This window comes from Balaenoptera musculus, chromosome 2 (assembly GCF_009873245.2).
Source record: "Balaenoptera musculus isolate JJ_BM4_2016_0621 chromosome 2, mBalMus1.pri.v3, whole genome shotgun sequence".
NCBI lineage: Eukaryota > Metazoa > Chordata > Mammalia > Artiodactyla > Balaenopteridae > Balaenoptera > Balaenoptera musculus.
This window is the reverse complement of record NC_045786.1, coordinates 12,336,083-12,480,261: the sequence shown is the minus strand read 5'-3', so window position 1 is coordinate 12,480,261 and position 144,179 is coordinate 12,336,083. Positions and strand designations below refer to the sequence as shown.

General features: G+C 42.1%; 3 protein-coding genes across 3 annotated transcripts; 1 reads left to right on the top strand and 2 right to left on the bottom strand.

Annotated features, from left to right (window-relative positions):
* Positions 1-13,281: 13,281 nt before the first annotated feature.
* PTF1A (pancreas associated transcription factor 1a) lies at positions 13,282-14,661 on the top strand. Its single transcript, XM_036841598.1, has 2 exons — positions 13,282-14,065; positions 14,459-14,661. Exons 1-2 carry the CDS (start codon positions 13,282-13,284, stop codon positions 14,659-14,661), a joined length of 987 nt encoding a protein of 328 aa, XP_036697493.1.
* Positions 14,662-24,686: 10,025 nt separating this feature from the next.
* Positions 24,687-139,281, bottom strand: C2H10orf67 (chromosome 2 C10orf67 homolog). The gene is given in 19 exon segments (XM_036840214.1): positions 24,687-25,063; positions 40,962-41,022; positions 41,109-41,192; positions 46,072-46,159; positions 48,869-48,934; positions 49,009-49,091; positions 49,764-49,823; positions 62,032-62,196; positions 62,819-62,878; positions 73,269-73,334; positions 83,252-83,310; positions 84,422-84,569; positions 90,710-90,814; positions 103,240-103,271; positions 107,048-107,141; positions 109,068-109,211; positions 116,000-116,120; positions 132,981-133,451; positions 139,229-139,281. Coding segments are annotated over 19 exon segments (2,166 nt in total). The 3' UTR covers positions 24,687-24,857.
* A 2,605-nt stretch (positions 139,282-141,886) lies between these two features.
* On the bottom strand, positions 141,887-142,300 carry LOC118888756 (60S ribosomal protein L30-like). The gene has a single exon (XM_036840169.1). The coding sequence runs from the start codon at positions 142,298-142,300 to the stop codon at positions 141,932-141,934; it is 369 nt and encodes a 122-aa protein (XP_036696064.1). The 3' UTR covers positions 141,887-141,931.
* Positions 142,301-144,179: the final 1,879 nt, after the last annotated feature.

The window sequence follows — 144,179 nt, the reverse complement described above, 5'->3', positions numbered from 1 at the left end:
CCATCTTGGATTTTTACAGTGGGTTTGTACTCTGGTCTGGTAGGTTCCAAGCACCTGAACAAACTACAAGAACCAGGAGCACGTGAGGAAACAGGAAGACGTTCTACCATGAGGTAAATACAGGGAAATGGGTTTTGGAGGCTGGTGAAGACTAAATAAAGGTGAGATTCTAGGTTCTTGAGGCAATCTCTGACTGTCCCCCAAATGCTTTCAAATGACTGCAATAGGCTACGTTGTAAGAATTCATCCCTGTGATGGATGGCATTACCTTTCAAGGACACTAGTAAAATGTCAGAGAGATGACGATCCAGTTGCTGCATGTTGCTTACACCTTAGTGGCCTCTCTCTGAGATTGATGGCCTGGAAGTAAACTGGCTTTTAACAAGGGCAAAAAGGATAATTTGGAGCACTGAGCATTCTCTGAGAACACAGGTCTTGGTGGAGCATAGATGTGGTCACCATGAGGTCACACCATGCCTGGGATGGGAACAGGGATGGAGGCAGGACCAAGAAAGGAGATGCAAAAAGGCACATTGAAATGCACTGCCCCCAGGGCTTGCTTGAGATGGAGTCTGTAGCTGGGACTCAGGTCCCTAAATCAGGGAAAATGGTGGGCTATTGCATGCCTTCTACTTTCATCAATCTATTCAGCCTCCTAGGGACATACTTCTGCCCCTCCTCTTGTAGTCAGACTCACTCAAGACTCACCTAGCTCAACAGTGTTCCCTTTATGAAGCTCCCGCCAACCCCTCACTCTCGTGCTGAGCCTTTAAACCTCAAAGATAGCCCTTACTACACTGGATTATAATAATCTCTCCTCTCTCTTACTACCCCAAGAATGCATTAGGCACAGAGAGTGCATCTCTGCTCCCCGGCATTTAACACAGTGACTGAACATAGCTGATGCTCAAAACATCTTTCTTAAAGAGATAAATAAAGTAAGGCTTAAAACCGGGCATATTTACATTTTCTCAGTATTTCCACATTGCTTTTAACTTTGTATATAATATGAAAAAAAAAGACAATTCAGCTTTAAAAAAGTGTAATCGATTGGCATTATATAGACTAGTAGTCTCCAAAGTGAACAAGATGTTCCTTTGGGCTACAGGGAAAAATTTAGAACTTCTAATATATTTTTACTCATCTTCTTAAAATTTCTTTTTGGGCATGTTTAAAAATGTATGTATGCAGTGTATTAATACACACTTATTTCTATGCAATTTTATATACATAATATACATAAATTCACCCGTAGAGTGTATACTCAAAAATGGTAATGATAAGGTGCATCAGACACAGCTAATCCTCCCCCCTCCTCAAACACACAGAATACTTTTCTCTCCTTGTTTGATAACACCCCAAGTACTAACTGGGAGTATAGCCACCAAACGCAAGACCACATTTGTCACCTTCCCTTGTAGCTAGATGTGGCCATGTGACGGCTCAGGCCAACTGAATATGAACCACAGTGATGTGTGCAACCTTCAGATCATGATCTTAAAAGGAAAGGAGTGTGCCCTTCCTCTTTCCTTCTTGCTGGCTGGGATGCAGACATGATGGTGGGAGCTAGAGCAGCCATTTTGGACTCAAGGTTAGAAGCCATGTTTCAGAAAGATAGAGCAACAAGTTACAAGGAAGCTTGACCCCCAACCCATTTAGCCACCATATAAACTTTGGGTTGCTGGGACTTCCCTGGAGGTCCAGTGGTTAAGACTCTGCATTTCCACCGCAGGGGGCGCAGGTTTGTTCCCTGGTAGGGGAACTAAGATCCCGCATGCTGAGTGGTGCAGCCAAAAAATAATAAATTAATAAATAAATAAAATTTTAAACTTCGGGTTGCTTATGCTTGGACTATTACAAGGGAGACAAAAATGTTATATTATCTTTAGATATTTGTTACAGAAGCCAGAACTTTATCCAGAATAATGCAAGATGTGCAGTCAAAAAAAAAAAAAAAACTGGAGATGATTACTTTAAAATGACTCCTTTATACAGACAATCAGGGCTCAAGGTGAAAGCTACCAATGGTAGAGAACTCTTCAGGCTTTTTTAATGCCTGTGATATCACCTCTCATTCATAACTTTTTCTTCTGTACTTTATAGACATTTAATAAAAACTTATTCAATCTTGTATACTTGAAAGTTGGTATAAGGGTAGAGCATTAATGTTCTCACCATAACAGCCACAACAAAATGGTAATTTTGTGGGGTAAAGGATGTGTTAACTAACCTTATTTTGGTAAACATTTTGCAATATATACATATATCAGATCATCACACTGAACACTTTAAACTTATATGATGTTATATGTCAGTTATATTTAATAAGCTCAGAGGGGAAAAAAGAAAAAAAAACCTTATTGATTAACCCACTGAGTATAGAGGGAAGCAGGATGAAACTAGCATTCTCTGAGTGCCTACTCTATACTTTACATACATCATTGCATTAACTTTCCACAGCAGTCCTTAAGGTAGATATTAGTATTTCGTCCCATGTCTATAGCCAATGAAAATAAAGCTCAGCAAGTTTAAATAACTTATCCAGGAACAAACAACTGTAAGGAGTGGAGCAGATACTTGAATTTGAACTCAGATCTACGTGAGTCAAACGGCCACGCTTTTCCATCCTCTACACTTTCATATTTCAAACACTTCCTCTATCAAACTTCCAGACTCTTCCTCCTGCCTCTTCCCCTTTCTCATTTTGCTTCACATCCTTTTTACTTTACTCCCCTGCCCCCTTTCCTCTCTGCCTTCTTATCTCTTCACCCGAAGCCAAACACATGTATTTGATAATCATCTGGAACAGTATTTCTCAAACCTGACTCTGAATATATGTATGTGTTTATGTGAGTATTCACATATTTATATACACACATAGATGAATATATGTCCTTGTATATAAAGTCTCCACACTTTTCATAGAAAAACAAAGCAACAACCAATAAAAGCTTTCATGAGCCCTCACTCAGTGTCAGCTTAAATGATCATTAAAATGAAACTGCTTAAGGATAAAGAAGATGTGGTATATATACACAATGGAATATTAATCAGCCACAAAAAAATGAAATAATGCCATTTGCAGCAACATGGATGGACGTAGAGATTATCATACTAAGTGAAGTAAGTCAGACAGAGAAAGACAAATATCATGATATCGCTTACATGTGGAATCTAAAAAAAACTGATACAAATGAACTTATTTACGAAACAGAAATAGACTCACAAACATAGAAAACAAAAATATGGTTACCAAAGGGGAAAGGTGGCGGGGAGGGATAAATTACGGATTTGGGATTAACAGATACCCACTACTATATGTAAAATAGATCACCAACAAGGACCTACGGTATACAGCACAGGGAACTCTACTCAGTATCTTGTAATAACCCATAATGGAAGAGAATGTCAAAAAGAATACATATATGTATATGTATAACTGAAACACTTTGCTGTACATCTAAAACTAACACAACATTGTAAATCAACTATATTTCAACAAAAATTTTTTAGAAAGGAAATTGCTGAAATATTTGCCAATATAAAGTTGGTATAAACTCTTTACAGGTGTTGTTCTTATATAACTGCAAAACCAAACACATTAAAACTTTTCTAAATCTACAAATCAATAAGATTCAAATTAACTTCAAGGTGATACATGGTACAACTGTGTAGTAACAGCATTTGCCACTTACAAAGCTGACGTGTTGTTGGTCCCTATCCTCAGCCCACTGTGCGTCACATCCATTTCTCCCCAGGTTAAGTAATCTGCCGTGATAGCTTTGTTCATCTAGCTTGTTTTGTAGTTATTTCATTTCTTGGCACGAGCAACAATATCTGTATATCTTCTTTAGGCCGAAGCAATTAAAATAGACTGGCACCACCGCAATCTTAAGCACAAACGTCAACTCAGATTCAGGCTCCAAGTTCAAAGATAGGGCTAGGTTTTTGGATAGCCATCCAGGTGGACCAGAATATGCTCACCCTTTGTTGTCATTGTTTTTTTCAAGATTAGCATCTGAACATGGTCACAAAATTGAAAAAAAAAAAGACATAATTAACTTGTGGAGACTTCATTTAAGAAGTATGGATCCAGAAAATCGGAGGTCCACAGAAAGGAAAGGGGTCCAGTGATAGGTCGGGACCCTCACCAGGAAAATCAAATTCCTGGGTATGGAAACAGTCCCTTTGCTATGAAGAGGGAAAAGGCTATAGATACGACCCCCTGATTACAGAGGCATGGGCAGATGACAGAGCGACTGTTTCTTCTAACAAGCCTGGCTTGTTTTTCCTTGCAGGTGAGGAAAGGCGTCTGGCTTCTCTGCAGGGCTGGTGAGAATGGAGGAATGAGCGGGGAACACCAGGCCCCGCCCCGTTCCTGCACTCCAGGCCTTGGCGTGTGTCTAACTGGTGTCTCTGAGAAGGACACTGCAGAAGAGAAACAGGAGAGACGGGCCTGCGTGAACGTGCCCAGCTGAGCACTGGGGTCTTGCTCTGCCCCTTCACAGGCTTTGCTCTGGGGGCCATCCTGTGTGAAGGGACCATTTTTCCATCCCCGACTCATAACCATGAGCATTAGCAAAACACCATCACCAGGCCTAATCCTAACTGCCTCCAAAAGTTGTGAGAAGAGCTGAATAGAGGTGCACTGCCTCTTCCAGTGTCAGCGGTGAATCAACCTCAGTATTTGTTGATAGATTTTTTTGATATTGGTCCACTCTAAATCCTGGAGCTCAGGTAGGGGTGGGCGAAACCAACAAGAATGACTCCTTCCTGCTTAATAGGGCTCCCACTTGTAACTGATGCTACAACCTCATTGACTCCATCAATGTTTACTGAGCACCTATGAACCTACTACTGCCAAATAAATAAATAGAATTGAACAAATAAATAAAATTGAGCAAATACTACCGTGTGCCTGACACTGCGTACGTGTTTATATTTGTTAACTCAATCCTCACAGTAACCCAACACGGCAATATTGTTATAATTTCTTCTTGCAGGAGTAGAGGCCCAGGTAGGTTAGCTAACTTGCCCAAACGGCTGGTCAGTGGCAGAGCCACCAGAATCCAGGCAGTCAGGCTCCGGAGCCCATGCTCACAACCTCTGTGCTTCCCCGCCTCTCTGGGGTGGCAGTGGAAGATGGGGTGCTACTTTCTCTGCGACAAAAATAGGCTCAAACCTCTAGCAGTGTGCAATCTGAGAGGAGTCTTGTGGTGGCAAAACCTGGGGCCTGGCGGGGTGCTGATTTCTTGGAATGTCCAAGCATGAAAACTGAATTCCAGACCTTTAGGGAACTTTTCCAAATAACTGGAGTTTCTTGACTAATAGTAGGCACTTCCCTGCTTGAACCAGGCATGGGCTGGCATAAGCTTCTTCAGGCACAGGTTAACCAGGCTGAGGAAGAGTTTTGCTCTAGGCAGGATTTTAAGGAACAAGAACAAAAATGCCACTGCAATAGCCTACATCTTCAGGACCACTGGTAGGCGTGAAAGCTAAGGTATCATTGAGGCGAGGGAGAAAAAATTCCGTGGGAATCACAATCAGTGACCTGCCAAGCACGGAAGAAAGTCAGCCCACGGGCAAAACACAAAGGTGATTTCAAGAGATGCGCAAAGTACCACCTCAACTGTGAGTTCTCAGGAGTGAGCGGTGCTTAAGTGAAAATGAAATTATCCGACGGTAAAGTCCTACGACGAACCATCATGCCACTGTTCAAGCCTGTCAGTAAAGGTATAAGGAAATAGTGATGAGAGTCAGTCAAGTGAAAAGTGCAGGATATGAAAATAGAAATACATGGGAGGAAACAGGCCAAAATGTTAGCAGTAGTCACGTGGAGGCTGCGGAGCTGTGGACAACGCAGATGATGTGGTGGCTTTAATGAGTAATTTTAAATTCCCTTCGTATTGTCAAATCCCTCTAAATTTTGTTTGCTATTGATCTCATGCAGAGAATGACACTTCATCCCATGCCATCCCATTTCACCTGCACTGTAGGCGGGACTTAGACAATTACATGAAGGCTCACTCAGAACCTGGTCCACATGTAGGGCACCCAGCCAGCCCTCACTGGTCCCACCTGCCAGAGGATTCTTGCCGCTTTTTGAAGATGGCACAAGCTAATAATATCCAATGTTTCTGGAGGGCTTCTCCAGGGCTTATATGAAGGGATCATAAACTGCAAAAGTTTTCTTTTAAAAGAAATTCCTTATTTTTAAAAAAACCATAATTTAGGACTTCCCTGGTGGCGCAGTGGTTAAGAATCCGCCTGCCAATGCAGGGGACATGGGCTCGAGCCCTGGTCCAGGAAGATCCCACAAGCCGCGGAGCAACTAAGCCCGTGCGCCACAACTACTGAGCCTGCGCTCTAGAGCCCGAGGGCCACGACTACTGAAGCCCGTGTGCCACAACTACTGAAGCCCGCGTGCCTAGAGCCCATGCTCTGCAACAAGAGAAGCCACCACAGTGAGAAGCCCGCACACCGCAACGAAGAGTAGCCCCCGCTGGCCGCAGCTGGAGAAAGCCCGCGCGCAGCAACAAAGACCCAACGCAGCCAAAAAAATTGTTTTTAAATAATAATAAATTTTTAAAAAGATTTGAATTTAAAAGATCATAATTTAAAAATTTTAAAAAATTCTGCATATATGTTCACATATTTCAAAAATCACAAGATCCAAAAGGGTATACAAGGAAAAATTCTTTCCATTAGCCACTCAGTTTCTTCTTGAGTGCAGCTAACATCATCAGTGTCTTGAGCATCCATCGAGAGATGCTGGATGGCTGCATAAGCAAATGTGCTCACATATAGTCACTGACCTCTTTTTTTAAAAAAATGCAAGTGGGAGCATACTAGCCACTCTTGCTTCTTTTTATTTAACGATGTATCTTGGAAATCATTTCACATCGTTACATCAAAAGCATTCTCATTTTGTTATGGCAGCTGAATATTGCATTATACAAATGCACCATAATTCAATTAAGGCCCTACAGATGGTCATGAAGCCAGAAAAAACATATAGCTTTAAAGAGAAACAAACAGAAAAAAGCTCAAAGTTCCTGTTTCTATTAAATTCGGTTTTTTTTCCTCTTCATTGCTCACTATGGAGGCCAAGACACAGAAGTCTGGCAATAATGACCTGCAGTGTTTACTTTACTAAAGACCAAACACCTTTTGGAATAACAAGACTGAAGGACAAAGCTCAGAAGCTTTGCTATTCATCAAAGAAACCTTGGCATGACAGAAAATACTTATTTGGATAATTATATCAGCATTTCGGTGTTTCATCCTCCAAAGATTAATGTTTAACAACGGGAACTTCTAGAAGGAAGGAGGTGGGTGTTGGACGTTGGGATTTTGCCTGCGTTTGGTGGCAGCCACGTGCCTCCTGCCCTCATTCCCAGATGGGACATGGCCCAGCTTTTTTTTTTCAGGCTGAGTAGCTTCAGAGCAGAGAATGTCTGATGGGAAACCCTAGAAAACGATGCTGACACCCCCATCACCCTTGTGCTGGAAATCCCTTTATTTCCCCTCATGGCTCCCTGGTGCCAGCTGTGTCACTCCAGGACAGTGACTTAGCCTTTCTGAATCTTATCATTTGCAAATCATAAAAACACCTGCCCAGGTTATCTCACAGTGCTGTGTTAGCAAACAAGAGAATCCATGTGAAAATCGTATTAAATCAGCTACATCGGGCTTCCCTGGTGGCGCAGTGGTTAAGAATCTGCCTGCCGATGCAGGCGACACTGGTTCGAGCCCTGGTCTGGGAAGATCCCACATGCAGCGGGGCAACTAAGCCCATGCACCGCAACTACCAAGCCTGTGCTCTAGAGCCTGCATGCCTAGAGCCTGTGCTCCACAACAAGAGAAGCCACTGCAATGAGAAGCCCGCGCACTGCAATGAAGAGTAGCCCCCGCTTGCCGCAACTAGAGACAGCCCGCATGCAGTAACGAAGACCCAACGCAGCCAAAAATAAATAAATAAAATAAAATAAGTAAATTTATATTTAAAAAAATCAGGGCTTCCCTGGTGGCGCAGTGGTTGAGAATCTGCCTGCCAATGCAGGGGACACGGGTTCGAGCCCCGGTCTGGGAAGATCCCACATGCCGTGGAGCAACTGGGCCCGTGAGCCACAACTACTGAGCCTGAGCGTCTGGAGCCTCTGCTCCGCAACAAGAGAGGCCGCGATAGTGAGAGGCCCGCGCACCGTGATGAAGAGTGGCCCCCACTCGCCGCAACTAGAGAAAGCCCTCGCACAGAAACGAAGACCCAACACAGCCAAAAATAAAAATAAAAAAAAATAAAAAAAAAAATCAGCTACGTTCAGTGTAGAGACAAAGAATGGGCCGGAAGATGCTATGGAAGGCAAATGAGGTATGGAGTCAGCCAATCTGGTGTGTAACTCGGTCCCCTTCTCTGACGGGCCATGCCGCCCTGGGTTTATGGCCGAGACTCATCTATTCACCGGTTGAAGTAAGGAGGATGCCCTTCAGCTTTGTGGAATTATGAGAGTAAGTGATAAACATGAGTGAAAGCCCTCCAAAATGCTCATCTCCATCTTGTCTAGCCTTCGTATTATTCCTTCTACCTATCTTACAATAAATATAAGATCTCCAAATAAATATGAGAATAAATATAAGACCGTCAAACCAAATCAAGGAGCTCAAACTAGTGGAAAGGACTGTAGAAAACCAGAGAGAGGTCATCGTAGCATTGGAAGAGATGGTAAGTTAATAAAGAATGAAGTAAAGAGAAGATGAAGAGAATGACAGGCGGGGCTAGTTCAAGGAAGGCTTTTGAAGTGGTGTTGAGGAGTTCGGCATTACCTAGGCCAGTCCTTTCCAGGATGGAATAAAATGTCACCTGATCAGAGTGTACTTTCTGAGTGGAAAAATCATCCATAATCTATATAGTGTGACTTTGGGGGCCAGAGAAAGTCCCATGAGCCCATATTTAGTTCTGCATCCTTAGTCTTATGCTGGGAATTGCACCATTCAGTGATTCCTTCCTCAGCACATCAGGAGGTGCTGTGGAATCTGCAGTGTAGCCAGGACTCTGGAGAGGCCAGGAAGGTGGTGTTTGGTAAACTGGGGCCAGCTTAGAACGGGGCCTGACCGACTACATTGCACATCAATGTACATACACCTTTCATGAGTGGGTGGAAGCAAGGCTAGACTCTGGTCTCAGCAGCCAGTGGAACCAGCACTGGGCTGGGGTGGACTGGGATTGATGGTAACCTGCTGTGTGACCTTAGGGAAGTCACTGAACCTCTCTGGGCTTCAGAGGCCTTTCAGCATTAGCCCCATGATTCTATTTTTCAAACCCTTTCCTAAGAGTGTAGGGATAAAGGGTGGGTTGATGAGGGCACTCAGCTGAGAAGAAAAAGTTTTCACAGAATGGGGGAGGGAGGGGGAGGGTAAAGAAAGGGGAAACAGACACAGGTGAGGACAATCCAGCCACCTGACATCACCTCTGTGTTCTTGAGTGGGGACGGGGACAGTTTGGGTCATGAGGAGTTAACATGGGCCCATTTTCAAGGTGGGAGACAGACACCAGTCACATCTGCAGGTAGGTGCCTGCTTGCAAGCACTAAGCGAGGAGCTTGGGACACCGGCGGGGAGACAACGGCACCCCGTTTCTGGGGACCTGGGGCTCCAGCAGGGAGGACATATACTGAGGGGTGTCGAACACTGTGGAGCCATATGAAGGGGGAGCAGAGGATGGAGGGCCCAGAGGCCCCACCCTTCATGGTTGATCTCTGCCCAGAATCCATCCTGGGAAGGAGCCAGGGACCCGGGCTCCAACGCTCCAGTCATTGTTCCTAAAAGCCAGAGGAAGACTCTAGAAGTGTTTGCTGGGAAGCAATGAGCAAGTATTCAGGTCCATGCCACCCCTGGGAGGGAGAGAGAGCTGAGAGAGACAGAGAGCATGCGAGGGAAAGAGAAGGACAAACAGGCAGACGGACACAGCAAAGCTTCCTCAGTGCCCCACGGCCTTTGCCAGATGTTCCCCTGGAACCCAGAAACCTGAAGACGGCCTCAGGCTTCCAACAGCCTCAAAATCAGGCTTCCGACAGCCTCAAAGGCGGCGTGGCAGGAGTCTGCTGGGCCCTGATGACAGGTGCCACTGAGCCCCTTGGAAAGACTTGAAAAAATCTCAGTGCCTCACTAGGATTTGGCCCTAAAAAGAATCAAGTACTTTGCCACCGCCTAACCTTAGGGGATGGATGTTATTTTATACTGAGGTGGGGGACAAGGTTAGGGGACGTCTCTCCTGAGGACAGAGGGTGGAGCGGAGAAGCTAGAGCTTAGCGAAGGGTGGAGAGGCTTTTGGCTCTGGGACCAGCCCTGTCCCTCTGCCCTGAAGTACCTGGAACCTTTTGTTCTTGTTCCTCTCCATGCTCCCCCACTGCCCTGGGGATCCAGGGCACGTGGAGGTATGGGCTGGAATGAGAGCTGGGGCCTGTAGCCTGGCAGGACAGGGCTCTGTCCCAGCCTTCTCCTCATCCGACCTGTTGCTTCCAGAGGAAGACGGCAGCCGTCCACACTGTTGTGACCTCCAGTGACCCAGAGAAAATTTCCTTTATTAGCAGTGAAGCCTTTCTTCTTTTTAGAAGAGAAAAGAACAATCATGTCTTACTTAAGGACAGGGCGTGTATGTGTGTGTGTATGTGTGTGTGTGTGTGTGCGTGTGTGTGTGTGTAAGCATGCATCCCCGTATCAGCATCTGCACCAGCCTGCAGACAGCCAGCAGTTCTCTAAGGGGAAGATAATGGTGGGGATGGGGAGGGCGAGGGCGAGGGCGAGGAGGGTTCTGACCGGAACGGGCGACTCTCTTTTCTTTTCCTCCTACCCCAGGCTCATCCCTGCAGCCCCAGGAGCTGCCCAGAACCTTCATGCTAGCTCTGCTCAGCCTCACAGGACAGTAAGGTTTTCCGCCAGCACTGGACTTCCCCATAGCTCGCTTGGGTGCCCAAGGTAAAGTTCTGGACTCTTCCACAAACTCCTCAAGCATACAGAAGGTGATTTTCTGGGGACCCTGACTGTTAAAAATCACATTGGGTTAAAATATCCCCCAATACACACTTACTGACTCCCATTTCCCCCAGCTCCTTCCCCGCCCCCGCCCCCCGCATATCCATGACGCAAACATTTTCTCAAGAGCCATCTAGATCTATCAGAGAAGGCCTCTTGAAGAGAGCCTGTGTAGGCTGGAATCTCAGTCTTTCCTCCACTGAATGGTTATCAATATTTTGGATAAGGGTTTGAAGTCTGGTCATCTGTTACTCCTCCAGGTCCTCGGACTGATTCAAAGGCATGTCCCTACTGGGTTTTAATCTAACCAGGTGAGGGGAGGGGAGGAGGGTCTTTTAAATATAAAGAGAATTGGGTGCCCAATTCCAGCAGCTGGCTGGATCCGGGGTCTTGACCTCCTCCCCCGCAAACAGCTTCCCTCCCTTTGAGGTGAGAAAGGTCAATCTAAATACAGGAAATTGCAGCCCAGTGTCGAACACAGGGAAACCGTCCACATTTGCATCAGTTTAAGTTAATCACCTCACTAGAAAGGGCGTGAGCTAACACAGGAAAGAACTTGCTGAAAAATAGTAAGTCTTTGGGTTAAAATTCTCCGGTGTCCTTGGCCGTTCAAGGTAAGGTAATCTCTGGTCTTCTTATATATCTTTTGCCCTTAATTCTTTTGGTCTCAGAATTCAGTTAAATACAATGTAATGTCTAAAACCAAGAAGCGTGTTGAAATCGCTGTTCTAAGAGACATGGACTTGGCTTTTGAGAGGGGTCTAAACACCCACTAGAAGCCTCTGGTGGGGCAAGTGTCTGAAAAAGGAAGAGGCTGACCCAGGGAGGCAGTGTCTCTCGGTCTTCTGTTGAGAGAACACGCGCGGTCGGCTGCACTTCTGAACTCTCTGGAGCTTGGCTTTTAACAGAATTGCCTCGACCTTGAAAGTGTTTCTTTGTTACTTTTCAACTGAGGAATTCGTGTTGCATCGTAGTCTGTGACTGAGGGTGTTATGGGCCAGAGCACAAATGTTTTGTGTTTGGTTTAAAAAAACAATTTTTTTTTAAAGGCCGGGAAGGAAAAAAATCATTCAGGGATGGTCCTGGTTCCCAGTCAGAAAGGTGAGAGGCTCTGGTGAGAGGCTCTGAAAACGGTTCCCACTCTGCCCTTTAACTTCCATGCCCTCCCTCCTGACTGCTCCAGAGCAGACGATTCAATTGACTCCTTTTGTATCCGGTTTTATTGCTCCGGACCCCTAGGGTCTCGATTTGCTTTCAGAAGAAACGTGCCCCTCTGAGCCGCTCTCCAAGGCGGTCCCTCCAGCGTCCCCATTTCTGTCTCCGGGCGGGGAAAGGGAGGGGAGGCGAGGCGAGGCCGGCCGCGGAGCACCGGATACCGGAGTCAGGATCCCGAGCAGCGCCCCGCAGGCGCGCGCCCCTCGACCCCGAGCCGCGCCTGGAACGCCTTGCGAGCTGCATCGCTTCGCCTTCCAACCCCAGCGGCACACACGGTGCCAACTTGACCAGAGTCCTGGAAAGGTCCGGCGGCGAGACAAAAGCCGGGAATAGAACCCTCCCCGCCGGAGGCCCGCGCTCTCCGGGTATGGGGGTGGCGAAACGCACCGCCTGGACTGCCCAGTTTTTGCGCCGACCCCCAAGGAGCAGCGAGCTCCGCCCGCGATCAGCTCCCGCCGTCTGGGCCGCGGACGCGCCCTCAGGAACTTTTGTGGCTGCGCGGAGGCGCCCCGCGGAAGGGCCTGGCTCTGGGCAGCGCGCGCAGGCGGGCGCCAGGGGCCGCAGGTGCCCCTGGAGCCGCGCGTCCGGCAGGTACTCGGCCGAGGAGCGGGCGGGGAGAGGCGGGTGGAGCCCCGGGCCGCGCGGGCCCCGCCTCCCCTCCGCCCCGGGAGCTCCCACCGGGCGGAAAGCCTCCCCGGCCCCCTCCCCGCCGGCACCCCGCACTCGGTGATTGGCTGGCGCCGCGGGTCCCTGGCACGCGCCTGTGGATGTAGTTATAAGAATCCTCGCGTGCCAGTCCTCAGCTCCAGCCAGTCGGCACAGCCCTCCCCAGCGCCGCGCGGGCGTCGGCCAGAGCGCAGCGGCCGCGGGCTCCCCAGGGAGGCCGGGGGCAGGAAGCGGGCGGGCAGTCTTCGCCGCCTCCCGCGCCTGACCGGGAGGGTGGGGCTGCCAGACAAGCCCGAACTGCCGCAGCAAACTTCTGAGAACACCCTCACCCCAGGCCAGCAGTCCCCCGGGCCCTCGGCGGCGCAGAGCATGGACGCGGTGCTGCTAGAGCACTTCCCCGGGGGCCTGGACGCCTTCCCGTCCCCTTACTTTGACGAGGAGGACTTCTTCACCGACCAGTCTTCTCGGGACCCTCTGGAGGACGGCGATGAGCTGCTGGCCGACGAGCAGGCCGAGGTGGAGTTCCTCAGCCACCAGCTGCACGAATACTGCTACCGCGACGGGGCGTGCCTGCTGCTGCAGTCCGCGCCCTCGGTGGCTCCGCACGCGCTCGCCCCGCCGCCCTCGGGGGGCCCCGGCGAGCCGGAGGACGGTGGTGGCGGCTACTGCTGCGAGGCGGGGGCGCCCCCCGGCGGCTTCCCCTACTCGCCCGGCTCGCCGCCCTCGTGCCTCGCCTACCCGTGCGCCGGGCCGGCCGTGCTGTCCCCCGGAGCGCGGCTGCGCGGCCTGAGCGGGGTGGCGGCGGCGGCGGCGGCGCGGCGGCGGCGGCGGGTGCGCTCTGAGGCCGAGTTGCAGCAGCTGCGGCAGGCGGCCAACGTGCGCGAGCGGCGGCGCATGCAGTCCATCAACGACGCCTTCGAGGGGCTGCGCTCGCACATCCCCACGCTGCCCTACGAGAAGCGCCTCTCCAAGGTGGACACGCTGCGCCTGGCCATCGGCTACATCAACTTCCTCAGCGAACTCGTGCAGGCCGACTTGCCCTTGCGCGGCGGCGGCGCGGGCGGTGGCGGGGGACCAGGCGGCGGCGGGCGCCTGGGCGGGGACAGCCCGGGCAGCCAGGTCCAGAAGGTCATCATCTGCCATCGGGGCACCCGTAAGTGCGTCCGCCTCCCAGCTGGGGGAGACGGGGACGGGCACGGGAAGGTCCCGGAGGGGCTGGGTGAACAGACCGACCAGCCGACTGACCGACAGACGGACGGACGGGCCGTGGGCACCGGACACCTTGAGCGCGAGCTGGCGTTTCTGAGGTTTTCTTCCGCCACTTTGACCATGGCTCGGAGGGTGCGCGTCCCCGACAGACTTGCATCTTCTGGGATTGCGGGGTGGAGGCGCTGGGGGCTTGAGGGGTGGAGGCAGAGGGTCGTTTTAATGGAACCTAAGACGCCTGTCTGTCCAGGCGCCCAAGAGGGGATCCTAACGGACTGGAGGGCACCGTTGGGAACAGAGTTGGACATTCACAGTCTGTTTTCTCTTCTCACCCCCTCAGGGTCCCCCTCCCCCAGCGACCCGGATTATGGCCTCCCTCCCCTCGCAGGACACTCTCTCTCTTGGACTGATGAAAAACAACTCAAAGAACAAAATATTATCCGAACAGCCAAAGTGTGGACCCCAGAGGATCCCAGAAAACTCAACAGCAAATCTTCCTTCAACAACATAGAAAACGAACCGCCCTTTGATTTTGTGTCCTGAGATGTCCCAGACCCGCCTGAGGATCTGATTATGTCTCTGTGTATATTGTACATGTAAATATCTATAACGTAAATGTAATTTAAGAATCACATTTTTCTAATGGCAATCAACTGTTTGTTATTTATCTATTTATTACCCTGTCGAGTTAATGAAATAGATGATCTCTTTTAAAATATATAATTTATATAATTTATCCTGATTTTCTAAAAATATGCAATAGTCTATGATTCCACCCAGCACCCTTGGCAGAACTCTGCGTTGTTGGAAGAACTCTGGCCAGAAAACTTCATGCTAATTTATTGCCAGATATGGTTTATTTCTAAGCAAGGTTAATAAATGCTATTTACACCTTTTTCTAAAAGTTATTTGTTTAATACATGATGGGGTGTTATTAACTTAGTTAAGAAAAAAAACAAACTGAACCAGAGACTCAAACGTAGCTTTTAGTTTTAGCTGAAAGGAATTGGGTTAGAGGGTTAGGCCTCAGTTCTCTCAGAGGCTCTTCATCTGCATCGCCAGCGCTAAATAGGTAAATATTTCGCCTGTATTTTTAGCCTACCATCCAAACACCCTATGAGGCAAAGAGGTCATAGACTATTTATTGTTCTCGTTTTTCAGACGGGAAAGCTAAGGCTGGGAGACGATGTTTGACTTACCCAAGGTCACCGGCACCCTGCCTAATCATAGTGTAGAAAGTGTGTCCAGTGGCAACAGGGGGTTAGTTTCTGGGTTAGCCAAGGGAAGGGGCCTTTCTGCTTCCATGGGCTGGGGAGAAAGACTTGGTGTTGAGCTGCCCTGTGACCCATCCCTTCTGCAGTTACAGCCTCAGGTACGTGGAACTCCGATGGGGAAGACGACCATGCTGAGGCCGGAGACCCTGTCGGATGCTTCCCAGCAAAACCCAGGGTCTTTTAGGTAAGGCGAGAAGGAGGGCGCCCTCTCTGCCACTTCTGCAACTGCGTTATTTCTGAAATTCACTTGGTTTCGTCTCCAGAATCTAGTCCTCTTAAGGCAAGCAGCGTGGGGAGAAGGCGAGCCTCGGGCGGAGGGCGCAGGGTCGCCCCCTAGCGAAGGGGAGAGGCGTAAGGGCGCGGCCGGGAGAGCCCCGGAAGCTGGGGCTCGGGCTCGTCTCCGCCGCCGCTACCCGGGGCCTCCCTGGCCCTCGGGGCGCCCTCAGCTGGCGGCGGGAGTCGGGGCGCACGGCTTTGAGCGCGGGGTTCCGTGCACGCTCGGACGGCATGGGCGCGGAGGGGGAGGCACCGAGCAGGGCCTCGCGCGCCCGGCGCGCACCTCCTGGCTGATCTGCAGACCCCGTGCCCCGCAGGCCCTGCGGAGGCGGCGTGTCGCTCCCCTCCAGGCAGCGGCCTGGTCAGCCAAGGTACGATCGCCCCGGTACCCACGGCCCTGCCGAAGGACAATATGTCGGCAGCATGCTAATTGCTTTAACCTAGTTTCAGACCCACCGAGGGGTTCCCCGCGCGCCGCGGGTGCCATGGACGTCATCCAAAACCAATTAAAGCGAGGCCGCGAGCCCGACCCGCAGCGCGGCCTGGCCAGACGCGCGGAGATTCTGCGTCGCGAAGCTCCCAGGAGGCCCTTGGCCACGGACCCTCTCACCCTTTCCAGCCTCTGCAGCCTCTCCCGTCCCTCCCCCTGAATGATGGAGATTTCACACTGGAGGCAGAATTTGGGGACGAGAGAAAATAATTCGATTTTGTCCTGTATTAGGGCCTCATTAAACACGAAAGTTGCTTTTGCACAAGTGCTTCTATCAGGCATGTAATCTCATTACACTCATTAGAAAGTCAAATGGTAGGCAGACTTCAACTTAATTATAAGTTATGTAAGTATTGTACCGTTTTCTTCAGCTGTGTAGACCTGCGTTTCAGTTGGATTAGGGAATGTGGCAATCTGCCGTTAAAACACTACCATCATTGTGATGTGGCACCTTTTATTTTGCGTGCCACTTTTTTGTGATTCAATGCTTCAGCGACATCCTTTAGTGCGGTGCAGATGAAGCGGAAGAGCCGGGCTGAGCATGTAAAACACCAGGGTCTCTATCTTGTCACTCTTCTGTCCTGACTTGGCAAGTCCCTTTAAACACAACCTTCAAAGAGACTGACAGCTTCTTTTTATTTACTCATAATCCATTCATTCTAGTGTAGCAATTCTTAAAAAAAAAAAAATGCGGCAGTAAAAGCAGAACAAACGTATCATTTCAGAGTCTCCTTTGGCAGCGGAGAGGCCGGAGCTGCGCTCTGCTCGGTGCAGGAGCGGCTCTCCCTCGAGAGCCTCTGGCCTGGGGCATCTCTAGCCAATAAATACAGCCTGGCACTGGAAGCATCAGCGTGGGGGCAGTTTGAGTGACAGGTATTCAGCGGTCCTTCTAAGTCGACACTCTTCTTCCAACTTCAACAAAAATGCTTATGAAACTAATCCAGTAAGCCAAGCTTCTGGATGGGTGTGGAGACCCTTTGCTCAGTCCTGCTCTTCTGAACACTCGTCAGCCCCTGCGCTGAAACCTAGCCTGGGACCACGAGGAGAAAGCGTTTAAAGCCCTCCCTGGCTGCCCTTGTCCATTTAGCGTAGTAAAGAAGCTGCAAACCCAGAACGGGATGCATTTTCTGATCTCTACTGGCAAACTGGCTAAATCATCGCCCAGTGGTCCAGACTCCATTGCAAGCGGTCATGGGGGGATGGGGTACAGGAGAGGGTTTGGTAAAGCCAAGGAAGAGAGTTTGGGTGGGGGGGACCTCCCTTCTCCCCACACCTTACCCCCTCCCACCAAGTACACATCCTCACTTCCAGCCCATCCTCCTGGTCTCCATCCCAGGTTGCTCGACCATTCTATTCTGCCTTGGTGTCAGAGTGCCTATAGCTCTAGGCAATAAAAGCCCCTTCTCCCCATTCCTCTCTCTCCCCTACATTTCTGGTGGGCGTTGGGGTCAGTGCCCTCTCATTGTTGCCTTAAAAGATATTACATGTCACAAAAGGGCAGCCGTCTATTTTCAGAGATTGGGGACCAAGGCACCAAACCTCTTTGCTTTGTTTTTCATCAGGGGCTTTGTTTTTCATCAGGGGCTTTGTTTTTCATCAGGGGATTCTCACGTATGAGGTGAGGTGGGGTGGGCTGTCTCCTGAGAGGGGAGGAGAAGGGAGGCAAGAAGAGGGACCTACTTCCCCATCCTGAGCTGGGCGGCCTCTGGGATGGAGCCCCCTTGTGGAGCCTCTTCCTTCCCAGGGAGGGCACACTAAGGAGTAATGACAAGCCCTCACAAAAAGTTGAATTCTGGAGCCTATTGATCCTGTAAGGTAGAAAAAAGTAGGTGGGAAAGAGAATGAGCTTCCCACCCCAGGCTGGGAGCAGAGCGCATAAAGAGCCTTGTTGGAACTCCTGTGAAATCGGCTGCGGGTGATTCCCAGGACTGCTCATCTGCCAGGATCAGGATTAACGCCCCTCCGTGGAGAGGGTGTGAAGCCTCTTAAATCCCTAAACTCATCCCATTTCCATTAATGGGCCTTTGCGGTGGCACCGAGTACCAGCTGCGGGGTTGAACAAACACCAGTTGAGCACTCCTCTCTGGGAAGAGCCCTCGCCCTCGCTCTCTCCCTCGCCCTCCCCTCCCACTGCCTTCCAAAGCCTCCTGCAGCCTGTGGGAATGGTCCTAAATAATTCCACAACCAATTGCGTTTTTGAGATCTGGAACCACTGGTAGGAAGCGATTCCCACGATGGGATGTGGGGTCTGGCCAACAGGTGTTGGGATTTGGCCCAGGGAGATGGGGAAACCCAGGGAGTGAGGGGAGGCTGCCAGAATGCAGGCTGCTCAGGGCCTCCCGGCTTTACAGGCCGTGGAAGCCGCAAACAATTGCAATGATATCTTTATTGCTAGGTTCATGTCCTGGGCTATAACATATCAATCCCTGTCGTGGTTCTCTAGGGTGCACCTGGTATTTCAAACTTGTTCTTTTTGTGCTTCTGGGTCCTGGGCTGCAGCTGCCTAAAACAAGCAAAGAGAGAGGCCCTTACAATGTCTCCAAGACGTGTTGGCATGGTTTGCCTGTCTTTAATGTACCATTAACTATTGTCTTTACACAATATGGGAACTGTAAAGCATGACATGTGTTATAATAAAACACATTTTCAATGATACACTTGGACTTGAAGCTGGGGTGCAGCAAACAAACAGGCCCAAATCTTGTTTTGTCTCCCTTGCTAAGCCTACTGGCAATTAAACCCAAGACCACTGTTTCCCCCCCTTCTGATCAGCCAATTAAATTTTATGTCTCCTAATTTTTCACATAGAAAAGTCTCCGTGCTGGCCCCTAAAGACATTGATTTTCTTGCTATCACCTGGCGCTCAGGCCTTAGTTCCATTTATCAAGAAGGGAAACGTCAGGCGTTACATAAAGTGACTCTGTTACCATAAGGCTCTCACCATCCTAGCCTATTGTTTTCCCTTGTTAATAACTCATTACCAGGATTTAACAAATCAACCATTACATATGTTTTGTGTCTCCATATTTTGATCCGTACGATTAAGCAGATGTTACGATTGAAAATTGAAAAGTCCAAGGCTACTCTAGTCTGAAAGAAAGAGGGCAGCCTCAAACAACGAGCTAACAATGAGATTCAGAAGATCTTCAGAAAAACATTTACCACCAATAAACAGACTCCAACCTGCTCCATTTCAACCATTGTGTGCTTTGGGGGAATAATTAAGTTTAATAGGAATAGGTCTGGAGGGTTTTCAATGCCAAGACCACAGGTGCGGGGTGGCATGATGAATGATTTGCCTGATTTTTGCCAAGCTCAAGGGCTCTTCTCTTGGACTTTCAAGCAGATAGAAAATATTGTCATTTCTTTTAATTCACAGCATTACTTTCAAGCCGAACAAAGGCCGGGGCCGGGGGGAGGCGGGGGAAGGGCTCGGCTGTAAGGAAGCGCCTTGGAGGCGGAGGTGCAGCCGAGGAGGCTGAAGCGGCGGCGGAGCGCGCTGCTGCGTTTGTGCGCAAGTGACTGTCCTGTGCCACACACAAAAGGCCTCCTTTTCCCCACCTTCTGCCGCCTTTCAGCCCTCGGGCCCACGCCGAGACGGCTCCCGGGACTCCGGGGGCCTCCTGGCCGCATCCCCAGGGCAGCTCGGCCTTTGGGAGTTCCGCCGCTGCCAAGGCAAACCTCGCCAAACTTTCCCCAAACTCGGCGGGCTGGGGAGGGACCCTGGCTACAGGCGCGCATGCGCCCCGCCCGCTGCTCGGCGTTCCCAGGGTTCCGGAGAGCCGGGGTGGAGTCGGACCAGCATCCCCAAAGGCCTGCCTAACCCCCGCTCCCGGGGCAGTCGGGGTTCGGGGGCTGTCTGCCTTCCCTCGAGGCTGGAAGTGGCTGCCCGGCGCCGGGCTCTCCGCAGTCCTGCTATCTTTGCGCATGGAAGTCTCCAAGAGGGGCTCCAGGAAGCGGCGAGCAGAGAGGGGGCTGAACGGCCTGAAGGAGGGCAGGAGATGGGACCCAAGGTTTCCTTTGGGGAGACAGGGGGTAACAACGCCCCCTGGCCGGGTGGGAAGCCCTCGGTCGGCCGCCTGCAGAGGGCTCCGTGGCCCGGGGCGCAGGCTGCGGCGAGCTGGTTTTGCCTCTGGGCCGAAGCGTCAGCGCCAGCGGCGGCAGTGGCGAAGGCGCAGGTTTCTAGCCCGCTCCTGCTTTCTGGGCCCTGGGCATCTACCCTTGCTCCGCCGGGGGTGGGTCTTGGCCCTTGGGAGATCCCCGCAGCTTCACGCCAACGCTTTCCCTGGGGGGTCGGCACCAGTTCCAAACAAGCTGTTGCGCTGACATCGCTTTGGTGAGGCGCCGGCGCTTTGCTTGATGGTGGCGGGCTGTATGGAGGCCCCGAGGCCCCAGGGAAGAATTTAGGGTTCCCTGCTAGTGAGAGGCACCCCTTCCCTGCCTCTTGTGGCACGCAGTGTGCTTCACGCCTGCCTTTGTCCCGGGAAACCAAGGCATCCTGGGCACTCCTGCCCTTGGCCACCCTGTGGACTTCTGTATCTCTTTGCAGTTTGGGTGGAAGGACTAGACAAAGATCTGGATTAGGGACACACCACGGGCTCCTTAAATCCTCCCTTTCCACTCCTCATTCCGCCCCCCCCTGCAGCCAGATAGGAATCTTTAGTCCTCCACCCCACCCCCAACTGCTCCTAGAGAAAACTAGTTTCTTTTGCACTCCTGTCTTAGAGGAACTGGCACCTGGGACATTCTCACCCTTAAGGTGAAGTTTCCTCAGTTATTTCTAGTTTTACGTTTTCTTTTCAGCGATTGCACGGGATCCCCTTTAGCCCCTTTCTTGTTTGGGCCACAGGTCGTCCCCCAAACAGCTAGGTAATCACCTACCTTTAGAGTACAAACGTTTGGAATGGGATTCCTGTGAGAAGGCTAGCTAGTGGATGTTTCTAGAAGGAGTTTTATTGTGAAATCCAGTTGGGCAAGTGTTGTGAAATGGATAGCAACAGTGTGTTGGCATTTGGATTTTCAAAAGAGACGTGGACTTGAACTGGGGCGATTCTGAAAAAAAAAAAAATTATCTCCTGCCCTTGGTCAGTGACATGCTAACTACAAGTAAAAGCTGTAGAAGAACCACTTCTCAGTGAAGGACTGCGGGCTGCACACACACACCCACACACACCTAACACTGGTGAAAAATCTAAATATTGGGGTTCAACCGTTAGCATGTGTGGGAATAACAAATGTGAGCCTCCTCTAAGCAACGATTTGGAAGTCGTTCTGTACTTTTGAAAACATCCTTGACGCCTCATTTCTTTGATGGCTGCTCAATAGACACCATGAGAGGCTGGCTGAGCCGTCCCTCCCCAGCCTTCCTCTTGCGTGCAGTTCTTTCATCCAGCGCTTGAATTGTGTTGTCAACGTTTAGTAGACGAAAGAGGAGGGGGCATGAGAACTGGGGGGGGGGGCCGGGTGTCCTTGAAAAGTCTTGGAAATCGGTATTTTTGCAGGTGTAGAATGTGCCTAATAACCATGGCTAGTGCGTGCTCCCCAATGGCGAGGGTATGACAGGGACAGCTGGCTCAGTTTTCAGCGTGAAAACACCCCCTCGGTGGACCAAACACAACGATACTGACCTTTCTGCGGGGGGAACGGAGATGTGCCTTTGACTGAACTAGACATAAAGACGTCTTGCTATGACTTTTGTTCCCCACGAAAGCAAAGAAATATTGCGTTTAATATGAGAAGTACTGTTCACAGCTTTTCTGTGCCCCTTAAGAAATATTACAGTGCTGATTTACTGGCCCTCTTCCACTGAGTTGGCCCCAAGGCCGGGGGTGGAGGGGGGGGCTACGGCGAGGCGAGGGCAGAGGAGGGGGTGGCAGAGGGAGTGCGCTAAATCGCCTGTTGCCTGTTTCCAAAGTTCTCCCTTTGCAGCAGCAAATTTATCAATCTTTTCATCTGACAATACTTTGAAATATATCATTGTCATCCAGAGTTGTTTGATAGATTATCTGCAGGCACACAGCCTTTTTCAAGGTCAAGTTGAAGATTCTTGTTTGCTGTTTAACTGGGTTGTTTAAAAACTCAGAACAATGCCTGCCTGTTAAATTTTCACTTGTTCTCATGGGGCATTCCAAAGCAAGTTTTCCTATTGACCGGATGTCAGGACATTTCATCCTCTTGAGCTTCTAAATTCAGCAACCAGGGCTTGGCAATGAAATCAACAGGAGAAGAAATGAGATTTAACCTTAGCATTTGCAGACACCAAGGAGATTGAGCCATCTTTCACATCTCCTCAAAGTGTATACTAATTTTTCTGTGCATGTCACAGGGTTGGTTATAGCCACACACATCTCTCCAACTTTCTGCCTTTATTCCAGTGGGAAGCTGCAAATACACTCCCCGAAAGTAGAAGTGCAAAGAAATTGTGGCCACTCTTGTCTTTGTCAGCGCATAACCTGTTGCTCTAAGGACATTTTATAATAAAGTCAGCCTCTAAATCGTCATGCTTTATGGACATATTTATTTATGTTTTTAATGGAGATTGGCTTCACAGTTTCCACTATATCTGCGATGATTGATTTTTTTATTCAGCCAACTTTTATTTACCTTGCGAAAATGTTCTGGACCAATGTGATAAATTACAGATATGCAAATTTCTTTGAATGGTGTTGTAAGTGTGTCTAGCTCCAGCTGAATAACGCCTTGCAAGTCAGTCTGTGCGCGCTCAGGACCCCAGGGAGCTGATCAAAGCACCCATTCTCTTTCATCCCCGGTATTCTCCTCCAAACTATTTCGATACAATATGTTTCCATGATGCACTTAATGTGCTAGGGACATAGAACTCATTACAACCTAGCTAGTTCTGCCGACCTCTTTGTTCTGAGGCAGAAAGTCAAAGAAAAAAGGAAAAGCGCTGCCAGTTGCCAGCTTTCTGAAATGCTAAAGCATGCGTCATTTTTCACCAGGTCTCGTCGTGATATCCTCAAAAGACAAACTATGAAACCGGCCTCAGCCCTTTCTGGCATTAATTACACTGCTGTCCAGCCGATCTGTTTTTCCTATTATATGCATTTCTCAGCAGGGATTTTTTTTTTTTTTGCAAGAGTAATGCAGCTGCAAGTTAAACTATGAATGCATTTTTTTATCACTATGGGAAAAATAAGTAAAAAGGCTGCAAAACATACAACTGAACTTTGTAAAGACTTCTGGTAGATAAGATCTAGGGTGGGACTTAGGAGGTTTGTGCAACTTCTGTAAAACCTGAAATTGACTTAAGAGCCTCAGGCATTTCCAACGTGCCCTCAGTGTTCTGTGGAGACACTCATTGTGCCATGTGAAATTCCGCTTTGGTACTCAGATAAATCTTGAAGGTGAAACTTTTCAAGGTTTCTGTGAAAATTCTGAAATGAAACAGTCTATTCTACACCCAGCCAAGAGGCTGTTTCCAAGGAATTTCTGTCCGGGATAATAGCACAGAGAATATAAATTCTATTTCATTTCCTCCGCTTCTTGTAGGGTTGATTGGTTGGTGGAAATGGCTGGCAGCCAGTTCTGGGAAAGATTCCAGACCTGACTCCGATTAACCCTCTCTGGTGAAACTCTGCTGGAAACCAACTCACCAGCAATTGCCATTAATCTACTTACTAATTAAGCCAATTCATTTCTAAAGGAGAAAAATTCCTTTCTTTAGCCAAACTGATGGGAGGAAATTTGAAAGAAGCGCCAAACTGTGTAACTGTAATTCAGCCAAGGACTGCTAAAAAAAGGTGTTGATATATAGCAGCAGATTTAAAACAAGTTTCTAGGGCAACACTCCTTTGGAGACGGTGGCATATAGTGCATAGTAGATGAAGCTCGAATAATGCTCCACCGCGCTATGCCACCCCATGTACTCGAGTTGAACACGTCTCTCTCCAATTAAATCCAGTGCCTTTTACGCACAAATAAATCGCCTCTGTAGCTTTCGTTTGCACCAGGGTATATCAGCTTTATGTGACAGCTACCATAAATGTACTTCTTGAGATTTAATAAACAGCTTTAGAAATCTGCAATCCAGAGCCTACTATCTTGAAACTGGGCTGCAGACTGGGCCTGACTTGTAGTCAAGGGAACAGAAAGGACCGAACTGACCACTGCGCCGGGAAGAAAGCAAACCGGTCTTTCAGGAAATGGTACCTGACGTTCCGGAAAGAATAGATATGTGAATCTTCATCTTGATCCTTACCTGGAAGCAGTACTCCAAAGAGTTTCCACACTTACTAAAGAATTGTTTACAGAGTTTAAGATACGTCTGGGAGTCCCGTGCCTATGTCAGAGTGGACCTCCTTAGAGGAAATTTGAAATCCCCTTCGAGGTTTCCTGGATCGCCTTTATGGGATCAGTTGGCAGCAAATCAGTTCGACTTCGCGTTACAGAGAGACCGGGTGGATTAGAGAGGGAATGACACAGGGTTAGTGCCTCAAACTTTTAAATTTTAATTGAAGTCCGTTCCTTCCCACCCTAAGGTGTTGGGGCACCCCACTGAGCCCAGGAAGCGCCTGGATGGATTTGGCGGCGGCTCAGGGTCTGTGCGCCCCGCTCACCAAGCGCCAGCGAGCGGGGTTTCCTTCCGAGCTTGGAAAGGTGCGCACAGAGCGCACACTTGGCCTTCTCTTCAAGCGCGGTGCTCCAGAGCGTGTGCGACATGTGGCGAGACGGAACAGTTACATTAGAAACGCCTTGGAGACGGTGTCCCTTGTCAGGGAGGCAGTCCTTACGCTAGGACGGGGAGGGCCCTCTTCCTGGGGTCCCGCTCTGCGCAGCCCACTGTCCTGTGCCCACTCAGGAGCGTCTGTATCATTCACTGGGGTGTTCTGGGGCATCGACGGCTTCTCCAAAGGCTCTTCTTCCAGGGTTTCTGACAGCCTCACTAAACATGCGGAGAGACGAAGAGATGTGAAATTTGGTTTACTTCTGTACATAAACCGCTCCGCGCCCATAGCTCTTTGCCTCACTTTCAGTGGCGCCTCCCAGGCCTGGCCCCGGCTGGGAGGCCTCTTCAGTAACCTCGACGAGGGGGTGAGGGCAGGCCAGTCAGGTGGCCAGATCCTCCTTGGCCTTCAAAATAGCATGTGCCCATCAAGTTTTCCCCTGAGGTAGTTTTCCTGCTGCCCCAGACTGAAGAAATGGTCTGAGGTGCCTGTGACCAAGGCCGGTAACTGACCTTCTTCTGACTCAGGAGTTACGAGCCATCGTAAGAGAATAAAACAAGGCAGGGGCTGTCTTGTGTTTGGGTCCTAGGATCTGACTAAGGTTTACATTTCCATTTGTGTTTTCAATCTTTCCTCCTTATGAAATAGCAAATTATGAATGAGGAGGAAAGACAATCAACTTGGCGGAGTTCTGAAGTTGGGGGGTGGGGAGGTTTGCCCTCCCTGCTCCCCCCCTCCCGCCCCAGGCTGGGCTCTCTGCTCGGTAGGGAGGGACATTTACCTGGTGTGTAAATTGTGAGGAAAGCGTTGGGGGTCTGAGACAGCAAAGCCACAACATGGGATATGATGTTCCAGCTTTGAAGGGGAACAAAGGCCCTGAGCTAACCCCAGTGAAAGCCAGGAGCGTGGAGAAGGCAACAAAGACTTGCAGCCTGCGGTCACCGGTAGGTGTCAATGTGGACACTCACAGCCGGGGCAGTGGAAGAGGGGGACACAGAGCCAGGCTGTCATTCCAAGGCTTAACATGAGCAAAGATAAAAACGCGACAAGCTCAGCTTTCAATGGTTGGGAGGTTCAAAGTGGAGTGCTAGGGAGTGTATCTGGGTCAAGTATTCTCTGAAGCAGGGCCCCTCTTTCTCTCGTCCAGTATCAGCCAGGGAAGTTCTAAGGCCCCTTTCCCAAGGTAACTTTTCTTACTGAAAGAAGAATCTTCAAAATAATGTCCGATTCTACCCACTGCCTAAGGTGAAGAAGATGGAGCTTTCAGCACTTCCGGATCCCAGAGACCCGGGTGGCTGCATTAACTTATGAACTGGAACAGCCTACCTTAACTTTTGGGATAAAGTTCATGTACTCTTGTACGAATTTAATGAAAAGAAATAACATTTCCTTTTATGAAACTGTGCATACATGTAGATGAATCGAAGGGTAACATAATTTAGAAAGTATTCATCCAACAAAGAAGTTTCAGTAGTAAACCATTGAAAGAATAATGGAGACCTAGTAGAATTAAATATACCTGTGGTTTCAGATTCCCTATTAGAAATCAGCAGACAAGGCATTTACCAGCAAATGACTCCTCTAGAATCTGGGAGAGATAATTGGGAATCCTCCGCTAATGCAACTGATTAGCAAAGACCATCTTAGAGAACGAATAAGTGGAAATGATAACAAATTATGTTTATCCTAAGAACGCGGACACATTGTGTTCCTTAAATTCTGCTACTAGAAACAAAATACAAGTTTTAAAAATTATCATATAATAAAATTCTGATTTTCTTTAGCTGAATTAAGTCTCCTAAATAATAATTTAAAAAAAAGGATGTAAATATCCTTAAAAGACTAATGACATTTCACAGGTAATGCAATTTGGAAAGAAACACTTCCATGTTTTCTTTTCCAACAATGTGCATTTTTGTAAACTGCTATAAATTGCAATTCAAAAGCACTGATCTCGCCATCCCCAATCATTTTTTATACTGATCAAATGAATGCAGATACTCCCATTTGGGAGGGGCGACATGACATTTCACTTGGCAGTTCTAAACAGGTCACAGACCTTTCACAGACCCTAAGGCAGTGGGAGGGAGCTCTTTACTAAACCGTGTAACCAAATCAAACCAATGGTTACCCCTTTTCAAAACCATTGGAATGGTTTGCACAATGCTATTCACATAGCAGCACAGAAACTGAAAGGATGGTCATCCAATGGAAATTTCTTTCCTTTTGTTTACACTTGCAGAGCTCAAAAAGTAATACTTGGAGGAAAATAATTACATTTGCTATGATAAAAGTCTTAAATACTTAACATGCATTTTGGTTGGCGTGACCCGGCATAGATATCACCATCCATTGGTACATATATATATGCACATGTATGTATGTATATGCATGTATATTTATTGGAGATGTCTCTTTGTTTGAAACCTTAGGCACAAAGACACAACATGGCTGCCCTCAAGATGACCTATTGCTTTCAAGTTGCTTGAACACATCAGAATTTCCATTGTTAAGGTTGATTAATTGAAACTGATAAGTTACCATGAATAAAGATTGTTTTTCTGTTTAATGTGGTGGGCCTGATTTGGTAAATGCCTTATTCATGTAGCTTTGCAGTGCAGCATATGGGCAAGAGTCATTCAGTATCACAAACATATACAATTTATTATGCTTGTATGGGCACAACCAAAGGCCTTTCTATTTTAATGACAAAGTTTCAATGAAAAATTCCATTTAAAGAGTCACTAGGAACATGAGGTGTGATTTTGTAATTTATTCTTAAGAGTTTCCATCTCTGAGTTTCTGTGAGTAGTTTAAAAGATATCACATTTAAATACAGTTTAAAAAAAGATGCAAACATCCAAATTACACCTTAGCGCTTGTCATTGGGAATACAGCAGAATTTATGCTAATGTTAGCAGACATAAGAAGAGAAAGCACCTTTTCATCTGATGCTACCTTGTGTGCTCTGCTAATGATAAAGTTACCTTAAACGTTTCATTGAGATGCCAGGAATAAAAGCTCACACTGCCCAGTTTACAAGAAAATGCAAAGGATGCTGGTGAATAACACGTTAACTTCCTGACATCTTTTTTCCCCCTTAATAAATGAAATCAGAAGACAATATTTAAAAATAATTCAGGGACTATCACATGAAAATACAGTAGATTTATTAATTTTCCCACAATTTTACTACTGTTAGCTTCCTTTACTTAAAAGCTGATGTCACTTTTCAGACTACATTAAAAACGGTCATGAATATTTACCGATAAAGGTTAAGTTTTAAAATTTTTTTCTAATGATGTACAGAAACGTTTTTCTCCCTTTTTCATTTTGGCTGCTCATGTAATCCCCAGAAGAATAATAACAACAACAAAAATCTACGAGAGATTTGCTAATGAACTAAAGAAATGACTGTATCAAACCATCAAAGAGATAGCTACCATATTCAGCCTTTAATGTCTTATCAAATAAATTCTCTGGTCATTCATGTCCATGAAACAGTTCAAGTTCACCCAACATTTCTCAGTTAAATTAGATGGGTAATCTCAGTTCAACTCTTCGGGAGAGTAATAAACCACATTGGTCACAGTTGACCACAGCTAGTATGCGATTCATAAAGGACTGGGTGTCCATTGGAAAGCTAATCAGTGCACCATCACTTGTAAAATTCCCTCCTGCATTTTGAAGCGATAATCTGTATCTAATTTTTAAAGAAAAATTTACTCTCCTTTCACTCTTCTGAGGCCAATTTCTTTTCTGGACCTGAATAGAGATCATTGGTGAAACAGTACCAAATAGCTCTGGTATGTGTATAACAAAAACCCACCTCTTTGTAGAACATAACAAATTATGCAATGTTCACAGATGCGCTTCGCATTGTGCCTTTTGTGAGAAAATGAAGGCCCTAGTCAATTCCCCACCCCCCTCTTTATGAAAGCCTGGGCTCCCCATGCAATCTGTCCTAATCCTAGAGAAAAATCATTATACCTAATACGGAAGCTTCATAGTTATTTGAAAAGGGATTTTTCATTTGCACTTCTGGTCTTTGTAATTTATTTGCACAAGTGTGAATTTGAAGTTGCAAGCAAATTTGTTCCTATAAACAAGCAAGGAGGATTAAAATGTTAACTGCTCCTCTAGCCCACATTTGATATTTAGAGGAAATGCTGTGTTCACACAATCCCATGCTTGAATTTATAGGCTACCAAAGAAATATAGTAATTTTTCAATTACAATTTTAAAAAATTTATACACTGAAAATATTTTAAACATCGTTTCTGTATTTTGGCTTTTTATGATCTTTATGAGGGAAGAGACTGCTAATGGCTAATCCTGATTTTCATGAGGTAGCAGTTTCTGCAGAAATGGTGACAAATGCAGAGAGGCATTTTCAGGTTCACCTTGCCTCATGGGACCTCTGTAAATACTGGTATTACTTTTATTGAATGTGCTAATCTTTGAGTGTCAGTCTTAGAATAGAAATTTCAAGCAGTGAGAAGACTCTCTGCATCCTCAGTGCCTCACCTAAGTCTTTGTTTATAGTAGGTGCTCACAGTTACCATATGATCCAACAATCCCACTCCTGGGCATATATCCAGACAAAACGCTACTTCGAAAAGATACATGCACCCCAGTGTTCATAGCAGCACTATTTCCAATAGCCAAGACATGGAAGCAACTTAACTGTCCATTGACAGATGAATGGATGAAGAAGCTGTGGTATATATACACAGTGGAATACTACTCAGCCATAAAAAAGAATGAAACACTGCCATTTGCAGCAACATGGATGGACCTAGAGATGATCACACTAAGTGAAGTAAGTCAGACAGAGAAAGACAAATACCATATGATATCACTTATATGTGGAATCCAAAATATGATACAAGTGAACTTATTTACAAAACAGAAACAGACTCACAGACACAGAAAACAAATTTATGGTTACCAGAGGGGAATGGGGGTGGGGAAGGGATAAATTAGGAGTTTGGGATTAGCAGATACAAACTACTATATATAAAATAGATAAACAGCAAGGTCCTACTATAGAGCACAGGGGACTATATTCAATATCCTGTAATAAATCATAATGGAAAAGAATATGAAAAAGAATATACATATGTATAACTGAATCACTTTGCTGTATGCCAGAAACTAGCACAACGTTGTAAATCAACTGTACTTCAATTAAAAAAAGTAAAATCTAGTAGGTGCTCATAAAGTCTGTGGAATGAATGAATAAATAAATGAATGAATTAACAAAAAGAAGGTGAAACCTAGGAGGTTAAGAAGTGTGGGCCCCTCGGTATCCACGGCCTTTCCAGTTGCCTCCACATTGACCTGTCTTGGTCATGAGACTCGCTCTGACTAATGGGACAGAAGCAAATGTGGTGCCAGCAAACTTCAACAGTCCTTGTGCACTCGCGCTTGCTCTTTTTTGCTGTTCTTGAGAACCCTGACACCACCATGAAAGCAAGACTGGGTTTGCCTGATCAATGATGAGAAATGTAAGATGTGGTTGCCCCTGTCAGCCCAGCAGACGGCCAGCCTGAGGCCGTCGACAGCCAGCTAACAGTAGAATATGAGCAAGCCCCAGCAAGAGCAGGCACAAGACCTACCACCTAGGTGCAAGCATGTGTAAAGGCACAGAAGCATGGAAGAGCATGGAAGAGCGGGGAACAGCAAGTCATTTGTTATGACTAAACTAGAGAGCTCATGTAGGGGAGAGGCAGGGACTATGCATGCTCTTATATGCTAAACTGAAGAATGTGGTTTTATCCTGAAAGCCACAGACATCTACTGAAGGATGCAGAGGAATAACAAAGTGTGTAAAAGTGAATCAAAGAATGAAATCCTTAGTGACCCCAACACTTAATGCTCAGAGTGGGGGCAGAACTGAGTAACCAGGAGAGATCGAGAAGGACGTTCTGAGAAGTAGGAGGAGAACAAGAGCAGGTTGGTGTCTTGGAGTCAAGAGAAGATCATTTCACGAGTTAAGGGACGCTCATTAGTAACAGAATGCAAGGGGTGTGGCCCAGTGCCAGGGGACACACTGGAGGAACTGAAAACTATTTCACATGTGAAGGATTCCCTAGGGAGGAGCAGTGTCAGGGAGATGCAGAGCAGGAGGCAAGTGGAGTAATCTGGGGCTAGAGAAGGAGAGAGAGCAGGTTCCGATTTCCCTCTGGAGGGCTGACATTAAAGGTAAGGAGGACCAGAGGGCGCTTGCTTGAAGAGGAAGGGAGGGGATGAGTAAGAAAAGAAGGCGGGGCTTCCCTGGTGGCGCAGTGGCAGAGAATCTGCCTGTCAATGCAGGGGACACGGGTTCGAGCCCTGGTCTGGGAAGATCCCACATGCCACGGAGCAACTGGGCCCGTGAGCCACAATTACCGAGCCTGTGCGTCTGGAGCCTGTGCTCCGCAACAAGAGAGGCCGCGATAGTGAAAGGCCCGCGCACTGCGATGAAGAGTGGCCCCCACTTGCCGCAACTAGAGAAAACCCTCGCACAGAAACGAAGACCCAACATAGTAATCAATCAATCAATCAATCAATCTTTTTAAAAAATAAATAAATAAATAAATAAATTAATTAATTAATTTTAAAAGTACTCATGCTTGGGTCCCATCCCAAGCTTTATAAAAAAAAAGAAAAGAAAAGAAGGCGTCAACAGGATTACAGGAGCAGAGCACTGGGATGTGGTGGGACTCTTTAGTCAGAGGACAAATAGGGATGTTAGGTTGTTACCCAAGTTCATACAATTATGATGTGACACAAACGTCAGACTCAATTTTATTAAACATTTATTGATCACTAACTGAATGCCTGGGAAGTGGCAGGCACATTTATACACAAGCCTTATCACATTTGATTCCTTAAAACAACAACATACCTTGAAGTTGGAGGAAGTAGCTTTCTAATCAATCAAAGGGAGATGTCTCCGTTACTTGAGAAGTCAACGGTAGAACTCCTTACCCTACGATGTAATGCCAACTGGAATCACAAGGTCCCTGAACTCATTTGGGATGGTGGCTCTCTATCTATTGAATGTGGATGTCATGGAAATTATCAAATTGCCATCCTGCTTTTAGCTTCCTAGAGCTGCTGTAACAAAGTAATATAAACCATATAGCTTAGAACAACACGTATTTATTCTCTCACGGATCTGGAGGTTGGAAGTCTGAAATCGAGGTGTTGACAGGACCTTGCTCTCTCTCAAACTCTGGGTACAATCCTTCCTTGCCTCTTCCTAACTTCTGGTAGTGGCTGTAGATCCTTGGGGTTCCTTGGCTTACAGCTGCACCTCTCCAATCTCTGTCTCTTTCATCACGTGGCATTCTGCCTGTGTGTGTGTGTGTCCCAATTTCCCTCTTCCTATAAGGACACCAGTCATATTGGATTAGGGCCCACCCCAATCACCTCATCTTAACTTGACTAAATCTGCAAAGACCCTATTTTATAAATAAGGTCACATTCACAGGAACCGGGGTTAGGGTGTCAACATATCTTTTGGGAGAGGGGGGACATAATTCACCCCATAACACATCCTTTTCCAGAAAAGGTAACTTATTGCCTATTTCACAGACAGAACACCGGGGGAAAGGACTTTTACTAAGGTGCAACAGAGACTTTTAAAATGTTCTTTCAAGAAATGGTAGATATTTAATACATGCTTTTGATGTATAGCATAATAAGAAGTGGGGCCATTGTTTACAAAGGGGAAGTGTTCTTAGAACAGACTGTATACATAAGGTAGGCCTGAAATCAAATGAAGGGTCTTTGGTCTAGAAACATGAAGAAAACTGATTTGAACATATAAGAATTTTTTGGTGGGGGGAGAAGGAAGTACAATATAGCAAGTTCATGATTTATTATACTGTATGGACATGATAAATAACAATTTAAAAAGAAAAAAATCCAAAGATATACTGGGGGTCTTCCCTAGTGGTGCAGTGGTTGAGAATCTGCCTGCCAATGCAAGGAACACTGGTTCGAGCCCTGGTCTGGGAAGATCCCACATGCCGCAGAGCAACTAAGCCTGTGAGCCACAGCTACTGAGCCTGTGCTCTAGAGCCTGCGAGCCACAGCTACTGAGCCTGTGTGCCACAACTACTGAAGCCCACGTGCCTAGAGCCCGTGCTCCACAACAAGAGAAGCCACAGCAATGAGAAGCCCGCACACCACAACAAAGAGTAGACCCTGCTCCCTGCAACTAGAGAAAGCCTGTGCACAGCAATGAAGACTCAACACAGCCAAAAATAAATAAATAAATAAATAAAATTAAAAAAAAAAAACCAAAAAACAAAGACATACTGGGATAAAATAGATAAACCTTTCTCAGGTAAGGAAATGTAAAACAATGAACAAGGCTGTTATGGACTGAATTGTGTCTCCCCCAAAAGACGCTGGAGTCCTAACTACCAGGACCTGTGAATGTGACCTTATTTGGAAATAGGGTCTTTGCAGATGATTGAGTTAAGATGAGGTCATTAGGGTGGACCCTAATCCAATATGTCTTCATCCTCATAAAAAGGTGAAATTTGGACACAGATACACACACACGGAGGGAAGACTGTGTGAAGACATGAGGAGACCACCATCTATAAGCAAAGGAACACGTGAGGTTCCTGAAGCTCTGAGAGCAGCATGGACAGGTTCCCCCTCACAGACCTCAGAAGGAACCAACCCTGCTGGCATCTTGATTTCAAACTTTCAGCCTCCAGAGCTGTGAAACCACAAATGTCTGTGGTTTAGCCAACCAGTTGCTGTACTTGGTTATGGCAGCCCTACCACTCATACACAGGCTGAAACCACAGACCTGTGTAATTCCAGCTGCAGAAATTCACAATGACAGCCAGGAATAAACCTCCTTTTTGGTGACAGAGGCTAAATGTGCTCCATGTTGGGTGAAAGAACAAACCACTCCTCAAAGACAGAAGCATGAATGAAAGGAAATTGGGAGAAAAAAAAAAAGTTTCTAACCTGGGGCTACTATGGCTTTTTAGAAAGCTCTGGGCTTAGGGAGGCTCAAAGGCAAAACTTACTTCACTCACAGGAACTGAGCCAAGCGACCTGATGGCTTAAAGGCTTCAAGACCCTATTGTCACAGCAGGACAGGCACCCCCAAACTTATAAGAACTGGCTGTAGACTGGGAGTGAGAGTGGCGGAAGTGGGTGCAGTTACCAAACTGTACTCAGAATGTACTGCATTCAGGTGGTGGGAGGGGAGAGAGAGAGAGAGAGAGAGAGAGAGAGAGAGAGAGGGGGAATGAATATGAATGAGACAGAGAAACTTGACCCTGTAAGCCAAAATTCCAAAATAAATAAAGGAATGGAATGCTAGGAAAGACAACAGAAAGATGAGCTATCAGGATACGAATTCACTCCAGATAAATTGAAGTTGGTGAAATAGTTTGACAAAGATTTTAAAATGTGTGTTTAGTATGCTCACAGAAATAATTGATAGTGTCCACTAAACAAATAAATTATGATGCAAAACAGGCCAGGATAAAATAAGAACTGGTGGCTCTGAAAATGAATCAATTTAAAGTCTTGGGAAATAAAAAAGTCACTAAAATAAAACTAAAACATGGGATAAATTGGGCATAGATGAAGAGAGGATTAGAAAATTGGAAAAGGTAACATCAAGAAATCCATCCATATGCACAACAGAGAAATAAACACAAAAATAAGAAAATGTAGATTAGAGGCATGAGAAGAGACTGTGAGGTGCTTCCAAAGAAAATAATGTGTAGGATGTTACACAAGCAATATTTGAAAAGACAATGGCTGAGAAATTTCTAGAAGTAAAGAAAGATATGAATGATCCAAATTGTACTCTGAATATTGATCAAGATTAAATACATTTTATAGAACAAGTACATTACAGTAAAACTACAGACCATCAAGAATAAAGACTAAACCTTAAAAGCTATATAAAGAAAACTCGAATGACCACAAATGGTTGACAAATCGACAACAAACTTCAAGAAGCCTGAGCAGAGGCTCAAAGGCAATGGTATAATAACAAAATGTGGAGGAAAAAATAACTGCCAACCCAGAATATCATATCTTGCTAAACTACCCTCAAGAGGGAAATAAAATTAAGACAAACAGAATTTATCATCAATAGGTCCTCACTAAACGAATTATTGAAGTAATGATACTTTTTAACATGCACATATACTAAAACATACACATATGCAATGGGTACTCAACATGTAATTCCGTGTTTTCTGAATATTTGAAATATTTCATAAAAAACAAAAAAATAGTTTCTTAATTAGTCGACGGGCCCTTCCTCAATTCATTCTTACTGATATGTAAACACAAATAATAAGATTATTTTATAGTTGTCACTCTAGCTTACATTTGTGTAGCATGTAACAGTATACAACATACTTCTTCCTATGACCTACTTTTTTTCCATGTGATCATTTCATTCAAGATAAGGAACATGCATTAAAGAATCTGAACCAGCCGGGAACAGGAAAGGCTGAGGACTGAAGCCCAGTGACACTTCTCTACACTGACATAAATATCCACTTTTCTGATCTCAATTTATTCCCTCAAATTCCAAACTTGGGGTTCCTCCCATTGAAAGGAATATTCATATGGTATCCTTCACATGCAAAGATGTCACTCCCAGTTCACTTAAGGGTGCAACTTGATATGTCCATGAATTTGCATGAATCCATACACAACATCTTGTAACATTTTGTCATTTCTCTAACAGAACCATTCCTAAATTTAAAAATTAATACTCACTCAATACTAATTAAAACCTCTCTCAATATTCTGTTACCACCATAAAAGACTTAGATGGTTTATAATGACTGGGCAGCAATGGGCAGCTGAGGTTTGGGATGAAATCAGTGGCCACAGGATCCAGAGAAGCTGCTGGAATCCAACTCATGGCCCAATGACTGAATAATAACACACACCAGAAACCATCCTTGCCTCATGCTACATGCTTTGGAGACCTCTGAGTACCAGTTTGAGGCATAATTAGGAATATGCTTAGTGGCATTTATTCAATGAAACATTGTCTACAAATACTTAAAAGCATCACTAGACTGAATTAATACAAGATAGCCCATCAAATTAATAAAGTACATTTTTAATATGTATTAGTCGTGACCTTTTTTCCTACTAAGTTGTTATGATCTTACAAATTCAGAGTACTTTGCCTGCCTACTTGTTTCAACTATTAACATTATTTTCAAAGCACGTATTATCTGTTTTCATTTTTCACATTTTTCAATTCCCTATTTGACCAATGGACAAAGCTTCAGTTGGATACAGAACTTCAGATTAATTCTCAAATCCAGTTGGTCATCTTGGCTCTTTTCTATGCCATTGAGAATTCCCTGTATTTGGAAAGGTATGTTAAGAGACACACTGCTGATCTTCCAGGCTTTAATTTGTCATTTAATATCCTAAATCCCATGCCTCGAATAGAAAATATCTCTAGAACACAGGTATAAAGAGCAAGGAAAATTCTTAAGAAAAGGTAGTTGAGAATCAGCCCAAATCTCAAAGACAAGGATGACATATATAACTTAGCAATACAACATCTGAATTAATTGGTGACAATAAGGGAAGTAGAAAAGTTGGTGGCAGTGACATCATAAACATTAGCAGACCCCTTAATACATTATATTTAGTAAATCAGGTTAGTCCTATTTTAACATTTTTAATAGCCATCAATTACATGCTAAGTGATGTTATATATTATGTATGTATGTGGTAAATGAGGTAATACTGTAAAATACATATTTCAATATGAATACCTTAGTAAATTATATTAATTATAGCTGAAGTCTAGAAACAATATGTAAAACAATGCTAACACTTACACCTAAAATGCTTTCCTTTTTATCTTTTAAATTCCAATTTCTTGTGTGATTTTTAAAATTATTTTTGTGTTTAAAACAAAAACAGGGTCAACGGAACTCCACTTTCAATTAATATTTATTTTTATAAATTGGTGGATAATACACTTAGTTAAAAAAAAGCACTTTTCAGGTCCAAAGTTTCAAAGGGTGAAAAGAAAGGTTTGAAAATCCTATCCAATGTATTGCGATTGTTCTACTATTCTTTAAAAGCCTTTAAAATCGCTTCTTCCATGTTTCTTCCCTAGAAGTCTGAGAGAATTAACAATACAATGTAATCTAGGTTTAAATTTGGGTGTCTCCTGTGTTTCAGATATTTATGTTTGAGCTTTCTCTTACTGAGAAGCCACTTAAAGGGTCACTGTTACTTTGAGGTTTTATCTATGAGATTTGTGTCTTTGGGGCTCATTAGGAACATTTTCAAAGATTACAATGTCAATAGCACCTAATTACTGGACTGTGAGAAAGGTCTTCTTAAGTACATAAAATCTGTGGCAGTGCACAGTGCACAATGGGCAGCTCAGATCCCAAATTTTATCACAGTTAAGTAGCAAACAAATTAATAATGTTACCTGGGATCTTTTGGGATAATTACTACTGTGTAAAAAAACGGCTTTGAAATTCGGCAGATAGTATGGAACCTCATTTTTTTATTCCCTTATATTAATGAGGATTTATTTATCTCAAACTTTCTTTGTTGCAAGAATAACTCTCTGTTGTTCTTGCTAGAATTTTTTGGAGTAAAGCTTGCAACATAACAAAAAGTTAATTTCAATTTGCTTAGGAAAGATATATCACCTGATATAACATTGTTTTAAGTTATGTTTTGTTTTATTTTGCTCTTTTCAAAATATCTACCATATGATCTGCTACCAGTGACAAATTTTATTCTTTCTTATGCTTGGTAGACAATTAGTTACTAAAGAATTAAAGGAGAGACCAGTTCTTTTAAATCACTAGCCTACTGCTGAGGGCATTATAGCTCTCGTGTAGTAGATTAAAAAGCAGGTTTGCCTGACTTTATTTTGGGAACCCAGGGATTATATTATCCATAGCTCAGGAGGAAAGGCAGGGATGGGGTTAGCTGGGCACTTCACCTCATTTAATCCTCATAACAAAGCTAGGAGGTGGGGTCGCCATCTCCATTTTACACAGCAGAGGGAGCTGAATGAAGGTACCCAGGGAGTGACTGGAATGACACAGGAACCGAAGTCTGTCCACCTCCAAAGCCTTTCTGCTACATCACGTTTTCCCATTGTGTGTTGTTGAAAATGGGACCACACACTGTCATGCGTGAGTCTTGGGGCAAGTCAATATAATTGAGTGGTGACAAGCCTGGGTTCTAGGGCCACATTCTCTGGGTCTGAACCCAGCCTTATTTATAAATTAATAATCTATTTATTTGTGGTCATAAACCTGGCAGCTTACTAAACCCCTCTGAATCCAATTGTCTCCTCTAAGGCTTGAGAAAGCAAGAGTGCTGACTTTATAGGGTTTTTGTGAGGATTAGAGTTAAAACTTAAAAGGCATTTGGAATAGTACCTACACCCACTAAATGGTAGTTATCCATAATTTTCAAAAGTATCTTGTGGTATGAAAATACAACGTAAGAACCTCTATCTTTGATGCAACACCAAGGATGCTGTTAACAGGGAGGATAAATATTCGTAGGGTATTTAAAATATTAATATTCTATTTACATAATTTAAAAAACAGAACTCAATACCACAGTGACTTTACAGGGTTGAATTTGGCTTCTGTCACCATATAGGTCACCCCCGTGTTATAGAAAGTAAGATTTGTCTGTAAGTCAGGTACGTATGAACCATGTAGCTAAACACCTCTTTGAAAATGTATTTGTGAATTAGTGCTTGAAAACACTGATAATGTATTGAACTACTTCCTAGGGGCCTGAAGGGGGTTCTCCACCTTCTGAAGTACCTGAGAAGCTTGGAGTGATTTGTTTTGTGACGACAGTTTGGTCCTTTGACCGTCTAGTGTGAATACTGTTCAGTCCCCATAATCGTGAAAGACTGATACCTAATGAAAAAATTCATTTACTCCCCAATTAGTAAATTTGTAATTCAGTTTCCTCCTGGCATTCATGTATTGGTTTTTTTATCCATTAAAAATAGAAAATTTATTTCTAGTCAATTTTGGATTAACTGGAACCCAATTAACCAGAAACTTTTGTTAACTGGATGATTTCCCCACACTATCTTCGGAGGGGAAAACATGACATGTCAACGTTGTATCAGAGGTTTTGTAGAAAGAAACGTCAGGGTTATGCCCAGAGGCTTTCAGTGTGACACTGTCACCCACGCCTCTTCTGCAGTGCAGTCATATTCAGAATGATGCGCTTTGTGGCATGCTGCAAAATTATGGATCATAAAATAGCATTTACTTTCAATTTTATTAGTAAGGCAAAAAAAGGGGGCTAATGAATTTTAGGAGGGCTTTCCGTAGACAGGGTGGAAATAACTCTACACTTTGCATTTTCAGGACAGAGGAAAGGGAGTGACAGTGTTTGTTTTGGCCAAAGCTGCCTTATGGCCCAGGTGGTCATCAAGGTCGGTTTGTATGACTACAAATGGACCTTTGAAAACTGGTTTGCTTGGCAGAGAAAAATCACTTTTGGATGTAAAATTCTCAACTGAATTTTTTGCTGTCAATTAAGCTCTCTAATTAAAATGTCAGGTGGAACACAGGTTCCAAATTTAACAATTTATATTTTTATGATAAATCATGAGTCTCTCTTCCCCTAATACATTATGATATTTTAGAAATAACTTACTGTATGGGGTGGAATTTTCAACAACTCAACAGAGCTAGTCCCTTATTTAAATGCTGATATCTTTGGGGACTTCCCTGGCACTCCAGTGCTTAGGACTCCGCACTTCCACTGCAGGGGGCCCGGGTTCGATCCCTGGTCTGGGAACTAAGATCCGCCAAGCCACGTGGTGTGGCCAAAAAAAAAAAAAATGGTGATATCTTTAAATTGCATGCCCTAGGCTAGCAGCTGCTACAGAGTCCAGGCTGGGTGTTACTGTCACCTAAATGCCAGTCCAGGAGGCAGCCAGCACTGTGACTGCCGAAAGATTCCTCTGCACACAGGCAGGCACCTCCGGAAAAGATACTACCTATACCCGTAAGCACTACAGAAAAAGCCTCTCCACTGCATGGAGGCCCAGAAGAGAGGTTCCTTTCTCAATCTAGTTTTCAAAAAGTTGATTTTAAAATTAGGGTCCAGCAGGAATAAAGATGCAGACGTAGAAAATGGACTTGAGGACACGGGGAGGGGGAAGGGTAAGCTGGGATGAAGTGAGAGAGTGGCATGGACATATATACACTACCAAATGTAAAATAGATAGCTAGTGGGAAGCAGCCGCATAGCACAGGGAGATCAGCTTGGTGCTTTGTGACCACCTAGAGGGGTGGGATAGGGAGGGTGGGAGGGAGACGCGAGAGGGAGGAGATACGGGGATATATGTATACATATAGCTGATTCACTTTGTTATACAGCAGAAACTAACACACCATTGTAAAGAAATTATACTCCAATAAAGATGTTAAAAAAAAAAATTAGGGTCCAGGATTTAAACTCATATCACACACTTCCTCCCTGTATAAAGATTCATTATAAAAGTCTACTTTTAAAGATTCCCAGACATGAAAAACAGAAATTACTGACACTCTTTGATTGCCATCAATAATTCAAACAAATAATGTTGCATTTCGTTAATCCAACTTGTTTATTAGAGAAAAGCAAGCATGGTTGTTTCCTAAAGACTTACAGAAACGTGTGGACAAAATGTACTTCCACCTGCAAAAGAGTCCAATTTGAGGCCGCACAAGGACTGATGGGAGATAAAGGATGCTATAAATAGTTGTCCTTTTCTCCTAAGTATTAAATTGGAAAAATAGGTATTTAACAGGAGCTTCAGGTTTGTTGGCAGTTTAATTAAAAAGAAACAGGATTCCAACTGAGACAGTTCCTGGTTTTGAAGTATGACTCAATTCATTTTCAGTTAGCAGAGATCAATATTCAGAAATACATATTAACATTCTTTTATTTATCATATCTATTAATTTAATAAATTGGCTGAAAAAAGTCATGCGTTTTCACCCAGAAACCAAACATCTCAGGACAACAAAGAAAAGCATTATTAATCTTAATTACCCATCCTGCGTGAACCATTTCTCCAACAATAAGTATTCTTACCTCTTGGTGAAGGAGGGAGGGATATGTGATCCCTGTCTAGGTCGACATACCTGTTGTCTATCTGTAGGTAAACCAAACCGTTTCATTACTGAGGCTGAATAATACTGACTGATTAAATGTTGAATAGGGAAAAAATAATCTACCTACCGAAGATGCATGATAAACATTTGCAGAAGATGTCGACGCTGTTATCAATTTCACTTTGGATTGCACAAATAAAGGTTTAACTTTCTGAAAGAAACAAACGGTATGTACCGTGTTATCCAGGGGAAATAATGACCAGCTCAAATGGATGTAGAATGTTTTTCAGTCCTTAGTTAACTGAGATATGAAAATCATGCTCCTAACTTATTTGCTCAAATATGGCTGGGGAAATCCTTTCCTTTAAACCCAAGGAATAGACCTCTTCCTAATTCAGGCTACTTTGAGAGAAAATTCAAGAAAAATGTTTTCCTTAATGTCTCTTCTGACTCTACTTCCTTTTGATTATCCCTATGCCATATGGGATTTACTGCTTGTAACTGGTCAGGTACCACTGGGTCATCCCCAGCACCACCCAGCTCCTGGAAGCTACACAGTGATGGTCCTGATTCCCAGGAATTGAAGAGTGAAAAAACAAAAGCATCTCTTCCAGGAGCTCAGAAGCAGTAGCACACAAGCAGAATTGCCACCACATCATATATTGCAAAGTAAATCATGACATTAAAAATAAATGCACAGGTGAAAAGGACCAAAAGTACAACAAGCATGATTATCAAAAAGAGGTCTGAGGTCCATGGATGCACCCTGGAAATTTATGTGACGTTCTCTCTACTCAAGGCTTCTCTCTTGCTGGTTTGTATGTATGTATACACACATACATGTAAGTGTGTTTGCACGCATTTTTCTATTTCCCCACAGCCTGCTCCCACTCTGTTTTTGTTCCTCTCACCAAATAAACCATTTAAATATTTATTTGTATTTTTTATTTGAATATGTCCTTGCAAAAATATGTAATTTTGTGCATGTATTTTAATTTGTGCTAGTGGTATTATGTGATATCCTATTTTGTTGATTCTAAGGCATAGCCTTCTGATATTTTAACATCCCTAAAATCAGGATGCATCTGACAATAGATGGAGTGTCACAGTATGATTGGCAGCACTTTTTCTCTTTTAGAGTCTTATAAAATCTTGAACCAATGTTGAGCACATCTTAGATTCAGGGTGAAAAACAGCATATCTTGTGTGTTCCACTTCTTTCACTAAGGACTATGTACAAAGTAATTTCACTAAGTACTATGCTTTTAAGGTCCGTCCATTTTGTTACATATACATAAAATCTAGCACCGCATAGTACTACGTAGTACTCCAGGCATGTGTCGGCCCCGTTTTGCTCATCTGCTCTCCTAAGGTGGTCCAAGCCACACCATCTCTTACCAGCATCACTTCAATAGCTTCCTAATCTGCTTCTTTCCCTGCCCCTGGCCTCCATAGCTGCCAGAGTTGTCCCTTTAAAATGTTAAGTGAGATTGTCTTACTGCTCTGCTGAAAACTCTAAAAGGCTCCCAATTTTACTCAGAGTAATAGAAAAAAAATCAAAGTCCTGTTATCCCTTTAACCACATTTATTCCTGTTCTCTCTCGGTGCTCACTCTGCTCCAGCCACACTGGACGTTTTGTTGTTTCTCAAACATGCCAGGCACACTTCTGTCTTAGAGTCTTCCAATGGTCCTTTCCCTGTCTAGAAAACTCTTCTAAATATACATATGGTTCTTTCCTCACTGCCTTCAAGTCTTTCATAAAGATGGTAAAAGAAGCCAGTGTTAAATGCATGACTGCTGAGAATTTAAGTTCCAATGTACTCCATTGTTTCATACTGTGGGTATAGAAGAAAATACAACCTCTCTGACAGGACTGAAAAAGGTAAAATCCTGCTGAAGTTGGGGTCAGAAATAGGGGCTGTGCATATCAACCTGCCTTCCAGCTGAAATGTAAAAGATTTGAGCAACACAAAGAGAATGCAGTTGATAACCCTGGGTTTCAACACACCTCACCCTGTCAAGGATGAGAGAGAAGAGTAAATAAAACAGGGACTATGAAAAAACTGTAGAGTCGGTTAAACAAACAGTATCCTGAAATCAGAACTATATTCTTTAAAAAATGACCTATTATGAGATCTAGATGGAAACTTCATTAAGCTTGTTGTCTCCCAACAATAGACTATAAGAACATACGACCTCTAGAAACTACTGACAAAAGTCTCTGGAAAAGAATCGGCGGAGATAAAATGCAAACTAACATAATATTGTCAACAAAAGCTATAACTTGTTTATGGATTAGACGATTCAGCACCTAAAAGGTGCCAACTGTGCCCAAACTGATCTATAGACTTAATGCACTTCTAATCAAAATCCCAATGGAATTTTTAATTTGTTTCTTATGGGTTTTTTTTATACTGTGAATATTGACAATCTGATTCTAAATTTTATATGGAAATGTAAAGATCCAATAAAGCCAAGGTATTCTTGAAGAACATCAGGGCAGGAGTATTTGTTTTATCAGAAAAAGATCTATCATAAAGGTATAGATATTAAATCAGTGTCACATTGATGCGAGAATAGACAAATAGAACAGTAGGACAGAATAGACAGAAACAGACTCACGTATATGAGCCCTTAATATAATACATAACGGGTGGAATTATGTATCAGGGGAGAAGATGGACTTTTTAATAAATGGTGCTAGATCTGCTGATTATCTATATTAAAAGAAAATGAAATCAGATGTCTACCTGTCTGTACACTAATATCAATTGTAGGTGGATTAAACCTCTAAATATGAAAGGCAAAACAAGAAAAAAATTTTAAGTTTATAGAGAAGAAAATATTTTTTGTTTTTTAGGTTTTTTTAAATTATTGAAATACAGTTGACAAAATTATGTTAGTTTCAAGTGTACTACATAGTGATTTGACATTTGCATACATTAGAGAAGAATATATTTTTGATTAAAGGTTAGGTAAGGTTTTCTTAAAGACAGAAAAAAATATAAAGGCAAAAAGGAAAAGATTATTAAACTAACATTGAGATTAAGAACATTTATTTATGAAAAGATACCAAAACCTTGCCCACAAACTGGGAGATGACATTTGCAACCCAAGCATGCTGCTTGGTACATATTTGTACTCAAATATCTGTGAATGGACAAGTGACTAGAGTATAGGGAACCAAGGGAAAATGTTAGTTTACCCAGAGTTCATTCACTCATTCACTCATTGCTCTCTCCCCTTCCCTCTCTCTGTCTATTTTTCTTAAATATTCGCTGTCCACTTTGATGAGTGTCTTGAGTGCATATACACTATGTAGCTATATAGATAAGGATTCATGAGCCTGAATCCCAAATAAGCAGTGGCACACAGATGTATTCTCGACTAGATAGAGTCCATCACTCCTCCATAGGAAGATAGATTGCAAGAACATCTGAGGCAGGGCCAAGATTTTTCCCAAGAAAAAACTGGATCTATGACTATGCTTGGACTGGAATAGTTTTGAGATTTTAGAAGTCTGTTTCATAAAGCCTGGACAATTCAAATTTGGACCAGAAAATTTTACCAGGTAATCCTTAAAAAGCCTGCTTTTTGAGTAGCACAGCATTCTCCTGGGTCCTCCAATATTTTATTTGTCCAGCTGATTAAATATCTAAAATGAGGATCACTCCAATTAAAGTTGTAACCTTCAGTTGAGAAGAGAAAAAACCAAAAGGAGAAGAGACTATATATATTCCCATCTACGTAGACCAGTTTTGGAACATTTCAGAGGAGTCAATTATTAAAATCCTCAGCAAGGTTCATATTACCATGTAAATTTAGTTAAAAATTAGAAATAATATTATCTTGCCAATGTTCTTAAGTTCTTTGATCTCTTGCAGCAACTTGGAGTTAGAAAATTGTCTTAAAGTGAAAATTGTGGAAAAAATTTTAAAAAGAAAGTGATTTTAGATTGTAAGCTTCTTGAAGCAGGAAACCAAAATTTTTATTTCTTGTGACTTTTTCCACAAACCTGACTTGTCCTCAGAACACTTAGCTTTGTAGCAGTTTCTCAACAGCATTTATAGTATGTTAAGTTACTGATTGTTTGCAATTTATTGATTATCTTTCTACACTGGTCATCATTTGCCTTTACAATTACAACTCCCAAGTGAAAACATTAAGTAAACAGTTTTAAAAATAGTCTATTTTATATCATATGATATCACTTATATGTGGAATCTAAAAAAATAATACAAATGAACATATTTACAAAACAGATATAGACTCACAGACATAGAAAACAAATTTATGGTTACCAAAGGGGGAAAAGGAAAGGGATAAATTAGGAGTTTGGGATTAAACAGATACACACTAGTATATATAAAATAGATAAACAACAAGGACCTACTGTATAGCACAGGGAACTATATTCAATGTCTTGTAAAAACCTATAATGGAAAAGAATCTGAAAAAGAACATATATATATATTCAGTTATATATATATATGTGTGTGTGTATATATATATATATATGTGTGTGTATATATATATGTGTGTATATATAAATATAACTGAATCACTTTGCTGTACACCAGAAACTAACACAACATTGTAAATCAACTATACTTCAATTTCCAAAAAAAGTCTATTTTAGAATTGGGCTTTATCTACAGGTGACTTCTAGTGTGAAAACGAATGGCTTGGTACTGGGAACAGATTCTTTTACCTCCTTTTTCCATTTGTAAGTGACTGGATACTTGGATCTTGAGCTGTGATAGTTCCTATATTCCATCCACGTGCACAAATGGTCAGGTTGATAAATGCCTCCCGGGGGAATGAGTCCCCCTCCTCTGAAATTTTCACTTGCCTCCATTATAGCTCAACCATACTGCGTGGTAACAATTTGTTTACACATCTATGTCTCACACTGGATTGAGCTCTTTGGGTTCAGACACTCTGTCTTATGCCATCAGCATTCAGCAGAGTGACTCATGTACTATCTCCAGAGCCTCTAATGTCAGGGGTTCAAAAAATGTTAACTTCAGAAAGACACGTTACAGGTATCATCAAAGGGACCAAGAGCATCTAGCCAGTATGTACTTACAACATAATTGAAGGATGTGTCAGCCAGCATTGCAAACTGACGGAACAATGTGTGCCTAGTAAACATCTCGTTCTTAAGGACGTGAAAGCTGAAATAAAAGAAGCAATGGAATTAAAATGAACAGAAATTATAGGAAAGAGCAAATCGGTATTATGTTCTTGTGATTAGAAACTAGACTGTTCAGTGTAAAAGCAAGGAGATACAAGTAAAAATTTAAAAATATTAGTATGAACTTATCACTCTTTGATTTTTAAAATTATGTATTTTCCAGCCCTGAAAAGCAAATAGGAGGGAATAGCCATACTAGATATTAACATATACCACAAAAATCATAGTATAAAAACAGTTTGGAAAGGAAAAATAAATGGAATAGAATAGGAATACTGAAATGTACTAGAACATAGTATGTGACCAAAGTGGCACCACAACCCAATCCTGAAAGGACTGGAGTAAAGAACTAAATATGAGAGGTAAATCAAGAAGGCTTGTCTTAAAACGTGGGAGAATATTTTAGTGGAGATGGAGAAAGACTTTCTAAACACATCTAAGGCAAAAATTTTGATGGATAAAAATTAAGAATTTCTGTACAATAAAGGTCAGCATACACAAAGTTCATAGACTGGGAAAAGGTATTTGTAACATCTAAAATTGATAAGGAATTAATAATAAGAATACACAAATAAATTTCACAAGTCAACAAGAAAGCAAAAGATGAAAAGAGTTCACAAAAGAGGGACGTCCTTTAGAAGGAAAACATCAGATCAAAAAAAAAGCATCTGAAAGTCAGTTATTACCAAATATTAGAACTCAATCCTTGTATCTCTCTCTTTTTCTCCAACACTCATTCTTAGCTGATCTCATTTAATCCATGGCTTTAAATACCATCTATACTAATGCATCCCAAATTTATGCCCCCAGCCTAAGCTTTCTTCTGAACTCCAGACTCATATACTCATCACTGCCACTAGACCTCTACCCTTAAGTGACTAAAGGCACCTTAAATTTAACATATCAAAACTGATTTCCCGCCAAAATGTGCTTGCTTGTTTCAGTTGAAGGCAACTCCATCTTTCCCGTTGTTTAGGTAAAATCCTTGCAGTCATCCTTGACTTCTTTCTTTCCCACCTTATCTCCAATCTTTCAATACATCCTACTTTCAAAATATATCCCCAATTTAATCATTTCTCAACAGCTCCAGGTCTCCCATCCCAGTCAAATCACCATCATGTTTTGCCTAAGAGGGGCTTATTCTTTCTGGAGCTCTTAACTTTTCCCCCTGCTTTTCCTTTGGCTTCCCTATGGCCTTTTATCAACACAGAAGTCATAATTCTTTTAAGACTTCAGATCATTGGGTCTTTCCTCAGTTCAAGACTCTCCAGTGAGGTTTTAGGGTACCAACTAATTATTCTGAATATTGATAAATAAAGGGGATCAAGCATTTATCTTGCCTTATCTTGTCTGAAACTATATTTCAGGGTAACCAGTGGGGAAAATTGTTTTTTCTTTAATAGAATTTAGCTAAGAAATGCAGAAGGAAAGATAAAATTAAGGTATCACCAATTTGCAACCCTAATGAAATCTTGGATCATGGTTTGTGATCACTGATGGATGTTAAAATTATCTGGAGAAAGGTCAGTGGTGAACCTTAAAATACATGAATTAGCCTGATAACACTTGATTAAAATAATATAGCCGGACATTATGTGCCCTATGATGTGATGCATAGGAATTACATAGTAATTCGAGTGAAGTAGTCTTGCCTAAAATATTGAACCTGAGTCTAATCAACTCTCTGGATTTAAAGATCAGTTTGTAAGATATACAGATAGAAGAACATGTTAGATGACACCACACATACATACACACATGCACATAAACAATTAGTCAAATCCAGAATGGGGGACATTCTACATAACAAATGAGCATATTTCTCTAGCAAATCAGTGGGTTGGAAAGAACGGGGACGTAAGTGGGACCATTATAGAAAAAAAGAAAAGATTTAAAGGATATAACACCCAAATGCAGTGGTCCACCTACCGTGAATCCCGATTTAAACAAACAACTGTAAAAGATTCCCTTGAGATAATCAAGGAATTTGAATATGATTTGGTCAATAAGTAGTACTAAAGATTTATATTGCTAAGTTTATTAGGTGTGGTAATGACCCAGTAGGCATGTAAAAGAGAAAATTTTCTTATCAATTAAAAACGAAGCTTCTAGTGATTTCCCATCTCAGAGCAAAACCCCAAATGTTCTACCTCACTGAGCTCTTATACCACTCGTCCCTGCTCACGTCTCTCCAGCCACCTGGCTTCCTCACTGTCCTTGAACACGCAAGCAAACCCCCACCCCAGGACCTTTGCACGTGATGTTCCTTCACCTGGAAGTCTCTTCCAGGTAATCACATGGCGTGCTCCCTCACTCATTCAGGTCTCTATATCTGAAGATAAATATTATCATGTGCAAATGAACGGAAATGTTTTAATAGCCCTACAGAGGAAGATGACTGTGTAGGTCCGATTAAACCAGGTATCAAGAGAGTCTGTCCATCCTGTCGATGATTTAAATTTGAAACACTGAGATCAGGAATAAAACAGAGTTTTGAATTAGTTTTTCTTTGAAGTGACTTTGACTACTCTTCTTTTTTAGGTCAGTTATTTTGCATCTCTTGAAAGAGGTATGTGAGGGCATTTCATATTAGTTAATATATACAGAAAAATGCAAGGCTCCCAATTTCCTTAAAAGATGATTAGTCGCATTTTTATAAATAGAATTTGTATATATCACCACACTATACCTGTTCCTGAGAATTAAGAATTTCTTTTCCCAGTTTTTGTTGATCTGATCTGATTCCTTCTTAACCCTGTAATAAATTTATAGGTGGTTAAATATTGTATTAGCTGCAAATGAACAATTATGAATTACTATTACCAGTACCTCTCCGACTTCTTTTTCTCTTTCTCTAACTTAGCCTTTAACATTTCTATTTGCTCTTCCAAACCACGTTTCTCTTCTTCAATCTTTCAATAGAAAATACATCACAAAGTTAATTATATCCTGTTTCCCAGTACATCTGAAAGGTTATTTCTATTAAATAGCATGCATATTCTAACTATCATCAAAAATTTGAGGGAACAATGAGTTACATTTACTTGCAAATTCCCATAAACTGGAAGAATTTAAGATCCCATGCCTCCATTTCCTGTAAATGATTCACTTCAAAGCAGCCAGCATGAGACAATATTACCAAGTAACCAAAATTTATCTTCATCACCCCTCCCCCTACCAGGTATCACTTTTTCTAAATCTTTTCATCATAGCAGCAGCTGCCCCCAGTTACTCTATTTCCTCTTTCTATCAAAACTGTCCTCAGGAAAGGATCTGACCAACTCAATCACATTAGAACTGTATGCCATTTCTCAGTATTGTTTCTATTTTACAAGGGGACAAAGTTTTGGCAAAGGAATGAATCTGTAACAGTGGAATTGTAGGCATGTCATGAATGAAATTTCTCTGGGTGTGGCAGGGATGTACCCCGGAATCATACTATAGAGGCAATCAGGTCCTCTGTCTCTTCATTAGACTGATTCTTGGTGTAGCTTTCAAAGTCACTGCTCCTCTCTAAGGATAGTCAGCATCGATATAAACAATATTTAAGTTAATAATAAGGGTCATATTAGTCATTATTATACCTTAGCCACTGATAGTCTCGCTTTTTCTCCATGCATCGCAGCAGGTATTGCATGTCTAACCTGGAAAGAAAATAAACCAAAGCAAGTATAACATTTCAAGTCAACGCATAAAGATGTGGTTTTTCTGCAGCTTAGAGAAAGGCAAGTGAGACTAAAAATATGCCAACCCTAGTCCCATAGGGGTCTTGACCGCCTCATTTAATTTACAAGACTCAGTGTTTATACATTGCATTTGCAATTGGACAATTACATCCCATTAAAACCAACCTTCCCCCTACTGTTTGTTTTTTAAATGAATTACTTTGTAATTATATAATGGGTCAAATTTTACCATTACACTTTTTTTTTAAAATGAAGTGGGCAGTTATTACCCAGTGAAGTCACAAGCTTAAAAAAAACTTTTATTTTTCTCAACTACCTTTTGGATTAAATCTTATGAATCTCAGTTATAGATATAAAAACACTGCGTTTCAAAATGGTTAAGTAAATCACATATTGCACTTTTTTGTTTTTTAGATTCTAATGCATTCGTTTGCTCATTTATTTAATAATAAATAAATAAACTTTTATTTTAAATGATAATTAAGACGAATTTTCACTACTATACCTCTTGAATGATGCAGAGAGCAGATGGCAGTGAGAAAATATACTGAATATAAAAACCTGCTTGATTAGCTATTCTTATATTCCTCTACAGAATGTAGACAGCAAAAGGTGCTTCTTATTACCACCACTACCTTCTCTAGTGGGTTCTGTGACCCCAAAGCTTTTGATCTGTTGCCCATCTTGATGGGGTGGGCTCTGCCATGCAGGGTCTGGAGCCAGGTCTGCAGAATAAAGTAAAAGGAACCCAGAGCTCCCTGGAGCAATCAGAAGTGAGGGCTGAGAAGAGCTAGAAAAGAAGAGAATGGCCAGGCAGGACCCCAAGGCTGGAGCTGCTAGTGTGTGGTGAAGCCACAGGTGACCAGTGCCCAGGGGTGATGTCCAATATTCAATGTGAAGTGGCATCTTGGTGATGCAGACTGTCCCTGTTACTCATCTTCTTCAACCTCGTCCAAATAAAGGTGTCCTGTGAGTGAGTGGTTTTAGTAGCAATCACAGAATTGGGTTGAATTCAGTGTCTGATTCAACAAGGTGTGAGCTGGGGTGACACAGAGTGCAATGGGACTCAGAAATTGACTCGTTTCAGTGGAAGAAGGAGCCCAGACATAGCAACAACCACCAGGAGATGCCACGGGCGTCTGCAGAAACAAGTGGACACGCTTTCGGCTGCCACAAAGCACAGAATGTGGGTTTGAGCCAACTTTACTTATATCTGAAGAGGCAGAGAGAACCCAGCTGACATTAGCTGCCACGTAACAAAATTTGTAATTAACAGCCATAAAAGTTATAAGTTTTTGAGTGCCTACTATGTGCCAGGCATGTCACACACACTACCATTTACTTCTATATACTAACCTATTGATTTCACCATCCCTGTTACTTTAGGTTTTTAGTGATAGAGAATGCACGCACATATTTTAAAAATAAACTGCAGATAGTATACTTGAACATAAAACTCTCACTTCCCAGGAGCCAAGGGTTTGGTTTTGTTTTAGTTTTTCTCGTCATTATCATTATAAATAAACAGTAGCCTTTATTGTTTGGGCTCCCCACAAATAAAGATTAAGAATTTAGAGCATTCGAATTACCTTCCACCTTCTCTCTTCCCTCGCATGCCTGATTTTTTATTTGCAAATGTTTAGCTCTTACTGTGGTTGCCTTTATTATGATGTCAATATATGTAAACTTCTATATGGTGATCTACGAACTCCCTGTTGATAATTCCTGATTATCCCCTGGCTGATAGGAGAATTTTCAGCACGGACTTAATCCTGAACTTGGACCCTAACCCATTGCTCTTACCTTAGTTCACTAAACTCTAACTCCTACTCCATCAGAACCCTCAGTCCTGAGGAGCTTTCTGGTGGTCCTAGAACTACCCAGATTATTGTTCCCTTGGTTGTCTGCACACCTTCCTAGAGAAACCTACCACCTACAACCACCAGCATAGTGACTCAGTCTCCCCAAGGCCCATGTGGCAGGAAGTTAGCCAAAAACAAAGCCTGAGGCCTAGCAACACCTATTTAACAAAACAGTGAAAATCTTGGTTATCATTAGCCTTCCTTGGCTTCGAATACGTGGGGGTCACCCAAGTCATGGGAGGCATGCACTTTTGGCGCTCCCTCAACCTGTTTGTTCTCAAAGAGCACAATCCGCTTGAACTGCCTCTCTGACCAGGACATGAGGATTACACAGTGAATTCACTGCCATTTGGTTAACAGTAGACCAAGGAAATCATGGGAGTAAGAGCCCCAAGCTTTGGAGGGCACTTGCCCATATGTTAATAAGAATAAACTAACCCAAATTTTAAAAACGAATCCACAGGAAGTTAGGAAAACAAACTGGCAAAACAAAATAAGTTTCCACTTAGAAAGACATTTGTATGTATTTACTTCACTCTATCTGAAGTCATATCAGTAATTGAAAGTTTATTTTTTAAAAAAAGGATTCTGGGACTTCCCTGGTGGTGCAGTGGTTAAGAATCCGCCTGCCAATGCAGGGGACACGTGTTCGATCGCTGGTCCGGGAAGATCCTACATGTCGCAGAGCAACTAAGCCCGTGTGCCACAACTACTGAGCCTGCGCTCTGGAGCCCGCGTGCCACAACTACTGAAGCCTGCGCACCTAGAGCCCATGCTCCGCAACAAGAGAAGCCACCACGAGAAGCCCACGCACCGCAACGAAGAGTAGCCCCCGCTCGCCGCAACTAGAGAAAGCCCGCGTGCAGCAACAAAGACCCAACGCAGCCAAAAATAATAAATAAATAAAATTAAATTAAAAATTTAAAAAAGAAAAGAAAAGATTCTGTGTTTAAATTTGCATACAGTAAAAATTAGTTCCAATTTTCAAGGCTCCTTTTTCCTAACTCTCATATAATGATCAACTCTGTAATAACTAGAGATAAAACCGTGCTAAACCATATCTTCTGTAAAGCAAATAATTATTCAATCTCTCCCAAAGACAATACTCTGACAATGACAAAGATAGCTTCTCTTTTCATTAAAAAAAAGCACCACATGTAGACTAGAGTGTTTGCTCTCCAGTCTGAGTTGAACTTTCAACTCCCGCTACAGCACGTTATATTCAATCCTGGCTCTGTCCACATTAAACTGTCATTTTGTTTTGCCAGCTGCTGGCGTTCCATTTTCTCTGGAATACATGTGCTGGTCTTTATGTGGCTACTTCATTGACAGGTGCAAACACTGGACTGCTAAACAGTAGATAGAGGTGAAAATGAGTGGTAATAGAGAAGGAGATAACTTCCTAAGTAGGAAAATGTAAATTAAATAATTACAAAGATAATCGAACATTGTGACTAGACATAATTCATTATAAATATCTCTCTTTTTTTTTGAATTTGTATATATATTTATAGCTAAAAATCTATAAAATTAAGAAATAAGTTTTATTTACAACAGAAATTTAAGAATTATGATTCTTAAATTTGTTTCCCAGTTTAAGCACTTAAAACATGTTAAAAAAAACTCCCAACATTTAATAAATATAATCTAAATTTGGAATCAACAGCCAAGGTTTATAATAACAGGAGTGCAATTATGTTTATTAACTGTCATATGATCAACCAGATGCCTTATCATATCCTCTTTCTCCTTTTCTTGTCAATCAAAGACTCATTACATTCTTTCATTTCTCCCAATTTCCACAAACATCCCTCTTCTGAAACTTGGGCCATTCCTTCTGGGTTTAATGCCTCCTTGAATCTCTCCTTTAAACCATCAAATATATTTCTATCAAAACAATGTTTCTAACTCATGAAGAAAGACGATTTTCTGTCCCTAAAATTTCATTAATCTTGACTTCCACATTATCATTTTTTTCTGATTACCTTCTAAGCAAACAACTAATTGTGAATACTAGTAATGTGCCAGCGGGTGGTAGTTGGCATGGTGGTGGGTGGGGAGGGGAGAGTGATGCAACCGTAGGAAGAGAGGAGAAGCAGCCTGTGTGCTTACAGTCTGGAAAGAAGAGACTTAAGAATTGAGAACACTGAGGATAGACTAGGATGTTGTATGCAGTCAGGCACTGATCACTGTGTAAGCCAGAAGGCAAAACCTCCATATATCACTGGTGAATTTTCTTCTAACAAAATTATTAGAATTCAATTTCAAAATTCTTTCAAAAATAGACAAGAGTCCTTATTTGATGTGCCCCAAGGGTGCCACTCCATGTCTGCCAGGGGGTTGTGAAACCTCTTGACAGATGACCGGGCTCCAAAGCCCTACAGAAACCAGGCTGATCTAGTTTATACGCAAACCTCAAGCACATCTTCTCAAAGGCCCAGAGGGACACGAAAGTCTATGTGGGCTGGCCTCTTCACCTGGCTCCAGGTCACCCTAGACTTCGTGTTCATTGCGGAGTGTCAGGTATGTAGAAGCAGCATATACATCTTTTATCAGACTATCCAGTCTAAAAACTTTGTAATCAAAACTCTTCCATGAAGGTAAGGTCTCTATTAAAGATGATAAAGCCATTGTTTATAATAACAAAAGAATAGAAACAAAAACTTAAGAAGGCACTAGTAAATTGATAGAGATTGCTTAAGGAAATTGTGCTACTTCTGTGGAGTGAAATACTGTACATAATTGATTATATATATATATTCAGTGGCACTGAACAGCCGTGTGGCTTGCAGGATCTCAGTTCCCCAACCAGGGATTGAACCCAGGCCACGGCAGTGAACGCCCAGAATCCTAACCACTAGGCAACCAGGGAGCTCCCTACTTTCCTCTTTTGACATTTATCTTTACTGAGCAAATTTTGTATAATAAGTATGAATCTGTTTTATAAAGAATAATTAAGAGGGCTTCCCCGGTGGCGCAGTGGTTAAGAATCCGCCTGCCAATGCAGGGGACACGGGTTGGATCCCTGGTCTGGGAAGATCCCACATGCCATGCAGCAACTGGACCTGTGCGCCACAACTACTGAGCCTGCGCTCTAGAGCCCGCAAGCCACAACTACTGAGCCTGTGTGCCACAACTACTGAAGCCCATGTGCCTAGAGCCCGTGCTCCACAACAGAGAAGCCACCACAACGAGAAGCCCGCGCACCGCAATGAAGAGTAGCCCCCACTCGCCACAACTAGAGAAAACCCGTGTGAAGACCCAACACAGCCAAAAATAAATAAATTAAATAAATTAATTAAAAAAAAATAAAGTGGCGAAAATGGTAAATATGTATTTGGTTCCCTCATAGGATGCAAATAATGTCACTCCCATACTAACAACAAGACAAATCCAGATACACTACAAAATCACAACTTTTCTTGAACCCATCTGAGAACTGAGGTCACAACCAGGTAACTGAATTCCAAAGAGCAGCGAGCCCCTCCAAGGAGAGAGGAGACACATGCACAGCCTCAGCCACAGTAGAAGGAGCACCATGCCAGCTGCAACACAAGCAGGTAAGAAAAATGAGCTAAAATACAAAGTAGTGAGGAGCAAGTATGGGTTAGCAGAGCAGTCTGAAGTAGCTGCGAGCACGTGTTAAAAGGTGAGTTCACACTCACTCACAGCTTTTGTCTCCATCCCCCACAAGATGCTCATGAGAAAAGCTGAGGGCAGAGCAGGGCAGGAGACTTGTGGATTTTGCAGGCTTGAAGAGAGGACCAGCTGCTGCTAAGAGAAAAGCACCTTCTACCCTAAGAAGCAAAAGTCTTAAGCCTCTGGGAGAGGGAAAGCAAACTCTCTGGATAGTCCGACTCAAAGAAGGTGATCAGTGGAAAAGTGTCAGGCATCAAGCCCCATACCTTTCTCTTAGGGCTTTGTTTCCTAGGAAGGAAAGCTTTGAACTGCTGGAGAGGGCAGCAAAGCCTCTTGCTCACAGGGCATAGGTGAAGGCATAGTATGGCAAGGGGGCAAATAAAGGAAGATTTTTCCTTTCCTGGATGAGGCGTCAGTAATTGTACTAGGCCTTAGAGTCTGTACTAATACCAAGTGGAGGTTTCCTATTGCAGAAGAAACAGGTAACTCCTGCCCAAGGTCAACTTCAGATACAAGGTGGAGGTAGACTGCCACAGGGAGGAGGGGCAGGAATCCTGAGAGAGCCCACCTCTGAGCCACAGGCACACAGCACTTCCCAAAGAGTAAGTTTGCTTTAGAACAACAGAGAACTCTCTCTGCCCTCACTTGTGAAGTACCAAGCAATAGCAGTCTATTACCAAGGAAGGCATAAGAGCATAGTGAGAGACTTGCTCAGTGGCACAGGTGGATAGTTCTGCTGAAAGCTAAAGGTGGGGCAGCACACAGAGAAAAGCACTCTGCTACTCTCATTCCCATTCTAAGCACACACCCACTGCAAGAATATCAAGGTTGTGGCCCACTAAAAGGAACCATAGCAACAACCAAACTCAATTCAACTTTTGGCTAGATTGGCTCTACCGCTTACAATAACAGTCTGTTACAGGAAGAGGCATGCCATTTCCAGGTGTGAACACTGTTTATTTCAGTCTCTACTATTCTACACATGATGACTGATATTCAATCGAAAATTATGAGACAGACAAAAAGGAAAAGAAGCTATTGTCAGGAGACAAAGCAATCAACAGAATCAGATTCAAAGATAACCCATGGATCATGGAACTATCAGATGAGGACTTTAACTATACTTAAAATGTTAAAGAACCTAGGAGAAAAAGTGAACAATACAGATGATAAACAATAAATAGATAATTTCAGCAGAGATTTGGAAAATGTAAAAAAAAGTCAAATGTAAATATTAGAAATTTTTTAAAAAGATGAAGAAATTAATTTCTTTGATTAATCAATACAGCTGAGGAAAACAATTAGTAAATTTGAAGGTAGGTCAAAAAAATACCCCAAACTGAAACACAAAGAGGAAAAAGTCGTTTAAAATCAATGATCGGAATATCCAAGAATTTGGGGACAATATCAAATGGTCTAACATATGTGTAATCAGAATCTCAGAAGGAGAAGGGAGAGAGAATAGGGCAAGAGACATAATTAAAGATAATGGTAAGGAGTTAATGAAAGACACCAAACCCCAAATTCAAGAAAGTCCATCAGGACAGAGAGAAAGAAAGAGAGAGGAACAACAAACACTCCAAAACACATTATAGTCTAACTGTTGAAAAGCAAAGAGAAAGAGAAACTTCTAAAGGCATTCCAAAGTAAAAGACACATTACAGACACAGAAACAAAGTTAAAATATACAGTAGACTTTTTGTCTGAAACTATGCAAGACAAAAGATAAGGGAGTGACATCTTCAAAGTATTAAAGAAAAGAAACTGTCAACCCAGTCTTCCATACTCAGAAAAAAATCTGTCAAAAATACAGGCAAAATAAAGTTTTTTTCAGACAAGCAAAAGCTGAGAGAATTTGTTGCCAGCAGATCTGCTCTATAATCACTGCAAAAGGAAGTTCTTCAGGAAGAAAGAAGATGATATCGGACAGAAACTTAGATATATAAAAAAAATAAAAGCTCCAGAAATGGTATAAATGAAGGTGTCAAATGCAAATCCTGCCATGGCAAATTATATCCATTTTTGTTACATGAAAATATCTATATTAAGTTATAATTTTCTGAAGACTCTAACATGTTAGAAACTCCAAAGAACTGTACTTTTGATGGACACACTGGAAAAGATCATCCAAAGGCATTTTGAGCAAGATGAATGGACAAATATGAGTTGCATAGTGACTTTCTGGAGAACTCTTAAACACTATCTTTACTGCTGAAGACTAAGCTATTTGGTGGGAGATTTTCAGGGGTTCCTACAAATTGCAATGACTTCTTACTGATCTCTTATCAACCAGCTGCTTGGGTGCTTCAGTATGAAATCTTTTTTTTGTTGCTTTCCTAATAGATGTTCTCCTAGCCATTCCAGTGGTTGTATAAGAATCCAAAACTATTGAAATCTTTCTAATTTAAGTATAAAATTTACCTTTAAAATACGCTTATGCCTTATTTAATGTAAACCAGACAGAAATGTTATGAATCTTAATCAGAATCCACTTGCATATATTCAACTAGAGAGAAAGACCACCAGAATTACTCTCTAGGACGTTCAGGCTCATGTCTATCAGTTCTGGTGGCATGAAACACAGTATGGGTTCACCATATGCTTTCAGCCATTGGATTAACTGGACTCCATAACACTTCATGGCACTGGTTATAGGTAACTCCTTATTCTATTCTGGAGATATATATATATATATATATTCATACAGTCAACAGAAGAATGTCTCCCACATAGAAATTAGTGAAGGAGATCCTCAGGCTATATTCAAGATTTTTTAAAAGCCTAAAAATCAGTATACCCTGATTCCCTAATAAGGCTGCATAGGCTAACAAAACATAAGAACTCACTGCTGTGACCCTGGCAAGCCACACGGCACAGCCAAAAAAAAAAAAAAGCTACTCCCATTAGGAAACAAAGATCCAGTAAGATAAGGAAAATTCTTTTGTGTCAACATAATCTATCAAAATACAGTAAATATCCTTTGACAGCCCCTGAAGACCATACAACCATACACGTGTCCAGGACTGTCCTAGTTGTGTATTACTCCACCACCTTGGGCTGCCAGGTCAACAATGAGCAAAATGCTGGCTTTTTCACACAGCTCTGCAGAACTATGAACTGCCTGCTTTACCAAGCCAAGCCCAGGGGAAAAATAACGAAATAATGAAACAATGAACAGGTTATATGATTTTCTTCTCTGATGGAGTTTATTTTCAACTTCACGGGTAGCTCAATCAAATAAAAGGGATGTACAGGAGAGGAATGGGAAAGATCTTCCTTTCACCCACCTTGCCTATAATACTCTACACCCATAATAATTCCATATCCCATAGTAATAATAATTTTTAAAAAATTACTAGCTTGCAGGGTGACTATGGTCATACTTGCAAAACTATTGCAAAAGTACTTCACCTTGCAATTCTTGAATGTTTGAAGAACAACGTTCTAGAGTTTTTATTAAAGTTTTTTTCTGATGTCCAAATTGCTTTGTATTGAATGAACTTTAAGAATGGGAATACGACTGACTTTGTCCCCTGTCCCATTTCCCACACGGAAGGGTCCTGATGCTTTCTGCAGATCTAAGCGCGCACCATATGTTCCATCAGCGCAGACAGGTGACCCCATGGAAGCTCAGAAGTCTTCCAGGGAAGCATTTACTGGGTGCAGCCTTAATTAACTAATTACCCTGGAGCGGGGGCTGTGGGAGGGAAACCTGGGAATCCAAGTTAACCTTGTTCTGTGAAACCTCAGTATTTGAAATGTTTTACAGCTATCAAAAAATAAACTTTACACAAAAACGCTGTCCAAATACAAATTTCATGTTGTGAAATCTTTCATAAATAGAAATCACACAGCAATGTTCCTATTGTGCTTTTCAGACTGGTTGAACACTCAGTTTATCACTGTGTGCGCCGCTGGGTGAAGCACGTGTGCTGTTCCCACCGAATGACACAGATTTCAAAAAATAAGTATGATTAATTAGATAAGGTAAATGACTGATGTAAAAAGTTCCTGCAGCAAGCTCTCCGTTTGGTCATTTACACGTGGTCAAGATGACAAAACCCTTTAAAGACAATTTTTAAGAAGTCCAACTACCTCAATGTAATAAAATATTTAAAGGAGAGAAACAGGAAAATGATAACCAGAGTGCATCTAGAGAGAGCTAATCTACAGTGAAGAATACACCACATGGGGAGGTGATGGAAGGGAGCGCTCATTATAATAGGATCATTATTAACAAAAGTGTATATGAGAGTAATAACGGTGAGCTAGAAAAATATATTTCCCTTTAAAATCGAGTCAATTCCTATGAAAATGTAAACTCCAGCTTATGTCATCTCTCCCCTCCCCCAGTCCAACTTTTACTTATTGTTACACATTAACTTCCGAGTCTCCCCAGCTGACAAAATGTACTCTTAAGCTTCGGAAACATCTAGATAACAGTCATTACGGTCAGAAGGAGAGACTGTGACACTAGGAGAAAACCCTACTGAAATGACACCTTCTCAGAGACGCTGTCTGCCTTTATCTCCCCTTCTTGGTGTCTTTCCTGTAGGGGAGAACAGTGGTATTTCTGCCCCTTGTAGTTGGGACTTTGGAAGCTCAATTTTGATGGGTAAATTCGGGACTTTGGAGTTTCTAGTCTGCAATTCTAGGATTTAGTTAGGGCCCTGGGTTTGCTATAGGGAAGGGGTTGCCCTGTGCCCGTCTCCAACCCCACTCTGCAATGCTCCCGCCATCATCTCAGAGCCTCAGACACAGACCCCTGGCACACACCCTGATTTCAAGGCAGCTGACAGAGGTTTATGGAACAGGACACCGCCTCGGCCGCAGTCTCCCTAAGTCCCAGGCTTGGACTACAGCCCCTCGCCCAGTAAGGCTGGGCCCCCCGCCCCAGGTCAGCAGGCAGCCCCACATACTCAGCCCAGGGGGGTTGCTTTTTGTTTTCTTGCTTTGTTGTGGGCCTCCTCCCCCCCGCTCCCCCCGCAAATACTTCACAGATCTGGATTCTAAAAATCTTACTTCTAGAACCCAGTCATTGGTCAGTCGTGTGCCACATTCCCCAAATGTCTTTCTCCTCCTCAGGAAATTCCAGTTGTTGATACTTCCTAACTCTCTGCAAAGTGGAAGCGCTCTTAGAGGAGAATGCTTTTTCTCAAGTCCTGGGGTTTCCTTCCAAGTGGAGTGGCTGCCACCAGTATTAACACCCCAGCCTCCCTCTACCTGCTGCTCTACTTCCCTCTTTCTCCTACGAAAGGAGAGAAAGTGGTGGAGAGGAAGTGGTGGGTTCGAGTGGTGAGCCATCTGCCTGGTGAGTGAGCGAGAGAGGGCTATACCTTTTCCTGCCCCCGTTTGGAGCAAGGATGACACAGCGAGCATGATTCTGCTCTGTTCTCCTGCCCTGAGTGTTGGAGAGGTAGATTCCGCCCCCTGGGGGAGAAGGAGGAAGAACACGGGGACACGTAGAAACAAGACAAAAGAGTCTGGGAAACCAAAAGGTGCTAGTGGACAGACTCTTTCCAGGAAGTGCTGTACCTTGGCCATATGTGTCACCCATCAGCCTCTAAGCTTTCTAAACGTCAACGTGGAAAAGGAGTTTAGACCGGTTGCACAATTCACAGGGCCCACAAGATAGATCGATTGTTCAGAGAAATGTGACTATTCCCATAACTAAGCTCAGAAGAAAGTTCCCCCCAGGATCATTTTAAAGGGAGGTATTGGGTAATGCAGTGAGCAGTGTCTCTGTACAGTCCACACAATAAGCCAACATTGAGGTGAACATCACAGACCTACTCCTTGATATGCCCTTTAATATAGACCAATGGCACTGCCGTAGGCCCAGTAGAAGCAATTCTGATTATCTGGGGGTAAGGAGATTACTAGCATATAATTCATGGATGTATGTCTCTGATAGTACGAGCTAGTCCATGGTTGATTTAGAATAGTCCATGAGCAGGGCTTCCCTGGTGGCGCAGTGGTTAAGAATCCGCCTACCAATGCAGGGGACACAGGTTCGAGCCCTGGTCCAGGAAGATCCCACATGCTGCGGAGAAACTAAGCCCGTGCGCCACAACTACCGAGCCTGTGCTCTAGAGCCCGCGAGCCACAACTACTGAGCCCATGTGCTACAACTACTGAAGCCCGTGTGCCACAACTACTGAAGCCCGTGTGCCACAACTACTGAAGCCCACGCGCCGCAACGAAGAGTAGCCCCTGCTCGCCACAACTAGAGAAAGTCTGCGTGCAGCGATGAAGACCCAACACAGCCAAAAATAAATAAATAAAAATTAATTAATTAAAAAAAAAAAGAATAATCCATGAGCAAATGGACTTTCCAACTGCACATCTTTCAGGGAGTCTCCAGGAAGCCTCTGATAGATACTGGGCAGTCATGAGTTAGAGATTATACACCCTAGAAAGCGCTTGGAATGTGGCTTCTCTGTGTTGCTAATTTAATAGAGATCCACGAAGCCATGGTGACTAAGCCAAATAAACCACCATGCTCAGGACAACGGTGGCATCCTCCTGGGTAAGGTAAGGGGCCTGATGAGGACGCCTCGGTGAGGGGAAGAGCAGCCAGAGCCCCCTGCCCAGACGCACGCAGAGGGAGGAGACGGTTCGCAGGGGAAGGTGTCCCAGCGTGTGGTCCTGTGAGTGGGTCTTACCGTAGGCTGCTCTTCCTTTGAAGCCTTCTTTGGACTCTTGACTCTTTCGGCCTTGGAAAGCAATGAAACGCCGGAGGAAGAATGTGGCCTCGGAGCGCCTGCACTCCCGGGCTGTGAGGGCCACGGGGACAATGTGGTTTCCTTCCCCTTGATGGCTCTGGGGCTCTGGCACAGAAAAAGAGCCAGCTCTGTGCTTCTCACTACACATGCTTCCGATTCGCCTCCCTCTCTTCTCCTCCCTTGTCCTCCTCTCCTGAGCTAGAAGCGCAGTCCCAAAGGGCCTGGATCTCCTCTTGCTCCCGGTCCCACCATCCCTGGGCCCCCAGCACCCCTGCCCCTGCCTGATTTAATTTGCAGATGAGGCCCAATTTTCCATTCCTCCCGCTGATGCTCGTGTACTGAGAAAAACATACCAAGAGATCAGTGTTTTCTGGAAGCACCTGGAAAGGCGGGGTCTTGGTGGAGTGGGGTGAGGTGGTAGCCTGAGGTGTGTATCATATTTGTACGGAGGTGGAGGTAGGCGTCGGGGGGCCAGCAGGCAGGAGCCACGGGACAGGAGTCCGAAGGGCCAGGGCACTGAGCCCGGGGGTCGGGACACCAGTGACACCTTCCACTCTCACCCACCAGTCCCTCGTCTCACCTCACTTTTAAGTGTTTTCTCCTTCAAACTCGGATGTGGGAAAGTGAAAAGCCTCGGGATGGTGTGTATAGGTTCTTCAACCCAGATGCCCAAATAAGAAATGAACAGAATAAAAGAAAAAAAAAAAAAAAGAACTTAAATGCAAACCTTGGCGACTATGGCGTCAAACTTTCTTCTCATTTCAAGGTCCTCTTTCTGTTTATTAACCTGTGAAATTAAAGACCCGTGTCATTTGTTATCATTTGCAAAGATTAAGAAAGAGAATTTTTGGTAAACTTCCCTTAAGCAATGAAAGAGTGGCATTTTAAACCATTTCACTGCCCAAACTATTATAGGAATATAAATTATAATATTGAATGTAAATTAGAAGAGAAAATAAATTTGTACCCAGAAAAAAAAGTACTTTATAATAGAGATTATACGAAAACATGCAATTGTTTGCTTATGTGTATTAATTTTATTAACATTATTGTGTACCAGGCACTGCACTAGACTCTTAGAATAAATAATACATAAACCTTGCCATCAAGCATTTAGGTTCTAGCAGAAAATGGGTTTCTAAAATGCTTCAATTAGGGAATTCCCTGGGGGTCTAGTGGTTAGGGCTCCGAGCTTCCACTGTGGGGGGCAGGGGGCGGGTTCAATCCCTGGTCGGGGAACTAAGATTCCCACAAGCCATGAGGCTGGGAAAAAAATTAATTAAATGCTTCAATTAAAAAAATTTTTTTTATATATACCAAAAAAGGAAGCAGTGCAAATGTTAGTTAGAAATAATAAATATATGACCATCCGACTTGAGAAAGAGAACAATAGCTACAGTGTTGAATCTCCCTGTGTAATTGTAAGTGTCCCATGACCACCACCCTCCCAACCAGGTAACCACTATTCTGAATTTTGTGCTCGGGATTCCCTTTTATTTTCTTGATAATTTTTTGTCGCTTGTATAGACTTATCTTTTTACCCCATTGGTATCCTTAAACAATATACAAACTTAGTTTTGCTTATTTTTAAACCTTGTTTAAAAATCATAAAGTATGTGTTCTTCCTCAACTTGTTTGTTCCATAGTTTCTGAGATTAACCCATGTTGATACTGGAAGTGGTTCATTCATATTGGCTGCTGTATAGTATTCAAGTGTATGAGTAGAGCATAATTTATTAATCCATTCGCTGTCAATGAACATTTGGGAAATTCTAATTTTTTTCTTTTATACATAATATGGCTTTGAATATTCCTGTACCTGTTCCCCCAGGCACATGTGCTAGGGATCTTCTATGTGACATTATATGCCTAGGAGCGGAACTTTGGGGCATATGTTAAGAGAATGATCAGCTTCAGAAGATAACCCAAATTTGTTTTCCAAAGCTTTTGTAACAATATACATAGTCCCCAGCAGTTTATGAGAATTCTCTACTCCACATTCTCACCAACACTTGGTACTGTTATATTATTAATGAAATCAAGCACATTTTCAATCAATGTTCATTGGCCATTGAGTTTCCTCTTTTGTGAAGGGCCTGTTAAAAACTTTTGCCCATTTTTCTATTGGGTGGTTTTTTTTCTTATTGACTTGAAGGAGTTATTCTCGTATTCCTGAAAACAGCTTTGTGAATACAAAAATGGTGTGAATATCTTTGCCAAATTGGTGGCTAGATTTTAAACTTTCTCTGAGGGGGTCTTCTGATGAAAAGGGGCCCTTAATTTTTGTAGGGTTGATATTTTTAACTTTCCTTTTATGCTTTATTTTGTGTCTTGTTTAGGCAATAATTTCTACTTGGAGCTCATATGATTTGTTCCCTAAAATTTTAAAAGACTGTTTTCCCTTTATATTTGAATACTTAATCCATACAAAATGGATATGTATCATGTGAGGTAAGGAGCCAGTTTCATTTTATGCAATTGTTGAATCAATTGTCAAGCATCTTTATTGAAAATTCCACCCTATTTACATTGATCTGTGATACTGATATATACTGAGTATTTACGTATGTCTGGTTCTGCTCCTGGCTTCTCTATTTTCTCCCAATGGTCTATCCCTGGCCCAGTACCATGATGTCCTAATTACCTTAAATTTATATTAACAGCTTACAGGAGAAATCACTCCCTACTCCATCATGTCATTATTTCACTTTGTTTCCTAGCTATTCTTGACTCTTGTTCTTCCATATTAATTTTAAAATAAGCTTGTCAATTCCATGAAAAACCTTGTAGTAATTTTGGTTGGAATTTTATTGAATATAGAGATCAGTTTGGTGAGAACTATTATCTCTAAGATAATCTAGTTTGCCTATGGCGACTAAGTTATAGCTCTCCATTTATTTAGTTTTTGTAATCCCCTTAAGTTTTTTTTAAAGTCTTTATTAATCCCAGTCAATAAGTTTTTTTTTAAGTCTTTATTGAATTTGTTAATATTGCTTCTGTTTTATGTTTTAGTTTTTTGGCTGTGAGGCATGTGGGATCTTAGCTCCCCAGCCAGGGATCAAACCCGCACCTCTTGCATTGGAAGGCGAAGTCTTAACCACTGGACCGCCAGGGAAGTCCCAACAGGTTTTACAATTATTTTCCATGGAGATTTTTACAAATTTTTATGAGATTTATTTATGAGCCCTTTATAAACTTTGTTATTTAATTATAAATTTTTATAAATTATAATTTCTCCTAATTTTTGATTGAGAAATCCAATTGATTTTAGAATGTTGATCTTATATCCAGCAATCTTGTTAATTTAAATAATTTGTCTTTACTGTTTTGGGAGGTTGTCTAAGTGGACAATTGCATCCTCTTTGAATAATAACAGTCTTGTTTTTTTCCATTCTACTCTTCACACCTCTTGCTGTCTTTTTTCTTATTCTACTACACTGGCCAGAATTTCCAAAATAACTAAAAAATGGTATTAGGCAACCTTACCTTGTACTGTTTTTAAAGAGAATGCTTCCTGTGTTTCACCAAGAAGTCTGTTTGCTGTAGGTTTTACTCTTTAGCAAGGTAAAGAACTTCCTCCTACTTCTCATGGGACAGCGGTGTGTATGTGCACATCTGTGTGTGCATAAGATTGGATGTTATTTTTTCTCAAAGAATTTGCATGCATCAACTCAGAATATCATATAATTTTTCTCCTGTAATCTGATTGTGTGGGGAATTACATTAATAGCTTTTGCCCAATCCTTTTAAAACTTTACGCATTCTTTTGAATTTTGCAGCTTGAGCCTAATATTGTTTATGAGATTCATCCATATTGTTACATGTCACTGTAAGTTATTCCACAACTAATTTAATTTTCTCTACTTTAGATGGACATTTGAATTGTTTCCAATTTGGGGCTATTACCAACAATGCTGCCCTGAACATTCTTGAAAATGTCTCTCTTCTGTGAGTCATTCTAAGGTATCCTCATCTTAAACATTAATAGAAAATTTGCCAAACAATTGTCAAAATTAGTTCTACTACCTTTTGAAAGTTATGAAAGTTCCCATTGCTTCACAACTTTGCCAACACTTAGTACTGTAAGCCTTTTATTTTTGTTTTTAAACAATCAATCTGGTGTGAGCAATACTATTTCTTCATGGTTTTACTCTGTTTCACTTATTGTTAATGAGATTGGATATATTTTTGTAGGTTCCTCATCTGAATTCCCACTTTTCAGCTCTTTGCCTATGTTTCTAGTGGATAGTATGTCTTTTATTAAATTGATTTTAGGGCATATTTATATTTTGGGGGTACTCATACTTTGTCAACTCTATGACTTGTGAAATCATCACTACAGTCAAGATAATGAACATACCCACCACTCCCAAAAGTTTCCTTATGCCTCTTTGTAAGCCAATCCTGCCTCATCACCAGGCAACCATTGATCTGCTTTCTGTCACTATACATTAGTTTGCATTGACAAGAATTTCAAGTAAGTTGAACCGTACAAAGGTATTCTTTATTTTGTCTGGCTTCTTTCACTCTACATAATATTTCTGAGATTCATCCTTGTTGCTGTGTATAAAAACGATCCATTTCTTTTCATCTCTGAGTAGTATTCCACTGGGTAGATAAGGTACAACTTATTTACCCATTCACCTATTAATAGACATCAGGGTTATTTCTGCTACGAACATTTACATACAAGTCTTTGTGTGAATATACATTTTTACTTATCTCAGATAAATAATTAGGAGTGGAATAGCCAGATCACATGATAAGTATAGATATAAATTTTAAAAAGTATTTAAATTTAAATATTTTCTAAAGTGGTTGGATATTTTACATTCTCACCAGCAGTAAATGAGAGTTCTAGGTGTTCCTCACTTTTGACAGCACTTGATGCGGTCAGATTTTGACATTTTAGTCATTTTAGTGAGTATATAGTGAGTGATAATATCTCACTGAGATTTTAATTTGTATTTCCCTAAAGATTAATGATGCTGAGCATCTGTTCATGTCATAGTTCGCCAGCCATACATCTTCTTTAGTGAAGTGTCTGTTCAGATTGTTTGCCCATTTAAAAAATTGGGCTGTTGACCGTGTTACTGAATTGTAAGACCACTTTATGTAGTCTAGATGCAAATCTTTTGTTAGGTATGTTTTGCAAATATTTTTTTCCAACACTGTAGCTTGCCTTTTCAGTTTTCTTTGAACATTCTGAAGAGCAAAAGTTTTTAATTTTGATGAAATGCAGTTTACACTATTTAAAGAAATCTCTGCCAAACCTGATGTCACTAAGATCCTTTCTTGTGCCTTATTCTATTAATTTGTGGGTTTAGCTATTACATTTAGATTTATGATTCATCTCAAGTAAATTTTTATATGAGGTATGAGGCAAGGGTTGAGGATGATTTTTTCCCTATAGCTATCCAATTATTCCAGCATCATTTGTTGAAAGGATCATCCTTTCCTGCTTGAATTGCCTTGGCACCTTTGTTAGAAATCAGTTCATCATATATGACCCAAAGGGTCTACTTCTTGGCTTTCTATTCTTTTCCATCAATCTATATGTTTATCCATATGCCAATATCACTTTATCTTGACTACTGTGCCTTTAAAGTAAGTGCTGAATTCAGGTTGTGTGAGTGCTTTCCCCAGCTTGTTCTTTTTCAAAATTGTTTTAACTATTCAAGGTCCATGAATTTCCATAAACATTGTAGAGGAGCTTGTTGATTAAAAAAAAAGCCTGCTGGGATTTTGATTGGGATTGTATTGTATCTATAAATCAATTTAGAGATAACTGACAGATTAATAACATGCATCTTCTGAATCACAAACATGGTATGTTTCTCCATCTAGTTAAGTCTTCGGTTTCTCTCAGCAGTGTTTTGTATGGTTTTGTACATATGCTGTCAAATTTATCCATAACCATTTCATATTTTTATGTTATCACAACTGGAGTTTTTTAAAATTTCAATTTTTGATTGTTCATTGTTAGTACATAGAAATGCATTATTTTGATCTTTGTAACCTTGCTAAATTCACTTATTAATTCTAGTAGTTTTTTTGTAGATTCCTTAGAATTTCCTATATAAATGATCATGGTTATCTGGGAATAAAAACAGTTCTACTTTTTCCTTTCTAATCTGGATGCCATTTATTTCTTTTTCTTGCATATTATACTGGCTAGGACCTAAAAAACAATGTCTAGTGGGAGTGATAAGAACAGAGAGTCTTGTCTCATTTTCTGATCTTAGACTTAAAACATTTAGGCTTTCACTATCAAATGTACTAATGGTTATGTTTTGTAGGTGTACATTATCAGCTTTAGAAGGTTTCCTTCTATTCCCAGTTTGCTGAGAGCTTTTATCATAAATGTGTATTGGACTTTCTCAAATGCTTTTTCTACATCTATCTGTCCCCTGGCTCCAACGTTTTATATTTTTACCACATGCAAAATACATTCATCCTCATCCAAGGCCTCAAAAAATCTCATTCTATAACAGCATCTGCTTGAAGTCAGGATCTCATTACTTAAATCAGGTTTAGGTGCAGATGAGGCTCCTTGAATAAGTCTATCTTGACTGGAAGACCCAGGAACTAAAGAGACAAGTTATCTGACCCCACAGCCAACATACCATGGTGGGACATAGGATAACCACTAAAGACACTCCCCTTGGCTCATGGATTTATCTATTCCCACTGGAAATGTGTGATGGTTCCTAGGCACAGAAATTCAGACATGTATTTTATTAGAGTAAACATCTGGGTTACCAAAATATCAGTTTTCTAGCTGAATGGCCAAATGCTGGCATGTTACATATAATAGAACTGGACAGACTTGAAGCATGGCTCAGAGGGAACTCAGGCAACAAGGAAACCAGTAATGGGATCAAAGCCCACTGCAGAGATAACTCAGTGCTGTGCCCTCGGAATGAGAGGCTAGAACAACCTCTGTAACTCCTTTCTATCTCAAGTCTGGATTGTTCCTAGAAATAAGGTGCACTGGGATGAAGTAGATAGAAAATTAGTTAAGGGTAAGAATTCAATTATGGTAGTTTTCTGATAAGGACCCTCTTTTTTGTTAGCTTCACAATCAATGAAAGTTCAGGTTACAAAATCTACATATAAAAATCAGTAGCATTTCTATACACTAACAACGAATTATCTGTGAGAGTAAAAAGAAAATGATCCCATTTACAATATCACTAAAAGCAATAAAATATTTAGGGATAAATGTAACCAGGGGGGTGAATAATCTCTACACTGAAAACTGATGAAGACACTGATGAAAGAAATCAAAGAACATACAAATAAATGGAAAGAAACTTCATGTTCATGGATTGGGAGAATTAATATTGTTAAAATGTCCATACTACTCAAAGCCATCTATAGAGTCAATATAATCCCTATCAAGGTTCCAGTGGCACTTTTTACAGAAGTAGAAAAAACAATCCTAAAAATTATATGGAGCCACAAAGTCCCCAAAAAACCAAAGCAATCCTGAGAAAGAAGAATAAAGCTGGAGGAATCATACTTCTTGATTTCAAACTATATTATAAACCTACAGAGTCAAAACAGTATGGTACTAGCATTAAAAACAGAGACATAGACCAATGGAACAGAATCAAGAATATGGTCAACTAATATTTGACATGGTAGCCAAGAATACTCAATGGAGAAAAGACAGTCTCTTCAATAAATGGTGCTGGGAAAATTGAACAGTCACATATAAAAGAATGAAACTAGACCCCTATCTTACACCACTCATAAAATTAACCCAGAATGGATGAGGGACTTAAATGTAAGACAGGAAACCATAAAACTAGACGAAAACATAGGGAAAAAGCTTCTTGACATGGGTCTTGACAATGATTTTTTTTTTTGGATATGACACCTAAAGCACAAGTAACAAAATAAAAAATAAACAATTTGGGACTGCATCAAACTAAAAAACTTCTGCACAGCAAAAGAAATAATCAACAAAATGAAAAGGCAACCTACAGAATGGGAGAAAATATATGGAAATCATATATGTGATAAGGGGTTAATATCCAAAATACATAATGATCTCATACAACTCAATAGCAAAAACCCAAATAATCCAATTAAAAAATGGGCAGATGATCTGAGTAGACATATTTCCAAAGAAGATGTTCAAATGGCCAACAGGTACATGAAAAGGTGCTCAACATCACTAATCCTCAGGAAAATACAAATCAAAACCACAATGAGAGATCACCTCCCACTTGTTAGAATGGGTTGTCACTGAAAAGACAAGAGGTAACAAGTGTTGTCAAGGATGTGGAGAAAAAGGAACCCTTGTGCACTTGTTGGTGGGAATGTAAATTGGTGCAGCCGGTATGTAAAACAATACACAGGTTTCTCAAAAAATTAAAAATGGAACTACCATATGATTCCACTTTTGGGTATTTATCCAAAAGAATCAAAACACTATCTTGAAAAGATATATGCATCCCATGTTCATTGAAGCGTTATTTACAATAGCCAAGACATGAAAGCAACCTAAAAGTCCATTAATGGATGAATGGATAAAGAAGATGTGGTATATTTATACAATGAAATATGATCCAGCCATAAAAAAGAAGGCAATCTTGCCATTTGAGACAACATGGATGGACCTGGAGGGCATTATGCTAAGTGAAATAAGTCAGACAGACAAAGACAAATACTGTATGATCTCATATATGTGGAATCTTAAAAAACAACAACAATAACAAAAAACTCATGGATACAGAGAACAGATTGGTGGTTGCCTGAGGCAGGGGGTAGAGGTGGGACCAAAATGGGTGAAGGTGGTCAAAAGGTACAAACTTCCAGTCATAAGATAAGTAAGTCCTGGGGACGTAATGTACAGCACCGTGACTGTAGTTAACAACACTGTATCGTATATTTGAAAGCTGCTAAGAGACTAAATCTTAAAAGTTCCCATGATAGGAAAAAAATTATGACAGGCATTCCCTGGAGGTCCAGTGGTTAGGAATCCATGCTTTCACTGCCGCAAGCTGTGTTGCACAGCCAAAAGGAAAAAGAAAAAAACTGTGTAACTTCACGTGATGATGGATATTAACTAACTAGACATATTGTGGTGATGATTTTGCAATATACGCATGTATCAAATCATTATGCTGTATACCTGAAACTAATACGATGTTATATGGCAATTATATCTCAATTTGACCAAAAAAAAAAAAAAAAGGATAAATGAAAGCCACCAAGCGTAGGAATCACAGAAAGATTCAAAATTATTTCATATGCTTCTCCTAAAACTAACTAAGGGTGCATCGTTCCATACTTTATTGCTTACCTATACTTACTGATCCTGCCTTTTTACTACAACCTTTTTGACTTTCTAAACTAGGCTCTAAATAGGCCAGAAAATAAACTGTATTGAAAACAGTAATAGACAAGCATGGAACAAAAACCCTTCAGGGAGCGCGTCTTTTAATTTTTACAAAGTGACTCTGGTCAACTCCACCTTCTCCCTCTCCTCCATCTGGCCACAATCACAAATCTCCATTTCTGGAAAAAAAGCACTGTAGCAACAAAGAAAGCCCTAATAGCCACAAAGCCAGCCTCCCTTCCAAGTGAATAACAGAATCCCTTGGTGGGGGGAAGGGGGGTGCCAAATAGTGATCTTGTTGGGCCCAAAGTTATGCCATGGAAACCCAGTCCTAAGAAGAACCTTAAGTACACTCCTTCTACTGAAAATATGAGCCTCCAGACCAGCTCTGAACATGCTAAAGGCTCTTGTGCTGTCGTGAGGTTTGCGATGCAAGATCTTGCTGCTTGGCAACAAGCGTGGTGCTCAACTACTAAACAGCAAAATAAAACATGATAGGTTCCCCGTGGGCAATATAATAGCACCAGTTAACCGCTGACGGTTCAAATAAAGCGGCAAAGTAATTCACAAACGGTGGAGTCCGTTCCTAGCATAGGCACGAACTCACTGATGGAGTAGTTTAATTTCTTCTCTAATACTGCTAACGAACTGACAGTTTAACATCTGCTTCCCACTCTATAAAAACACTTTGTATTTTAATGACAATGTGCACATTTAGTTGTTTGTTTTCAGAAGCAACTCCTGGAGGAGGGGGAATGACAGAAGAGGAAGGGGGTGGGGCAGAAATCGACCAAGTATACTCAGTTCATGGAGATGACTTTTATACACCAGGAATTTGAAAGTAAAGAGTTCAAAATAACACATTTGTTAACACATGGTTTCTGTGGATAGCTAACCATAATTTTTTTCCTGGCCTGCATTCCCAAGTTGGTTTCATAGAAGGCTTTATTGTAGTCCCAGGGCATTGTTTTGCATTAATGTCTATGACAAGGCACCCAAAACACATGGTGCTGAGAGTAACAAAACAGAGTTAGGGAAACAGTCATGACTTGGCACAAAGTGTGACAAGCTGTAAAAAAGGGAATGTTTCAATATCTGAAGTGGTGTTGATTTCCTATGAACAACCTTTTCTCTTCTAAACAGTATCATATTCTTTTCAAGCACATTTAGAACGCAAGTCAAGCTGTGTTTTATTTTTGATTATAATAAACACAGTCAGTTTACTGTAACAAAGACATAGTAGTGGTGATCAGTTGAAAGCCAAAGTACGACACCATGAGCTGGACGGGGGGTGGGGGGTGGGGTGGGTGAAGTCGGGGAGCTTGGTGGGGGGGGCGGGTAGTCAACTGATAAAATAAAAGACCAGCCGTCTGGAAAGTTCGCTTAAAAGAACATAAAAAGGCAGTGTTTTCTTATGAGACTAACACAGAATGCCAAAATATCTGGCTGGGCTCTTTTTTGTTGTCACTTATGGCAATTTGTAACTAAAAATAGTAAATCCTTCAAAATACTGGGCTCTCATATCTGTTTTTTTTAATCCCTATAATAAAATACAAAAATTTTGTACACTGCTTTAAATTGTTAATACTCTTTCTTGTATAAGACTCTTCTACATAGTAAGTATGTTTATTAAAGAACTACTCAAATTGTTTTCTCCAAAACAATCATTAAAAAATGTTTATAATTATAATTATGCATGCATTTAGATTATGGATAAAGGTGAAATGAAGAGTTCACAGTAAACAGATACAAATAAAGTTTATAAAACTTTCATGATTAAGTTCCTGGATTCAAATTTATTAAGAAATAATGTAAATCCCCTTACCATTTCTTGCACTAATGATTTTTCAAAATCAAGCTCACATATTAATTTGTCTCTGCCATTGATTAGCTGAAAGAGAGGAATATTACATTTTGATTAGAGGTAAGAAAACACTCAAGATTCCTCCTCAGTGAAATTTAACGAAACATTTTGATTCTAAATGTGAGAAAAATGGATCCCAATAAGATCAAAGCAAAAATTAAATGTCCACAGATTACCGTGTAATAATGATATACTACTATATAATTATTTTTATTATATAAGCAAGCAAAACATATATAAAAATGCCAATTTATTTACAAACTTTCTCACCCCACCCCCCCCCAAAAATGTGACTCAATGCATAATAAAGCAAGTCCTACTCTATCAAAAAGAGCAATTTTGCTTAACTCATTATATGAACCATTTCTCTTATTTTAGGTTTTGATGCTATATTTAGATGCATATCAAGTCATATTCATAACAATTGAAAATAGCCATCAAAGCATATACTGCAGCGCCTTTGTACCAACTTCACTTGCCTCAGTATTTTATTTTTTTTATTTTTATTTTTTATAAATTTATTTTACTTTATTTATTTTTGGCTGTGTTGGGTCTTCATTGCTGCACGCGTGCTTTCTCTAGTTGCGGTGAGCGGGGGCTACTCTTCGTTGCGGTGCACAGGCTTCTCACTGTGGTGGCTTCTCTTGTTGCGGAGCACGGGGCGCACGGGCTTCAGTAGTTGCAGCACGCAGGCTCAGTATTTGTGGCTCACGGGCTCTAGAGCACAGGCTTAGTAGTTGTGGCACACGGGCTTAGTTGCTCCGCAGCATGTGGGATCTTCCTGGACCAGGGCTCGAACCTGTGTCCCCTGCATTGGCAGGCAGATTCTTAACCGCTGTGTCACCAGGGAAGCCCCACCTCAGTATTTTAAATGATCATTTGCAACTTGCATGTAGTATATACACTGAAAAAATTCAACCTTTGGTTTTGACATCCATTCAATTCAATTAATTCATATATTCATTAATTTAATAAACATGTATGGAACACCTTTCAGATGCCAGACATTTTGTTCGGCTGTGGAGGTAGGGAAACGAAGTTAAACAGATCCCTTCCCTGGAGCACCTACAGTATGCTAGGAGAGCATTGTGAAAAAAATGACTGTAATACATAAGAAAAAAGGTTAATAAGTCAAATCTTCAGGTAGTCGAAAAGCATAAAGATCCACATAACCTGGCAACCGTAATTATAACAAGTTCTGCTATACCTGGTGTTAATGGCACAGGAGGGCCATTTGACAAGGGTCTTGAAGGATCTGCAGAAGTTCAACAAGTTGGAGAAAGAGAAAATGGCAATAAAAACAGCAAAGTAACCACAGAGAAGCCTGGAGTAATGGAGGAACTGGAAAAAGTTTGGTGTTTGTGGACCCAGGGTGCATAGAGACAGGAACGGCAGGAAATGAAGGGAGACAGAGATTCAGGGTGATATTATGAGGGGGCTTGTTCACCTCAATTAGGAGTGGAGGGCAGACTGGTGTAAAGTGCAGAATAGGGGTTGGTTCAAATCAGAGCTCTGCTGCTTACTAGCTGTGTGGGTAAATTAATTCTATGCTTCAGGTCTTCGTTTTCTCATCTATAAAATTAGGATAATAAAACCTACTTTGGAGAGTTCTTCTGAAAAGAATTTGATACAGCAAATGTGAAAGTGCTTAGCTGCTCCCGGCACGTAAAAATCACCCAGAACATTTTGAGGCAGCCTGATTTTATGCTGAAGGCAATGGGAAGCCACTGAAGGTTTTAGCACGTAAGATTAGGATACTAATAACCATAGCAGGGGTGTAGAAGCTAGATTTGAAGAGGATGAGAGTGGAGACAGGAAAATGAAGTAGGAATCTATGAAAATGATGGGGCCTCAACTAAGTCTGTGACAATGTTGTTGCAGAGAAAGGAGATGGGGGTAAATTTTGGAAGGAATGTCTACAGACCTAATGACCAACTAGATATATGGTATGAAGGAAGGAGTAGATGGGAATTCCCTGGACTCCACGCTTTCACTGCCGAGGGCCAGAGTTCAATCCCTGGTTGGGGAACTAAGATCCCACAAACTGTGCCATGCGGCGTGGCCAGAAAAAAAAAAACAACGAGAAAGTAGAGAAGGACCCTAGATTTGTCACTTGGTCCTCTGGGATAGATGCCAATGTCATTCATTTAAGTGGGGAACACAGCCAAGTCCAGATTTGAGGAGTAATGAGTTCAAGATTTGACACTGAATTTGATGAACATGTAAAGCATTTTTTTTTTAGCAAATATTTTTGAGAGCTAATATAAAGGTAATAAAGGATAGACACAGTTCTTGACCTCCAGGGAGTAAATAGTCCCAGGTATGCGGGGGCACGGAGGAAGCCCCTAATTACCGTAGGGGACAGAAGGGGACTGTCAAAGAAGTCTTCCCAGTGCATGTAACATGGAAATTGAGGGTGAGGACAGAGTTAATATTACAGATGCGGTGTTCAGGGAAAACATGAAGCGGGGGGAAGGTTCGGAAGTCATCTGTAACCAGATGTGCCAGTTACGGGAGAGTCTGAAGTCAGCCAGAGAGAAAACAAAGACCAAGGATAAAGAGAATTCCCAAGAACAGCATTCAAGTGAAAGATGGAGGAGGAGGAACCATTGACAGATATTGCTTAGAAAGGTGTGAGGAAGTGAGCAAAACATCAGAAGCAAGCATTGCTGCAGAGGGCATCTCTGACATGGGGCACAGTCCTGCCACAGAGAGTGGAAGATTCAAGAAGGAATGAGACTGAAAAGGACTGAGGGCAAGATGAACCTCATGGTGACCTTACCAACAGGAAAAACTAGCAACAGGGGTGTGAAGAAGGGGCTAGTAGATACAGATTTCTTTTAGTTGATATTTGAAGAAGAGTGAATGGTAATTACTTCAGGGGTGATCAGGGTCAAGGGACACCACCCAGAATGATGGCTTGGCTATGTCTGTAGGCCAGAGGGAAATGCTTAAAGGCATGTGAGAGAGAGAGGGAGAGAGAGAGAGGCTGATGAAGAAAGGTCCCAGAAGAAGAAGAAGGAAGCTTGTGAAAATGACTATACTACCCAAAGCAATCTACAGATTTAATTCAATACCTATCAAATTACCAATGGCATTTTTCACAGAACTAGAACAAAAAATCTTAAAATTTGTATGGAGACACAAAAGACCCCGAATAGCCAAAGCAATCCTGAGAAAAAAAATGGAGCTGGAGGAATCAGACTCCCTGACTTCAGACTATACTACAAAGCTACAGTAATCAAGACAATATGGCACTGGCATAAAAACAGAAATATAGAACAATGGAACAGGATAGAAAGCCCAGAGATAAACCCATGCACCTATGGTCAACTAATCTATGACAAAGGAGGCAAGGATATACAATGGAGAAAAGACAGTCTCTTCAATAAGTGGTGCTGGAAAAATTGGACAGCTACATGTAAAAGAATGAAATTAGAACACTCCCTAACACCATACACAAAAATAAACTCAAAATGGATTAAAGACCTAAGTGTAAGACCGGACACTATAAAACTCTTAGAGGAAAACATAGGAAGAACATTCTTTGACATAAATCACAGCAAGATCTTTTTTGACCCAACTCCTAGAGTAATGGAAATAAAAACAAAAATAAACAAATGGGACCTAATGAAACTTCAAAGCTTTCGCACAGCAAAGGAAACCATAAACAAGACGAAAAGACAACCCTCAGAATGGGAGAAAATATTTGCAAATGAATCAATGGACAAAAGATTAATCTCCAAAATATACAAACAGCTCATGCAGCTCAATATCAAAAAAACAAACAACCCAATCAAAAAATGGGCAGAAGACCTAAATAGACATTTCTCCAAAGAAGACATACAGATGGCCAAGAGGCACATGAAAAGCTGCTCAACATCACTAGTTATTAGAGAAATGCAAATCAAAACTACAATGAGGTATCACTTCACACTAGTTAGAATGGGCATCATCAGAAAATCTACAAACAATAAATGCTGGAGAGGGTGTGGAAAAGGGAACCCTCTTGCACTGCTGGTGGGAATGTAAACTGATACAGCCACTATGGAGACAGTATGGAGGCTCCTTAAAAAACAAAAAATAGAATTACCATATGACCCAGCAATCCCACTACTGGGCATATACCCAGAGAAAACCATAATTCAAAAAGACACATGCACCCCAATGTTCATTGCAGCACTGTTTACAATAGCTAGGTCATGGAAGCAACCTAAATGTCCATCAACAAATGGATAAAGAAGATGTGGTACATATATACAATGGAATATTACTCAGCCATAAAAAGGAATGAAATTGGGTCATTTGTAAAGATGTGGATGTACTTAGAGACTGTCATACAGAGTGAAGTAAGAAAGAGAAAAACAAATATTGTATATTAATGCATATATGTGGAATCCAGAAAAATGGTACAGATGAACCAGTTTGCAAGGCAGAAATAGAGAACAGAAATAGAGAACAAACGTATGGACACCAAGGGGGGAAAGGGGGGTAGTGGGATGAATTGGGAGATTGGGTTTGACATATATACACTAATATGTATAAAACAGATAACTAATGAGAACCTGCTGTATAGCACATGGAACTCCACTTCGCTGTACAGTAGAAACTAACACAACATTGTAAAACAATTATACCCCAATAAAAAAAAAGTCAAAAAAAAAAAAAGAAGGAGGAAGAGATGGAGTCAGGCAAATGGGTGGAAGGATGGGTCAAGGCAAAGAAGAATGTCCCCTCTTCTGATGAGAAGGAGTAAAGGTGAGGCTAGGTAAGCTAAGTGACAGGGTGAGCAAGAGAGTGGAGAGGAGAAAAAAAAAATCCAGGAGTCCGTTATGTTCTCTGTGAATTAGGGAACAGCGAGGAGGAATGGAGTATGGAGTTGGGGAAAGTAGTAATGATGGAAAGAGCGGCAGTGGGTGGTTAGAAAGGGTGCTAATTACAGATACAAATGACTACCTATAAAATAGATAAACAACAAGGTCCTACTGTAGAGCAAAGGGAACTATATTCAATATCCTGTGATAAACCATAATGGAAAAGAATATGAAAAATAATATATATATGTATATGTATAACTGAATCACTTTGCTATACACCTGAAACTAATATAACATTGTAAACCAACTGTACTTCAATCAATCAATCAATAAAATAAGTTTTTTTTTTTAAGGATGCTAATTAGATCCAAGGGAAAGGATGGGTAGAGGGAGGGCATAGCACCTAAAGGCAAGGATCAGCTTGTCTGCAATGGCACAGCTCAATCCCTGAGCAGGGCTGGGGAAGAGTGGGTACTGGTTACATGAGAGCCTCAGAAGGGGAGGTGGTGGTGTAGTTGAAGATGTGAAAGGCTGAACAGTGGGTTTAGAAAAGTAAAGGAATGAGAAGTGGAAGGAAAGGAAAAGATTTTGTGTTGAGTCTTATACCTTGGTCTGAAAAGAAGTGTCATTAAGTTTCCAATGGGCATCAATTACTGGCGAACACCAAGGCCATTGGCCCCAACCCTGCCTGCCTCCATAGATGTCTCTCAGCAATTATCTCTTCTCTCTGTTGTACTTTTACCCTCTCATTCTTCCTTCCATCGACGTCATTTAAAAATACTCTAGTTTTGGGCTTCCCTAGTGGCGCAGTGGTTAAGAATCTGCCTACCAATGCAGGGGACACGGGTTCGAGCCCTGGTCTGGGAAGATCCCACATGCCGCGGAGCAACTGGGCCCGTGAGCCACAACTACTGAGCCTGCGCGTCTGGAGCCTGTGCTCCGCAACGGGAGAGGCCGCGACAGTGAGAGGCCCGCGCACCGCGATGAAGAGCGGCCCCCGCTCGCTGCAACTGGAGAAAGCCCTCGCACAGAGACGAAGACCTAACACAGCCAAAAATTAATTAATTAATTAATTAATTAAAAAAAAAAACTCTAGTTTCATCTTTTAAAAAATTCCTTCCTCAACCCCATGTCCCCCTCCAACTACTCCCCGACCTCTCCTTGGCCATCCGCAGCCAAACTTCTAGAAAGTCGCACATGCCCACTGTCTCCACGTCTGCATTCACCCCCCTTCTCAACTGCTTCCACGTTCCAGTAAATGACCCTCATTAATTACCAGGGTCATTTTACTTGCCAAAGCTAATTGTCCAGTCCTCCCTTTTTAGCCTTTTGCACACCTGGCCTCTGGGCAGCACTGGGCACGCTGAATGATTCCTTTCTTTTTGAAACTCTTGCCTGGCTTCTGTGATAGCCACTCTCTCTCCTGCTTTCCCCCTGCTCTACCGCTGTTGTCATTTTCATTTGAATGTCAGTCTTCACTTCTCTCTGCTTAATCTCTCCCACCTTCAACCTTCTCAAAGGCCACAGCTTTTATTGCCTAACCATCTCTTGAATTCATCCATCCCCTTCATCCCCGTGTCACTGCCCTCCTTCTGTTTCAGGACTTTATATTTCCCCTAGTTTATACAAGAAATCTTTTAACTGGCCTCTCTGGCTCTGGATTTTCCTCCCTCCTGTTCATCTTTTTTCTGAAACAGGAATCCAATCCTGCCCCAATGTTCAAAGCTCCCCATCCGCTCAGAAGGCAACTCAAACCCCTTGGCATGAATTACACTCCTCCATGATGTGCCCTGCTTCTCACCACCCCAGTTCCCACAACTCCTTCCGGCCAGAGCAAGTCATGTGCCCTCTCCATTCTCTTGCTCTGGCTCGTCCACCTCCCCTTCACCCGTTCCTGCTAACGCTGACCTTGCTTCCAGGAGTCACCTCGGTGCCCTTCCTCCAGCCTTCCCCGATCCTTTACAGCCCAGGCTGGCTGTGCGACCACCTGCCCCCACGGCAAGCGACGCTGCCCTGCTTCCTGACGCTGATCACGCCTGGGCTATAATCTCGGACGATTGTCCCCTCTCAGAAGGAAATTCATGTTTACAAATTTATAAATTCATGTATTCAGCCACAGCTGGAACACAGATTCAGCTGTCATTTGATTATTAAAATTTAAACATAAAAGGTACCGAATCCCATAATTGACAGCATTTAGCCCATGGAGACGGCAAGAGGTCAGCCTACCCAAATTCCATCCCATTTTCAACTTGCTTTTAATTGCATCCTGGACTGAAAAGGGGAACATGTGGCTTATCCAGAGGCTTCTGAGCTGCCCCTTTCCTCTCTTCCGGTTCTGTTTACTCCTCCCTCACACCCCAGACTCCCCCCTCTTCCTGCCCCAACACAAATTCTCACCACGTGGTCTCACCAGATCCCACCTCCTGCTCTAGCCATACCAAATCACAGAGTTCCACGGGCGTAGCTTACACTTTACGCATTCACACACTGTATGCAGCTCTTCCACCCTCCTACCCACCTGGAAAAATCACTTCAAGCGAAGGAGTGTGAAATCGGTGTGGAAGAATTTGTGAAGCCTTTTTCTAGAAACTTCCAGGTAAAGCCAGGCATCTCTTCTCTATGTACGTACTTCTATTACAGTCCCTATCACACTGCCCTATGGTTTTTGTCTCTTCCTCCAGACTTGATCTCCTCCACAGCAAGGCTGCGTGTGTGTATGTGTGTGTGTGAGATATGTGTATATAACATTTTTGTATCTCAGCAGTGCCTGGCACTAAAAGGCATCTGATGAACATTGCTGAATTAATTGATTTAGTGGAGGATATTGGAAACAAACTGGTAAATATCAGCTCTCATTTTATTCAACAACTCCTGATCTGCTTTCCAATTGACAAAGCACTTTGATGTACATTATCTCATTCTGTCCACACCGTAAGCCTGTGAGACTCAGGAAGGAGGATGAGGAACCAGCCCAAGTGGCCATAGTGTCAGAAATGGAACAGGAACCCAGGGTTCTAGATTTTTCCTGATCAATACCCAAATTATACCTACACTCAACATCTGGGTAGAGGCCCAGTGCATATAAAGAAAAAAAGAAAAGAAAAGAGACAGGATAAAAAAAAGATGATCAAACAAACTACAGATTTGCTATATTTGTCTAGAACAGAGCTGTCGAATAAAAATATAATGTGAGTCATATATATAATTTTAAACTTTACAGTTTATAGTTGAACTTATAGCCTTGTTAGAAAGGTAGAAGAAACAGGTGAAATTAATTTTAATAATATATTTTATTTATCCCAATAGCTATTCAAAATAGTATCATTTAAATGGGTAATAATCCACATTAAAAATTGTTAGTGAGGTATTTCACATTTCTTACGGTACCTAAGTCTTTGAAACCCAGTGTGTATTTTTCGCTTAGAGCACATCTCAATTTGGGGGCTGAAATTTCATGGGAGATGCTTGATCTGCATTTAGATTTCATAAAATTTATAAATAAAAAGGTAGATTCACGTATTCAAGTTATTCAAAATATACATAAAAGTTTTTCAGTAACTGAAACAAATATCAGTATCTTTATACTGAAATTTAAAAATTAAAATTAAACATAATTTAAAGTTCAGCTTCTCAGTTGCACTAGACACAAGTGTTCAGCAGCCACGCATGGCTGGTGGCTACCACGGGGCACTGCGGCTCCAGAAAGCCGAGGCAGCATTTAATCGAAATACTTAAACCCACACAGGGTATAACCAGCCACTCAGGGGGGGAATGTTTCTTTCTAACTAATGGCTTAACGGTGAGAGTTTCTGCTTTAATTTCCTTGAACTGCCCCCAGAGAAGACTAGGCTCATCCGACTCATCTTTCCCAGCGACAGTACTGACTGAGTAGTTTAAGGAGCATTTACATAAACTGAGATGGTTCCCTTGCAGGTTATTAAGCGAAACTAGAAAGCTGAGATTTCTTTTTTAACCTTAGAATTTGATGCCAAGAAAGTTAAACTTGTCAGTTCTGTAGACTCTCGTTATCTCTGTAAGAATGGCATTTGCACCCTCATCACTGAAAATAGGACGAAGCCCAAGAAAATGACATCATGTTGTGAAAACCTGTGATGGATTCAGTGATCACAGAAGACATCTCCCAACTCTGACCGATCATGGTATACATTTGTTTACAAAATAGTTCTTGGAAGTAACTTTATCTAAAACCTAAGAATACCCAGAACTGCAAAATCAGGTTGAAATCTGAATCTAAATCACCTGACCTCTGGATATGAGGCTAGTGTGACTGAGGAACTGAATTTTTAACTTTATCTAATTTTAATTAATTTTCATTTAAAAATTAATACTCGATTCAGTTCGCGGAAAACATTTTTGTTTATTTGGAATAATCGAGGATGTAAATCTACGTTTTCGTTTATAAATTTTATGAACTCTTAACTACATTCTCATTCTCTGAGTCACTCAAAGAGTATTTTTATTTTTAAGTGCACCGGCCCCGTGCTGAGCGCTGGGAAGAGATCAGAGACCGAAAGGCAGTACTGTCTCTGGGTTGTGGGGTCTCCAGCAAGGCAGACTGACCATCACAGAAAAGGGTTTTGAGAGCTAAGAAAGCACAAAGCAGGAGCCCCTGACCTGGATGCGGAGGGCTGGAACTGCCGTGGTCCTGCGGCATTAGATGCCCCAGGAAACCTTGATCTTCGTGATATCAAAAGAATTTCCTGCTCTAAATACAGATTTCCTGGATATACAAACCCAGTTCATTCATATACAGAAAAATGAACATAAACCAACATCTGATCTGAAAATAAGGCTGCTCATTTTTAATAATATCATTTTTCCACAAGCACATCTTCGGACTCCCTGTGTCATATGATGTTTCAGTTCCTTACAGTCAACAAGGTAGATACTCAGTTATCCCAAATAAAAGAAAACATGAATTTGTTTTCAAGATGGAATCCTTTTTCATTACTAAAGAAATAATCCTGAGTAACGGGAGAGATTAAATACAGAAACTGACTTTTCTCTACATCATAAGACAAGGGGGACACAGGGTTATTTCACCAGTTATGCTGATATTTCCATTGAAAAGAGTCATTCATCAATGTAAAAAAGTTACAGTACCTTTTGAATGGTTTTATGATCCTTTTCTGCCATCTCTTTCAGACTTATAATTTCATCTTCTGTAAACAAAAGGAGAGAGAGGCCAACCATGAAATTACAAGCTTATGGCCCTGTATTCAGTCTGCCTGCTTCAGGGCAGGCTGTACACTGCTGGCAGGCATGGTGGACGCAAGTCCTAGCAGGACTGTGACCTTCACAACTGCCCTTGACATTCACAGCCTTCTTCCTGCTGTTCAGATGGCTGGTCAGATAGGGATTAAGAACTAAGTTCAAGATCCAAGTGTGGCTGAGGGTTGAAAGCTTTTCATCGATACTAGCAAGAGACATTTTTGCTGTTAGTCACAGCCAATACAAACGGCTTTAGCAGGTGGTACTTTATGACTCAGTAAGAACTACCAAAACCTGAAAAAGCATTACTATACCACATCAGAAGAGAAACGAAACTACACTGGTGTGGTATAATTTTACATTCAAGGAATATTGTCCTATATCTGATTTTATCAATGTTTTGCTGTAAATTTTGAATTGCCTACTCATAGCTTTTCATACTGCAGATTAAGGGCATCATCGTGTGACTAACATAAATAGAAAGATAGCAGTACGTGTAAAGACTTTAAAGCAATCTAACTTGGTGATTTAAATGCAATATTTACCAATGTTTATAGATATAAAAAAGAGGGTGTAAAGTCTACAAATGGAAATTTGTACTTAAAATTTGTACCAAAAATTGCAGATAATGTAGTAAGTAGTAGCATATTTTTCTGAAGGGCCAACTCTGTTTCTCCACAAAGCACACCCCAATATATATGCTTAAATATTAAAATGTTAATAAATTTTAGATAATTGATTAAACACATGAAACAGAAATCAGCACAAGTTTCTATCTGTTTATAATATTTCTAAGTGATATAGAATACTGATGAGCACATTTTTTTCAGAGGCCAATGCTTGGCTTAAAAAACAACCACCCTGAGTTAAAAAAGGCATGGCTAAGGGAGTATGACCAATTTCTGTCTCAAGAAAAGAATGAAAATCAAAAGTGGCTAACCAACTGATGTTTTAAATGTAAGTAACCAAACAAACATATGTTTGGAAAAGACAAGCATGGCTATGAATTTTATAAAGTGCCCAATGTACAGAGTTTTCTCAAAAATGACTTTAAAATGTTACCTAATACTGAATTTTCTTTTAGATTGAGCTGGATTTCTTCTTCGAGCTCTGAAATAACTTGAAGCAGTCTCTCATTTTCCACTTTGTACTCCAAATTTTCCTTTTCCAGAGCTGTTCTTAGAGGGCTGCCGTCTTTGATAAAAGAGTCCTAAAAGATGGAGAATTCCATATTTCTAAGCAGGGAGCCAAGGACTTAAATATGCAACACAAGACAATACAGATACAGAAGAGCTATCATATAATTTTCTGAATTCTATTACACACTTATAATATGAATAGTAAAAAGGAAGGAGACTAAATAGAGCTTGCTGGGAGAAAGGCTGCAGTACATTCTGTACAAAGACCACAGCACATGGGGACAGTTTATTGACAGGAATAATGCATATCATACTGTTTGTGTGCCCTCATCATTCAGGTCAATTCATTATGGAGGCAGCTGGGGCCCCTCCACCCACACTTCCCTCTGTGTGTGTCTGAAGTGCTGTCCGCCCGTAACCAGGCAGGCTGGGGAGACCGCGGCTGGGCAGCAGCCGGGGGTGGGTGGGGGGGTTGGGGGGAGGGCAGCAGCGCCGGGGGGGCGGGGCAAAGCGCACGGCCAAGGAGGGGGGCTTGTCGCCTTTGTGGCATTCCCCAGTGTCAGTGCTGCCAGTGTCATGAGGAGCACATCACATGTCAAAGTGGTGACGTTTTCAGGCTGGGAGCCGCATGGAGTCCATCAGGCACACGGATAGCCACACAGTTGGTTTTCTGCTTGGTGAAGGAGCCACCCAGAGGCAATTCATATTCTGAACATTAACGTGGCTTTGCATGCCTGTCACACTGGGACTGTGCAGGCGTTTAACGCTATTGAGGACTTCGGTTTAAATCTCTATGCAAACAGTGATTACCTTGTAAGAAGGTTTCAGGATAACTTACAACAAAAGACTTTAAAGTTATAGTTTTAGTAAAGCAAACTCATTTACATTTTTATTATGTGCGTCTTTTGTTTAAATCTTGCCATGTCCATTATGGGAGAAGCTTTTTCTTACGCAGTAGAAGCTTATTGGGACAGCTAGTCTTCTTTTCTTCTTCTTCTTCTTGTTTGTTTCAAAGCTTTTGAAAACATCTGAATATGCTTGCTTATGGCTGTCTAGATTTTATTGCCACACTTTTTTTTTTGAATTAAGATGTAATGAATTGGAGAAGCTGGTGCAGAACTTTATACTTCATGATGATAAAATATTAAACTGATTATGCAATCTCAAAATATTAAAGAGTATGCTTGAAAGTCATTGTATTGTTACACGAAAAGAGAGAAGCGTCTACATGCCTTCCTTCAAAATTAATATAGACACTAGAAATACTTTTGAACTTTAAATTAATCTTCAGATGAATTATAAGCTATTCTTTTTGTAGCAATGCCATGATTGCAAATACACAAGAATAAATTCTCCTCTCAAAAACAAAACCATTCCTCCCAATATAACTGGTGTCTTTTTGAAACTATACTTTTATTTAACTTTAGAGCTATCTGAAAGTAAATTATTAAAAATGTTTTCCTCTGTGGTCATAACGGTTCAAAAGAAAAATAAGTGGGTACAATGTTTTATAGTACATGAATAAATCCTTGAAAATCAACAAGTGACTTACTAATGAAGTTAGTTATATCAGAGTTAATATTTAAAATAAAGTTGTTAAATTTTGCAGTAAGCCCAATTATGAATCTTCATGATTTTGAGCCACCATTCCATTTAAATTATTTAACCCCAATTCATTCTTAACTAACAAATCTAATAGCTAATAAACAACACTGTTTTCTTAATAAAGAATCCCAGTCATTAATTTCTTGTCCCACATGGTTCAACTTGAGAACATCACAGAAAGTGTTTCTAGACTAAAAAAGCTTTCTTAAAGACAAACAACATTTGCCTTAATAGGCTTAAGCATACATTTCCTAACAGTGGCAGAAAATGAACATTCACTGTGGATTACGTGAGCACCCCTTATTATAAACTAAACGAGAACTATTTGAATTAATCAGATGAAGTGTAAAATTTACTAGGGGTAGCAGCTAATACCTAAGTGGATTTTCTAAAAATCTGGTAGAAAAGCAGGAAACAAGGAAACACCTCCAACTCGAGGGGTTTTTTCCTCCACAAATCCATCGACAGCCCCTGTTCCTGAGAGGTTAACCTTTAGCTCTGTCCCCACCATCTGTCAGCTGCAGGAACTGCAAGTAATTAACTATTCAGATTCTCACAGCAATGAGGACACTCATTAGCAAAATGAACAAAGGGATAGTTCTGGGCGGCTACGGTCATCTGTTACACTCTGAGTGGCAGGTTTTGTGGTGGTGTTCCTTCTACCATCTGCCCACACCACTAGCTTTGGCTCGCTTAAACCATGAGACTTCTTTAAAACAAACTGCGTTAACAAACCGAAGTTAAGAAGGATGGAGATCATTAAAAGGTGGTTAACTAGTTAAAGCTATTAAGAGCCACATTATAGCCTAAGACAGCCAGTGTGTGATCCATAGTCACTCTGGAAATTTAAATTTATAAAGTAACTTGCCAATTTAGAGTTTTTCTATCGTGTAGTGAAAGCTAGGACTTCAAGTGGTGGCTTACATGCTATTTCTCTTGTGAGCCAAGATGTGCAGTATCACTGTTCCCAGGTTTCCGCATCCCAAGCTGAGTCATGAAAGAATCGTTTCTGAAAACAGGTGCACTCCGGAGCCTTGCCACTCAAAATGTGGTCCAAGGACCAGGAGCCTCAGCATCACATGGGAGCTTTTTGAAAATGCAGAATCTCCAGCCCCAGCCCAGAATCTGTATCTTAACAAGAGCTGCAGGTGACCCACACACACAATAATACAGTAAAGGCTGAGAAGCAGTGTTTGGAGCGCCACAGGTGCCTTCCCAGCAGTCTCCCTCCTGCCATATTGGCGTCTCAGTCCTGCAGGCTCCACGTACAGTACTTGGACATCTCAATGTGATGCTGTGGGTAGAGTGGGCTTCTGCTGCATGCCCATGCTGCATGACAGTCACGGAGAAGAGCAGGTGCTTTCCCAGTGAGTGACAACCAGGAAAGCGGCACACTGGGGCAGTGCAGCCCTGCAGAGCTGCCACTCTTGAATGACAGCTCTGTTTCAGAACCGTCAGCAACAAACAGTTACGTTCACCTGTTGGTGGGGGTGAGGGGATGTGGGTGTGATAGTTGCATAGCTCATCCATGCTGGGGTAAGAAAGAAAAATGAAAAATCTTTTCAAAACAACTCCAATTGCAATGAAAGCACATATGCATGTGCCTGGGCACACAGACACACAGGCACACATACCTCGACAGGCTAGTTTCTTTAGCAATTCTCAAGTGGATTTATCAGCGGACTGCATGGCAACCTGATAACTACAGCAGTGTGCCATTAAGTCATTGCAGGTTTTTACAGAACCTGAAAAGACACTCAGCCCTTGAATGTAGTTGGTCTGGGGTGGGGAGGGGTGGGAATTCAACATTAAGGGTGTTCTGACCTGGAGAGATGAGGCTTCTGGAACTTGAAGAGATTCCTTTTACTGATTTCCATCTTGTCATAAATATAAGTTAAACTAGCTGTTTATTAAACCTTCCCTTTCCTATCATATTCTTAGATTTCATTCTACAACAGTCCTAGAGAGGGATTATGACTATTAACTATAAAGCGATTTATATAATTGGACTATGAGAAAGAACAAGCTATTGTGTTTCCTTACTGTTTATTCAGTTTGCTTATTTCAAGCTTTTTGCAAGTTTTTTCCAGTGCTGCATTGACATTTTCTAATTGTTTCTCCAAATTCGGTTTCCAAATCTAGTTTCAGATACTTGCTGTCGCCAGTTTTTTACACCACTAGAGGGAGCAGTCGTATTAGATGAAATTTCAAATTTAAAAGGTAAATCACCTAGAACTTGAGTGCCACGGAGCTCTAGGAAAGCTAGTTCTTAGAGGATCTTTAAAAAGAAATTTCAGACGTTTATTTTATATAACCCGTGGTCTGCTTTTGCAGTGTTCATGTCCGTCCTCCCAAATGTACACTAGCCCTGCTCCGCGTTCTCCTCAGTCAGCCCGGCGCTTTGCTGGGGTCCTAAGGAGCTGGGGAAAATGTATACACCCAGTTCATCAGAAGTCTTACTTTCCTCAAATCTTAAGGTGTTTACAGAAATACTGATGTGGTGTCCTCGGGGACAAACTACAGCGAAACAACCAAGGTCTTCAGGATGCCACCCGAGCCAGAGAACGCCTTCTTATACAAGAGCGGGGCGCTGCCTCCCACTTCCTGTGGTCCTCACCAAGCCCCGCCCACCCTCATCCTCTATACCCAGGCCCTCCAGACAGACCAGTTAACGGACTGAGGACGCTCAGAGGTGTAAACACGCCACGAAAGACCTCGTGTTGTACTGGAAGAAGCTCAATTACCGAATTGGGATGTTCTCAACAGTGCATTTCATGGAAACGTAAACCAGATGGTCATAAGGACTTGTGTATTTCCTCATAATGATAACTAGAATTTATACGCACGTCTTTCTTCAAAGAACTCACGGCATTTCACATCCACTACAACAGGTATCCTCCTCATAACTCTGTTGGCTAGGCAGGTATCACCTCCCATTTCACAAATGGGAAACAAATGGATCAAAATTGCCTTGCTAACTGATGCTGGACATTGTTAGCCAAGGCAGGATTAAAAGCCAAAACTGTTAGTCTTTTTTTAGCCTTTTCTATTAAATTATTTTCTCCAAAAAATAAGAGTAAATATAGACCCAAGACAAGAAAAGTAAATGCAAAAATTGGATGTGCCTCTCCCTCCAAGGCAATCAGAACATGTAAAAAGAAATAATATTCAATTTTATTAGGTCTATGATAATAATACTTAATACCACATTGCTTAGAAGATGCTCTGGTTTTTTTAGAACATAGAGAATTCTAATAGATTAAACAAAGCATTCCTTCCCCAGTTCGTAAATAAAGTCCTTTAGAATGGTGCAAGTTCAATTCCTTATCTTTTCTAACTTTGGGGTTTTAAGTAAGAATACTAGTGTGGGACTTAGATAAACCAAGGACTGCACTTAAAGGGCCCAGCAACCTGCAAGTATTTCTTCCTAGTGTTAACACTTTGATGTATAACTTCTCAGGCTTTTTCCATACATATACATGCATGTGTCAATACTTATGTGTATCTATACACAGGTATTAATATACACTATATATTAATTATAACATACATTATAATGATATACCTATAGACCGTAATACCATAATTATAATAATATAATGTATATATAATATATATACATTATATAAAAGTATATATATATAGATAGATAGATAGATAGCGCAACTTTAATTCTTACTCTATACAGAGGATAAAGCTCCTCCTCCTCATGCGGGCCTTTGGATTCATCTAGACCTCGGTTCTCATGCCACGTCAGCATTTACCAGCTGCACCCGGGATGTAAGTCTGCCTCCTTATCGGTAAACTGAGCTGTGGTGTGAGGAGGTACCCCTGCCAGTTGACACTCAACAGGTTGTGATTCTCTGGCCTCCCTGCTTGCCTCTCCTACTCAAACAATCCACTTCTTGCTCTTAGAACCTAATACGAAAACCCCTCTATGGCTCTGGGTTGTGGCTAGGCAGTACAGCCGGCAGCTCAGAGCTGATCTGAGATGAAAATAAACTCGCCTCTAGGGTCCACACTTTCCAGATCCTTCACATTCACCTCCTTGACAGGCAGCTAAGCTCTCCTTTCTGCTTTATCTCGCTTCGCATTTTTTGTTCTCGTCAGTGCTTTGAGCAGTAAAGCAGCTCCTGGCTCCTACTGCAACGGGGAGAAGAGGGCGAAAACCCTCTGAGAATTTTCCTTCTTGACATTTCCACTTAAGGTCATCCTGTTCCAAGTTGGTTTCTTGGAAGCCTCTGACTTGAGATTGTTTTGTGTCTTTCAAATTATCTGGACTGCAAAAAAGGGTGGGACTCTTCCAAGTTAAAACAAAAATCTATTTACGTTCTCTTCTAGGGTGGGGAAATTTTTGTAGTGGGAGATAGGTTATTTTATTTCTATTACAAATAAAAATTGAGAACAATTATATTGCTCCTATTTATAATTATTTTGGGTTTTCTACACTGTGGTGTCAAGCAGAAAAGGGTTGGACTGGCTTATGTTGTGGAGAGATACCCAAGATACATGCATTGTAATCCCTTTATTCCGACCCCAAGCTTTTAGACAGTTGTAACTTCATTTATATGTATTAAAATGAATTACTCTTTGCTGTGAAACTTACAACTTTTTGAGATCCAAATTCTTCATATTGGTCCAGTTCTTCTCTTAATTCCTTAATGAGTTCTTCTTTCTCCTTCAGTTTTTTTACAAAATCATTTTGACGCCCCTTGCGTCATGCACCAGATGTCTTCTCTTCCACCTCAAGAATGCTGGCTGGAAAAGCGAAAAAAGCATAAGACATAAAGTCAGACACATGCTAGCCCGCACAGAAACCATTTCATGTTTTATTCAAGCTCCTGTCTTGTAAAGTTATTTTATTTTTGCAACTTGCACACAAGTTTTAGTAAATAACTACGTTTATATTGAACAATACACTAAAGTGTCACGGTATACAGCACAGTATTATTCTATGAGACAAAGCATGAGTCTGACTGCATCAGCCATGCCAGGAATAATAATAATAATAGTAAACCTTAATAGTAAATCCACATCATGATTCTGAATGTCCTACCTCAATCTTCCTCTAGAAAGGAAGCCAGCAAAAATTTTGACTGTGTAAGAAAGGAAATGTACTTCAGTGGTGCAACTAATTCCCTCAGTGGTTTGGAATGGAGATGTGAAAAAAAGAAGAACCATTTCTTGACAGCCTATTTTAAGCATTGAGGTGCTAACCTATTGGCAGTCATTACTCTGAAGAATTGTATCACAAAACCAAAACAAGGAAAAATGCTTTAAAAATGATGCCGTTCTTTACTGCCAACATATAAAAACCTCATTTTCAACACAGACATGCAAAAGCATTTTGTCCATTTTGGACTCTTGGGAATTACAGAAGAATTATTTTATTTTTATCATTTATTTGTTACTAATACGTTTGGACACATGGACATACAGGAAATATAGTAAAACCTAACCATATCTGCTAATATATTATATTTCAAAGAGTTAGATTTACAAACTAAAATTGTTCTGTTATATGATGAACACCGGAAGACTGAGAAGAAGAATAATACATCGAGGTAGCATTAAGAGTCAAGCTAAGGACATAACACTGACACAGTCTACACCACACTAATGAAAAACATCAGTAAGTGAATATGCAGTAGAATTAAAAAGAGTGAAAATAGAACAATCTACATGACAATATTAGCTTTTTAATTGGGAGATTTTAAAGAACAGCACTGAGTATGTAGATCTATTCTTCACATCTACTCTGTTTATGTCTACAGTTCAAACGCTCTGCAGAGACTAAGACAGTTACCCCACTGGTGCTCTGAGTGTAAGTGACAGGGCAGCTCAAATCCAACAGGTCTGAACGGAGGTTCCCCATCTTCACTCTCCTCCTTTCTACCTCCCCCATTTAACAGCAGCCCAAGCCAGAAACCGATTTTCTGTCATTTTAAGGACCCCCTCCCCCCTCACCTCACCAAATCCGTTCAACCCACCCCTAAATCACTCCCGAGCCCACCTTCCCCTTCCCTGTTCCCCCGCCTTCATGTTACCACCAAATCCGGGGTCCGCTCGCCCGCACGCAGCAAAGCCAATCTACTGACACCCAGTTGCGGTGCCGTGTGTTTATTGCAAGGCGCCGAGCCGGAAGTCCGGGACAGCTAATGCTCAAAAAACCCGAACTCCCTGATGGATTTCAGCAAAATATTTTTAAAGGCCAGGTGAGGGAAGGGAGCCGAGGATGTGTGATCAGCTCGTGCACCATTCTCAGAGTGGCTGACGGTGAGGTAGCGGGGCGGTGTCACAGGGGTTAATATTATCAGTCCTTAGTCTCCAGGAGGCCTGGGGGCTGGGTGCTCATGGTCATCAAGTGGTTAACATCTTCCATTTGGTGGAGGTTTTAGCATCTGTGAAACAACTCAGGAAATGTGCATCAGATACTGTTACCTGGGTACTTCAGAGAGGAGCTATAGCAGGGGACCTGGGGGAGGGCTCTGTCCCGGGAAGGCCCCCTAGGGTCCTGCTCAGTTACAGTCAGATCCTTGTCTTCACCTGGACTATTGTACTAGCCCTTAACTCACCTCCCTGACTCTTCTTTTGTCCTCTCCAACCAATCTCCACCCTGTGGCCAAACCGATCTTTCTAAAATGCAACTCTTCCCGTCCCCACAGGCTAAAGTCCAAATCCCTTAGCACAATGGACAAAATAGCACCCCTGTTGCTCTGCTGCTGGCTTACCTGGCCCCTGACTCGTGCCAGCCTTCTGTCCCCTTCCCCCGCCAGGCTGGGCATTTAATCAGTGCTGATACTCAGCAGGCAATTTCTCAGAAGCACCGTGGGACCGCAGGTCTCCATGCACTTGGAATTTCTAGGCCACCTAATAAGCTCTTACTTGTCAATCTCCTGAATGGCATTAGAATAGGTTAGCCTGGGCCTGAAGACCAGCTCTGTCACTTAGTAGCTTTGTGAGCTTGAACAAGTTTCTTAAATCCCCTGTGTCTCAGTTTTATCATCTGTAAAATGGGACAAACAATAACACTACCTGAATTGTCGTGAGAACTAAATAAGATAATGCATGTAAACAATTTTGGACAGTGTTTACAGCGCTGTCAGCTCCCAGTATTATATCTTAGCGTTTATTATTGTTGTTACTGTTTGTCATCCAAACCCAGATGCCACCTGCTCTGGGAAGCCTTAGCATCCCTCCCCTGCCCACTTGCCTTCCACTGCTCTGTTCTTTCTATATCTTATAAACATTCTTCTTGGGTCCATTTGTTTATTACTTGTTTTTTGCTCACTAATCTTTATGTTCTGAATAGGATGGATTTATTTGTCCTCCTAAAAAATAGCAAAACAAAGATGCTTCGGACAAGCTGGCCGAGTCATCTCCTTTATAACACAGCACAAACCACCTCTGGGAGCTCATTTAAAATCCCACCAGGAACTGGGCTGAGCTGCTACACACACACACGGCATCGCTGGGGCCAACCTGCCTTTAGGATGCACTCGGCCCCTCTGGACTTCAGGGCAGCGGGGGCCACAGTTCGTTGGAAGAAAAGAAGTTTCACTTCTGACATTTCATAAAGTAATCGTAAGGCCCAAACACATTGGATTCATTTCTCTTCATCTCCAGGAATGTTTCTGATGTTTTACTAGTGTTTATTGAATGAGCTGGGCTCAAGAGGAGGTGAGCAGAAAACAGGGTTTTTTCTTCCCCACCCCTTCAAATCTGATATCCTGTCTCATGTTTCAGTCTCTTAGAAGAACTCTCGGGAAAGTGCCATGACTTTTTTTTTTAACTCTTAGATAGCAACAACAACACAGAAAGAAAGAAAAAGAAAGAAAGAGAGAGAGAGAGAGGAAGAAAGAAAGAAAGGAAGGAAGGAAGGAAAGAAAGAAAAAAGAAAGAGGGAAAGAAGAGAGAGGAAGGGAGGAAGGAAGGAAAGAAAGAAGGAAGGAAGGGCCAAAAAAATTTAAAAACCCCAAAACTCAAACCCCCAAATTCCAATCCACCTGACTAAACCCATCAAAGCTCCTGAACTTTCCCAGTCCCAGCCTCCCTTACACTAGCAGCCTGCAGGGGAGGAGAGGGGTTGAGCCTGGCTTCCTTCTCTAGTATCCAGAGATCTGGTCAAACACCAGCCTAGACGTTGCTGTGAAGGTATTTTTCATGTGAGGTTAACATTTAAATGAATAGACTTTGAGTAAAGCAGATTATCCTCCACACTGTGGGTGGGCCTCATCCAGTCAGCTGAAGGCCTTCAGAGAAAGACTGAGATCCCCAGAGGAAGAGGGAAGAGGCAGATTCTTAACCACTGCACCAACAGGGAAGCCCACCATTCAGAGACTTTTAAAAACAATTTTAGGGCTTCCCTGGCGGCAGAGTGGTTAAGAATCTGCCTGTCAATGTAGGGGACACGGGTTCAAGCCCTGGTCCAGGAAGATCCCACGTCCTGCGGAGCAACTAAGCCCATGAGCCACAACTACTGAGCCTGCGCCCTACAGCCCACGAGCCACAACTACTGAGCCCACGTGCCACAACTACTGAAGGCCGCAAGCCTAGAGCCCGAGCTCCGCAACAAGAGAACCCACCACAATGAGAAGCCCGTGTACCACAACAAAGAGTAGCCCCCGCTGGCTGCAACTAGAGAAAAGCCCGCTCGCAGCATCAAAGATCCAACGCAGCTAAAAATAAATAAAATAAATAAAAACAATTTTACTATTTTACCATTTTAACAAACTCATTTTTTAACATGACAGCCTTGAAACGGATTTGGGTAATCCTGAATTGAATCTTCATCTACATTTGAGAAAGTAAAGAAGAGAACAAACCTGAAATGCTTTCCTCGAAACAAGCACTACTACTTGCTATCCATAAAAAGGTTGCAGTTCTGCAAAATGAGCTACGAGTTGTTTGCAAGATCTCTTCAAAGTTACCAAAAAAGACACGTGAGTATTTGATGGGGAAGACATCCTGGGAGAATATTTGAAGACAACTTATAACAATTTTCCATTACAGTAGATGATGGCTTAGCTAGAGGGGAGAAGACATGAATATCAGGCTTTCCTCCAAATATCTGAGTGAAGACACTCGGAAGAGGAGTTAGTTCCATTTACCTTTCCTTCTGAACACCGATTATAGTCTCACCGAAAAGGAAGGCATTGAGATAAAAACTTAGATATTAAAATCTGCATTTTTCTGCAATCCATTTGAGTTTAACTCTAGTCTTTTTTTTGTCTTTTTATAGAAATATAATCAATATGATGCTACACATGAAGCATTTTGCAGAGTGCCTGGGCCATAGTAAATACGTTGCTAAGTGATAACTGCTTTCATTGTCATTAATTATCTGCCTAGGGAAAAGGAGGAAGTTTCCCCAAGCGCTGTTACTCACAGATATTTAACTAATGCCCTGTCACCAATGCCACCTAAGACAAAAGAACTGGAGCCCCAGACTATGTCAGATTCAAGGAGATCAGGTCTGTGCAGAACGATGGAGGTACAGCTTATGCAGGGCTCTCTCTACTCCTGTGTATCCTTTTCTCAGGGTAAACATCCCTCCCCATCCCCCTCTTCTCCTCCAAAGTCCCCCCAACAGTCAGTTCCCTAAGGCCCTCTGACTGGCCCAGATTTTACTCACAGAAGAAAGAATACCCACTAAGAAGGTAATGACGTCATCATTAGCCCCCAGTTAGTAAAGGAGAGGGAGGTGATTTGATTTGAGGAAATGAAATTCTGATGGTTCTATTTCAAGCACTCTGGGCGTGCGGATGTGCCTAAGACTTTTGAACAATAGGACGTATTCTCCTCTTACTCTGGCACCCTAAGAGAGCTCTTCTACACAAAGAGTGCTGCAAGAACACATCAGCATCCATTCTGTACATATTCATAGGACCTACGATGCACAGTTCTGGGCTAGTCACAAATTATTCTATGTATAAGAGAAGCCTCATCATCCAGTGTAGACAGAGAACAGAAAAAAGCTGCCAAGTCTCTCTAAAATTCTCTTTAAAAGACCTGGGAGACCATCATCTAAAGAAGCGTCTAAGTACATGCAGTACGTAAGACACAGGAAGTGAGCGTATTCCAAACTTGAAAGCAAAATTAAACCATGTTCCATGCCGAAGGGTCTGAACTGAGAATCACCTCCACCAGGCTGCCAGCCTTCATCTGCACTTCACCTTGATGCCTCTGCAAAGACATGCCTTAGTCTAATTCAGACTCTTCAGTTTTATAAAAGTCACAGGACTCTCTTCTCTGCCAGGAGCTACATGCATCACATGGGGTGTGAGGCTGGTTATAGGTTTTCCCAATGCATTAGTGCCAAAGAGCTGTGTCCCTACCCCAACTCTGCTCCCTCCTTAGGATACACATTTGATTCCCCACCTTGACAAGGCGAGGAAGCGCCCGGTCCTTCCCCATTCAGGAATGAGGGGCAGAGTCTAAACCACTTGGGCCTCTGTAAAGGGACTTGATTCATCTCGGCAACGCTTTTCTGGGAGCATTTAAGAAACCAATCTCAGGAGTTAGATCACTTCTGTGTCATCCATTCTAGCCTGATTTTTCTTAATCTTCTCTGGTTCCCTGATCCCCATTTGGCTGTGTACACCTAACATCCATCTCAAGTCCCTCTGACTTTAACTCTTTTTTGACCTACTTTTCTGGTTCAGTTTTGGCCTTCCCCCATAAATATATATTCTATTTTTACTTTATTGCCCAATGCACCAAGACTGTAGGTTAATTAACATTTCTACAATCAGCCCATCTCAAAGGACTAATTAGTCTGACCCTCCTTCCATCCAGCTGCTCCAACAAGGAATGGATTCAATAAACTATTCCAAACAAAAAGCCGTTCTTATGTTTAATGATGAATTACAGGTAGGATTCCCTTCAAATTCAGTAGAAATGATCACTCTCTTGAGTACTATTTAATATTATTCTGCAACTTCTGTCTAGTGTAAAAAAGTGATATACATTTGAGAATTTAAGGCATATTATCATTTTCAGTTAGTAGATGTAAATATTTAGAAAATACAGATGGGACTTCCCTGGTGGCACAGTGGTTAAGACTCCGCAATCCCAATGCAGGGGGCCTGGGGTTCGATCCCTGGTCAAGGAACTGGATCCCACATGCATGCCGCGACTAAGGGTTCGCACGCCAAAACTAAGGAGCTGATGAGCCACAACTAAGGAGTCCGCCGGCCCCAACTAAGACCTGGCGCAACCAAATAAATAATAAATAAATAAATAAATAAATAAAATTTTAAAAAAAGAAAATACAAATAAATTAAAATCTGTTAAAATGAGATCTGATAATCCCACATTTGGAAATCTATCAACAAAGTGGTTGGAAACAGTAGTTATAAAAATGAGTGGTTTCACATCAAAAACATTATGCTGAAGTAAAAGAAGTCAATGAAAGAGCCACATATTGTACAATCCCATTTATATGAAATAGTCAGAACAGGTAAATCCATAGAGACAGTAGTTTAGCAGTTGCCAGAGATTTGAAACAGGAGAGGAAAGGGAGAGGGGAGAATAGGGAATGACTGCTCTTGGGTACAAGCTTTCTTTGGGGGGGTGACGAAACTGTTTTAAAATTAGCTTAGGGTGGGAATCCCCTACCAGTCCAGTGGTTAGGACTCGACGCTTTCACTGCCGGGGCCCAGGTTTGATCCCTGGTCAGGGAACTAAGATCCCAGAAGCCATGAGGCCAAAAAAAAAAAAAAAAATCGATTAGTGTGATGGCTGCACAACTCTGTAAATATACTATAAGCCATTGAACTGTACACTTTAAATGAGTGAATTTTATGCTGCGTAAATTATATCTCAATACAGCTGCTAAAAATCAACTGTTTCCATGTATATCAAAATACTCAAAATATGACAAAAATTGTCTTATCTTCTAAAAACATAAAATATTTAGGAATAATTTAGTTGTATGAAAAAGATATACAACCCACGTAAATAAAATTATAAAACTCTATTGAGATACATGAAATAAGACATAAGTGAATCAAGAAATATTCTTGGATAGGAGGACTGACTATTGTAAATGATACAAATTTCTTCCAAAATTCATGAATAAATTTCCAAACAGTTCCATTTTAATAAAAATGCCAAGGGAGGCCGTTTTGGAATGGAAGTAAACACAATTATTTTTAAATTTATCTGGAAAAATAAGAGAGCAAAGACATTTTCGAGAAAGAGAACTAATGAAAAAAGACCCAGACTTACCATATTATAATGCTAAAAATATTAAATACCAAAAAAGCAATGGAGAGCTATAACACTGCATAGATAATCTTATATAGCCACAAAATAGCAGAGATAACCTTGAGATAAACCTTATTGTTGGTGTATGATGAGTGTTAATTAAACAAGGAGGCCATCAGACTGAGGTGGCTCTAATACCTTAGCAGCCTATGTAGGCAAACCCAAACCTGAGCGTGCAGCTGCCTCAAGGTTAAGAAATCAATACCTAAGGACAACCAGTCACAAACAACCAATGAGGCTTTTCCTTAGAAGGCAAACACTTAAGCTACAGCCAATAACCTCCTTGCTTTCCTTCTACCTTTTCTCTATAAAAGTTTTTCCCCTGACTCCTGTGTTGGAGTGCTCCTAACCACTTCTGATTTAGTGCTGCCTGACTCGAATCAATTTTCGCTCAAATAAACTTAAAAAAAAAAATTTTGTTTTTACTCATCCCTCCCCCCTTTTATTGAAATATAATTGACATACAATATTATATTAGTTTCAGGTGTACAACATAGTGGTTCAATATTTGTGTACATTACCAAATGATCACCACAGTAAGTCTAAGTTACCATCTGTCACCATACTAAATTGTTACAATTTTATTGACTATATTCCTTATTTTGTACATTACATCCCCATGACTTATTTATTTTTGTTCAGATAAACTCTTAAAAATGTAACATGCCTCAGTTTATCATTTAACATGAGAGAAACATCATAAATCAATGAAAAAGGAAAAGATATTCAACAAATGATGCTGGGAAAATTGCTTATTAATTTGAAAGCTAGTGACAGTCTCCCAAACTTTTATTCCTCCAGTCTCTATAAGGGTTTTTTTTTTTTTTTTTTTTTTGGCTGTATTGAGTCTTCATTGCAGTGTGCGGGCTTCTCGTGGTGGCTTCTCTTGTTGTGGTGCTCAGGTTTCAGTAGTTGTGGCATGCAGGCTCTAGAGCACAGGCTCAGTAGTTGTGGTGCACAAGCTTAGTTGCTCCGTGGCATGTGGGACCTTCCCGGACCAGGACTCGAACCCGTGTCCCCTGCACTGGCAGATGGATTCTTAACCACTGCGCCACCAGGGAAGTCCTCTCTAAGGGTTTTACATGCTCCTAAATCCCTCTGTGTCTGAGGGACCTAGAGTACTGTGTTTTCTTATCTGAATCAGAGCTGACACATTTCCAAGACCAAACGAAGCTAAATAAAGTGTAATTTTTATCAAAACTTTTTCTTTTATCTGAAAATAAGGTACTATAATATCACACAAGAAATTGTTTTAATAGTTAAATAGATTTAAAACCTTGCTCCATTGCTGAAAAAGCACTTGTACCTGTATCCTGAACTGGTCTCCAGAGGGCAGCAGAGAGTCATTTACTCTTAACCAAAAGTGTGTACTTTGGTTGTTTTTTCAACTCTTCTGTTCTTTCTTATGACTAAGCCTTAACAAACTGGGTGGCCAGGATTTGGAAGGCTGTCTGAGGTCATGGATCAAAGTGATGCCAACAAGCCAAAGCAAAGATTCAAAGAATCACTTTTATATCTTTAAAATAATTCTTTAATTAGATAAACCAATGAACCACAATTAATACACTGTTGGCTAAGCATATTTAACCAGCACATGTTTATGAAACACTGATGCATATAAAGCATTTAATCCTTTCAGGGCTTTCTATTCCTAGACATACAAAAAGCATATAGAAAGAGTGATAGTCACTTATTCTGTCATATTTTTTGAGCATTTGATACACACTAAAAGTTTATCAGTGACCCAGAAATTGTTGAAGACACAAAGGGTTATAAAAGCATGTTTCAAAAAAAAAAAAAATCATGTTATTCTGACTTACTTTGTAAACAAAAAAAATTCTGGATAGATAGGTGAAATGCTTCTATAAGCTGACAAAGTAAGGAATAGTTAGGCCAAAATTAAGTGAATGCAGACATCCAGAGACGTATGCAGGACACTGAAACTGGCCTGTACTCCAGGGCATTGCGAACCAGTAATTTGAACTTTGGTTTTCACCTCTTAACAGGGCACAGAGAAAAGGCATCACATAGGTCTTCCTCAAAGTGGTGATTCTAAATAATAGGAGACTACCCCATTAAGGTTGAGACACCAAAGGGCCATCTCTTCAGCGTGAGAAGGAACTAGAAGTAACCACCTTGAACCCTGTACCTCCTCCCATCCCAGTAAAAGTGAAATTGCCTCCTGTCTGGAAACTTGGCTCAAAGTATAGAGGTGGAGAAAAGTTTCTTCTGAGTTTTATAGGCATGAGATGGCCCACATTCATACATCTGGGTGGTCTAAAATGCCTCAAGCTGAGAATTAGGTTAAAGCGGTCACAGACCCAGGAGTCTCGCAGAAGCAAACAGAAATCTTCTCTACAGAGACTCACCTCTATTCCAGGCCTCAAAGAGTTTCTGCAGAAATATGAGTTCACAGTCAAAAATCGTGAAACCCGAAAGTAAAGGACATATCATGAGCGACAGCCAGTACTTATTAGACCCTCAAAGATAGAAGACATGGAAATTGTGAAACATGGAATATCAATCAAGCACACTGAAATATATTTATAGAAATAACAGGACAAGTTATGGGCAAAGAGCCAGAGCCATTAAAAAATAACCAAACAAACCAAATATAGAACTCCTAGTGATAAAAAACATTATAAGTGATATTTTAAAACTCAATGAAAATGGATAAAATAGTAATAAAAATATTCAGTGGGGTTTAAAAATATAGGATTAAAAAATACGAGAGTAATGAGATATATATTAAGCCTTTATTCCAAGAAATTTTTGAGTTTAAAGGAAATAAAGGCCCTAGACAAATATTTCACTATATCTGACTCGAAAGGAATACAAAACCCAAATAGTCTCATAATCAGTAAGGAAATTGGGAGTTCAAAATATGTCAATCAATCAATCAACTCCTCTAGGCCCAGGTGGCTTCCCTGGCAGTTCTAAATATTTAAGGAAGAAAAAGTTCTAATTTTACACAAATGCTCCTAGGAAACAAAATGCGGATAACATTTCCCAGCTCATTTTGTGAAGCTACCATAATCCTGATTCCCAAACCCAAAAAGAATAGTATAAAAAAGGAAAAGTATAGCTCACCATGCTGATGTTCACAGGTTTAAAATATCCTAAGCAAAAGATTAACACACTAAGTTCAGGAACAGATTTTAAAAAGAAACAAACAAAAAAACACATCACGACCAAGTTGGGCTTATACAAAGAAAGTAAGGTTGATTTCACATTTTTAAAAATCAGCTAATTAATTTCACCACACTAATAGATTAAGGGGAAAAAAATGATATGGCCTCTCAATAGATGCATAAAACCCCACATTTTACAAAATTAAAATTCATTCATGATTTTTTCAAAAGTCTCTTCGCAAAAGAAATAGCCTGATAGTATCTACAGCAAGTATTACGTGTAATGTTGAAATACTGTATTCAGTATTAATATAAAATAAGGATGCTTGCTGTCATCACTTTTACTTAACAATTTGCTAGATGCCCCAACAGTGCAGCTGGCAGAGATGAATGAATGAATGAAGAAATGGTGTAAAATTGTAGGACAGCAAAATTTGCCATCCCCAAATGTGTCTCTTTGGCATGAGGATTGATTGGGCTGATTATTTTTAAGAAACAGAAAACTCAGAAAGTTTTTCTTGTTACCTCCCCCTTAGCTGCCTAAAGAATTTAGATAAAGGGCCTGTCTCCAGAATGGAGCTATCACCAGAGATATCTGTAAAGAATATGGACTAGGTATGCTGGGAGAAACTTGGCAGGGCCTATAGATCAGGGTCCACTCTGCATCCCATTGTCTCTGCAGGACCCAGCAAACATTTGTTTACCAAACATTTGCTTTTCCATCTCTATTTCCTTCCTCCCCCTTGAGGTCCCAAACCATACCCCCAACACCCTCTTTTGTCTCTAGCTGAAGATGGTATTTAAGGTGAGGGTTTCAGCCATTTTGGCAAGTTACTCAGTTTTCCTGGGTCTCTCCCATGTGTACATGTTATTAAACTTTTGTTTTCTCTTGTTAATCTGTCTCATGTCAACTGAATTCTTAGAGCAGCCAGAAGAACCTAGAATGGTAGAAGAAAATATCTTCCTCCCTGACATAGATGTATTTTAAAATGTATATGGAAGAACAAAGAAAGAGCCATGAATATTCAAGCCATCCTGCAGAAAAGAAAATGAGACAACTTATCTTACCAAACACCTACAATTAAGTACTGATGTAAGCAGATGGGGTAGGGGGTCCCGGGAGAAAGAGAACCAGGCGTGGCTTAAGCCATTTGGTGATCTAAGCCTGGCCACAATGCTTGCCCAGTAATTAAGGATCTAAAGGGAAGTGAGGGAAATGCAGGAACAAAGGAAGAGCAGTCAAGAAACAATAGTTCAGCGATAAAAGAGAGTCCTAGTTCCTCCTCAAGGGATGTACATAACAATCTGACACCTGTCTTCGAGTTCTGCAGGAACTAAGGCCCCCATCCAGGTGGAGGACAGAACGATGATGTTGACCCTCTTGACTTCAATCAACTAAAGCCAGGACTCTGTCAACCTTTGCCCCAATTCTATGCTGAATTCTCCTCTGCCCAAGTCCCTTTATGAATATGCATGAACCCTTAGCTTAAACGTCCCCAATTTTGCTGTTTGGGGAGACACTGCTTTGCGAGAGATAACCAGTGTTCCCCTTACTTGCTGCAAGTAATAAGTCCTTCCTTCTCCCAATCTTTGGCTTGGTTGTGTCTTTTGGCTCAACACCCACCAAGAGGCGAACCCAGTTTTGGGGTAACATTAATTTTAGTGGGATTTCCCACAAGGATAGATAATCTAACGAATGGAACAGAACAAAATACCCCAAATCTGACCTACACACATACATGGAGTTCTGACATGACACATTATCTTCTGTCATTAACTTGAGAACCTGGGGGATCATTATGGGGAAAAAAATTAATCCCTCCTTCACATCAATACTAAAAATCAATCCCAGTGGATTAAAGACCTGTATGTAAAAGACAATAATATAGAAATCTTAGAAGACTTTAAGATATAGCAGCATTTTTAAAACAAAACACAGAATGTGGAAACCATGAGGAAAAGATAGGAGTTTGACTACATTAGTGTAGAAAAAAACTTTGGTTTATCAAAAAACACTGTAAAAAGAGTGAACAGGGGACTTCCCTGGTGGCGCAGTGGTTAAGAATCCGCCTGCCAATGCAGGGGACACGGGTTCGAGCCCTGGGCCGGGAAGATCCCACATGCCGCAGAGCGACTAAGCCCATGCACCACAGCTACTGAGCCCACACGCAGCAACTACTGAAGCCCGCATGCTCTAGGGCCCGTGCTCCGCAACAAGAGAAGCCACAACTAGAGAAAGCCTGTGTGCAGCAACGAAGACCCAATGCAGCCAAAAAATTAAAAAATTTTTGAAAGAGTGAACAAAAAACCAAGAGAAGACATGTGCAACACATAAAACAAACAAAAGATGAGTATCCAAAATATGTTTTTTAAAATACTCTTATTAACCAAAAAGAAAACAAATAACACAATAAACAATGAATTTGAACAGGCACGTCACAGAACATGAAAACTGAATGGCCGATACACATATTTTTAAAAGGGTTAACCATATTAATAATCAAGGGAAACACAAATCAGACACAATGAAATAGTTTCATGTCCATGAGATCAACAAACATTTAAACACCTGACAATATCAAGTCTCGGTGAAGAAGAGTAACAAATATTTTCATATTATGATCAGTTTGGAAGGCTCTTGGCCTTAGATAATAAATATGAAAATCCACATACTCTCTATTCCACTCTTACAAACATACTTTAAAAGCACTCTCGCACATGTGTACCTGAGACAGTACAAGAATGTGCAGAACAGAACTGTAAGAGCAAATGGCAATTTCATATGCCTCAGCATAATAAAACTTGAAAAGGATTACAGATATCTTAAGGGCAGTTTACTATATCTGAAATCTGTGGTCAGTGGACAGAAAACTGTAAGCCTAAACACTAACACAGGATGATAAAGGGCCAGAAAAAGACAGCAACACCAAGGAGTGTCATGAATTTGTATAAGAGCTTATTTGTTTCACAAACATTTAGACTGCACTTATCATGTGCCCAACACTATTGTAAGTGCTTCACAAGGATCAGTTCATTTCATCCTCAAAACAGGCCTATGAGCTGGGTACTAATATGATCCTCATTGGACAGATGAAGAAACTGAGGCAGAGAGGGTGAGTATTTTGCCCAAGGTCACATGCAATTAAGTGGCAGAGCCAGGATTCGAACGCAAGTAGTTTGACTCCCAAGTCCTTGTATTAAAACATACACTACGCTAACTCCTAACCATGATGCTATATTGTGCTGGCAGAACCACTAGGGAAGTAGTTTATCCAACAAATGCAATTAAATCGCTTACTGATGTGAGCGTAAGGATACTGTTCCAGCTATCTAATAACACAGCTCCCCAAACTTCGTGGCGTAAAACAACTATTTATCATGCTCACTCACTAAGGAATTAGGACAGGAACAGCAGGATGGCATGCTCTTGCCCAATAATGCCAGGACCCCAGATGGCAAGACTAAATGCCTGGGGGCTGGATGACTTGAAGGCTGGGCTCAGTTGGGCCAATGGCCCCAGTACCCACATGCAGACTCTCCAGATGGCTTGGGCTCCTAACAGCATGGCAGCTGGATTCGGAGGGCAAGAATCCAAAGGGCAAACATCCCGAGAGCATAGGATGTAGTTGCAAGGCTTCTTCTGTCCCTGCCTTCAAAGTCGTGCAGCATCACATTCTGTCTTTATGACCAAGTCACGGAGGCCCCTCAGATCCAGGGACGGGGAATTAGGCTCCACCTCTGGGTGGCGGAGGAGCAAGGAAACCTTGCGGAAGAGCAGGTGAGTGGGAGACAGTGTCAGGGTCACCTTTGGAAACACAACTTGGCCCAGAGTCACAGAGACTGTTGACAGGGCAATAGGTTCTGGGATATTTTTAGCCACAGGTAACTGAACAGGCAATTAACAGTGGCTTAAATTCTAAGGGGGTTTTTGTCTCATGACATAAAAGGGCCAGAGGCAGAGCAAGTCCAGAGTTAGTTAGTTGCTCGGTGATGTCATCAAGGACCCCAGTGCTTTCTGTTTTTCTAGTCTGCTACCCTTGGCACGTCCTAAGTATCCCACTCCTTGCTTTTAGGTTGGTTGCAGCAATTCCAAGCATCAGGAGACATAATAATGTCAAACAAAGAAAAAGAGGGGTATATTTTCCCTTGAGTCTCTTTTAATTAAAAAAAAAAAAGAATAGGGACTTCTCCGGCGGTCCAGTGATTAAGACTCCGAGCTTCTACTGCAGGGGGCAGGGGTTCGATCCCTGGTGGGGGAAGTAAGATCCCACATGCTGCAAGGCACAGCCAAAAAAAAAAAAGAAGAATAACCTCCTTTCTAAACCTCACAGTTAACTTACCTTCAGGTCACACTGGACCTGACCTGGCCCTTGTTCATGCCATAGCTGGGAAAGAAGCTGAGAAAGGATCTAGCATTTTGGCTTCATAGTAAGAAGTGCTTCTGCTAATAAAAAAAAAGGAAGGGGAAGAATGACAGTGGAGCCACCAGTATCTGCCACAAGTTCAGGCAACCTCCATTCATTTAGCAATTATTAGCTGATTGCTAATTGTGTACCAGGCACAGCGCTAAGAGGCAGGGCATGGCGGTGCGTAAGACAAGCATCACTACCCTTATAAGGCTTACAGTGCAGCACAAAACAGAGACACGTAACAAGCAATCACATAACTCAATCAAAGGTGTTCAGTACTATGAAAAAGAGGTATGCAATCAAAGTACGATTTGCTGTAAATAAAGCAATATTTCTTTATGGAAATATACTGCAATGAAAGACAAGATTATAGTTATAAATACTAAAAGAATCACAAGGTCCTCGCTAAGATTAAAAAATAATCATTGGGGGGGCTTCCCTGGTGGCGCAGTGGTTAAGAATCTGCCTGCCAATGCAGGGGACACGGGTTCGAGCCCTGGTCTGGGAAGATCCCACATGCCGCGGAGCAACTAAGCCCGTGAGCCACAACTACTGAGCCTGCGCGTCTGGAGCCTGTGCTCCGCAACGGGAGAGGCTGCGACAGTGAGAGGCTCGCGCACCGCGATGAAGAGTGGCCCCCGCTCGCCACAGCTGGAGAAAGCCCTCGCACAGAAACGAAGACCCAACACAGCCAAAAATAAATAAATTAATTAATTAATTAAAAAAAAATAATAATAATCATTGGAAATGATTAAGAGAAGGAAGCATGGTGTCTGGCAGATAGATCGCGTCCCCATCATTAGAAAAGTTACTCCCTTGAGGATCTGAGACCGCTCCCTGGGATTTACTGCAGACCTGATGAAGCTTCTCTTGAGACTCCCTGACCTCCTCTTATCGAACTGCACGCTCACCAAACAAACTCTGGAATACTGCATCACTTGCCCAGCTGGACGAGATACCAGACTGGAATTTTTCAGTTTCTGAAAAGTTCTATCTGTCACCATAAAGTGTTATTTTGGTCAGTTTAAAGTAAGCATGAACAGTCTTAGGCCTTCAAAGCTAAAAACGCTGACTGGGAACCCACGGTGAGCCCCACCCTGGGCGCTCACAAGATATCAAGCCGGTTTCACTCACAATGGCACTCAAAACTCACCTGGTACATTCCTTTGATAGTAGCTATGGCGTCGGCCAGCTGCTGATTGTAGCATTTTCTTAAGGTATCCTCATTCTGCAAATGAAAAATAAATACAACAAGCACCACAATGTATTTCCAAATGCAACTCTCACACCTACAAGGGAGGGGCTCAGTATAAAACCATCATTCAAATCATATGCTCTCTCAAAAACTTCACTTTATAATCATTTCCCCTATGCTTACAGCTAACACAACACATTCCATTTTCACTTACACTGAACCAAAAGCAACAGAGAGCTCATATGGATAAAATAAATACAGATGATGTGAACATTTTCTCTCATCTTCCATATCATAGTCTTTTTAATGTCTTAGAACTGCTTATAAAATAATGAAATCAGGGGATGGGATAAGTTGGGAGATTGGGATTGACATATATCCACCACTATGTATAAAATAGATAACTAATGAGAACCTACTGTATAGCACAGGGAACTCTACTCAGTGCTCTGTGGTGACCTAAATGAGAAGGAAATCTTTAAAAGAGTGGATGTATGTATACGTATAACTGATTCACTTTGCTGCACAGCAGAAACTAATACAACATTATAAAGCAACTATACTCCAATAAAAATTAATTAAAAAATAAAATAAAATAGTGAAATCTATTTGGAGTTCACATCCTCTTCTGGTCCTGGTATTTTTTGGATGAATTATGCTCATGGGAAGAAATCTAGGGCCACTAATCCACAAACTAGACTCATTTTCTGATTAATCAAATTATTTGATCCTATCTGTTATGGATAACAATGAAAGATAGTACATTAAAAAAATACTCTTGTATGGAATCTAAAAAAAAAGAAAAAAGAGTTCTGAAGAACCTAGGGGCAGGACAGGAATAAAGACGCAGACGTAGAGAATGGACTTGAGGACACGGGGAGGGGGAAGGGTAAGCTGGGACGAAGGGAGAGAGTGGCATGGACATATATACACTACCAAACGTAAAATAGATAGCTAGTGGGAAGCAGCTGCATAGCACAGGGAGATCAGCTCGGCGCTTTGTGACCACCTAGAGGGGTGGGATAGAGAGAGTGGGAAGGAGACACAAGACGGAGGAGGCATGGAGATATATGTATACGTATAGCTGATTCACTGTTATACAGCAGCAACTAACACAATAATGTAAAGCAATTATACTCCAATAAAGATGTTAAAAAAAATACTCTTGATTCTGATATCAATTTTGATTCTAGCATGGAGTGTAAACCACCAATGGGCTTTAGAGTCAGACAGAATTGGATTTCAATGTCACTGTGCCACTTACTATCTGTCTGACTTTAAGCAAGTGACTTAACCTTGGTGGCTCAGTTTCCTTATCTGCAGAGCAGAGATAACAGGATTTCCACTTAGGGATTGTTGAGGGACTTAAAGAGGAAATGCATTAAAAGGTACTTTGAATGGTGGGGTCAACAACACGTGGGTGTTTTGTTTTATAGCAGAAAAATAACACTGATGCCTGTTCTTAATGACAGATAAATATGCTAACCTGATCAAAGATTTTAGGAAATTCCTCAGAGCAGCAGAGTTGTCATGTCTTTGGCTCCTACGGAGCCATTAAAACACAAGTCATATAAAACTGTAGTTAAGGGCTGCAATTCAAGCATTAAACTGTCTGGCCTGGAACCTAAACCCTGATGGTTTTTTAACTGGTGACCTTGAGCAAGTGAATTAACCTTTCTGTGCCTCGGTTTCCTCATCTGTAAAAGGGGTATAATAATTGAACCTACTTCGTCAGGTTAGTCATGAGCCTTAAATGAGTTCATACACAGGGCACTCACAAAAGTTTCTGCACATAGTAAAGCTATAGGTACCATACCGCTTTATGTAGTCATCGCATGAGACAAAACACATACAAATTAAACTGCCCTCATAAGTTGCTAAGCTAAAAACTGTAGTACCTACACATCTAAACACAAAATTAATCCACATATGAAACAGAGGAAATGAGAGAACTTCTACCTGTTGGTAATGTTTTTCGATTGTCAGGATCCTGTCATGTAGAGAAGTGAAGAGTCTGCAAGATTCCTCTTTAAGACGGTCCTCAAACTTCAGTTGAATCAATTGTTTGAGGAACCCAAAATCCACCTGAAGAGATTTAATAATCTAAAAATGGAAAAACATACGTTATTGTAGAGAGTAAGGGCCCTCTGTGTAAAGATTTCAGCACCTGGCCTGGTCTGGGCAGACCACTGGGGCACCTGGTCAGGGGCTTGTCCTGAATTGAAGATTACCCCTCCAAAGTCATGTACACTGGGATTCCAGCTAATCTGCTAAACTAACACATGCTGATGGACGAAGGGAGAGGAGGTTCCCAGCAGTGTCCTCCCATACAGAGTAAGTTATCCTTTGCCATGAATCAAAAAACGATTGAAAAAACAATTTTCAGTATGTGATTTTCAGATCAGGAAAAATGGGCAAGAATCAACATTTGTTGTGAATTTACTAGCCAAGTACTTAAATATATAACCAATGTGTTGACTAAGAACTGGTATCACCCAAACGCAATGTATTTTTGTCTCCCACTGTCTATTTAAAATGTATTCACTAGGACTTCCCTGGTGGTCCAACGGTTAAGAATCTGCCTTACAATGCAGGGGACGTGAGTTCGATTCCTGGTCGGGGAACTACGATCCCACATGCTGCGGGGCAGCTAGGCCCGTGCGCCACAACTACAGAGCCCATGCACTCTGGAGCCCGAGCCACAACTAGAGAGAAGCCCACGTGCTGCAACTAAGACCCAATGCAGCCCAAAATAAATAAATAAACATTTAATTCAAAAACTAGAATAAAAAATAAAATGTATCCACTAGGTAATCTTCCCTCGCCCTGAATGGAAACTGTAAGCAATTCCTGCTCATTCTTGGGAACAGAAAGTCCCATCATCACTCAAAACACAGCCCGAAAGTAGCATTTAGAATGTGACACTTGCAACTTCATTCATAGGTAAGGCTGCTCCCTGCACTCCAGGCCAAGGGCAGTAGCTGGCAGCTGCAGGGCTTTAAGGAAAAGAGTGGGATTCACTCTTGAGCTCTCTCCCCTCTCCCCTCCTCCCCCCGCACCCCACACCCCAGCTGCTTCTCCACCACAGACAAGGCAGAAGGGATAAAGGGACACGGCTGTTCCTACCTGGCGGGGGGCTTCACCCTGGTCTGGTAGGACAGGAGAACGACCCTTCTTCCCTCGGGCACCCACACAGCTTCTTTAGAGGTTCCCGCTGCAGGGACCCTCTGTCCTGTGGATGCACAGGGGCCCTCTCTCCTGTGGACGCGCAGGGACCCTCTCTCCTGTGGACGCGCAGGGACCCTCTCTCCTGTGGACGCGCAGGGACCTGCTCTCCTGTGGACGCGCAGGGGCAAACAGCTGCTTCTCCACTCCGGGTGGTCACTGCTACTCCGCCCTCAGGCCCTATGCATCTAGAGTTTTACTCTTTCTTCTCCCTTCTGTCGGGGGCCCTCTGTCCTTCTCAATCCGTCAACTGGAGAGGACCCAGAATGACCTCAAGCTGGCGCTCTCTCTCTTTTCCTCAGAGGCCACATGTGGTCCACAAGAAACAGTCACACAACCCTCACCCCAGCAGCTCTGGCAGTGCAGACTGATCCCAGCTCAGCCCCTTCTTGCCCCAGCCCACGTTGGCTTCCTTGCACATGAATCGGCACCGGTCGTCTGAGTCTTCCAATAGCAGCAAACATATTTCAGGTTCCACAGAAGCCTGCCTCACCGGCTTTGAGCTGAGGAAGAGCCCTTCTGCTAGCCCTCTCCCAGAAAGAGCATGGCAATAGTGTTTCCTAAAGAAACGGCTTCGGCAATCTTTCCCCTTCACCCCCTGATCCCCGTTTTTATTATCCTTGGTCTGATTAAAGAGCTAAGAGTCATTGATCTGATGTGTAACATTCTCTTCGTAAATTCTGCAAATGGGATCTCACACTCACTTTGGAATTTGATACCTGGCTACTAGCATCCTGGGAAGAAGCTCGATTTTAGCATCCTGACACTATGTGGAAGGTTTTATTTTTCAGGTGAGGATATCAAGACTTTGAGAGGTTAAGTGACTAACTAGTCCAACATTACGTGGCCGGTAAGCGGAAGGTCCAGATTTGAACAGAGTTGTGACTGACTCATACTCCTTCTTTACACCACGCTGTCAACTTATGAGGGTTACTATTTTGAGAAATAAGAAAAAAAATTCTAGAGCAAGTGAAAGCTTAAAGAATTCCTTAAATTCCAGGGACAAGATGAAATGACTTTGCCTTTAGAAGATCCAGCCCTATATGGACGGCTTGTTCTGAAGAAGGGAGGGACAGGAATCCTGGTATGGTCAAATAAACTCCTACTGGCCTAAGACTCCCATGGATCACAATTTACAAGAGACATACCTAAGATACAATGACACAGAACTGAGGTCAGTGTAGAAATAAGAAAGTTTTACCAGGCAAACAATGTCCCAAAGAATGTTAATATAGGTATATTAATATTGAACAAAATGGACAATATGTGTATGTGCATATATGTATATATGCACACATGTACAGATGTGTGTGTGGAGATACATATATATATATATATATATATATATACACTCAACAAATACAGGTTATTTTTAATTTCCCATTTCCAGGGCACAATAATGAAGACTGACCTCACACAAAGCCTCAGGACAAGTCGCAACAAAGACCAAATAATTCATCTCACAAAGACTGTCTGCTGATAACAAAGCACTGAACTTAAAACTCAACAACATAACAGTAACTAAAGAGCATGCTTGGAGATCTAACCAACTTCTTATTAAACAATGGGCCAACAAAATAAATGGGAAATTGGAGCACTTAAATCTAAATACTAATAAAAATACTACATCTCAAAATTTGTGGGATGACATTAAAGAAGTAATTAGTAGGACTATATTGTCTTAAATATTGTCATTTATACTGTCTTTAAATGTTTATGAAAGGAAAGAAGGGAGCCTCAAAATGAATGACCTGTAGGCATGGATAGCTAAAAGCCCCGTGTCCATTACACAGGTCCTTCCTTACTGAGAGAAGCATGACTTTGTCGGGGCGGTAATGTGCCTCACCAACATACTCACTCCTTCAGAACCCTTTGCAGTTAAAGGGGTCATGTGATGTAGTTAAGGCCAACGATAAATACGCTGGGGTTTTCAACGGAAAGTTTTTGCTTTTTTAGTAGAGCTACCACCACTCCATTCCACGTCTCCCCTACTCTCCTTCCTCTGTGAAGTGCAGATGGAGGCTGGAAATGGAGCAGCATCTTGCTACTGTGAAGTCAGAAATATGATAGCAAAATCCATGCACTAATGATGGATCTGTGAAAAGACAAAATGAATCTGGTACACAGATGACATCAGGGAGCTACTGCCCTAACTTGTAACTCCAGATATTCTAACCCAAGACTTCCTGTTAAGTCAATATAGTTGCACTGTCTGTACACAGAGCTATATGACATCCCAACTAATACCCAGATCCAATTCAAGGAATTAGAAAAAGAAAAACAGAGTAAACCCAAAGATAGTAGGAGGAATTAAATAATAAAGATAAGAGGGACTTCCCTGGTGGTGCAGTGGATAAGACTCTGAGCTCCCAATGCAGGGGGCCCAGGTTCGATCCCTGGTCAGGGAACTAGGTCCCACATGCATGCCACAACTAAGAGTTCACATGCCACAACTAAGGAGCCCATGTGCTGCAACTAAGGAGCTGGAGAGCTGCAGCTAAGGAGCCCGCCTGCCGCAGCTAAGGAGCCCGCCTGCCGCAAGTAAGACCTGATGCAACCAAATAAAATAAATAAATAAATATTTTTAAAACACATAAATAAATAAATAATAAGGATAAGAAAAGAAATTTATGAACTAGAAAATAAAGATATGATAGAAAGGATTAATAAATCCAGAAGTTGGGTCTGTGAAAAAAATTAATGAAATAGATAACACTGTCAGGATTCAAGAAGAAAAAAGAGAGGAGGTATGAAGACCATATTAAGAATTTTAAAAGAAATATAACTACGGATACAATAAAGACCTAAAAACGATATGCAAAGACAATAATCAACACCAAAACCAACAATTTGAATATTTTATAGAAAAATATAACATCAAACTGACCCAAGAAGATTTAAGAAAACCTTAATATAACCATAACAAAACAACAACAGCAGTAAAAATAAGCACAGACAGTTTTACAGGCAAGTTTACACTGAAGAAATAGATACTTCCAATCTCAAGCCAATAATTCCAGAGAATAGACTACGGAACACTTCCCAACTCACTTTATGACAATACTATGACCTTGTTACCAAGACTGAACAACAACAGCATAAGGAGAAAAGAAAATTATAGGATAACCTCACTTACGAACATAGATGGAAAACAATCCTTAGTAAAATAACAGCAAATAATGCAATGCAAAAGGAAATATTATAGTCCAGTTGGGTTCGTTCCAGGTTTTTTTTTTTTCCCAAAAATTTATTTATTTATTTATGGCTGTGTTGGGTCTTCGTTTCTGTGCGAGGGTTTTCTCTAGTTGCGGCAAGTGGGGGCCACTCTTCATCGCAGTGCGCGGGCCTCTCACTATCGCGGCCTCTCTTGTTGCGGAGCACAGGCTCCAGATGCGCAGGCTCAGTAGTTGTGGCTCACGGGCCCAGTTGCTCTGCGGCATGTGGGATCTTCCCAGACCAGGGCTTGAACCCGTGTCCCCTGCATTGGCAGGCGGATTCTCAACCACTGCACCACCAGGGAAGCCCTCGTTCCAGGTTTACCATCAAAAAATTGAATTTCTTCACATCATCAGATAAAGGAGAAAAACCATATGACTGTATGACCATCTCAACAGATCCATGAAAAGCATTCAAATCCAGCCATTCATGATTTTTTTTAAAAAAATGTCTCTCACTAATTTGAAATAAAGAAACATCCTTAATCTGATTTAAGCATATTGCGTCAGATTTTGGTTCAGCTATATTAAAAAATCCAAATAACAGAAGCATAAAAGAGAGGTAAGTTTACTTCTCTTTCACTAGGTGGTGAAAATGACCCAAAATCCTTCTATCTCCTTAGTCGTCTGTGTACCTCAAAATCATGGTGTAACTGGTAGCATCCATGGTCTAGGCACCGAAGTAAAAAGAGGAAGGCGAGAAAGAAAGAGAGGAAGGAAAGAGGGACGAGATGAGGAAGAAGTAAAGTGGCAGACAATGCATCGGAACTGTGCCTTAAAGGTGGCCCAAAGCGGCCACCCAATATTTCCACCTAAACTCTACTGACCAGAACTTACTCATTTAGACGCTAGTTACAAAGGAATAAAGTTATAACACTTTTCTGAAGGCATAAAAGAAGACAATAAATCGGGACGTATGTGGGAAAAGAGACATCCTCAAAAGTGGGAGTGTAAATTGGTATAATTTCTATGCAGGGCAACTTGGCAACATCCTTCACAATGACTAATGCACGCATCCTCTGACTCAGACATTTCACTTTTAAGAATTTACATCCCAGTTTTACTGGCATGTGAGTATGTACAGAATTATTCATTGCAGTAAAAGATTTGAAACGACCAAAATGATGTCCATCAGTAGGAGGATAGCTAAATAAATGATGCCAGTTTATGATACAATGTACTTGTAAAATAGATGAGGAAGCTCTTTATGTACCAACGTACATAAATGATTTCCAAGTTATGTTGTTAAGTGAAAAAACAGAAGCAAAGCAACCTAAAGTATTTGTAGTAGTATGCTACCCTATGTCACAGTTTTATTGATTAGGACTTTTAATAATAACTCTTGATATCTATGTGTATGTGTATGAAATGTTCTGTTTCTTTACAATCAAAAAAGCCCCAAAGCTTTGCTGTACAGAGAAATAAACACAACATTGTAAATCAATTATACTTCAATAAAATTAAAAAAAATTTTTTTTAAAGCCCCAAAGGAAATATGATAGAATATGGAGATCTGAAAAAGCTGCATGGTAGTGTAGGGGAGCAAAATCTGCCACCTCAAATTGTGTCTCTTTGGCATGAGGATTTATTTAGGCTGATTATTTTTAAGGCCCCAAAGACTCAGGAAGAACCTTTCACCTTCCCCATAACTTCCTAGAAGAATGCAGATAGAGGACCTGTTCCAGGAAGGGAGCTAGCACCATAGATAACTATAGTATAATATGCACTAGCTGTGTAGACCGGGAGGAACCTAGCAAAGTCAGTTAAAATTCGTCTCTGTGTCCCACTGTCTCTGCATGGCCCAGCAAACATCTGTTTACCAAATATTTGCTTTTCCATCTTCATGTTAATTGTCTTCCTCTCCTACGAAGTCCCAAACCACTATCCTCAGCATCCTCCTTTGTCCTTAGCTGAAGGTGAGAGCTTTGGCTATTTTAGCAAGTTACTCAGTTTTCCTGGGTCTCTCCCACATATAAGTTATTAAATTTTTTTGGATTTTCTCCTGTTAATCTGTCGCATGTCAATTAATTCTTAGACCAGCCAGAAGAACCTAGAGGGACAGAGGAAAATTTCTTCCTCCCTGACCATGGGTGACACAGTTATTCACTACTGTATATTATTCTTGACATTTTTCTATATGCCAAAAATATTTTGTAATTTTTTAAAATATCCTAAATAGAAAATGTTCACAGATGTCAAAAGAATTCCAGAGAGAGTAAGAAAACATTTCACTAAACAAGTTAACATATATAAGCATGACATACATATGACACAAATAGAAGTAGTAGTTTATACTAATAATTTTAAAAGACACAACTGCCATCCAACTCAGTGTGTAAAAGATACTAATATTTTTAAAACGCTAATCATTTCAGTTCTGTCAAGGAAAGACATAAAGGCAAATAGTACCCACAAATTATCTCAGAAGTTTCAAAATAAATCCAGATTTACCTGCACTAGCTTTTGTGTAGATGAACTCAACTCTTTTAATGGCAAAATCTCACTGGAATCCGTTTGAGTAGCATGGTCTGTGCTGAAAAAGCCAACCTTCAAATCATCTGAAATGTTAAATCTGAAAAAGAAAAAAAAGGGAGGAAGGAGAGATTAACTGTGGTTTATATAATAGATATTTCCTTAAAAATATATTTAGTGAGCATATTTCGTGCAAATCATATTTTACAGATTCAAAGGATTGGTGAAGTGAGGAAACCACTGAATTATCTTCTCATGACTACGGGTTTTCCCCAGGACTCTGCTGGATTATCAGATTCCCTGGACACTAGCACATTGCTCCACTGATACTTATCTTATTTCCATTTTCTGAGACATGACCAATTTATGAGCCTATTTTTAATATCTTATTTGCATTTTATATGTGCTTCTGCTTGATGCCATTATAAATTATGCACGGGCATAGCAAGCAAAATTACTTTTAGATAGAGGTTCTCAAAGTGTGGTCTGAGGAACCCCTGGAGGTTCCAGGACACTCTTTCAGGGAATACACAGGTCAAAATTATTTTCATAACAATATTAAGATTCTATCTGCCTTTTCCATTATCATTCTCTCACAAGTGTTCAGTGGAGTTTTCCAGAGGCTACAGGTTATGTGACTGGATGACAGATTGAATGCAGAAGCCGACAGGAGAATTCAGCTATGTTCCATTAAGCCAGGCATTGAGAAGATTTGCAAAAATGTAAAACAATGACACTATTCTCATTAAAGTTTTTGTTTTGAAAAACAGAGTTTGTTTTTCTTTAAAATACATTATTTATACTAACACAGAATTGGTTTATCATGATTTTAAAGGTCTCTCCTTTAAAATTTCTAATATGGTAACTCTGAATAGATATAACATAAACTAAAGCTCTTTGAGGGACCCTATAATTTTTAAGACTGTAAAGAGGTCCTGAAACCAAAAAATTTGAGAACTTCTTCTTTAAGATAATCACACCACTGTACTGTATTTGATTTTAAACAGAATTCCCCAAAAAATCTAAGTAGGAGCAAGTATCTGTAATGTCCTCCTACAGACTTTTAACGATGGGCATCTCAAACTGTAACAAGAAGGCCAGTTTTCTGGATGTACTCTCTCTGTCAATTTGACCAAACTTACCACAACTATTGGTTTCTAAAATGTCAGGTAAAAAAAGAGAGCCGTGAAAGCTCAAGTAGAATTCCCAGACTTTTCAGTGCAGGCTCTGTAGACAGATTATCTGTGTTTCTACCCCTCACTTGTCTGCTGACCAGGTGGAGCAGACCGTGATGGGGGGCACCCCATGGCAAGCCCTCTCTTTTTACCGCTGGCAGAGCCTCAGATTTATCTCCCATGGAACTCAGTAATTCCCAGTAATCAAGGGTAACCCTCGTCTGGTCTCAGCCCACCACAGTGATCCCATTCTTCTGGTCAGATATTTTAGGGGTGGGCGTGGGACTCGGTTCTGGCGAGTGTGACGGGAGAAAAGATCTGTCGGGGGCTTGTGGGAAAGCTTTTTACACAGAAGCACCAGGGAGAGGCCTCCTCTATGACTCTGGACATTGCCACGTGTGGAAATGAGGCCAGGAACTGGCATAGTCATCTGGTGACCACAAGAGGGGCCAGCCAGAGGGCAAAGCCAGTGCACAGATGACGAGCTTTTAAAAAGATGGAACTAATTTCGACTGCTGACTTTGTTTAGCCATTGACTCAACTCTGAAACCCATCACACTTCTGGTCTTCCTGGAATGTCATATAATAAATCAACAATTTGTGAGAGTTTCTGTCAACCGTAGCTGAAAGCATCCTGATATTCGATATGACATTATGTAAATTACTTCCCCTTTCTGTGCCTTAGTTTCCTCTTATGCAGAATAAATAGTGCCTATTTCATAGAGTTATTGTCAGGATAGTGAGTCGAGAAGTACTTTGAATGGTGTATGTCACACAGTAAGCCTTCACGAAATGCTACCCGTTTTTGGTGCTGTGACAGTGGTTGTTGCTATCACCACTATGTTTTGAAAATATCACAGTTTTTAAAATCATATGTAGAGAAAACTATAAAAGCATAGCAATATTCAACCAAGAAAGGCTAAATTTAAATTTTTTTAGATTTTGATATTCACTACACTGTAATGATTTTCAACTAATCCCACTAAATTTCCAACCAGCCTTCCACGCACCCATCAGCATTATCCTGACGACAGGCCTAGTCAGCAGCATTATTCAGTGCAGAGGAAGCATCCGTAATGCCGTACATCTCAAGTTCAATTAAAATTTCTAGTGTTCTCCCACAAAAAATTGTATTTTAGATTTGGCCTACTTCATTTTAGGAGACTATTTTTTTCTCACTAACACAGTACCTTTGGGAGAGGCAATCTCCGTTGGCCCAAGAGTCCCTGCATGTTCTTTCTGGGCATGCCAAGAGTACAAAGGCCCTGATCACTCTTTCCTTGGGCCATTCCTGAGTTGTGTTTGCAGTGAGCAACCTTGAAGGATGAGGTAATGTCTTTCCCCTGCCAAGAAGCAGGCTTGCTACTCCTTACTGCAGAAGTGGTGAACCCCCCAAGCTCAGGGATCCTCTCCTTTAATACAACTCACTACTGTGTATAGGCATCCATGGTAGGTCTTTTGTGACACCCTCATGGAACTTAGGGGGCATGGGGAATCAATGCAAATACACATGAATCACTAATACTGCTTTTGCCATGATGAAGTCCTTTGTCTCTGACCCAGGAGTCATGTCTTCTGCCAACAGCCATGAAACAGTAACAAGCAAACATATTAGCTTGTAAGGAGGGTAAGATCTCACACACTGCAGAGTCCTTGACAAGTACCTAACCCATAAAATTCTCTTGATAAACGCTTGTTGTATTCAATTCCTTAAAAAAAAAAAAAAAAAAAAAAACTAAGATATAGCAATCAACTGAAAAGATCACCAGTATTTAAGGCCGTGTCTATCTAAAATCTATAACCATTTTTGAAAATAATTTGTGAAAACCACTACTAAATTATAATCACTATGTTAAAATTAAATATGTACAATATTGTACTGAACTACAGAAATGGATGAATCATATGATCAATTATGATAAAAAAATTTTTAATGTACTTTTTAAAGCAATTTATAACAAATAGGAGAAACCAACTTTTAAGTGGTGATGACATAAAATTTCAGGGAAAATGTTCCTGGTACTTTTCAAAGATGACAAATATTGATGACAAACTGTCCCGTGTGGTAAATTTTTTTCTAGAATATGTGTTTTAGAAATTTTAACGAAATTCTTTTATGATACATTTTGGAATCTTTTAAAACATGAAATAAAAATAAAATCTTTATACTTCTGAACAAGCGTCCCACAAAATATAGATAATAAACATTTCCTAAAATGACTGCGTCTCCAAATCTTTTGTCATTTTCACCTATCATTCCCATTGTTCCTAGAGGTATCTTACTAAAACTCAGGTTGTACCACTACCCCACTATGGAGGACTTTGATAGCCTTCCCCTGCTTAAGAAAATTAAACTCAATCTTCTTATTCTGACCTCCAAAATATGCAGGCAAACTACTTTTCGGAGCTTCATGCATTTAACAAAGAATAATTGAGTACCTACTATTTGCCAGGCACTCTTTTTGGCACCAAGGATAACAGCAGTGGACAAGGCAAAGTTTTTGTTCTCGTGGAACTTACATTCTAATGGGAGAGACAACCAGTAAACAAGTAAACAAAAACATGTTACATATTCTGAGGTAGTGGTAAGCCTCATCTCTCATTAAGTATACCCCATGTACCATACTCACCTGTCAGACATCTTCCTGTTAAAAGTTCCCAAAATACATCTGTACCTCGGCAGTACCTCAGCCTAGGACAAAGTTTCCCTACAGATCTACCTATCAAAACCATAGGTAGTCACTTTCTTTTCCATCTTCCTTTTCCTTCCCTTCCCTTTCCAGAGGACAGGAATCAACATGGTGGCCAATGAGATGGGTCAGTTGTTCAATGATGAAAAAGGTTGAGAGCCATACAGAGGAGAAGGCCAACAGTTCCAGTAGCCAAGGATGGAGGGCAGTTGGGAGAACAGGGGCAGCAGCACAGAGGCAGCAGGCAGAGGAGACAGCCCACATGGTTGGGAGATTGGATACATTGAACAAATGTGTAAATGTACTGAAGATGATAGAAGTCAAGTTCTTCAGTCCCTGAAATGATATTTACAAACTTAAAAAAAGAGTAGGCTAGAATATACCTTGAGACAATGTAATGGAATTGGAAGTTCTGGCATGAGAGCATGGTTTTATAATTATGTACGTAGATAGATAAATAGTTATAGGTACATATATGTGCATATGAACGTGTGCATATATCATACATATGTACAAATATTTATATACCTTTGTTTCTCGTTCTGTCCAATATGAGAGCCTAGAAGCAATGACACCCCAGTAACCATGAGCACACTGAACACTCAGATGTGGGTTTTTAAATGCCATTCTGCACTAAAAGGAACCAGGGCTTCTTGGAAAAATGGCTGGTTCCGAAGCTGGGATAACAAAAGTATAAAATGAGCTTGGAACATCTTGTTATTCCAGAAAGTGAGGAAATACTCAAAAAATGATGAGGACACCAGAGAATGACACAGAAAATAGACTGAAGAGATTCCCACTGGCCATATCTGGGACAATTTGAGCATAAAAATAAATGATGAGGGACTTCCCTGGTGGTGCAGTGGTTAGGAATCCGCCTGTCAATGCAGGGGACACGGGTTCGAGACCTGGTCCGGGAAGATCCCACATGCCTTGAAGCAACTAAGCCCATGTGCCACAACTACTGAGCCTGCGCTCTAGAGCCTGCAAGCCACAGCTACTGAGCCCACATGCCACAACTACGGAAGCCCACACGCCTAGAGCCCGTGCTCTGCAACAAGAGAAGCCACCACGAGAAGCCCGCGCACTGCAACGAAGAGTAGCCACCATTCGCCGCAACTAAAGAAAGCCTGCACGCAGCAATGAAGACCCAATGCAGCCAAAAATAAATAAATAAAATAAATAATTTAAATAAATAAATAAATGATTAAAGTATCAGCTTACAACCTATTGAATGAAATATGAATCCAGCAGTCCACACTGACATAAATGAATGAATAAACAGATAAATGAGAATGGGAAGCTCTAGTAAATGTATTAGAAAAGAATGATGAAAACAGAATCACCATTTGGCAACCACCATAGAGGTGACTGATTAAGGTGGGAGTTATCAATGGCAGCTAGGGCTAAGCTTAGCTTAAAGGCTAAGGCTGGTCAGTGGAAGTTTGATTAGGAAAAGGATATTTTGTTGAAAAATTAAGAACAGGACTACTAGGACTTCCCTGGCGGTCCAGTGGTTAAGACTCCGTTTCTCCAGCATTCCTGCCAAGAATGCATGACCTGAGTCTGGTTATAAGGAAACAGTAGATGGACCCAGGTAGAGCTGGTCATGCTACAGAATGTCTATACTTTTTTAAAAAGTGTCAAGGACATGAACAACAGGGAGAGGCTGAGGAACTCTTCCTGCTGAACATGTCTGAGGGGACAGGATAGCTAAAGACAACACACACTCCTAGATAGGATGCTGGACCAGAAAGGAAAGAAAGAGTCATTGCTGGTACACTTGGCATAGCTTGAAAGGGGCTTGTTATCGGGCTGTGCAATGTCAATCTGCTGATTTGAGAGCTGTGTTGGTCATGTAGGAAAGTATCCCTTTTAGGAAAAACACACTTGAATGCTTAGGAGTGATGGGAACCATGCCTATAGCTTGCTCTCAAAAGGTTCTAAAAAGACTGATAATAATGAATGTCTGAGTGTTTGTATGTGTGTGTGAATGTGTACAGGGGAAGAGGTTGAGGAGGAGAGAGAAAACAAATATGGTAAAATGTTAAGAACTGAAGAATCTAGGTGAAGCGGATATGGGAGTTCTTAGTTCTGTTCTGACAACTTTTCTGTAGATTTGAAATTATTTCAAAATAAACTATTTTTTAAAAGTCATGTGCATCCTTCAAGCAAGCTCAAATTTTACCAATTTCACCCAGTAAGAACTGTCAGTATTTTAGGCCTTAATGAACAATGAAATGTGAATTTGGAAGCAACACATACCACATTTGTGTGTGCTACTTCAACCCATTTTCCAAGTCACAAGTAAGGAGCCTACTTTTATTGGAGCCTAGAGTAAGAGAAATCTAGATTGCAGTGCAAGCTGCTCTTCCACTTGGATGTCACGAACAAGCAGATACAATGGGACTCTCACGAGTGTCTGGAACAACCAGGTATGATCTGGTTGACCCTTTGGCAAGCACCCATCACAAAATCGCAGCATAGACCTCCAGGGTTTTGAAGTACATCTTATGCCCTCTTGTGTAGATGACTATCATCCTTTTGAGAAAAGAGCCTCTAGCTTGCTTCTGAGCCTTGGAAGAGACTGAATGCCTAACCATGAGTCACCAGGTGACCTTATGGCCTGGGTTTCCCAGGACAAACTGGGTTTTGTCTGAACCATCAAACCATGAAGTTAGGCAAGAGCAGCTTCAATCTCTCATCAGGTGGGAGTGGCATATAAGACACCAGACTCAGGCAAAAGGAAAGCAATTTATAGGAGTAAGTGGCCCTGTGCCTCTTCCCCCTCAATCCACAGCTATGGCCTCATGGGAGGTTCTGGATGATGGGCTGAGGAAGAAAAAACTCAAGCCTGGTTAACGATGGAGCTGCCACCAGAAGGTGGATACCTGCCGTCTTACAGCCTCACTCGGAGGTGACCCTGAAGAATAGTCATGAAGAAAAATCCTCCCACTGAACAGAACCTGAAGTAGTACATTTGGTTTACTACTTTTTCTGGATGAGAAATGGCCAGAACCACACACCTGTATTAATTTATGGGTAGTTGCTAAAGGCTTAACTGGATGGTCAGGAACTTGGAAGGAACAAGATTGAGAGACTGGTGACAAGCAAGTCTAAAGGAGAGTTCCGTGGATGAGGCTTTAAGAATGGGTATGGGCTGTAAAAATTTTGTGCCCCATGTGAATGCTCACCAATGATGCACTGCAGAAAAAGTGCTCAGTAATCAGGTAGGCAACAAGACACACCCTGTGCATATCAGTCAGTTTCCACAGCCACCCCAGTTCTCGCTCAATTGCCCTTCACAAAATGGCCATGGTGGCAGGGATGGAGTTCAAAAAAATGGACTTCTCCTTACCAAGGCTGGCCTGACTGCTGCAAGCCCTGAGCGCCTAATCAGCCCACGTAGAGAGCCCCTAATATGGCACTGAGACCCTAATATGGCAATATTTACTAGTGAGGATAGCCAGCCACCTGGTGGCAGGTTGATAACATTGAACCTCTCCCATCATCCTCTTGGGATAGACATATACTGGATATGGATTTGCATTCCCTGACCATGACGCATCTGCCAGAACTGAGGCAGGAGATAGATGGGCCCCAGGCTGAGCAGCTGGGGTTTGTCCCCTGTGGACAGATACTCCAAGTTGAAGAGGAGGAGGAGCTGAGCCCTGCCCAGATAAGAGACCACATATTTCTCATTCTTGAGGTCAAGGAGACCCTCCTGACTATACAAGAGCAGAAAGGCTCCTTGGAGGTCAAAAGGGAGTGACGTCAACCTACCCACAGGCCTCTTCACTAGAATCCATCTTGGCTAAGAGATGTGCGCACACAGGGGAGGACCCTGAGATAAAACAAATACGGACTCAGAACCAGGCAAAGCAAGTTGATTGGCCAAAGGAAACCCGGAAGAAATGCCCCATATAAGTGATTTAAACTACCACGAGGGCACGACTCTCTCTCTCTCTCTGAGGCCGCCTATGTGTCTATCCATACGTACTCTTTCCTCCTAATAAACACTTTGTTTCACTACTTCCCATTTCTTTGTGGAAATTCACTTTCTGCAAAGCCGTACAGGCCAGGGCCTTGTCACTGGCCACTGTTCCCTGGTGGTCTAGTGGCTAGGATTTGGTGCTCTCACTGCCGAGGCCTGACTTCAATCTTTGGCCGGGAACCAAAATCCTGCTTCATGCCACTGCAGGCCGAGGCCACCTGAGATCAGAACCATCATCCATTGATTCACAGAAGGCCTTATCCACCATCATGACATTGGGCATGGCATCACTTCTAACCAAGGTACTCTATTTCACAGCAAAAGAAGTACAGCAATGGACTCATGCCCACAGAATTGACTGGTCTTATAAGCAGATAAGGTAGGAGGGTTCATGAAGAAAGAGAGCCAGGCATGGCTTTCTTGACATAAGAGAAGCCATTTTTGGCCTAAGCCATTTTGTGATCTAAGCCTGCCCACAATGCTTGTCCTTGAACAGGTCTCCATAGTTAATGACCTTACCGGAAGTGAGGGAAATGCAGGAACAAAGGAAAAGCAGTCAAGAAACAATAGGTCAGTGATAAAACAGGGTCCCAGTTCCTCCTCAAGAGATAAACATAATAATATATCTTTGGGCTTCCCTGGTGGCGCAATGGTTAAGAATCCGCCTGCCAATGCAGGGGACACGAGTTCGAGCCCTGGTCCGGGAAGATCCCACATGCCGCGGAGCAACTAAGCCCGTGCGCCACAATTACTGAGCTTGCGCTCTAGAGCCCGCGAGCCACAACTACCGAGCCCATGTGCCACAACTACTGAAGCCCGCGTGCCTAGAGCCCGTGCTCCGCAACAAGAGAAGCCACCGCAATGAGAAGCCCACACACCGCAACGAAGAGTAGCCCCCGCTCGCCACAACTAGAGAAAGCCCACGCACAGCAACAAAGACCCAACGCAGCCAAAAATAAATAAATAAAATAAATAAATTAAAAAAATATATATATATATATTTGAGTTCTGCAGGAACTAAGGCTCTCACCCAGGTGGAGGATGGAATGATGACGTTGACCCTCCTGACTTCAGTCAACTAAAGCTTGGACTCTGTCAACTTCTGCCCCAATTCTATGCTGAATTCTCCTCTACTCAAGTCCTTTCATGAATATGCATGTACCCTTAGCTTAAAACTTCCCCAATCTTGCTGTTTGGGGAGACATTGCTTTGGGAAAGATCCCTGGTGTTCTCCTTACTTGCTGCAAGTAATAAATCATTCCTTCTCCCAATCTTTGGCTTGGTTGTGTCTTTTGGCTCAACACCCACCAAGAGGTGAACCCAGTTTTGGGGTAACAGTCTTATCACATATGCCATACCCAGTAGAGCTGACCTAGTGGAAAGGTAGAATGGCTTATTGAAGACTCAGTCATGGCAGTTGAGAGACAAATCCACGAAAGGATGTGGTTCTGTCTTATAGGATGTAGTACATGTTTTTAAAGGGGAGCAGAATTTGCCACCCCAAAATATGCCTCGTTGACATAAGGATTATCTTGAGCTAGTTATTTTTAAGAAACTACAGGACTTCCTTGGCGCAGTTGTTAAGAATCCTCCTGCCAATGCAGGGGACATGGGTTCGAGTCCTGGTCCAGGAAGATCCCACAAGCCGCAGAGCAACTAAGCCTGTGTGCCACAACTACTGAGCCTGCACTCTAGAGCCCGTGAGCCACAACTACTGAGCCCACATGCCACAACTACTGAAGCCCGGCGCCTAGAGCCCATGCTCCACAACAAGAGAAGCCACTGCAATGAGAAGCCCGGGCACCGCAGCAAAGAGTAGCCCCCGCTCACCACAATTAGAGAAAGCCCGTGCACAGCAACGAGGACCCAATGCAGCCAAAAATAAATAAGTAAATAAATAAATATATAAAATGGTAAAATATTAAAAAAAAAAAAGAAACTACAGACACAGGAGAAGCTCTGAAAACAGAATAAAATAAACCCTTTTGTAAGAGGCATTTACATTTGTAAGGAAAATCTCTGTTGTAAGCTTGTCTTCCTGGCTGTACCGGGAAGAGGAGAATGACTAAATCTCTAGAAACTCTTATCAATGTAGAAGGCATGGACTTAAAGCTACATAACAACCATCCCCTTGTTTACCATGCTTTTCCTTGGAACCTCCCATAACTGGCTCCATCCTCACCCTCAACATCTTCTTTTGTGTTTAGCTGGAGATGATATTTAAGGTGATGGCATGGGCCATTTCAGGGAGTTATTCAGTTTTCCTGGGTATCTCTCTTGTATACAGGAGGTATGCATGTTATTAAACTTCTGTTGGTGGTATTTTTTTTCTCCAGTTAATCTGTCTTTTTTTACAGGGTGGGGTGGGAGTGGGGGGGGTCTCAGCCAATAACATAGAAAGGGTAGAAGGAAAATTGCTGGGGGAACCACTAACTGAAACTACCCACCCTGGCCAGACAAGATAGTAGCCACTTGCATGAGTTACCTTGACAACAGGAGGTCCTGGTAAGGAACGTGGAACTAACAAGCTACCACCACCCGTTAGAATTCGGGAAAGGTCAAAAGGAGAGAGGAGATGCAAGCCCATATGTCCTACCAACCTCCCAGAATCCTTCTCGCTGGAATCCGTCTTGGCTGAGCGATGAGCGTACCACCAGGAAGGACCCTGAGTCAGAATGACTGGCCAGAGACAACCCGGAAACTAACCCCATTACCGTAGAACCCGAGACCGCAAGCCACATGGCAGAGCAGTTCTCCTGGGTTCTCTCACCCTGCTGCTCTCCACCCACGCACCCCTTCCCAATAAAGTCTCTTGCTTTGCCCACATGTATGTCTCCTCGGACAATTCATTTCTGAGTGTTAGACAAGAGCCCACTCTCAGGCCCTGGAAGGGGTCCCCCTTCCTGCAACAAAATTACTTTTCTTCCTCTACACTTTGAATCAGTACAAGACGCCATCTCTTCCACAGCCACAGGTCCAGAAATTGAGGGGTAAAAGGGGAAGAGGATCCTCTCACTCTTATACCTAATAATCCACCCCTAAAATCACTGCTTTCCTGTCCCAGCAACTTCATGATCTGCTGGCTTGGAGGTCTTAGTTCCCAGGGGGAGAATGCTTCTACCAGGAAGCACAACAATGTTTCCACTGAATTAGATGAGAGTGAATTGAACTGGTACCTGGCCACACTGTGTGATCCTTACACCACTAAACCAAAGGCAGAGGAAGGGGGCACTCTACTGGTTGAAGTGATTAATTCAGATTATCAAGAGGAAAACAGGTTGCTGGTACACAGTGGAGTCAAGAACTATGTCTGGAACCCAGGAGTTTCTCTGGAGTAACTCTCAGCATTTCCATGTCCAACGGCAAACATTAATGGAAAAATACAGCAACTCCCCAAAAACAGACAGGACTTTTGAGGACTCAGGACCTTCAAGAATGACGATATGGATCTCCCAGCTATGTATAGAACCTTGGCTTGCCTGTATCTTTCACCAAGTTCCTTGGCCACTCAACAAGCCATGCCCATGTGAAACGGAGAAGGACCCTATGGTACTTGCCCCACCCCATGTCCTCAGGCTGCATTTTGTCTGTGGAAAAACTTTAGCCAAAGAATAAGTTTAATCAGAGAAGTGAGAAAATGCAGAAACAAAGGAAAACAGTCAAAGGAGACCAAATAATAATAGTTTAGTCATTAAGCAAAGTCAAGGACCTTTAGTTCCTCCTTAAGGGCTATAGGTAATATTCTGAGCCATATCCCGTGAGCTGTCTTATACTGAAACCCTCACCAGGTGGAAGAAGTTAACTACGTGATGACCAGGCTGTAGCCATGACGTAAGCTGCCACAATTCCAAGAATTGGCCTCAAAGAAATGGAAACAAACCGACCCTGGAACTGAAGATTAACTGTACCTAAAACAATCGAGATAAGGCTGGTCAGACCACCGATGACCAATTTCAAGATGACTGTCAGAGGTGACTGTATTGTTTCTGCGTGTAGCCACCTTGTCTGTCTATAAAGGCTCTTGCCTCCTGATTGTCGGAGTTGGCCTTTGAACAGGCGTCCGCCCTCCCCGCCTCCAGTTGCGGGCCTCCGAAATAAAGCAAACTCTCCTTTCCTACCGACACTTGTCTCTCGACAATTGGCTTTCCAGCAGCGAGCAGCCGGACCTTGGTAACACATGGACCACCTTTTGTTACCAGGAAGAGCTAAATCAGACTCCATGTTGGATCTGTTTCTTTTATTTTAACCTTTGCTTCCCGTTGCTTTTGTTCACTAAAAGGATACTCTCTATACATAATGGCATGCCTTGGGGAACCCTGCCCCTCTGCCTGAATGTTAAACAAAAGTGCCTTTGTTCAGGGAAACATCCTGACCCTGTCCACTTGTGAATGGCTGCAAGAAAGAAGAAATTAACACATCCCTTCCCTGAGGCTGGCCATTCCAGGAGATATTTGCAAGACTTCTGGCCTTTTTACTTTACTTCCTCACCCCCTCCCCCTCTCTGTTCCATCAAAGAATCAAAGAAACTGGCATCCAAACCCCTATAAGATGGGTTTTTTTTGGAGATATTAGTCTCCCATCTTTTCCGTCTGCCGGCTTTCCAAATGAAGTCATGTTCCTTGCCTCAACACCTTGTCTCCCGATTTACTTGCCTGTGGTACGGCGAGCAGAGAGAGCTTGGACTCGGTAACACTCTGGTCAGCACCCTCTGGCAGGTGTCTCTACCACCAGCCGCATCCTCTCCCAAGAGGTGTTAATCTCAGCATTTGGTGGGGTGGGAGCCTGCTAAATCTAGTCCCTTCTGCGCTTACGCCTCCTCTGCCCTTGGGGTCACAGCTGCATTTTCATTCGCTACGACAATGCTGCTGAGGGTCTTTTATCACCTTTACCACCTTTTACTAGTTAAAAATCCTCTTTAATATTTAATAAGAAACTGGAAATGTTTGTTCCCTGTTCAAATACTGGTGAGGTTTCTGCCTCCTGTTTGGACTCTGAGTGCTACATCAATACAATAAATACAAACAACCACCTAAAATTAACCTGTTTCTTTATATTCTGCAACGCCTCCCATTTAACAGAACTCAGTGACTCACCCTTCCAGCCTGGAAATGCAATCCTTTACCCTTTCCAGCACCAAGCGGCTCCTTTTTACTACTCAGCTGCATTTTTCAATAAGCTTGACCACGTATGTTCTTTCCTTCCTTCCCACTTTAAGCAAAAGATCTGTGGTAGGTGGTAAATTATGAATGTGAGTAGGTTTTATGATAAATATATAATGTTACATGTCAATTATATCTCAAAGCTAGAAAAAAAAAATAGAGGTGCAAAAAAAAAAAAACCCACCCCAAATACATATATCTTCAGGATATGGTTTAGAAACTTGGAATAATGTTTTCAGCTATTCTGTCTGATGTCACAATATTATAGTAATACAGTATGATATTTTAAAACCAGGTTCAAGAATTTTATAGATACCTCCTCCAGGGTGTCTAGAAATAATATTAGTGCCTATTTACTCTGTTAAAGAGAAAACCACAGGCTCAAAATGGCATTACTTGTTCTAAAGCCCATGATACCAAATCTAGACTTAATACTGGACCTAACTGCAGTTTCAACCTTCCCCAGAAATGTAACCCTAATCAGCAGTCTGGAATTTTCTGGTCAGCACCAAGAAGATAATCTGTCATGGGGGTGTGGGGGGCTCTCCATTCCGCCCCCAGAGGAAGAAGAGGCAATCTGCATGATAAAACCCCTGCCTTTCCCTTTCCCGCAAAAGATAAACCCTAGCCTAAAAGCAATGCTTTCTTCTCTTTCACTAATAGCTCTTTTTCCTATAGAAACCTCCCATTTTGTACAACCCCCTTGGAGCACCCTTCTAATTGCTAGACAGAATGCTGCCCAATTCATGAATCAGCTAATTAAACCAATTAGATCATCAAATCTACTGGGTTGAATTTTTTTTTTTTTTTTAACTATTGAATGCGGACTTCCCTGGTGGTCCAGTGGTTAAGAATCCGCCTGCCAATGCAGGGGACACGCGTTCCAGCCCTGGTCCTGGAAGATCCCCCGCATGCTGCGGAGCAACTAAGCCTGCGAGCCACAACTACTGAGCCCGCGTGCTGCAACTACTGAAGCCGCATGCCTAGAGCCCATGCTCCGCAACAAGAGAAGCCACCACAATGAGAAGCCCGTATACCACAACAAAGAGTAGCCCCTTAACTGGTTTCCCTGTTTCTACCCATGTCCTCACTAGTCTGATATCAAAACAATTGCTAGAGTAATTCTGTTGAAAGGTAAACCAGATTATGTCATTCCTCTCCTCCAATCCCCTCATGTCTTCCCATCTGTGACAGTGTAATTTATAATAAAAATATATATATTTTGGTCTTCATCCGTGCTTCCTGCCTCACAGCAGCCCAAACCCTTGGAATTTCCTAAGCGACAAGCACAATGAGAGAATATTTCGTTATACTGATAACATTTGGTCTTCTGTCCTCAGTTCCTGAAATAGTGGGAAAAGGTGAACGGGGTGTCTTTGGCTATTCGTGAGAAGCCCCTTTCAACCACACCTGATTTTATGTGAATGAGGTGACTTTTGAAAAGCCCCTAAGGATGGGGGTGGTTGCCAGGGGAACCAACCATGATGAGAGGGTTAGAACTTTCCATCCCAACCCCCAATTCCACCTCTGGAGAGGGCTGGAGGTTGAATCAATCACAAAAAGTCAATGATTTGATCAATTCTGCCCATGCAATGAAGCCTTCATAAACATCCCTGAATTACACAGTTCAGAGAGCTTCCAGGTTGATGAACAAGAATGAACTCATGTGCCAGGAGGGTGGTGCACCCCAAACTCCACAGGGACAGAAGCTCTTGTGCTCCAGACCCTTCCAGACCTCGCCCTATGTATCTCTTCCTCTGGCTCTTCATTCATATCCTTTAATATTCTTTGTAATAAACCAGTAACCGAGTAGGTAAACTGGATTCTTGAGTCCTGTGAGCCACTCTAGCAAATCAACTGAACTTGAGGAACCTCTGAGTTATAGCTGGTTGTCAGAAGCACAGGTGACAAGCTGGACTTGCAATTGGCCTCTGAAGAGGGAGGACAGGGACAGTCTTGTGGGACTGAGCCCTTAACCTATGGAATCTGACACTATCTCCAGTTAAACTACAGGACACAAGAACAAAATAGTGGTTACCAGTAGGGAGAGGGAAAGAGGGAGGGGCAACACAGGGGTAGGGGATTAAGAGGTACAAACTATTAAGTAAGCTACAGGATATAATGTACAACATGGGGAATATAGCCAATATTTTATAAGAACTGTAAGAAGAGTATAACATTTAAAAATTGTGAATCACTATATTGTACACCTGTAACTTACATAATATTGTACAGCAACTATACTTCAATTAAAAATAAATAAATAAGCAAACTACAGGACACACCCAGTCAGTGTCTGCTGAGAATTGGAGAATTGCTTGGCGGTGTTGAAAAAACACATCTGACCACCTCATTCAAGGTCAGTGCTGAAGTCCTTACAAGGATCTAGGTCCCAGGCCATCCGGCACCATCCCCTTACCTCTGACCTCAGCTCCACTGCTCTCTCCTCTCCCCCTGCTCCAGACGCACCAGCCTCCTGGTGACACCCACGCCCACTCTCCTCTGCTTCCTGTCTTGCCTGGAACACTTTTTTCCCTGAGAGGGTTCCCCCTCCAGCCCGCAGGTCTTCCCCCCAGTCATCTCCAAGAAGCCTTCCTTGACCACAGTATCTAAAATTACAACCTCCTTCCCCACTCCACACACTATTTCTTCGGCTCTGTTTTCCCCTTAGCACTCACCACCACTTAACTTATTTATTATAGAGTCTGCTTGTTTATCGCTGGTTTCCTGACTAGAACTAAACTTCACAAAGGACGGGCTTATGTTGGTTTGTGGACCGCTGCTTCCTCACGGGCTGATTCTTCCCTCATTCCGGGACTGCAGTCAGTACTGAGCCTCTCCCGCTCACACCAGACACCTGAGCACCAGCACAGTCCCCCCGGCACTGCAGGTGAAGAGAAACTCACACGGGCATCAGTGGCTCCTTTGTTCACGCAGCAAGCACTAACTGAGCCCCTGGCACTGTCAGTCTGGCCGCTGAGCACCGCCAGTGCGTTTTGCTGGAGAAGCTCCCCACCACGGAATGCTGCGGAACCCAGGGCAGGAAGTCATTCCTCTCAGTCAACCACTAGAACAGGTGAGACACTGTGCCCACCGAGCTTACCGTCCGCTGCTGCCAATATGTGTTTTCACAACCACCAATCAACCAGGTTCGGATCTCTTTTAACAAACGCACCCACTTAATACAGTTGAGCGGGGGCAGCTGGTCTGGCGGCACCATTTCACTGCGTCGCCCCCCACCACTGGGTTCTGATCCCTTCTTTCCACTCGGGAGAGGCCTCAGTGGGCGGGGCTTGCCTCTCAGCCAGCCCACCGGGCACCACGAGGCCCTTGTCTTAGGGCCTCCACAGCAGCTAACCTAGTGCAGGCCACTTATGGATTTCAAAAGGTTTTTAGAAAGAAAAGTACCTTTTTTTTTTTCCCCCCGAGGAATATCAGCTCTACATTATCCAAATAACACTGGAGCACAGGGGGCAAAGAAGGATTATGAGATGGAAAAACTATAGAGAAGGGTCAATAACAGATAGTTATATTGGCAAACACTTCAGTGGTACTATGTACGCTATATGTATGGCATTCTTACAAACACCTTACTCAGATTAACTCACTGGATGTTCGCTATGAACTATTAAGGAGGCACTATGCGTCACCATCACCATCGCGGCTGCTTCCCCGATGAGATAACGAGGCACACAGAAGTCAGCTAACTCGCCCAACTCTGGGGCCCTGTAGCGTGTCATTAGGATTCGAACCCAGGCAGTCTGGCTCCAGAGTCCGTGCTTAGTGTACAGTAGTACATTTTAGAAATCAAAACAGCAGCACTGTGGCCTGGAGCCAGGAGCCCGCGGAGCGGTGGAGCGCGGGAAGGGGCGCGGCGCGCCGGGTTGACCTGCGGGAGGGGCAGGCAGCGCGGGCCGGGGCGCCGCAGCTCGCGCCGGTCACCTGGGGCTGAACTGGAATTGCTCAATAGTGGACTCGAGGTTCTCGATGATCTTCCAGCACTCCTCGGTCTCTGGTGCGTCGGCACAGCCCTCCATCGGAGCCGCGGAGGTGGCAGCTGGGCCGGGCGCCTCCCGCCGAGTCCAGGACCCGGCGTTCGTTGCCATGGCGACTCCCGGGGAACCGGCAGAGCGCCGGAATCCTGAGGGCGCGGGCGCCGCGGGCGGCCTGGAGACTGCCCGGGAGTCGACGCGCTGCCGCTTCCACGGCCCGCCTGGCTCACGGCTTCCTGCTCTCGGTTCGCACGGGCCAGGCCGCCGCTGACATGTCCCCAGGAGAGCCGGACTCCTGTAGATAACCCTGCGGCAGCCCACCACGCCCCGAACTCTCCGCGCCTTCTCCTGTGCTAAAGCTCTGAGCTCAGCCTCCTGCGAGGCCCGCGCACTAGGGGGCGTGGATGCCTGAGCTGTTCTCCTACGTCAACACCCCTCGCCTCGCGACGTTAGACGGAAGCTCGACGGCCCTCGCTTTCCTGACCTTCCTATGCTAAAGGTCAGCTTCCGGGAGGATGAAAAATAGTGCACCCATCTAATAACGATGCCCTTTGCATAATGAGCCTTGGGCTCTCAGAGCAATCCCATAATAAGAGGGAAGCAGGCAGCCTGATGAATTGCCTATACCTGCCAGTTGGCCACAAACGTAAGTGTTCGTGGACAAAAAATTTTTTTGCAGAGATTAATCAGGTTTACATTCCTATTTAATATAAAAGGTCAGAACTAACGCATCGTTTTAAGCTATATCGTGTTGTGTGGAATTCATTTTTACTGCTTCTACAATAGTAAGTTCCTTATAGTGAAACTGTTGCTAATCCTTTATTTTAAATTATGTACCACTCATTGACAATGATAGCAAACATCTATTCTGATATCATCAATATGTCATTGCCTGGTTATTTTTTTTTTTTTTTATAAATTTATTTATTTATTTTTGGCTGCATTGGGTCCTCGCTGCTGCGCGCGGGCTTTCTCTAGTTGTGGTGAGCGGGGGCTACTCTTCGTTGCGGTGCGCGGGCTTCTCATCATGGCGGCCTCTCTTGCTGCAGAGCACGGGCTCCAAGTGCGCAGGCTCAGCAGTTGTGGCACGCGGGCTCAGTAGTTGTGGCTCACGGGCTCTAGAGCACAGGCTCAGTAGTTGTGGCCCGCAGGCTTAGGTGCTCCGCGGCATGTGGGATCCTCCCGTACCAGGGCTCAAACCCGTGTTCCCTGCTTTGGCAGGCGGATTCTTAACCACTGCGCCACCAGGGAAGTCCCAATTGCCTGGTTTTAGAACTAAGTAATTTCAGTTTAGAACTAAGCATTTCAATCTGTTGTCTACAGGAAAACAAAATATTTTCTTCTCTCTCATAATAATTATGTAAAAAGAAGTTAGTTTGGTATTGGATGCTCAAAATACAAAGAATAAATCACTGTAGCATTATCACTACTCTATATTTAAAGACAAAGATGAAAAGTCCCAAATGCCAAACAAAATTCATAACCAGTGTCAACACAGTCTTCCGTGAAGATTCATTTTTCCTTCGGGAAGTTGAAGAAAGGAGAAAAAGAGCTACTTTTACTCTATGGTGGTTTTTATTTTCAAAATCTAACTTCTAAGTCTACGTAGGAAAATTTTACTATATAATGAAAAGAGTATTTTAAAAATATATGCATATGTAAGTGTAATATATGTATAAATTAAATTGTCTTAAGTGAATTTTTATTTTACCACAATGCATATGAAATTTTTTAAATGAGTAAAATTCCAAGTTAAAAAGCCTGATCCATTTTTAACCAGGCCAAGATAGTGAAAAGACTGACAAGCTGTTGGCTGTTTCACTAGTGCAATGCTAAATGAATATTTTGAAACTGAGGAGGGAGATCTCGCAGTAGATTTCATGAGTCATTGGTCAGCTCTGTGCAGTGTTTGTTGACCTATAGGGATTGCATAGTTACACCATCCCACAAAAACATGTACTGAACAAAACCTCTTTGTTTGCCCATGCTATATAGCATATCAAGGAGCTTCAGATTTCAGTGTCTAGGAGACCAAGTTATGATGATGATTGTTTTTTGAAACTATGAACTACATAACGCTTCTTATCAGTTACCTACATTTATCTCTCAGGTGTTCTGCCTTATAAAATTGTTCATTTCAGATCATATTCCCGCCTCCAATACTGTCACTGTCAGAGAATTTATTATACTAAATGCAGGCCTTTTGTATCACATGTTGAGTTCATTGATGGTTGTTAATGGAAAGCTTGTGAGCTCTGGATTAAACATTAAAAAAAAATGGTAGCTCTGAAACTTGTTTTAGTACATTGGGAAAGGTTTTTGTTTTTGTTTTTGTTTTAACATCTCCGAGCCTCTCTTTTCTCACCAGTATAAACTAGATAATCAACCTGTCTCTGGGTGGTTGGAAATAATCCATAAAGCAAGAAAAGCAGGCAGCGCATAAAACACACTGCAAGTCGAATGCTAACCAGGCCTTCAAAGAGTGTGTTCCTTCCTTCTAAACCACAGCCGAGGAATGTAGTATTTAAAGTTTTCCATTTTAAAAAAGTTGAATATTTCATAAGCGAAAATAATTTTTACTTGCTAAATTAATAGGACTAAGGCCCCAATTTTAAATTTTCAAGTGCTTCTCTGAAACATGTATAAATTTAATGTGTCCTTATATGAAAATATCACCTACCAATTATTAAAAATGTAAACATCTCAGATGAAATAGCATGAGGATTTGATTGAGTCAAGTGCTGGCTCTAAACATAGTAATTTATATATTGCAATTGGATATTATCAGTTCTAGAGTCTAGTAAAAGTAAAAGCCAAGAGGGTTTCAGTGAAGGTTTGTAATTTAAATTCTTTCTAGAGCATCATCCTGCATAAAGTGCTTATTTTTCTTTTATCATCAGCTGTAATCTAAGATTATGTGGTACAGGCTCTGTTATGTAAACTTGTTTTATGTCGTGCTTCATCCAGAACCAAAGTTCTTAAATAAAGAGTTGTAACAGGAAATAGCAAGGCCCTTAGCCAGGACAATATTATGCTACTAAATCCTTCATGGAAAAACTCCTGAGACTAGATCATTTTAATGTCTTAAATTTTGCTGCCATGAGATAACATGTCCACTCTTATAAAAATCCATCAGTAAGTGTTTGTTGTCTGGCTAAAGCTGAAAACCAAATGAGAAGCATGATAGGGAGTTTGGACAGGAGTAACTTTGATATGGAACTTAGATCTTAACTGCCAAATGCCCTTGATTGCTGTAGTAAAGGGTATCCTCTATTTAAAGCTAAGTTTAGAAGGGAAATCAGTAAAAATGTAAAAACAATGGTAGAGTTTAGCCATCTGCAGAAGTGAGTCTATCTGAGATGGGGATTCCCTGGCGGTCCAGTGGTTAGGACTCCCCGCTTCCACTGCAGGGGGCACGGGTTCCATCCCTGGTCGGGGAACTAAGATTCCCCCAAGCCAGATGGCGCGGGCAAAAAAAAAAAAGTGAGTTCAGGGGCTTCCCTGGTGGCTCAGTGGTTAAGAATCCGCCTGCCAATGCAGGGGACACGGGTTCAAGCCCTGGTCTGGGAAGATCCCACATGCCACGGAGCAACTAAGCCCTTGCACCACAACTACTGAGCCCACGCGCCACAACTACTGAAGCCCGGGCACCTAGAGCCCGTGCTCCGCAGCAAGAGAAGCCACCGCAATGAGAAGCCCACGCATTGCAACGAAGACCCAATGCAGTCAAAAATAAATTAATTAAATAAATTAAAAAAAAAAAAAAAAGAAGTGAGTCCATTTGAGAGAAGATTTATGAACCTGGGGCTGAAGGGAATTTGGGAAATCTCCAAGTCTGGTCATGTGACCACAGTGGATCTTCATGCCTGGGAGATAGGACATCTGTAACATGTCCACTGTAATATATAGTGAGGTGGTTCAGGAAAGGTAGAAGTCTGAATGGAGAGTAATAAAAAGGCAGTTACCGTATTTCATGTAATCTATCCAAAGGTGTTAAAAATGTGAATCTTAGAATCAGTGAAAGAAGGTATAGTAAGAATTTATCAAACAGAAATCTGTTCAGGGCGCTCCATTTCATCACATCATAGAGGGATCTAGTCTCATGAGATGTGGAACACTCATCAGGCTTTTCCATAACTTGGATAAAGTACCTGTATAGTACCATCTAGTTCTCTGTTCTTTCTCCAGTGTCACAAGGCAGCTTGCCAATAACTAATCCAGACTCACAGGTACATAGATTTCCAAGAAAGAATTGGTGTAAACAGCAAAAATGTGACTTTGGTTAGTGTGAGTATTCATCTATAGCCTGACCTAACGAACTGATAAAATACAGGATTTAGACCCGCCTTCACGAGGGCTAGATTCAGAGGCAAGGCTTTCCCCACAACAAACCTGCAAGTCAGCCTTTGCCTGGGCAGTCAGCCCAGCTCATTAACATCCTGTAACTGCAGTTTTAGGCATCCGTCGTTGTCCTTCAGCTTCAAACCCTATCTTGGAAAAGTGGTAGGAAAAAAATACAAATTTAGCAATTTTGAGAACTAGCAGAGAACAGGGGCATAGGAGAATACAGTAACATGAAACCCAGGTTGTTATTGTTACAATATATGTTTATTTACCTGGAAATACTTTAGTGTACACTGAGAGGTATTATGTACATGTGACATGGGTTATGCTATAACCAAGCATGTAACCAAGGTGCTGATCAGGGGCACACAATCCAGGGATGGTCCACCCACCGTGGCTTATAAGGACGCCCACACGACAGAAGGGACTACTTCAAGCTCTGCTGTTAACTGCTCTAAACCAACAAGCCACACTGTGCCAGTTAATATATGGCACGTCAGCAGTGGGTTTTTATTGAATGTAGTGGTCTCTTGACTATCACGGTAGATGTTAGAAGCAGGCGTGAACTGGTGAATTTAAAGATCTTCAAGCTATGTAAGTCAGCTAACATAGTTCATAAATCCTCCCACCCTTGCAGGAACAGTATGCAAGAACCTCAGGAAGGCTGTAACTTAAACCCTGAGGGATGGGGCTTGACCCCTTGCCTTCTGTCCAGCCTTTGCTGTATAGTTGCCCGATGCCCACTGAAAGGGCCTAGGAGCTTGCTTCTGGAAAGTTATCACATCTGCTTCAAGGGAACCATCCACACCTGGCAGTAGTCAGAACACCTGAAAGAACAGAAAGGTGGGACTTTGTGGACCTCTCTGAACAGGCTGCATAAACTGTTTGGGCCCTGCTTGCTAATGAGTGTTTTTTAATTTCTCTTTTGTTTGTTTGTTTGTTTTTGCTTTTGTTTTTGAATGTTTTTTAAATAAATGTCTGAGACTTGCTTTCATTATAAGCTGAGAGCAAGGTTGTGGGGAAATAGCTAACCTTGACCTTCATCAAACTCCTTTAAAGGATACAGCATTTATCTAAAGAAACCTAAGAATTGCATGTGACCAAATTAGGTCAGTTTTTTGGGAAGCCAGAGAAATCATAAAAACTTCCTTAATATGACTGATTTTGATGTATAAAATCTGTTTCTTATTCATCCTTGTATCCCCAGGACAACGCATGCCATCCACATAGTAGGTGTTCATTAAGTATTTATCAAGTGAATCAATGACTAACTCTGAATAAGTTTTTTAAAAAGGCCATTCCTAAAGAGTTGTGTACCTAGTAGTTGACACCAAGAGAACTAGGCAGGCAAATCCTGTTGGCTGCTTTCTAAAGGGTAGGCTGAGAGATTAATCCAAGATGCCAGTGCCTGATGGTTGCAGGAATTCATGTGCAACCAAGGGAGAAACAAGATATTTCAGGCCAGAGAGATCTTCATGTTTTGCTGCCTCCTTCACGAAAAAGGAAACCCCTTCTTTCTTCAATGTATAAGTGAGGAGAGGGAGAGGATTGCAAATGAGAACTTCCCATCAGGAAATTCTAGGGCTAGATTCAAGCCACCAATTGAAGAGACTGGCCCAGTAAGGAGACATGATATGTGTCTGTGACTGTTAGTTTTATGTGTCAATTTGGCTGGGCCATGGTGCCCAGATCCGTGGTCAGAGATTATTCCAGATATTTCTGTGGGGGGGTGGTTTTGGATGAGATTAACATTTAAATCGGTGGATTCTGAGTAAAGCCTATTATCCTCTGAAATGTGGGTGGGCCTCACCCAATCAGTTGAAGGCCCAACTAGAACAAAAGACTGTCCTCTACCTGAACAAGAGGGAATTCTGCAGCAGATGATCTTCGGGCTTGAACTTGGACATTGGCTCTTTCTTGAGTCTTCAGCCTGATGATCTTCAAATTAGAACAGTAGCATCAGCTCTCCTCTGGGTCTATAGCCTGTTGGTCCACCCTGCAGATTTTGGATTTGCCAGTCTCCATAATCATGTGAGTCAATTTCCTAAAATAAATCTATCTATATACTATATTATATACAATCATCCTATTGGTTCTATTTCTCTGGAGAACCCTAACAGAGTGACCAATGAAAAATTTACAAATTAATCAGAGGATACCATTATATTCTTTGTAGCACTTAATGCTGATAATTGTAAATGTGATGGTTAATTTTATATCAACTTGACTGGGCTAAGGGATGCCCAGAGAGCTGGTAAAACATTATTTCTGGGTGTGTCCATGAGGGTGCCTCCAGAAGAGATTAGCATTCGAATGGGTAGACTGAGTAAAGATCCCCCCTCACCAAGGTGGGCAGGCATTATCCAATCTGTTGAGAAACTGTATAGAACAAAAAGGTGGAGGAAGGGTGAATTTGCTCTCTGCTTGGGCTTGGACATCTATCTTCTCTCGTCCTCAGACATGGACGCTCTTGGCTCTCAGGCCCCCGGACTTAGACTGGCACTTAACTCCATCGGTTCCCAGTTCTTGGGCCTCCAGGTTTGGTACAGAACTATATCACCAGCCTTCTTGGTCCTCCAGTTTGGTCCTCCTGAATCTACAGTAGATGGTGGGACTTCTCAGCTTCCACAGTCACATGAGCCAATCCTTCATAATAAATCTTTCTCTATATCACTTATATCCCATTGTTTCTGTTTCTCTGGAGAACCCTGACCAATACAGTAAGTATACTAAAAGGACCGAGAAAAATAATTATTACAAGTCTAACATTTACTGAGTGCTGACAATGCCAGGAACTTTTCTAAGCACTCAACACACTACTCATTTAGTTGATTACTCGCAATTTAAAAAGGAGAAATGGAGACACCAAGAGGTGGATTTACTTGCCCAAGTTCACAGAGCTTGCAAGGGTAAGCTCTGTGCACTTGGGCTCTGAACACTGACGGTCACACTCCAGAGCCTACACACTTAATTGTTATGCTATATTGCTTCACCAAATTGTCATGAGGAACAAATTATTTAGTTCTTCCCATGATGTTAGTTTTGGCAAATGGCCTGAGAATTCTCTCTAAAGCTGTCAGGCCCATATTGGCAACTTAATTATGAATCTATGTTGCTAGGGCTGCTTTAGAGAATCAAATACATTAGCACACTGTCTACCAGACCCCACTTACTGGGAAAATTCACCTTTGTGCAATATTAGTGAGAATAAGAAATGAAGCAAAAAGATGTGTATCCTTAGAAGCTACAAAGTTCATGCTGAGGACCTATTTGCTTTACTCCTAGGAAAGCTTCTTAACCTCTTACTCAGACCCTATATATCCTAACCATCATGTACAATTCTAACAGTCTGATATCTGCTTTCTACCTCTACAGCCAATAAAAGCTGGGGGACGAGCTGCTGAAAATGATCAGGACATTGACAGCAATGAAAGGTAACGGCTGGCACAAAAAAGACTGTAAAAAATTCATAACAAAAATTCAGATCACATGGGAGGCTTAGGCCACTGTGAGTAACAAAGAGACTTATACTCATCACTGGCCCTGAGGCCATCACTGTAAAATAACTAAGGTTCATAATAATGACCACAAGTCACTGATTCTCCTTAATGCAACTATTTTAACACACTCTCTTTAAAAGGCCGGTGTGTGTATAAAACAGTTTAAAAAATATTGTCTCAATTCTACAAGTTATTCTAGCTTGATTCATTCTCTGAGATGATTTTCTATAAGCTGAAATTTCATTTTATTCCTTAAATGATAGGTAACATTTCTCTGTCATTGGCATGGGATTGCTTTGCAGTGTTGAAATGTCAGAGTTTTCAGAGCTGAAGGGACCTTAGAGCTGGTATACTTTAGTCCACTCACTCAAGGACATACAGGTAGTTAGGCCACAGCTACATCCAGGATTTCTTTATCCATTGGTCTGTCACAGGGTATCGGTGTATTAGGCTGTTATGCTACAGCAACAACCAATCCTAAATCTCAGTGACTCAATACAACAAAAGTTAATTCCTTATTCACACTACAAGTCCCACAGAGTTGGCAGGAAGTTCTGCTCCACACAACAACTTAGGGATCCAGCTGATAGAAGCTTTGTCTATCTGGAACACAAGGCCTCTTGAGTCATTTCACCAAGAAAAAGAAGGAGAAAGCGTCAGGCACCAGTTATTAAATACGTTGGCCCCTTCCACCCACTCCATTGATCAGAGAGAGTCACGGGGCTCCACCAATTGCAAAGGCAACTGAAAAGTCTATTCTTCCAAGTGCTCAGGAGGTAGAGGGGAACTGATGTTGGGGAGCACTAGTAATATCTACCAGGATTCCTTCCATCACATCACCCTTCTTAAGTAACTTTGCAAACAAGGTAGTGATGGAGATAATAGCAATGATGAAGATGATGATGGTGATGATGTTGATGATGATGATGGTAACATCTGATGTTTGCACAGGTCCTTAAGGTCCAGAAAATGCTTCTCTCATTTGCGTTATTATTATTATTCTTTTTTTAAAAAAACAAGCTTTGGCAAGTTTTATTAAAGAAAGATTGTGCATGATTTACTTTTCACCGGTCTGTTCTGGCATGCTTCTAATGATATCAGAATCACCTGGATCAATGATAGCCAGTGTGCATACTCTGTGGTATTTTCCACACGCTGTGCCCAATTCAATATTATTGCCAGTGTGGTGATGGACACCAGTTTTGGCCAACATGGCATAATACTCTATTTCAGATTTCCTCAAGGCTGGGCAGTCGTTGGCGAGGCTGACCAGTTTCGCTTTGCCTTGTCTGATCATTTTCAGAGTCTGCTTGTACCCCAGCGTGTACTTTCCACTTTTCGTAACGAGTTGGAGCCTAGAGTTGATCAACTCCAGTGACTTTTTCGAGCAGCTGCCAAGATGGCTGGGGAGCAAGAAAGCTCTCATTTACATTACTTTTTTTTTTGAAGATTTATTATTTATTTATTTATTTATTTAATTTATTTTTGGCTGCGTTGGTTCTTAGCTGTGGCTTGCCGGATCTTCGTTGAGGCACGCAGAATCTTTCGCCGCAGCGCACCGGCTTCTCTCTAGTTGTGGCACGTGTGTTCCAGAGTGCGTGGGTTTTGTAGTTTGTGGCACCGTGGGCTCTCTAAGTTGAGGTGCCCGAGCTCAGTGGTTGTGTCACCCGGGCTTAGTTGCCCTGCAGCCTCTGGGACCTTAGTTCCCCGACCAGGGATCGAACCTGCGTCTCCTGCCTTGGAAGGCGAATTCTTTACCACTGGACCACCAGGGAAGTCCCTCATTTACATTATTAATTCAACCGTGTGCAATAACATTCCTCTTTCATATGAGAGAATTGAGCTCAGAGAATGTTCAACTGAATGGAGTGATTGGCTTAGGATCACATCAATGAGTATCTAGGAGATGAAATGCTGAACGTTTAGTCACAGCTGAAGAGGAGGCCCTGAGGGGAAAGTAGGATAGGAGTTTAACCCAGGAAACGGCCAATATGAGAAACCCAGTCCCAGAATTCACTGCAAAGGAGCTTTGAAGCATAAGGGATGAAAGAAGGAAAGACAATAGTGGCGCTCGTTTCTAGTTGTGACTCCTTTACTTCTGACCACATACACCCTTTCTTTCACAACAAAACATGCCTGGCCTATAAGCAGAGACACTTAATATTTATTACACTAATAAAAAAGAAAGTAAAAAACCACATATCCCGAATAGCATGTATTAGGTGTTATGTAAGAACACTATTAGATTTGAAATATCACATCTGGCCTAGAAATTTAAGGCAACTCATTGCCTTCAACTCATTGAATCTAGACGTGACAAAACAAATTACAGTTGTGAAATAAATTGATCCCGCTTGAACTGTGGGAGAACTTAACAATCAGGCTTTTAGAAGCTGAGGTAGCCAAATGAGAACGGCAGACCCAACCCCACAATAAATATTTAGCTGTACGTTTAGCATTAAGTTTGGCACAGAATACAGAGGAGACGTCTGGTCTTCTGGAAACTTACACATTGATGAAGAAGACAAAACTAATACATGTAAAATGATACACATTCCTGTAAAACAATAAACTGCTACAATAGCAGTATTGTAAAGTCTACAATAAACTGCTGTTTTGTACAGTGAAAACTCCAAATGATGTAGGAAATGTGAAGAAAACGAAATGCTAAGAAAGAAAGAGGGAAAAAACTGAAGGAGGAAGACTCAGTGAACTTTTCATAGAAAAGCTTGATGTGGACCCAGGAATGGAAGCTGAATACAGTCTGGATAGGTGGAGAGGAAAAGAAAATCAGTTCTGGAAACAGCATGAACAAAGGCTCCAGATACACTGTGTTCCTGAGAAAGCGCCTGGCCCTGGCTGTGGCACACCAACTTGCGTTGTTCTTAGTTGTGTATGTGTATCTCTGTCCCATAGATTATGATCATCTCCAGGAAAGGGCCTTATTTATCTTTGTGTAAGTGGCACAGGCATTGCATGTGGCACATAGAAGGTGCTCAAAACTCTTTCACTGGGGGGCTTCCCTGGTGGCACAGTGGCTGGGAGTCCACCTGCCAGGGAAGGGGACGCGGGTTCGAGCCCTGGTCCGGGAGGATCCCACATGCTGCGGAGCAATTGGACCCGTGCGCCACAACTGCTGAGCCTGTACTCTGGAGCCTGTGCACCACAACTGCTGAGCCCTCATGCCACAATTACTGAAGCCCACGCACCTGGACCTGTGCTCCGCAACAAGAGAGACCACCGAGGTGAGAGGCCCACACGCAGCAATGAAGACCCAACACAACCAAAAATAAATAAACAAAATA

Bases quoted from the DNA above. Each gene is read 5' to 3' on its own strand.
- PTF1A (XM_036841598.1), top strand. From the start codon at position 13,282: ATGGACGCGGTGCTGCTAGAGCACTTCCCCGGGGGCCTGGACGCCTTC. The intron at 14,066-14,458 runs GTAAGTGCGTCC...TCACCCCCTCAG, and splicing joins CATCTGCCATCGGGGCACCC to GGTCCCCCTCCCCCAGCGAC.
- LOC118888756 (XM_036840169.1), bottom strand. From the start codon at position 142,300: ATGAGAGCTTTCTTGCTCCCCAGCCATCTTGGCAGCTGCTCGAAAAAG.